We start from the raw sequence: 129,523 nt of genomic DNA on the forward strand, positions 1-129,523 counted from the left end.
CCGCCGCCGCCGCTGCCGCGCCCCGGGGGATGCCGAGGCGCCGGCCCCGCGGGTCGCCCTAGGGGAGAGGCGCTCGGCTGGCACCGCCCGCCCCGCAGCCCCGGCCCGGGGGAGGCCGCCGCCCCCAGCTGAGCCCCGCGGGAGCCGCTCGCGAGTGGGGCGCCCACGCGGGGCGCGGCGTGCCCAGGGTAGGGAGGTGAAGCCCGGCCCCACAGCCTCGGGTGTTGCGTTTTGGGTTTGGGTTTTGCTTGGGTTTTTTTTTGTTTTTTTTTTTTTTAATTTCTTCCGAAGGATGGATACGTTTCTTCTCGCGTGGGGATTTCTAGGGCTGTGCTTGCCCGGCTCCGGAGGCACGGCGGAGACAGGTAAGGCGCCCCCCGGGGCGGGGGATGCCCCCGGCCGCGCGTGGGCGAGGGAGCCTTCCCCTCCTGCCCAACTTTCGGGTGCCCGGGCGCGGTCCTGGGCGCACACTCAGAGGCTTTGCCCGGCCTCGAGCATCGCGTAGGGAATAAATGAGGGATCGGCGAAGGCGCGCAGCTTTCGCAGTACGGGCTGGGGGGTGGGGGGTGGGGGGGTTCGGGCGTGTGGCGGGGCGGGGATGGCGCAGCCCCCCCGACAAGGCGCGCAGCGGGTGTAGCCGCGCAGCTCCCATCGCCCGGTGTGAAGGGGCGAGGGGATGGAGCCGCACTGGAAAGTTGTGTGCTGGTTTTTTGGAGGGGCACAGGGAAGGGAGGGGAAGCGACAGAGATCAGCCCCATCCCGGACACCCACATCTCGATGCCCGCGGCCCCGTGCCCGGTTGCAGCCTGGGGAAACTTTAGGTGAGAAATTAAAATCATCTGGCAGGGAGCAGGCAGCCGGGAGCCGTGCAGGGCGTCTGGGAGCAGGCGAGGCTTAACGGCGGTGGCGGCACCCTCCGGGTAGCCCCCCGGGAAAGCCTGCCCGCGGTACGTGCGGGACCCGCGCTTCCCTTGCCGGTGCCGGAGTGTCCCGGGACCTGGCGGGTTGGTGGCAGGTTTTGGGGCGCGGGTGTGTTTTTCGGTCTTCGCTTTAACATCAGGGCTGGGCTGTCGGGGGGCGCTGGGATGAAGCCCCGGTGCTTGCGTTGCTTTGGCTTGGGACAGGAGAGGGGCAAGGGCGGGCTGAGGCTGGGCCCTGTGTTCCCTGGCCACTGGCTTTGGGTCTGGCTAATGGGAGCAGCAGGGTCCCCACCTGGAGCCATCACTGAAGGAAAAGGATATGCCTCACCCAGCCGTCCGCCGCTCTCTTGGGGCTCCTTCTGCGGTCAGCAGCCCAGGAGCGGCATGCCTGGCAGGACGGCGGTGCCAAGCCAGCAGATGCTGAGCTGTGCTTTCCCTTCCCGTTAGTCGGGGCCTCGGGACGTGCCTGGGACAGCCCGGGGGGACGCAGGGTCCCGACCCGTCGTCCGACCCGGGCAGCGTTGGATGGCAAGGCACGACGTGCGTGCGTCAGACCAGCTTTCCCCCCTGCCCCTCTGCCTTTCCCCCTTCCCCTCCCCCGGAGCGGCATGGCCACCAGCTCCCCCTTGGAAAGGGAAGTGGGAGAGTCCCCGCCGCCTGAGAAAGTCCCTCATTTTTGCAGCACCGAAGCACAGACGTTCCCGGCAAACACGCGCCGTGTACATTCAGTTGCCGGTTGGCATCGCCTCCTTCCTTATGGTTATAAAGGAAAGAAAAAAAAAAAACAAACCCACCCACATCTTTTGTTCCAATAGGAAAACAAATGAGTAGGCACTCGATGGGGTGAAGAGAAAGGGCAAAGTCCTGGGAGGCCCTTGCTGAGTGCAACAGTCTTTTCAGATGGTCCCTGTTGCAGAGGCAGTGTCTGGTCTCCTGGAGTGGGTATTGTGCTGAGGCAGATCGGGCTGTAACCTGAGGCTCGCTCCTGGGGGTGCGCTGGCCAGCCTGGCTGCGATCCCCGTGGCTGCTGAGCCTGAGCGTGTGCCTGTGTCTGTGTGCGCACCTCCTTCCATCCTTGAGTGGGGTCGGGATCAGGACTTCTAACTGGGAAGGGGATTATGAGCCAACCGTGTTTGAGGCCATTCAGTTGCTCTAAGAATTGTTTATTTGAACGCAGGGTTTTCCCGGCTAAGCAGAGCATCACATGGTGTTGGAGCAGCAAGGAAGTTGTCTTCCTGTGTCTGACACCAGCGGCTGTTTGCCGAGGTGTTGTTGTGGTGCCGCAAACCCGGTCAAATGACTTTATTGCTAGCTCAGCGAGCAAAGGTATGGGGTAACGGGACGTGAACCTTGATTAGGCTACGCTTAGCTCCAGTAAATTAGTCAGCCTAGTAAGAAAAACATGCCAGAGGTAGATGGATTTATGTTTCAGTCTGTATCTGAAAGCCTTCCCCCATTATGAAATTCTCTCTTAAGGTTCCCTAAGGGATGCTAGTAGAGGGGGGAGATGTTTTTAATAGACAATAATATGATAATCTACATGGAAAAAACCCTCGTGCAATATTTCTACAGTAAGAGATAAACAGTGCAGCTGCCAATTTGTATGTAGCCAAGCAAACCCTGAGATAACCATGGAGGGGAGTGGGTGGCAGACCCTGGAAGATAAATCTAAAGGGTGATGGCTGTGTTTTTCAGCTTCCCGTAAAAAGCAATCAAGTAAAAAAGTAACAGATTTGAGTGACCCGAGTACGGAGCTGTTCAGATGACATTTATGCAGCTCCGAGCAAAGCTCACTCTTGAAGCCTTCCAAATAGTCTGCTTAAAAGCTAATATTTTTAGTAATGACTTAGGAGATGTAGCAAGGTGGGGAGGGGAGGCAAACCAAATTGCTGCCAAGTAGGCACATGGCTGCACACATTACAAACATACACACGCAGACCCGTGCAAGTGTTTAGTGTAATGCCTTTTGCCTGTTGTGCTGTTAACTTGTCTCTTACTGGGAACAAAAGCCTTTTTAGCCTAGGAATCAGACAGTTGTCAGGAGCATCACTGGAAAGGAGTGGTACAAGCTCAGTGAGGGGCTCTGACCCAGGTTATGATGCTGCATTTTGTTTTCCTAACTTTCCTGTTGCAGAAGAATCGTGATGTGTAGTGTCTGGAGTGACAGGCATGTGTATTGGGCCCAGGGTGCTCTACGGAGGTGCTTCTCATCTCCCTGCCCTGCTCCTTCTCCTCCCCCAGCCCCCTTCCCAGTATTTACTGTTTGGTACCTTGTGCATGGCTTAGAAGGTTAAAATAAGAAAGAAACCTGCTTTGCTGGGCCAGAGAAGGCAGCGCTCCCTGTCCCAGCAGCGTGCTGCTCTGGGAAGGCGAGTGGGTTGGTTTCCTAACAGAAATCTCCAGTGCCACTGGGCTCCAGGATGTGGTGGCCTTGTATCGCAGATAGCCTGAGAGGAGAAAGCATCCTTCATGGGGTTTAGGAAGCTGTCAGGTTCAGATAAGGCTGGGATCCTATCCTGTGGGACCCCCAATTGTATTAATAAGGAAAAATTAATTTTTAAGCACTGGGATTGCTGCCAAATTATATGACCTCTGACAGACCAGCTGTGCTAGGAAAATAAATCGTCTGTATCTGAGACCTGGGATCCTATCTGAAATTGAAACAGAAAAAGTCGGCATTTAGCCACGATGGTGGGGGCAGATTGCAGCAGCCTGAGAGTAAACTGGAAGCTGCTAAACTTGCTCTCCATTGTGCGGTGAAGTCACCTCCAGCATGTCCCCATGGGGTCTTGGGAATACAGTTGTCTAATCTGGGAAGTGTGGAGAGCTGATGCGCCTGCACACACCCAAGCTAGGGCTGATGGTGTCGGCATGGGGGTGCTGGCAGAAGCAGGGTGTGAACGTTTCCAGCTCTACCCTCACTCTGTAACAGCCCTTTGACACATTTCTAATTATAATACACACACAGACAAAGAGGTAGCTGGGCTATTTTCGAAATCCCTGTCTACACCCTGGTGGAAACCGCAATACTAGCAACAACATAAATCAGGGCTGTTGCTAGCAGTGTTGCACACGGCTTAGCGCTACAGTAGCATGGTTTTAATCATACTCAGAATCAAAGGGTCAGCCTTCTCCCTGCTTGCGCCAAATCGCAATCTCAGAAGGCCAGATCCTGAGCCAGGCTTAATGCCTGTGCAGTGAAAAGACACAAGCGCAGACATGGAGAAGAGGTTTGTAAGCACGAGGTCAGCAGGCACAGGGCCAAACACTTGAAATCACAACTCGGATCTATAACCCTTTCTACGTGTGAGTGGTGCCTGTGGATCACGGGGGGAGGACAACCAGGGTAACGCTGGGGGCCAGGGCCCTAACTGCAGCCTTGGTGAGGCAGCTGCTTCCCAGTTTGGGGAAGGGGGTACAAGCAGTGAGTCAGCGTGCAGAATATCCCAAAGTATTACTTGCAGGGATGGATGGCTGCAGAGACTTTCTCTCTGAATGCTTCTCCCCTTCTCTTCATACTTGATGAATCAAAGAAAATGGGCTCCAGAGATGAAGTGCTGTGCTCTGGGTCTTTGAAACCTGCCCTGATTTCTCCCCGTGCATTTGAGACAAAGGCAAGACATCTGCCCCAGCTGTTCTGGTGTGTCACCCCTAGCTGTGAAGTGCTGTCTGTGTGGGGCTTGAATGCCTGCCTTCCTCTGTCTCTCCTAGGAAGAAGGTGAAGCTAAAAGGACACTGTCCTTTCACTCTGCTTATGTTTTGTTGAAAGGTTCCATTGGACCATGTTTTTTAGGGGATGGCTGTGGGGAGAGGAGGGAGGAAAACCCCAGCCCCTTGTGCATGTAGATACATACATGCACGCTTACTGTCTCCCTGGTTCCTCCTCTGTCTTCACAAGCACACAAATCTCTACCTTTTCTCTTATGCATGGAGGTCCTCCAGTCCCCATCACCTTACTGCCTAACACACCCTTCTGCACCCTTCCCTTCTCTGTGCTCTACCTCACATGCCCAGGGCCCCTCAGCAACTTTCTCCCTCATGCATACCCCCAGGCTCGCTCCTGCTTTCCTCTCTTTCTGTTTGACCACTGAATATGTGCTCAGCGGGAAACAATGTGTTTAAGGCACGCGCCAGAGTGTGTAATAACTTCAGCGCTAGTAGTGAGGCTCAGCAGTAGCTGGATTTGAACAAGCCATCATAAAGGCTGAAGCTGCTGCCGCGCAGCAGCGTGCATGGAGGGAGCTATGGTGGGGCCTCTCCCTGGGTGGCTCTGGAGGTGCTCCATCCCATCCCATCCTTAGGGCTGCCTGCTGCTAAGGCACTGGGGTTTTGCTCTCTGCGGCTCCAACAGGGCCCCTGGGAGGGAGGGCTGAGCCAGGGATGTTGCAGGATTCAGAGAGGCTCTGCCAGCCTCTTTGGAAAGAGGCAGGAATAAACTGCCGTTGCCCGGTGGGGAAAGCCAGAAATAAGTTTCGGAACGGACCCTGACAGATGGGCTTAAAAGGTGTGAGGAAGCTGGGAGGGTGCAGGGAGAGATGAGGGACAAAATAGGCTTTTTTTTTTTTTCTTTCTTGGAATTGTCAGAATAACAATACTAATTAGTATTTCAGAGGCATTGAACACCTTTCATCAAGACTGAAGCTCTTTAGAGAGGAATCCTAGGTGGCTCTATGGCTTTTTCATCGTTGTGTGGAATTAGAAATGTCTCTTGCTTTTCCTCCATGTCCCTCAAACCAGCCTGTTGTTGATAGCATTCACAATGTCTTAGCAAATTGTTTCACCCTTATATTATTTCCTAGTGTAGCTTATAGGTAGGGTGGCAGGCTGCCACACAGGAAGCCTCTGCTTGCTTTCTGTCTCTGCTCTGAGCCTTCAAGCTTCCCCAAGTCTCTGTTTCCCTGCCTGCGGTAGTGGCAATGTTTCCTCAGGAACTGCCCAATCTGCAGCTTGAAGGTCTCCTGAAGCAGCCACCTATTCCTGGGAGACGGCAGTGTGTTTCCATGAGACTTCAAACCCTTGGGAGCCTAACACAGCGCATGAGAAACAGGCACGATTCCTGCAAGTTCAATATGCAATTATCCCCCTCCCTTGCACATACACACACACACACTCACACATTCTCTCAAATGATTACCGGAGTAGCCAGGAGTTGTAATTCCAGATCCACCAATTACATTTGCAGGCAAGCTGGGAGAATTGTGTGCATACATATCTGTATAAAGACAAACACTATTAAGCTGTTTGTCCTATTGGAATTGCATTTGCCTGTGATATAAGATGACAAATAACAAAGTTAGTGGAGGTAGCACCATGTAAAACCAAGATATAAAATTCTCATCAAAGAAACAAGGTGTGTGGGGGGATACACCACCAAAACACCAAAGTGGCAACATTTAAAGGTCAAGGTTGCCAGTGACTCAATTGATACAAAGTGATGCCAGCCCTTGGAAGGCGGCTATCCAGAACTGTGGGGGTCGAAATCAGCTGAACTCCGGTGATTTCAAAGCAAACTACCTAGATGTGCATGCAGAATTTGGCCCTTTCATTTTGCACAGTGAAGCTTGAGTAGGTCTCTATTTCAGGTTTCCACTTAATTCTTCTGTGGATTAACGTGGCAAAGTGCAGGTATCAGAAATCTCCAAATCTTCTTCTCTCTCTTCCTTTCTCCAACACTCCCTTCTTATTTAAAAATAATTTTAAGTGATCTCTTTTTGCAAAAGCTTACAGCTAAAATGTTCCATTTGCTGAGCTTTCCGGCATTCCCCTCTCACTGCTGTCCAGCGCTATAAAGTGAATATATTGCGTCCCTCCCTAGTTGCCTTAGGAAGTGGTCAAACGGCCGCATTCCTCAACTGATGGATTGGCGCGTTCCTTTCTTGCTTAAGACCAGACAGTGTTTTTATGAGCCTGTCCCGTGACAGGCTTGAGATACTTTGAATCAAACAAAATCCTAGTTCAGGTCACAAAAGCAGTCTTTAAATTTGGCTTTGCTGTGCCTCTACTTTTAAGTGAAATTTTTGTTAAACTGGTAAAGACCCTTGATGAAATGTTCAGGAGACTTTCCCTGGTTGTGTGAAATCCTGAGATGTGGGTGTGGTTACTGCTCTGGGATGAAATGGGTGTAAGTGCTTTGTGTTGTTTGGGTGTGTTTGTCAATTAATTTGTTCAGGAAGCCTTTGAAGCTTTATCTCACAATCCAAAGCAAACATGCTTCTGCTAAAATGATCTATGCTACTGGGGATAAAACATCTAATCTTATTAGCTTCCTCCACACTATTTCTCTCTCCTTGGCCAGTGGCTAAGCTGTATCATTTAAATCTGAGAGTTCCCATTTGTGTTCCTGCCTGATGTGAAAGTTGTGTCATACGGTTTGGGCAAGAGCCCTTGCCACCCTAGCTATGCCCAAACTCTCCCCAGGGCCAGAGCCCATGAAATGAAGCAGGATGAACATTAACAGTAATGAATCCTCAGCAGAAGAGATGTTTGTCCCGTCCATACCATGGTTTGGTGAAGTGCTTGGACACACATGGACCTTGAAAAACTTTGCTTCTTGAAGAGACGTTTCACTCTAACGGGGCTGAAACACACAGTTTGCTGCACAAGGGCTTATGCCAAGTTCAGCAGCTCTGAGAGCAGTAGGTTATGTGTGCCAGAACCCGTATTTTGCTGTGCTGTGGAGGCTTGGTAGGGCAAATGTCCTCTGCCCAGCGCCGAATCCTGGGATGTAGAAATCTTCTGCAGTGGTTGGATGAGAGTGTGGAGCTGGGCTGTGAGGGCCTCCTGCAAGGAAGAGATATAAGTGACGAGGCTAGGCGATGCATCCCTATGCCGTGGAACTCCTGGGATCTCTCTTCCTTGTTCCTTTGCTGTCCTCAAAGGCTGCTCTTTCCGAGCAGTGCACACACTGATGCTGCAACTTGCCTCTAAGGTGACAAGAATGCCTTAAATTTTGTGCACGGCCCTGAATTACATCCCCAAAGTAAACTGAACCTAGCAGATCAAAACATGTGAGAGTTTTCTGCTGCATGCTAGAAGCTCTGAGAGGCTGGAGTATGTGTTTTTTGTTGTGAAATGGGCCTCTCTGATGATGATTATTTTTGTTGCAGGCAGAGTTGGCTTTAGTTTCTGTGTTGAAGGTCCAACAATAACAGTGAGTCCTGCTCTCCTGGGGTGAGGGAAATCCAGAGGGGTTTAATCGGCAGGAAATTCAAGTAGGAGAACGCTCTGCTCCTGGCCTAATGTTTCAGCATGCACTGATGAGCTGCAGAGCTGAAAAACCCCAAGTGTTGGTGGAGGGTCCTGGGGCCTGGCTATTATTTTTGGGTCCCTTGAGTGATGATTGCTTGTTGCAGCCTGGGGGAGGCAGGGGGGGAGACTTCATCAGCCTGGATGTCTCCAGGAGGAGAGGGCAGCCAAAGAGGAGTCTGCCCTCTGCGAAGGGTGAGGAGCTCAGCTGCTGATACCCGTCTTCATGGGAAACTTCAGAGTTGCCTGCCGTATGCTGCAGTGTTTGCAGGAATCTGCCCTTGTGAGCCTTCTCCAGGTCTTTCTTTCCCAAGCCTATGGCTTGGTTGTCCTCTGGTGTAGGTGCCCTGTTGGGGTGGTCCTGCAAGGAGAGGGTTGTTGGGATAATGTAAGTCATGCGGTGGGCCTTAACAAAGGAGGGGATCTGGGGATTTCCCATCCTGAACAGAGCCTGCTCTGACACTGCTGGGAAGTGCTGACCTCCATAGCCTCCACCGAGGAGCCCAGCTGCTCTCCTGTGGCCTTGCCATTGGCACAGCATTCCACTGGACCCTCTGCCATGCAGGCTGGCAGGGGCCCCAGTGGTTTGCTTTCAGTGCCTACACTTTGCTTACTGAGCAACAGGATGTCCCATGCACCTGGCAGACTTGGCTTATACTTCAGAATTTAATTTTAATTTTATTAAGTGAATTTAGGGCTGGCAAAAGCTGCCAGAGCCCATTAGCTGTGGAGCATGTCTTGCTTCCAAACCATGCAACCTAGGAAGTAACCATGCCACTCACCTTTTTTCTTCCTTTTTTTTTTTTGTTTGTTTGTTTGTTGTATTTCTGCATGGATTCAATGCATCAGTTTGAAAAGACATTTATATAAAAGCTTGACCCTCTACTGTGTACAAACCAGGCCTGATTTTATACGGAAAGCCAGTGGCTGGCATGTCTGCTGAGGCAAACCCTTTGCCCACCAGTGGGCGCAGCAATAGATTGTTGTTGTTGTTAAGGTGTTTATATGCTCGATATCAGTGAATCAAAAGAGAAAAAGCCTGACAGAACAATTGTATTAAAGTGATTTTGCATCTTCAGAAGCAGCCCTGGTTTTCCTGGCACACTGTTGCTCACCACATGGCCTGGTGCTGTGCGTGGACAAGGCAGCACTGTACTGAAGTAGCCCTCTTCATTTCTCTCGACCTTCTTGACAAGGGATGAATGAGAGGACAAAATCTGTTCCGCTGTGAGACACACAGAAGCTTTACTGCAGGCGGAAGTCTTTCCCTGCTGCAGAAAGATGGTGAAATTTTCCTAGTGGTATCTGAACACCTGAGGGATGTGGCTGGTGCTCCAGTCCACTCAGTGGTTTTGCCTGTTTGTCCCATTTTGCTGCAGAGACCAGAATTGTAGACAGCTGGGCTCCAGCCCCTCTCACTCAGGCTGTCTTCGCCAGCACCAGCAGTTTAACTTGGGCAGCGAGCTGACCTGAAATCAGAATCGAGCCCAGGGGTTTCTTTAATGTGGTCCTGCTGACCTGCGATGGCCTTGCGGGACAAGGGATAAGTTTTAAGATCAGGGTAAACTAGGGTTTCTGCTCCTGTGTTCATTTGTCAGGGAAGAGCTGGAGCAAGCTGGAGCCTGATGCCCCTGTTGGCATTGCAGTCCCCCTCCAACTGATTGAGTTGCAGTGGCTCACGGAGTATTCATAGTATCCAGTGTGAGAAGGGGCTAGCAACTTCGAGTGGTAGGTGATGGTGGTGGTATCAGCCTAGCGGGTAGCACGTGTGTGAAAGCTGGAGAGACGGGGAGGGGATGACGAGGTGTGGAAGGATTGACTATATTTTCATTGCTTCGAGACTTTGCCCTTTCCAAGAAAAATAATCCGCAGCTTGAATATTTCTCTTTGCTGGAGCGGGTGGACATGTGTGCAAACGAGGTGTGAATTTTTATGAGAAGGTGTGAAAGTGCATACATGAGTGAAGTGTGAATTACACGTCTATTTGTACATTGATGTCAACAAGTCTGTGAATTTCTTCTTTCCACGTGAATGTCCCTCTTTCTCTCCCTGTCTCCTCAAACCCACATAGACACATGTGTGGGCAAATATGCCTCGCTGAGAGGAGATTTGTGCAAGAACGTACGTTTGTAAATGTTTGTGTGTTGAGCAAGCTCTGCTGTGGAACAAAACCAGATGTTTTTTTGGCATTAGCTCTTCTGTGGCAGTGTTGTGATTTTTTTTTTTTTTTTCCCCTCGTATTTTTCAGGATACTTACAGGATTATTTTAAGAAAAAAGGGAAGGCTGCAGAGCTGCCTTCGGGTGTGTGAGAAAGTTATTTTGAAGAATGAATGTGTTAGAGGGCATGAAAAACATGGGGGAAACTGAAACTGCTTTTTCATGGCCAAGGAAGCCTTGCTCCCACACAAAGGGCCCTCATGCTGTCCTCATTCCTGCACAGGGCATGTGCATTTTGTGCAGGCGCAGGTTGTTTATTCGAAGTGCTTTTTTCCAGGAAGCATTACCACCGAGGGGTCCTGCCTCACTCCTGCTGCTTGCATGGGCTCTGGCAAGAGGGCAGTTTGAAGGTGGGCTGGGATGTCCTCCACCAAGACTTGTGACAGCCTGGCAGGGGACACCCCTGGGGCCTGGTGGACACCATGGCAGAGGACAGAGCCAGACCCACAGTGTGGCGTTTAGCCCACATGAGTCTGCGCTGCTTTGCTTCACCCCGGGTGGTCGCAGGGCTTTGCAGCAAGTGGCCTGCCTTAAGGCCAGGGCAGCAGGGAGCACTTGCAGAGACCCTCAGCCCACAGAGCCAATGGGTTGTGGGAGACGTGGTTACTTTCCCACACTGAGGGTGATGCTCCTCCTGTGCCCCAGCTCCCTAGGGGGCATGGGATGTGCCTCAGGCCCACACGCACTTTCCTGCGGTATTGAAGACCTCTGGGGCTGTGTGGACAGCCTTGCAGTGGGGACAACCCATGAGGGTTTGTGTCCCATGTTGTACCCCATTGCTTGTCAGGGAGGGGAGAGCCTTTCTGCAACATGGGACCAAGGGTCACCCTGTATGCCTGCTAGCCTGCCCTGTGGAGGGTCTTAGGGTTTTGCCCATTTTGCTGGGTGTGTGGAAGCAATGCTGTCTTTCGGGGACAGCTGTGGCTGGGGATGGGGCAGTGGCAAGGGAGTAGGGGCAGCAAGAAGCACATTGTAGGGGCCCTGTGCAGAAAGGGACTTTGGGATTTGTAGTGCGTTATCAATTGACCCTGTGATGCAGATTTTCTTCCCAGCAAGTAATGCAATAATAAACTTGATTTGCACTGTTCATGAGATTAAATGTGGTTTGTTTTTTTTTTTTGAAGATGAAATCACCCTCTAGGGCCTGTTCTAACCCAAAGCTGAGAGTGCTTCCTCTGCTCACCACGCAGCCGTTGCCAGCCGTTTGTGGGCTAGCCCCACAAAACCACCACTGCTGATTATCTGCATCTGGAGTTCCAACAGCTGGATTAGCTTGAAAGTTTTTGAGAGGCCAGTCTGCTGAGATGAGGTCATGGGGGCAGGCAGGGTTGGGGAGGGAGAGCACAGCAAGCGGAGAAGGGCTCTCGTGGGGCTGCAGGCTGGAGCCACGAGAGCTGGACTCTGTCCTTAGCTCTGCCACTGGCCACACAGGTGGGCCTGGGCTTGCCATCAGCCCCACTGTGGCTCAGTTTCCTTCCCTGGGAACAGCAAAGCTTTCTGCGCTCCTGCAGCTGTGTCAAATTTGTAGTATCCAAATATTGGTGTCTCCTGAGGCAGCTGTGGGAGACTGCCACAGAGCAGCTTGCCAAGGAGGCAAAAGAAGGGATAAATAGAGGTGGCTCCAGATGATCTGATATCAATCTGTCTCTTACTTTATGGCTCTGTAATTGCCTCGGCAAGAGCATTTATTTCTCTTTTCTGGTCTTTGTCAGACGTGGAATGTAAGTGTGGCAGGAGATGGAGAGGAAAAGGAATAGGTTTGTTGTGTAGAATAATCGCCATTGCCCAGAGATTAATATGAAATATTAGACTACCAAATGGGTGTCAATGGCCTGGAGAATGGCCTTTATCAGACCACTACTAGCAGTGGTCTGGAGGGACTAGCTGTGCGCAGCTGATGCCTAGAACCCATTTCAATATCTTGTTCCCTTCTGTGTCTCTGCAGCTCAGCCATGTGGGGGCCGCCTGAACTCCAAGGATGCTGGGTACATCACCTCCCCAGGGTACCCCAATGACTACCCCTCCCACCAGAACTGCGAGTGGGTCATCTACGCCCCTGAATCCAACCAGAAGATTATCCTCAACTTTAACCCTCACTTTGAAATCGAAAAACATGACTGCAAGTAAGAGCCTTCCTCATCTTCTCTAGTATATAGTCACCTCCTCTTCCTGCTTTTGCCTAGTGGTATGGGCCTCATACTTCCTTGTGCATGAAAACAAGTGTTGTCCTGAGCCCCCATAGCACTGCATCTGGTTGCCTTTCAGTGGCAAGTGTGCCTCTACCAACTGTGTGGTTATGAGATGCTGATTTGGACATATAGGATGTTTCTACTCTGCATTGAACTGGTGGTTCTTAACTCAGCCTGATATCACCTGAAAGCAGGAGCTAACTGGCTTTCAGCTGGAGTTTGACTTTTGTTAAAAGGCAGCTTGTTTTTCTCAGTGTTGAAGTGGCCTCACTGTCCTTTTAAATCATGCTGGGAGAGCAGAGCAATTTCCTGGCATGTAACTAGGCAGAGGTACGGCATAGAGAGCCCTAGGGCTGGAGACCCAGGCTTGGGCTATGTGAGGCTGGGGTCTTGGAGGTCTGAGCTGTTTGGGCTGGATCTGACTTTCAGCAGTGCTTATTCTGCTGTGTTTGGTAAACTGGCGGTTTATTTTGTTTGCTTTTTTTCTTTTTTCTTCTGAGAAGGGACTCAGAAACTAGATGTCCATGAAAAACAATTAACAACTAGTAAAGAATAATTAATGGCATCAAAGGGCTCCATAAAAGGCTGAGTTAATACATGGTCTCAGCAGACTTATAAACCTGTGTGTTTAATCTGGAAACCACAGCCAGCTACAGGGGTGCCTGAGCTGTGAAGGAGCTTGGGGTCTCCTAAAACAGGCCTGACACAGCAGCCTTGCCAGACACACTGGTCCTGTTGATTAAAAGGGGGTTATATATGGAGAGGAGAACTCTGTTTGCAAAAAGGACAGAGGGACAGGGGAAGCATTTATGGGGCTGTAGAATCAGTCCTGTGGAGAACAAAGAGTTCAGGATGGGTTTGATGATGTAATGAAGGTTATAAAGTGTAGAGCTGGATCCTCAGCTGCCATAAGTCAGTGTAGCTCCTCTAATGAAGGTGCAGATTGATGTCATTTGGGATCTCATCTCCCCCTACAGATAAAGCTTGATCTAATAAGGCTTCAAGCACCATGAACTCTCCCTGGTGACTGTGTGCAAGGCATTTAGCACTTTGCAGGACCAGGCCTGTGTAGAGAGAGGAGAAGGCAGAGAAAGGCTTAATGTGGGCGTAGATGAACACAACAAGGCCTCAGCAGTGCATGTGAGAATGATAGTTGCTATCAGATGTTATTATTGCTTGCACAGGCTGAACTACATTAGCTATGAGAAGGCTATACAGTTGCCCTAAATTCACAGTAAAATTCACAGCAATAAAAGCTTTGTAGGCCTACATTGCAGTCTGCAGAGTATGTGATATGTATTGGGCAGGGCAATGTTGTGTGCTGGGCAGGAGCGACTCCAGCTTCTGCCTCTTCAAGGTCTCGGGCAAGCAAAGCCAGGTTGGTCAGAGCGCCAGAAATCCCTATGGGCACCTGACCTTTCCTCCACATGTAGGAAGCTGTCAGTTTTAACTCTGAGTACCCTGGACAATTTTTACCATGTTTTGCTGCCTGTGAGAGAGCAGGGACTGGTCCTGAGCTGCAGGTGGTGTGTGCTGGAGGGGCTGCCTGAGCGCTGGAGATGTTGTCCCTTTGCTGCTTTCTACTTTACTGTGGCTGATCTTCTGAGTGGTTGCTACGTGGTCTTACCCTTTGCCTTTTTGCATGTGCATGCATGAGGGAGCCTTTAGTTAAAGCAGAAGGATTTGAGTTGGAGGGGTTTTGTCCCCATGTGGCTCATGAATAGTGGGAGGATTTGTTAGGGTCTCTGCTTCAGTTTGGCTCCTGCAGCAACATTGCTCTCTGGAAACCAGGTGTTAACATCAAACCTGTCCTGAAAGTCAAGTTTGCCTGCACCTCTATCCCCTCAGCTGCCACCTGTATGCAAGTGAAACAGGATGCACTTGAGCTTCTGCTGGCCACAGGTATGAGCTGGCAGCGAAGCTGACTTTGAGTGCCTGCTCCTTAGAGCCAACACTGCAAAGCAGTGGGTATGAAAGAACTTCGTGGGCAGTGCTTGATAGAAAGTATAACAAAACAAATTAAAAGAGTGCATGATAGACATTGCCTGAAAGAAATTCATGGGAGGCAGATTTTTTTTAAGTGACCTACTAGGAGACAAGTATTAACACTGTGTAATACTTGGGCATTAAGCAGTACTAATAGGTGACCATCTAGTAATAAATCTCATCCAAATGTCAGAGGGTATTTTATTAAGAAGCAAAGGCCTCATTGCAGCTGCAGGTGGGAACTTTAACAGGAACAGGAGTTCAGCATCAAAGAAACAGTCTCAGGGTAGAGCCCTTCTTTTGACATCTGATCCTTAATACAGAGCACACTCATATAAGGTGACTAATGAACTAATGAACCCCATTGTAGCACTCTGTCTCTGGGCAGACAAGGTTCTCCCTACTCTGGTATTGCTACCTGGCAGCCATCAGTGCAGGAGCAGGGCCAGTCTGTGCTTCCAGCTGCCAGAGGTAAACACCATAACCCCTTCCTCTGTTGCTTCTTCCTTCAACATTTGTTTTACCTTATTAGGCTAAAGTTTCTCCCTCATAAAGCATAACATTTACATTCCTAAACCCCATTCTAAGGCCTACAAAAATATCTGCAAAAGTCTTTTTAGTTTTACTGTGTCCTTTCTGGCCTTCCTTGTATCTGGCTTTAGATTTCCCTTTGGGACAGGAGACATTTCCTCCTGTGTTTTGTACAGTGCCTGGCACCCATGGGACCTCTGCGGAAAGGTCAGTGATTTCCTCTTGCCGAGCAGCTGGCCGGAAAGGGCCAGCATACCTGGTGCTGCCTGGATGCCAGAGCAAGAGCTGGTGGGAGAGCAGCTTCGGCAGCCGGCCCTCCCTGCAGGGAGGTTGTGAGCATCAGCCAGGGATTGATGCCTGGAGGTGGCAGCCAGGGGCAGCTGCTCAGTGCTGGTTGTTGCTATTGTTTCTCTGGAGGCACATCTGGGCTTTTATTTTTCAGCTGTGTCCTGCTGCATTAAGAAGTAACTGCACCGCTCACCCCCACCATCATGAAAGGAGTCATTTGATGTAATTGAAGCCCCAGAACATACTGGCGTCTCTCGGTCTCTCTTGGTCTTTCTGCTTCATCCATGCTTCGACGAAGTGCCTTACTTTGGGAAGGCACTTCAGGTTAAGAAAATTGGCCGCCTCCTGCTGTTGTGGTTCTTGTGCACCAGCACAGCTGGGATCCCGTTTATGGGAGGGTGGGCATGCTGTGACGGAGTGTGGGACCCAGGCTGTTGTTCATGCTGTCCTGCAGGCGTGGGGCCACAGTAGTAATGGCAGAACCAAAAGGGAAGTTTGATGCTCTGATAAAAGACCTGACAAACTATTTGGAAATAATTGTAATAGCCTGTCTGCTTGCTGTTTCTTCCTCTCTGTGCTGTGAGTGCAGCTGTTACTTGGGCACAGTGGCCCCATGCCATGTTATCTGCTCTCTGAACAGGGAAGTGGCATCCAGTGGAAAACAGCACACTGCTGCTGTAGTGGCAAAATGATTCCACTCACTGCATGGCATGGTGGTAGCTGGGTAGCCTTGTGCATGCCGGGGTTTATTTGTGATCCCAGGAGCAACCCGAACCATTTGTGATAGGTGTGCAACAGGGGTGGGGTCCCCCAGCTTGTGCAGTCACGTAGCTGAGCTGCCCACTCCTTCCTAATTGCCATTTCACTGTTCTGTCTGCTCTGCTCGCTTGGAAAATCCAAGTCAGAAACCTCAGCTCTGAGTGAATCACAGCATTTATAACCAACCACCTTTTCCATTTGTGCCTTCCTTCCGCTGCTGTGCTTCTCTTTGGACCATTAAAAGCTCCCTCCTGAGACTGACTACTGACTGCCATCCCTGGCTGCGCTGGTCTGGCTCGGCCAGAGGATTAGGCTGGGCGGAGTGGCTATCGAGTGCTGGGACATTGCTGTACACACACAGTAGACACACGCTCCCTCCAGACTGCAATGAATGGGCTGGTGTTCCCTCTGCAAGCAGAAGCCTTTTCAGCTTAGTTATAACATCTTGTAACAGCTTAGTTATAACACGAGAGGAACACTATTTAAAAAAACAAAACAAAAAACAAACAAACAAAAAAACCAAAAAACAACCAAACCACCAACTAATAATCAGTCCATGCCAGAGGGTTTTTCTGTAGCCCTTTCCAACACATGGTGCAACTGGGTTGCAATCAGTGGGATCACTGCCTGGGGAGGATTTGGGGGACCGCTGCCGTGGCTTGCAGCCCCCTCTGGTGGCACATGCCAAATGCTGGCAAAATTTTCTGGAGACAGCGGCTCCGGGCTCCAAAAACAGGCAGGAGCTGGCAAATTTGAGACAGCCCAGAGCTGTATAGTCAGGCTCTTCCTCCTGACTTTGGCTACCCATGTCAAGCCCTGAGGGTTTCCAGAAACAGGAACTGGGGCCACAGTAATGAGGAATTTTATGCAGTTGTCACTGTGACCTCTAAGTGCCACGGTGGTGCCAAGAGAGCTGAACCAAGTTCAGCATCCTGGTGTGTACTGGATACCGGCCTGGCATGGCAGCAGATGCCCCTGCTCCCAGCCTGAAGGGCAGAGGGGACTAAGGTTTGGCAAGGGAAGACTCCATGCTCCCAGCACCCATCTCGCAGATCTCTGCCTGCCAGGGGGCGGTAACATGCTGGTGTTCGTAGGACGTACTACAAAGGGTGAGGCACACAGGGCTGGCTAGCCAGTGGAGGCTTCTTAGGGCAGCACGGCCATCTCCTGTGCTTCCAGGAAGCTGGGCACTGGAACAAGACAGCTCTGTATCCTTCCTAGAGAGCAGCAGAGACACTGGCCCAAGTCCCTTGCTCAGGTGGCAGAGGGAGCTGCAGGCAGCTGGTAGCTGCAATATTCAGCCTGGCTCTCTTGACCATCTCCTTCAAACAAAGAACATAATATTGGAAGAAGCCGTCCTTCCATCAGCAAAGGTTAAGAGTAGACAAGGCAGCAATTATGGACAGCTAATTAGTAAATGCCTTGAAAAGTATGCATAATTAGCTTATTAGTAAACATTTTAGAAAGAATGCAGTTCGTTGGGAAAACGCTTAGAAAAGAGGAATACATTTGGAGCACTACAGAATGCTAGGGCTTGTGGGGATTCTTTGCTGGGATGCAAGGGGAAGTGACTGCATGTTCTGCAACACTGGGGGAGTCCAGCTCGTAACTTTGCAGAGAGGGGAAGTCAAAGATGAGATGTTAAGGAAGGCATTTGCTTGCTCATACATTTGTAGCATGGGTAGCCAGAAGCAACATTTCTAACGTACAGGAAATAGTTTGGTCTGGGTAACATGACACTGCAGCTCAACTGGTCTTCAAATGAGCTTCTACTATTTTTTAATTCTGTCCAGCATCTGCTGTATGGTTCATAATTCCTGTCAAGCCCAGCTCATTTTCCAAAATGAAACATCAATGAATGGGTTAGCTGTGACTGTGTTAGACCAGTGCATGAGTAACAGCTCAAGGTTGTTCACAGCTCTTTTCTTTGCTGCTGCAGAGCTGTGAGAGTTCTGCTTGCTCTACAGGCATGCTTCCCTGTGCCCCAGAGCCTGGAGGGACAGACCAAGTCCAGGCTCTGCAGAAGGTGATGGCTCTCATGGAGTCTCCTGTGTCCTGCCAGCTCACCAACATCCGGTGCGTAGGAGTCAGATCTGGTTTTGCACCTTGTTTCCTGTTGGCATGATGACAAATTGAGGGCCAGCTGGTGACACTGGGAACGAACAATAGCATTGGAGATAGAGACCTCTCCCCCTCCTTCCTGCTAGTGAGGAGGAGGTAGTGGTGCACTTGAATCTTACTCAGCCTCTCAGGCCAGGGAAGGAGGGGGCAGGCCTCATGGGTCCCCTGCAGTGTCTGGGGTGGGAGTGAGCACAGGGCTGGCTGTGGTGACTGCTGACTAACTGGGTTCAGGATCCAGCTGAAAGTGTCAGAAATGTGTGCCTTTTGTCAGTGTGCAGTGCAAGCCATGCTCCAGCTCTAAGCCCCTTGCATCTTTGCTGATGGTGCTTAGCACAGATGCCACAGGACAGTAGTAGAGCAATCGCACTGAAATGGGCTGATGATAACCACAGCTTTGAGATGCTCGTGCTTTCAGCAAAGAGTCCAAAGCCCTTGGCTGTCTTTGAGTGGTGTTACCCGGTGAGCCAGAGCACTCTTGCACAGCAGCTCATCCCAAACAGGTGGGTCTCAGGAGCCTAAATGTCTGTGGGGATATTGAGTCTTGGTCACTTTTTTGCATCTCACAGCGGGGTTAGCTCTTCTGTGTCATGGGTTTGCTGTCTGGATGCAGGAGTTAAAAGGTTTAGTGAATGTAAGGAGAGTGCCAGAATGATATTAAAAAAGATATCCTTTTTTTGTTAAGGACCAGACGCAAAGCCCAGTAAAGGCAGCAGGAGGTTTTACCTTGATTTCCATAGGAACTGGTTTAGACTTTTAATGAGCAACTGTTTCCCTTAGCTACACGCAGCCTTTTTAATGGATATCATCTCTGTTGTCAGGCTGTAACAGGGGAGTGGCAGACTCAGCAGCAATATCAGGTCTGAGAGTTGTGAGATTTGGGTTCTTCGCCTTCGCTGGTATTGCTTTACTGTTCCTGCTTTGGCAAATCACTTTAAATTCCCTGCCTTATAATGAGGAGAAGACCTAGGTATCTGCAGGTGTAAAACCAAGTCTAGATAGCAAGAGTGCATTGCACACTCCCCTCCAATGGCTGCTGTGTAGCAACATCACACAGGAGCATGTCAGAGCGTTGCAGATGATGACTGGTTCATTCCCAGCCTTTTCTGGCCGGGTGTGAATTCTGCAATTAAATATGAATGCAAAATAAAAAGAACAGACTGCAAAGAGCAGACTGAAAACAGAAGAAATTTCTGGTTGCTTTTGGCCAGAGCTCAGCACAGAGCTTATTTGAAAGAACTGGGGGAGGCTAGTTTTTAGTCTGAGACTAGTTCTCAGTTTTCTTGCACACCACCGTTGAATGGCAATGTAATAATATATTGCAAACCACAGTCTGGTGATCCTGGAATTCCTTATAAATTAATAGCAGTCGTGGTCTACTAATCATAGCTAGGGTGTTTTAAGTAACTATCTTTGGTATATCAGTTCAAACTACTATAGAAAGCCTTCCTTATGTTGGCTTAGCAAGTAGATTAGTAGATCATTAGAAAGAGTGAATAACCTCAGGTTTGTTGTTGTTGTTGTGTGTCATCTGTGGTTGTGTCATGTCCTGCCCCCCCCCCCCCGAATCCCAAGGAATTCGTGGGATCTACGTACAGTGTTGCTGAGCAATCACAGTCCAGGAGTATGGTAGTGGTTTTAAAGTAGCACTGGGTCAGATATGGAGATATTAGTGTGGCTAGAAGCAGAGCCTGAAGCTGTGGGGTCTGGGTAGAAATCCTATGCCAAAGACTTGGTCCTGTTATAAACGGCACATAAACTGGCAGGGTGGCTGCTCTGTGCATGTGCTGTGGCTGCCCCAAATGTCACTTCTCGCAGAGGTACAGAAGAACTGCAATCTGTGTGAGGAAGGGTGTGCCCCTGGTTTTCAAGGTAGGGGTCCCCCTTTGCCAAGACAGGCAGCGCTCTCCCAGTGGGAGAGCTCCTGCACTCAGCCCTGTGCCTGCGAGGCCTTGCTGCATGCAGGGTGTTTGCATGGGAAGTGCTTCATGTGTTAGAAACCTCAAGGGAACCCTCCAAGCTGGGGTTGTTGACGGATTTCCAACAAGGAGTAGGACACCACCCCCCCCACCCCCCCCCCCAGCAGCATGAGAGTGAGGCATATGCTCAGCTTCCTTCCTCTTCTGTGAGTGTTGGTGTGAGGTTTTATTTACGCTGTTATTTTGCAGTGAAAAGGGAAGGTGTAACTCCTGGCTCTTGCACATTATGCCTTTGGTAGTGCTGATGTTTGGCTGATAATCATGGGCAGGAACAAGGTCTGGGATCTCCATCAGCAGAAGGGACTGACTCACCATTGATCTATGTTCACTGCATCATGTTGAAGTTTTTTGACCCATTTGATTTCTTAGGTTTTCTTTTGTGAAAACCCTCTGATTTTTCTGCCGTTCAGGAGCAAAACATCTCTCTGTGTCTTTAAATATGGCAGATGGGGATTTCTTCAGATGTCCAACAACTCAATTGAAGGAGACCTCAGGAGACCTCTCCCCTTCCCTGTCCCCCTTCTCAGCCTGTCTTTTCATCTGCAATCTGGAGATGTAAGGGCTATAGTAATAGAGTGTCAGAGGAAGTAATTGATTCATCACACACCGAGAGAAGAGTCTGTTGCCTTCAGTGTCAATGGAGCTGAACCACAGCCTGGAAGGGTGAGGGAGGCTTGTAAACACTCCATGGCTGAGCTGGCAGGACAAAGCAGACGCACTGCCGTGGCCGAGTGAGAGGGTGACACAAAAGGTTGCTTCAATGAAAATCTTCCTGAACAAAGCAGTGGCAGGGCCCTTGTTTGTGGAAGGAGCAGGCATGCTCCCATCCCCCTGTTCCCAGGGCACATTAAGGAGAAAAGGTACCAACCAGCTTCATGCAGCAGCCCTCTCCCTCGTCTGTCTCCCGCTTCCAACTCAGTGTGGCTGCCTGTCCGACCTGCTGTCTCAGGCAGGCCTGAGCTTGCCTCAGGGGTACCGACCAGCCCCGGCAAGCAGCTAATTCCTCCCACACCCCGAGACAGATACTGCTGCTTCTGAGACCTGGGTGGGAGGCCACCACTGCTGCAAGTGTGCAGCAAGGCATGATGTGAACATGGCACAGTGCTTGCTCTTGTCCAGGCATTGATTCTGCTCAGACTGTCGATGAGGCTTAGTTCAGATAGCTGTCAAGCTGCAAGTGCCTAGATTTTGGGGGGAGAAGGGGGTAGGAGATCCTGTGCTCCCTACGTGGCCTGCAAGGAGTGATCAGACAAGTTTGGTGTGCTGTTTTCCTCAGAAACTGCTCTTACTACAAGCTAGCCCAGTCAGGTTGTTGTGGAAGTGCACAAATAGCAGAGGCTGCAGGCCAGCCTTGGTGGCAAAGCTGTATTTACTTGTGCATTGTATAAGGCAGGAGCTGGGCTTTGAACAGGCTGTGTCTGAGAAACTGCGGGATCAGAAAGCTGTCCTGTGGTGGGCTGGTCCTGGGGTGAGCAACCATCATTAATGAGGGATGTCGCCAGCCAAGAGCGCAAGGGTGGGCTGGTCAGGGCTCTGTTCTTGCAACCTCAGTTACACAATTTATGCTTAATGAAGTGTTTGTTTCAGTTTTGTGCTGAAAAAAGCCTGTGCAAATGAGTGATATGCGGAAAGCTGAGCTGCAAAGCTTCCATCTGATCCCAGCTATTACCAGTGCTTTTGCTCTTCACAGCATGTTGTGTCTAAGGCTGTGACTGATACTATGCCAGCGAGGTGTGATGGGACATCGCTCTCCACGGCTCCATGGAGGGTGTTTTCCTTTGGGAACAGGGCTGGCACAGCAGAGCCTATGAGTGTCCCCTAATCCTCATGAGCACCTGCCGGCCAATTCCCAGGGCTATCTATTGGCTGGGCTGTCAGGCACTGGATCCCATCAGGAGATGGGAGCCTGTTCACCTGTTCCCCCCACTGCAAAGCGAGCCTTCTGCCTGCTCTGCTGCTTTTTGGCAGTAAGTTTTCCTCTTGTGATTGTTATCTTTTATTATATACATTTTTTTCTTTCTGTTAGTGATCAATTGCCTGTGAGTGGTGACAGTAAAATGACATAGGAACCAAAGTCTAATTTTTTTCACAGATGGATTGTAGCAGAAGGAGGAAAGTGCAAATGCAGTTTCTCAAGTGTCCTGCATTTTGGGATCTGAAAGGGTTGTGAGTTGCTTCAGTTCCCTTAGAGCAGCAACAGAAGGCAGAATGCCATGGAAAGGGGGCTTATTCTTAACATGCTTTATGTACTTTATTCCTGTTTTCACTATGATTTCCCCCCTTCCCAAAAAAAAAGAATACCAAAGACATCTTGCAACAAAAGACCCCTGTAGCTAGAGATAGATCGGTGAGGAATTTATAGAGATGGTTTTGGAGACAGAAATAAAATTAAACAGCCATGTGCAACTCCTGAACAACAGTCTGCAGAAAACCCCTAAAGTGCACATTAGCACATCTTGTTTTCTTATATAATGAACGGTTTTCCAGACATGGCCCAGATGAGCGCACTTCTCTACTCCAACGCACCTTTCCACAGCGATCTGGCAACACACTTTGAAGAAGGCAGCCTGAGGATGAATGGCAAAGTGCGGGGGAGCCTTTGCTCTTCTGTCTTGGGGCAGGGGGGGCAGCAGCATGCTAGGAGCTGAAATTCCCTTCTGAATCAGAACTTGCCACAGGAGCAGTTTGCAGCAATGTTTTATTCTACACTCTGCAAGATGTATTTTGGCTACTTTCCCCCCTCCCCCCCCGCATAAGTTAGCAGTAACTGCTGAAAGCGGTGCTTTTACAGGGGTGAAAACAACCCAAGGAGTATGAATAGAGGCTATTTGTAGTTTCCATTTTTTTGTCTTCAAGGCATTTTTGAAAAAATTTTCCAATCTGTTAGGGTTATTTTCTCTCGCTCTCTGTCTCTCTTCTTTCTTTTTCTTTTGTTTTTGAGTGGATGACTGGATTTCTCTCATTTCTCAGAAATTCTGGTCAGATTTTTGAGACAAGAAAATAATCCAAAGCACAGTGGAATGATTACAAAACTCCACAATACTGTGATTACACAAGATGTAACTGGATGCAACAAATTGAAAACAAACTTCAAAGAAATCTGAAACAATTATCCTCCCCCCCCCAGCCTTGCTCTCCCCCTGCTGCCATTGGATGTTGGTCATTTTAGTCGCTGAAATCCAGTGAAATCTCTTCAGATTCAGAGCAATGATAGCCTATTTCTTTCTGCTGTTGCCAGGGGCAGTTATTTCCATCAGGGCAAAACAAGGGCAAGCTCTGCCTGCTCTGTGAGCATCTTTTGCCTCAGCATGGGCAAAAACAGCCCCACAAGCTGCAGATTGAGACCAGACTCATCTCTCCAACATTCAGCCACTCGAAGTTCAGGTCCAGTCAGCAAGAGTGATTTTAAACTACCTCTGTTGTCAGTGCAGAGGAATGATTAATCCTATCCCAAGCTGGGTATAAGGAGTCTGCATCCGCTGAGAGCAGAGGACATTTAGCTGGCTAAAGCCAGATATGATATAAGCTTTTTAGGTCTGTGCACAAATCTGTATCAGCATCTGTGTCTATGAGGACTGATTCTCTTCTCACACCAGGATAAATTAGGAGTGATTACCCTTAAAATGATGAGTTACACATGTGTAAAACCAGTTCAAGTCAAAGGAGAATCCAATTCATCTGCTGTATTTATAATTAATTACTCTGATTAAGGGCTGGCAGCTAAGATCAAACTTCATTGCTCTTGTTTCATCAGACACCAGTGGTGCTTGCCTCTGCTATCATGACTATAAAAAACCCCAATCATTTAAAAGGCCCCAGCAGCTTCTGCAGCAATTTAACCTTTGAAGGGTATGTCCTGCAGTTGCTCAAGATTGTATAAACATCACAGAAAAGTTTTATTGTCTTTCACAACATAACCACCCATGAAGTAAGGATTTGGTTTGAAGGTGGTGTATGAAAGAGCGTGAAGATGGATGGTGACACAGAAAAATCGGCTAACCCAGCTAGTATAATGTGTAATAGACATTAATTCTAGCTGACCCTTGATTGCAAAACAAGCATAGAGCTGCTTGTTCACCATTTCTTAATGACCACTATACTGCACTTGCTATTTGATTTCTAAGAAACAGCCTTTTCTTAGAGGATGTTAAAAAACCTGATACTTCTTACAACAATTTCTGAGAAACAAACCACCTGCTGCCTTTTCAAAGGGAACAATTGCATTTACTAGCTGCCGTTGTGGCCAAGCAGATTCCCCATGCCTCTCCCCAGCTATCTGTAGGGTATTAACCCATGCTGAATTTCACTAGAATTGCAGTTTCTCTTCCTAGTCTCAGCAGATGCATTTGAGACACCATGACATATGGTTCAAGCAGACCAGGGGTCTCGAAGGCTGAAGTCAACACTGGGCATTCCCAAATTTGGCACTGTGGCATGCGGTCAGTACCTATTTGTCTCTCTGTCTATCTAGGCCAGACTCTTCCAATATAATATAATCTGTGTAAGCAAGGCTGACTTCTGTTCTTGGCTGTGCTGCAAACTTCCTGTGTGACCTTGGGCCAGCCACTGCTCCTCTCTGCCTTCCTACTTCCCAGGGTCTTGTGAGGATCCCATCATTACTGTTTGCCAGGTGCAGTCATGAACCCCATGGAGATGCCTATAAATAACAGCTCCAAATTAAACACTGGGGGAGTTCAGGTTAGAGCCTTGTGACTCTCTCTGGCCCTGGCAAGCACTGGAAACCAGGCTAGGCTGCATGTGAGCCCTCACCTACTTCAAATCATAGCTCTACAAAGAGACTGAGAAAGCTGCCAGCTAGGTCAGGGCTTGGAGCTTGGGAACTAGCCCTCCTCCTTTGAAGCAAGGCTTGCACAAGTTTATGTGTTGGGAGGACTCATATTATGGCTATGAACGTATAAATGATTTATTATTCGTGTTTCTCTCCATCCTAAGATAATCTCTCTGTAATGTCCTTGAAGCATATTTCAGTGGGGAAGGGCTCAGCATCTCTTAGGACCTGGAGCTGAGGGGCAATAAGTTTGTTGATTATCTGTGGAGCAGTATGAGTCCCAAAACTGCTTTCTGCTGAGTTGTGTGCCTCAGGAGAGGAGCACCCAGAGGAATGGCACAGGCTTTCTTTTGCTGCTCCCCAGGTGGGTCGTAGCATTTCTGGAGCTCACCAGTGCCCGGGTGGGCACCTGGGAGGTCTGTGCTTGCCTCGGGGCATGGTGGAGCACAGCTCAATGGCCAAGGAGCAGATCAGCTATTTTACAACAGAAAAGGACTGGAAAAGTGGATGTCTTCTCATAATCGCTGCAACTGGGGCTTGTTTGCCTTTATTGTGCCTTGCAGACTTGTTTGGAGAGCCAGCAGCAAAGTGATTTAGGGAAAATAGAAAGGAAAGTCTGGGAAGCAGAGAGGGTTGACTGGAGCAAAAAGCAAGCAAGCACAAGTAATATAGGCATTAGAAGTGCTTTATAATTAGTTTATAAAAGCTCTCTTAACATCAGCAAAGCACTTTCTATTAAAAATCTTTAATAAAAACACAGCAATATTTGTAAGCATTGTACGTTTTCCGTTTAATTCTGTTAAACAGCTCCAAGAAGAGCATCTAAGCAATCCATTTTCCTCCTTTCTCAACCCCGCCTTGTCTGGGCAGTTAAAAGCACTTCAGTTTTGCCTCCCTGCATTAAAACTTCCTGGTGGAAACCTCTGTTTAAGGTGGTTTCAAACCAGCTGTCTGGCCTTCCTATTCAAGCAACAGCTCAAAATATCCTGCCGCTGGAGGAGCAGTTAACTGCGGTCACCTTCCCTGCAAGAAAAGTTGGTTAATCCTTGGACTAAACTTGTGGGTTATGCATGCTGTACCCTGCCCTCACATGTTTATGGTTGGCTCATTGGATCAATGCCTAGATGGGGAGGAGTGGCCATGAAATGTGCTCGGAGATGATGGCTTGCCCAGTGGAGGTGATGCTGGAGAGGTCAACCTATGAGGATGTTGGTGCATTTTGACTGAAACAATGGATTTGGTTATATGAGTGAAATGCAAATCGTCAGGCACTGGTCAAGACAGTTTGGATGCCACTGCTGCATGAACGTGTACCACTCAGCTCTGATGTATTCTGTAATTATCTGGAAATTGAATGGTTAGAGTAGAAAGCATCCCCAGGGTTGGGTTTTCTTCCAATTTTTCTTCTTGTTTTTCACACAGGAAGAAAAAAGTCTGGAAACTATGCTTAAGCTTAACAGAAGCAAAGTTCTGGCCGAACTAGATTTTAGCATGGCCAGTGACCCAAGATGAGGAGAATGGGGTTTATCAGCTTGTTTGATTGTGGGCCAAGGCATGGACATGACTGAAGCACATGATGCCGAGAGTCTGTGGTGGGGATTAGCTGGTGTTCTTGCTGAAGTTTGAAAGTTTCACGATTTGGACCGGACGTCTTTGATGTTTCATTTTGGAAGCCTAGAGCTTAATTGCTATGTTGAAGAGGAAGTAGGTGCTCCTGCTCATCTCAGCAGGAGTTGTCTCCTGAGTGTAATACTCTTCCAATTCACACTCTGTTTATATGACCTGAAGAAAGAGTTTTGCTGTGTGAGAAGCAGAGGGCTTGGGCCAAGATTTTTTAATTAGGGAAGAAAAGTCTTGTGCATTTATATTGATTTTACATTTGGCAAAAATGATTCCCTGACCTTCTCCTAGGGGCTTCTTTTAGTTGTTTGTAACATTTGATTTATTAAGGATTAGCTCCAGTAGGAGAAAGCTCAGTTAGATGCTTGGATGAAGCCAAACAGGGTTTAATTCAGAGAGGCAAATATTTCCTGATGATTTACTTACTAGATTCATTCTTTTAATTTTCCATTTGCAGATTACCCATGAGCAGATTGCAACATTCCCAAATTGTATGTATTATTGGAAGTTATTCACCCATTCAATAAGCAAATATTTCTTGGTCCAGAATTTGCTTCTCAAATTGCCAGGGCTCCTATACCACTGGGTGGTTTGAGGAGCCGTGTGGACAGCACTGGGATGTTTGGTGTGTTGGCTACAGCAGAAGCTATGATCATTACAGTCAAGTAGTTGAAGCTGTGTACTGTGTTGGCGAGTTATACCCCCATGAGGACATAAACAGATGTGATTCCCTGGTATGCATCTAACCTCTGCCTGTGCCATGTAAATGGCAGCTTTTACAATCCGCTCCATTAACTGTGTTTTGCCAACATTCATGTTTTTGCCAAATTAATTTCTTGTTGCATATTCACGATTTCACTAGTAGCCAGTACTCCTGCAGCACAGATGTGCACTTCAGATGTGGAAGGGCTGCAAGCACACTGAAAGCAAGCAGTTATTTAGAGAACAGAACGTCCCCGCTGTTTGCTCAGCACTACTTTAAACAAATAGACAAACAAGGAAGAAAATTTCTACTTAAAAGAAGCACTAACACTGCCCTGTATGTTCCTCCTCCCTGGGGAGGTGGTGGGATCAAGCCACACATGATGGACATTAGTGGGGTCATGCAGGGTGCTGCTGGATGGTGTCAGGGTAATAAGGGGTCACAAGGTGATAGGGAGCTATACAGAGCTGAGGAAAAAGCAGAGGGAACAGATCTTTATTTACATCGCTGTGTGTCCACCCACCAGCTAAGCCAAATGCTTTTCCTGTGTGAGTGCCTTGTCTCAAGACCGCTTCGATTTCACCTCGGCCAAGCCAATTGAGTCTGTAATGAAGTTAAAGGCTGAGTGATTGCAGCTAGTTGAGTGCTTGGTCTGGCATAGACCTGATTTTATCTGCAGGTATTTTGCTTCTGGCTCTCAGCCTGATTTAGTCCCAGAAAGGAGTGAAACCAAAGCCATCCAGGCCATCTTTCATTGTGGAGGAGCACGCTCAGTCCCTGTAAGTTTGTTTTGAGGTTGTTGCCTGCCGATGTGTGCTTTGAAGAACAGGAATGAATCACATGAGGATCATTCTGCATCCAGCAGGCCACTTCTCCTTTCAACTCTCCATTCCCGAACAGCAGATCTTGTGACAAAGAAGAAAGGCAGATTCCTGGCAGCCTGGAAATGCTTTTTCCCTCCCTGGCCGAGTGAGAAGAGCTGTAGCATGTTGTTCAAACAGGTTGATACAAAGCGAATAAACAGTTGAAGAGAGATGGGCAGTTTCTGTAAATAGCAGCATGCTGGCCAGAGAGGAGAAGAGGGATGGGAGAGTGTGGGTGTTAGAAAGCAGCTGAAGAACAAGATGTTCACGTAAAAGCTGTTTGTTTCTTCACAGCACACAGAGCCTGATACTACCTTGCCATTAGTCATGGCCTAGAAAATATGAAGGAATTTGTGGGAGTTTCACCCTTCAGACAGACTTTGCAACAAGCTTTTGTCTCTGCACCAGGAGTCAATTCTTCCAACCCTACACATTGCTCCCTCAGACCATTCAGATGCCCAGATGCCATGCCAGTGGGCAGGTGGGACATCTCCAGGTAGGGTTTAGCAAAGGCAGATTGCAGTTACAGGGTGTATACAAGGACCAGGCGGTAGTGAATGTGGTTACTCAGCTTTTACGCAGCACTTCTCATCCACAGAAAATCTTTGTTAGCATGTAATAGACGAGGATCAGTATTGCTGTCCAAGTGCTAAGTAAGTGTACTGGCCAGGCTTATTAAAGGACCAGTGTGGTGCACAAAATAGCTGCCTGCTCACATCGATTGAACGCTGACCATTTGTTTAATGCTTGGTGCGTGCTTCGGTAAATCCCACCTGAATAGTGGAATAAACTGAACTGTGCTGAGTAACACAATGGCACTTAAGGAGAGAGGTGAGGGAAGGAGAGCAACCACATGAGAGTTGTCTCCGAGCTTCTCCCATGCCAAAAGAGTCTTGTGGAAATGGAGGTAATTTGTGTCCTAAATTTTGCACCTTGGCTCTGAAGTTGAAAAGGATGTGGGTGCAATAAATTAATGAAGTGAGGAGCAACAGAGTAAGGGACTTAAATGTAGACAAATGTAGACAAAAGGGAAAAAATATATTGGGGGGGCTGGGGGGTGGTGTAGTGCGGTGTGAGTGACAGTCCCAGGTTCCTGGCTAGAAGATGTTCTGTGAAATATGCAGATATAAAGTGTTTCGCATTTGTTCCTGGCATCCTGAAGTGTCTCCCTGACAGATGGTTTTACTGCCTTTTCACCTGCCTCCACAGGTATGACTATATCGAGATCCGAGATGGGGACAGTGAAGCGGCAGACCTGCTGGGCAAGCACTGTGGGAACATAGCACCTCCTACCATTATCTCTTCTGGCCCCTCTCTCTATATCAAGTTCACCTCGGACTACGCACGGCAAGGTGCTGGCTTCTCCCTGCGTTACGAGATCTACAAGACAGGTGAGTGTCTGAGTCGGTGCCTGTCTCCCAGGCTGTTCGTCACAATGATCTTCACAAGGAGATGTCTTTGGCCACCTTTTCAATATGATTTTTAGCACGTTTTCTATAGATAAAGGACTCTTTGTTTTGTTTTCTTTTCTTTTTATAATTTAAGCAAGTCTGTGCATCACATTTCCAAGAAGGTAAAGATGTTAGTGGCGCATGATAGTGCATTTTTGGATCACAGTGTGGCATCAAAAGCAGGATTCCTCCTTAAATGCTTTCTTGTATTCAAGGACTACAAACATATCTTTTCTTCCTGGCATATGTGGAGCTTGTTAGGGCTAAGAGGGGATTGTCCCTCTGTTAGGAGCGCATGGAGCTCCCCCCTCCTGTGGAGCTGCGATTCAGGGCTGATCAATGATGCTGTGTTTTCTCTCCCTGGAAGCGGGGTTTGTAACTGGGGAGCTCTAGTTTTCAAGGGACTGCTGACAGCAGTGCTGTCAAGAGCTGAAGCAGCGCCTTTCCAGGCAGATATAAGAGGAACTATTCATAATTCTGTTTAATACCGAACTATTATTGAAGAAAGGAGAAGCTGCTCAAAGGCCTTTTAGTGGTGTTTCTGTCTAAATATTTGCCAGAATTGTGTGTCTGGGAAGAAGGAGACTTGAGAAAATAAAACCCACTGTGTGTATATGGGTGAGAGTGGTGTGCCTATGCGCCAAGGAAACAAGAGTGTTTTGCATGGGGACACAGGCACCTGCTCTGTGCCCACATCCTTTTGGTGGTGCACTGGAAGAAGACACATGTGCAGCTTTCACGTCATTGCATCCAGCATGAACAAAATTCCTGCACCTAATGAAGGGCCAGAAAGGAGCACAACAGGGTCACTTACCCAGCCTTTTCAAAGGGAAGGCAGGAAGCCCACGCAGCAGTGCCCAGGGGTCCTGGCCCAGCTGTGCAGCAGGCAGAGGTGTACAGGCAGTTCACAACCCGGTCACGTGTAGATGTGAATGTGGAGTCTCTGCTGCAAGAGGATGGGAATGGGGCTCCCCAGATTCATTGTGAATGGTGAGGACAGAAGGTGTCTGGAGGTTCAGGTGGATGAGGAAATAAGTGCTGTTGTTGGTGGTTGCCTGGGCTGTATAACTAGCCACTGAGCTGTATAACTAGCCACTGAGCTGTTTTGGTGCAGCCAGCTCACCGCTGTTGTTTGTTAATGGTTAGGATGCAGATTACTCCTGAAAGAGTTTAGTTGTTCATACGGCTATTGGGGTTTATTTACTGAGGCCAGTTTCCAGCATGGAGGATGGCAAAGAATGCCTGTGTTCAGATAGGAAGACTGCAGACCCACCTCAGCCCCCCTTGCCTCTTGCTCCCTGTACACACCTCCTCTGAGCCCAGCAGACTGCGCTGGGTTGTGCCTGTCCTCACATTGGGTCTGTGCTGTGAGTCGAAGCACGGGGCTGTGTGGAGTGTTCCAGCTGGCTGAGGTGGCCAGGCCAGTCTGAGTGTGGATGTGGGAAGGGATGGCAAGCAGGAACCCTGTCTGCCTGGGCGGGAGCAAGCAAGCGGCCGAATTAATGGGAAAAGGAGATCCTGTTGTGACTGGTAGGGAGGGAGAAGAAGCAAGGACTGATTTGGGAGAGAGCAGATATTGGATGGAGGCTGGAGCTGACTTCGTGTCCCTCGATGTAGGTCCCTGCAGAACTGCTTTTAGGTCTGAAGTGGTATTGGGGCTCCTTTCTCTGCCACCACCACCCCCTGCAGGCAGCCATCCTCTCCAGAAACAGCCACGCTATCTTTTAGCCACAGCCCAGGAAATCTAGCCTAGCAAGGCAGGTTTTGGCACAGGAGTGGGGATGACCCTGTGATCTGGGAGCACCCCCAGCCCACCTCGTCGTCCCGGCCCTTGGTCCTGCCGGTGCTTCCAGGGAGGGCAGTGGGCAGTGCTGGCTGCTGGGCCACCACAGTGCAAGCAAACCCTGCCTTTTGTTTGCAGGCAGGCGGGCACAGGCAAAGTTTCCATCTGAGCTGTCAGGGTAGCCAGCAAGGGTGTCACCAGCTTTAAAGGTCATCGGATTGTCCCCATCAGTAAAGGCAGTGTGGCTGCAGCTTCTTTCTTTCTTAAAGGTGACCTAAAAAATCAACTCTTTTTCAACTGAGCATTTATTTCCACACCTTGTGCTAAATTTTCCTTATCACGGTGTGAGAGAGGAGCGATCTGCATACAAACAACTGCATACCAGTCTTTGTATCCCCTGATGGGTATCAGTCATCGGTCTGTGGGCTAACAAAAGAGCTGCCTGCCCTGGCTGGTCCAGCTTCCCTGCTGCTCACTTTGCAAGTCAGTTTGGCAGGGCTGACCAGAGCTCTTCATTGTTGGGCATCAAAGTCTCCTCTCAGGCTGGTCGGTGCTGCTGAAGCCAGCACGACTCCTGTTGATTATCTGCAGCTTCCTTATAAAAAGATGATCATTGTGTTTGCTGCTATCAGCCAAACTGTAGACAAAGATACCAAATGCGGTAAGAGCCCCACATGAGGGAACTGTCATTGTCTAATGCAGTGACATAGTTATGTCTCTCTGCTGTCTCGAGAGGACAGTCCCTGACTCTGGGTTTAGTCTTTGATTTTTCTCCCCAGCTTGGAGATTGTGTTATTTTCTCTGTTTATCCGTTTGCCTTTCAAGCTGTTTGGAATGAAGTACACCTGTATCCCTGTTTGTGGTGTTAGGCTGTGATTTGTGTTTGGCCTTATTTTTTGCCTCTGCATTTTACCCCATAGGTTCACACCAGAAAAGCTGGCTGCTTCATTAGGTAGTCAATTAAGAGCCTCTCTTGAGTAGCTCTCCAGCTAGGCGCTGCATTATGCAGCGCCTGGATCCTGCTATTACTGCGGGCTGCTGGCCTGACTCCTGTAGGTTAATGCTGAATTGAATAATAAGTCTCCCATTAGTCCCAGGAAGGCTCGTGCTGCCTGGAAGAGCCGAAGCAGAAGGGTTTGTAGAGGAGAAGGAGGATGTCCCAGTAAAACCAAAGCAGAAACCTTTGCGAATGCTAATGCTGGGTTGCAGCATGGCAGGCAGCCTTTCTAATATCCCCTTTTGCCTCTGATAGCTCCAGGCTGCACATTTCTGTTGCCTATTGTCCTGTCTCCACAGCGCAGCGCAGGGGTTTCAAAGTCACCGTGGTATGAATACGGCACAAATTCCCCTTTTCCTGGCCACCACCCTGAGGCACCTTGGCTGTGTGAGAAGGGGCACTGAGCTGGCCCCGCTGCAGCTGAGGCCAGTGCTGAGGTCAGCAATAAATAAGAGGCAACATTGTCTGCCCTCCTCGCCATGCAAAGGTCTTTCTTAAGGATAGAAATAACTTACATTTCTGGTGTGGACGGCTCAGTCTGTGAGAAAGAGGTCTCTGTTCCTCCTCTCAGCAAAGCCCGCCCCGCCATGGCCCCTGTGTACCCCTGGTTTTGCTGTGGCCACATTGTGGGGACGTATGGTGAAGCTGGCCCTCATCTCTCACGTGGGTCTCGGGGCTGCAGGCTGTGTGCTTCCCAAGGGTTTCAAGCTAACAATGGAGACACTGGCACCCTCCCCCAGGCCCTTTCACTGTGTAAATATTTGTGCTTCCAGATTTTCTGAAGAGGAAACTGAGGCACAGATGTCTGTGCTGGAAGGGTAGAGGTTGAAGGAGACCAGCCCCTGGGGACAGCTTTTCCAGAGAGGTGACATCCCTGTTACTCCTCTCTGCCCCTTCCCAGGCAGCCTCCTCCCCAAATGGGTGCTCCTCCATCAGACCTGGAGGTGCTGTGGCCCTTTGCCAGCGTGGCCAGCGGGTGGCAGCCATGGCAGTGAGGACAGCATACAGCAACCTCCTGCATGCTGGCTGTCCCCTCTGTGGGTTTTGCAGTGGCAGACACAGGTCGCTATTTGGGCACCTGGCTTACGGAGGTTAGGGCTGGCAGGCAAAGCCCAGCCCAGCTCAGTGTGGCCTCCCTTCCCCACCAGGGCCACCACCACCAGCACGGGGGACTTGGCAGAGTGCTGGCCTGCCAAATTGCAGCCATGGCTTTGGGTGGGATCACTCTGCTAGTCCTGTTTTTGGAGTAAATGGAAGGGGGATCAGCAGTGGTGTGTGTATAGGTTACGTTTGCAGAGCTGCCTGAAGGGTTTAGAACCGTGCTGTGCTCTCCAGTGAATGCACAGACCTTGTCTCTCCACCTGTGGAAGGCTTGGAAAATCACCCTCTCGGTCCCTGCAGGAATTCACAGAGCTCTTGGGTTACAGGACATTTCCAAAAGTGAATACATACCCCCTCTAAGCTCAAAACAGGCTTTCCACAGTGTCAAGCTGTTGGCATTAAGCTTCATTGTTGCTAAGGCTGAGGGTTTTTTCCTGCCACTACAGGCTCTGAGGACTGCTCCAGAAACTTCACTGCCTCCAACGGCACAATTGAGTCCCCAGGTTTCCCTGACAAGTATCCACACAACCTGGACTGCGTCTTCACCATCATAGCCAAGCCAAAGACAGAAATCTTCCTCCACTTTCTGCTTTTTGACCTCGAGCACGACCCACTGCAGGCAGGGGAAGGAGACTGCAAGTACGACTGGCTGGACATCTGGGACGGCATCCCTCAGGGTAAGCGACGGTGCGCTGCTGTCCTCAGCCTCTTTTGGTGTCTCACAAAGCTCCAAAACTGTGCAATCTGTGTCAGAACACCAAAGGTGCCTAACCTCAGACACGGCTGCAACATGCAGCCTGCTATCGGGGCACTCCCTGGCCAGCTGTGGGGACGGTGCGTTTGCAGAAGGCTGCATGCATTAAACCCCAAACTACTGCTCTGTTGTAACCACTGATCTGAAAAGCCCCATGGGACTGTTCAAGATGCCACTGGTCTTCCCTCGGGGAAGAGTAGTGGGTTCATGCAATGCTGGAAGGACCTCCGTACCATGTACCAACACTGAGAAACAGTGCAGTTTGAAGCATTTCCCAGCAATTGCAGAGCAATACCTGCTGCAGTGGTTATTTCTGCATGGCACCAGGCCATCGGATGTTAAAAACAGACCATCCCCAAAGCCTTTCTTTTATGCCGGTCGGTCCTGCTAAGGCATCCCTGCTGAGTGGTGCCAATCTGCTGGTGACCCAGGAGGCTGGTGGAAAAGCAGGCGTCACCTTTGCTGCTCTTTCTTTTGCAGTCGGACCCTTGATAGGCAGGTACTGTGGCACTAAGATGCCATCTGACATCCGTTCAACCACCGGCGTACTCTCGCTTACCTTCCATACGGACCTGGCAGTGGCTAAAGATGGTTTCTCTGCTCAGTACTACTTGATCCAGCAGGAAGTCCCAGAAAGTAAGTTTGAAATGTGTGTATGACTTAAGGCAGTCATGTCACCTGTTTTTCCCGAGTCCTTCACTTGGCACATGCAAGAGTGAGGCAGGCAAGAGGGTGTCCAGGGACTGGTCCCCCACCAGCACTGCTGACAGCAGTTTTACTAGCTGTGTTCTCTGTTTTTTGTAGAAGTGAGATTTCAGTAAGAATCACACTTTCTGACCTTTCTTTGACTTTTCAGTTGCTCATGAAGTCTTTCCAATACCTTTTGGGATAGAATGTGCTCAGAATGTGCTTCATGTTTGTGTTCAGCCTGAAGGATTTAGGGGAAGACTTCAGCCCAACGGGTGCAGCAGATTCATCAAAGCATGGGGGAATATACTCTCTCCCTCTTTATGATTTTCTAAAACCCACAGCCCCAAACTACAAATTGGCATTTCTTGGCTGTCTAATTAAAAAATGCCTAAAGCTCTAAGAATTTCAAGCCAAAATTTGTTTTAGATCCCTTATTAAGGGAGGTAAATTGATGGAGTGAGAAAGTAAGTTGTGTTTTGAGAATGAAGAGCATTTTGATTCTTTGTGATCACACTTGCAGGCGAGGAAAGGTTCGGTTTGTTTTCCCATGCTATTTTTACAATCAGAGCTACAGTTCTCGACCTCTGTTTGCAGTGCAACTGTGATACAATAGAAGAAGCCTTCAGAACACCCTTCAGTCCCAGCGAAAGAGAGTGGGTCCCTGACCCAACATTGAAAGCCCATGATGGAGAGCAGGGTAGAGGAGGGGTTGTGTAGAGCTAGGGCAGCTGGGTTACAGGCTCTTGTTCTGTGATTGAGTTAGGGATGTTCTGCTGAGGCTGTGAGAGTTATAGCCAAGCATGAGCTCTTCACCTTTACCTATCTCCACACTCAGTTAATCTGTTCTTTAATCCTCTTTCTGTTTTGTTCTTTAAAAGGACTGAGAAATAAAATGTTAATGACACACAAAGCTTAAGAAATCAAGCACAAGAGCTGTTAAAGGGCCAGGCCTGTTTTGATTTATGCTGGTGTAAATCGAATCTTTAATAATACTACTGAGATCTTAACTTGGCTCACCATTTCCACTCAGGGTTGACTTGGCCACATCAGAAGCACAGGCAGTTTGGTGGAGCCCCATTGGTTTACAGCAGCAGCATGCTTGGGCCCATGCAGTATTTCCTATCAATGTTTTCTTTGCTATTGTTTTTACAGGACAGCTGCCATAAAATATGCAATTAAAAAAATGCCATAAAAGATGTGCAATAAGATTGAGCTAATTGTGACTTTTAAAGGCTTAGAAGTGAGGAAACCCAAATGAAAGCATACCAGAGTCTTTCAGATTCTTGGCTGGTTAATTCCCATGGGCCTGATATCGCATATAGTGTATGCGCATATACACAGACATATATACACATGCATCCATACTCTCACACACGCACAAAAACTTGAGACCTGCCCATTCCAGGCCTTGACATTCCTGTTAGCAGCCCAGCAGTAAGCACCCTCCTGTTCTGCCTGCCTGTACTGCTTGCCTTGTCAGTTTTTGCCTCCAGCCTTCAAGAAGATGCGGAACTTTGGCAAGGGGACTTGGGACATATTGGTGGAGATGGAGGGAGGGAAGGGACAGAATTGTGTCAAAACTGTGCAACAGTGAAGGAGATAGAGAAAGGGAGAAAGATCTGGGCTGTATTAGTTTTCAGAGGACCATGCAAACATGAAGCTGCCCCATCTTTAATTTTTCAGTGCCATCTATGAGCACACACAACCTGCAAGATGGTGCAGATCGGTTCATCTTTCCAGGCTGGCTGCTTTGCTCAGAGTTAGCTGGGGAGGATAGTTCAGGGCCACCTTCTACTTGGGACTGAAGTACAGAGACTGTAAGCTGATCTGTGTGTGTGTGTGTGTGTCCGCTGCAGACTTCCAGTGCAACGTGCCGCTGGGGATGGAGTCTGGCAGGATCTCCAACATGCAGATTAGTGCCTCCTCCACCTACTCAGATGGGCGATGGACCCCTCAACAGAGCCGACTCAACAGTGATGACAACGGCTGGACCCCTAATGTAGACAGCAACAAAGAGTACCTCCAGGTATGCACGCTTTCCAGCACCTCGCCTCTTCCCCAACCAACCGGAGTGTCACGCTGTTAAACTGGCCCTTGACCATGAGGCTTGTTGAATTTTCTGTTGCCTCTGTGGCTCATGGGGAGCAAACAGCAGGGGAGCTGCAGTGCCTCTGTGAAATGCAACAGGCTGGCTCTCCCATTAGCACGACTGCACGAGGGGTGACTTGACCTGCTGTCTGTCCCCCACCCCCTCCTTCCTGCCCAAAACCCTGATGGGCTTTCCAGCATACTGAGAGAGACTGAGGGACCTCTGCCACTTACAAGGGCCACTGACTCTGCCACTGGCCTGAGGACCAAAGTCTCCAGGGGGCACATAGAAAAGTAACTAGAATAATATTTATCTCATCAGTGATGCAGGGAGCATGAGTGGGCTAATGTCAGGTAGGGGACTGACAGAGCAAAGGCTTTCCCTGGGAGCTGGTTATAGCCACGGTCTCTGTCCGCACAGGGGTTCTGGCTGTGTGACATTGCTATGAGACACTGCTTGCTAAAGGGCACAAGGAATGGGAGGTGGTGAATGTCATTGCCTCTAGCAAACATCTCATTCTTCATTCATGGCAGTGCTACCAAGCCAGCTCTGCTGACCTTTTTCAATCCACGTTGTAAAAAAAAAAACAAAAAAAAACCAACGAAACAAAACAAGGGAAAGCAAAGAACCGCAGCACTTGCTAATTGGACATCATGCTTTTATTTCACATGTAAAAAGTCAGCCTCTGTCCTGTTTTAATGGACTTGAGCTTCTGTGCAGATCCTGTTACTTGGTCTGAGGCAGGAAGGCTTTGTGGTGGTCCCATATGGACAGACATCAAGATCCTTAGTTACTCTTGTCCTGCACTCCTACCTGCAAGCATCCTGCCGAAGTCAGCCTGGGGGGGGTTGTACCTGTGGAAGTGTGCACCCACAGATGCAGACAGACTGAATTTACACCTTTTCATTTTTCAGAGACAGAGGGATGAACTAACTAGTCAGCCTGGGCCCTCAGGTGGTCACCACTCTCTCTCTTGTCCCTTTTTCCCCTGGAAAGGTGGACCTCCACTTCCTGACTGTGCTCACAGCCATTGCCACACAGGGTGCCATCTCCAGAGAAACCCAGAATGGCTACTATGTCCGTACCTACAAGCTGGAGGTCAGCACCAATGGGGAGGACTGGATGATGTACCGACACGGGAAAAACCACAAGGTAAAGGCCTTTCTGTCTCTTTTGCATGCACCTTGGTGAGTCTTGCAGCCAACAGGAGGGAAGAAAACAGAGAGATTTTACAAGCCCAGGGAGTTTAATCTGAGGGACCCTTTTTCTGATGAGGGCTAAAAGACTGATGATGCTCTGAGCAGAAGTAGTCCTTTCTCCTCTGCACAGCAATGAGGAAACACAGTTCCTTGGAAAACCTGGCTGCTGTTGCGTCCTTCGTGGTGGTGAGAGTATGTTCTTTGACTGCAAATGAAGGAGAAAATGCTTTCACAGTCTGTGTTTTGCCATACAAGATTCATTGAGCTTTTATGGCTATAGCCCTGTCTGCATGCTGGGTTAACAATCACAAAACCACATGAAACTGTAGTTCAGGAGTTACTGGGGCCTGGTAATGAAAGGGCACAAATCCTAAGAGGGGTTCACAGCATCCCAGAGAACAAAATGAACAATAAATAATGAGGAGCAATTCAGGCTGCCAGAGCTGCAGGTTCTGCACTAGCAGGCACGGCCGGCAAGGGTGCATTGAGCGCTGGGAGCTGCTGCATGCTCTTGCCGTGTTTCTGGGAGGCACACAGAGATGGGAGCAAGGGGGAGGGAGGTTAAATGTGGGTGTTCAGCTGTTCCAAGCCTTGCAGATGCTGCTGCATGTCCAGGCAAAGCGAGTTCAAGGGGATTGCATGGAAACTTTGGTGTATGGGGAGGGCGTTTAAGGCAGCCATGGTGCCAGGCTGGTCCTGCTTGGTCACTTGCCTTGGTCATGCAGTTGTCCTCTGGTTAAAGGCACCTTAGGAAAGCCCTTCACTGCTCTTCTGTGGTGCCCACCAGCACTGCTGCCACAGCTCAGGTCCTCCCCATTGATGTGCCATAATCTGTCTGTGTGAACTAGTGGCTGGGGTCCCACACACCTCCGCCTACACACATTTCCTAGCAATTTCTGCTTGCTCAGCGCTTCTGTTAAATTAGCTGGCCCCTCCATTTGCTGGCACAGGTGCTGCAGGCATGAAATGCAGTAGCGTGTCTCGTCCAGGATTCATCCAGACATTTCCTTCCCTTCCGGGCTGTGTGATTTCCCCTTCCCCACAAGTGTGTCTCACAGTTCAAATTCACTCTGCTTCCCAGAATGAGTCCTCTCTGTGCAGAGGCCCCTAGCAGGGTTTCATACTTCCAATATTTGTCGTATTTAAGCTCCTTGCGTGCCAGTGAGGGTGGTGTTAGTCCTATTTTAGAGGTAGGGAAATGGAGGCACAGGGCAGCCCGGCACCCCATAGGAAAGTCAGCAGCCAGGCTCCCCCAGACCTCAGGTGGGCTGGCACCAGGGGTGCAGCTCATGGCAGAGCTCATGTATAACGCTAACACAGTGGCTGTGTGCTGGTGTGGAGGGTTTGTGCTCTTCCAGGACCCACTGGTCACGGCAGACCTTTCTGTGGATGGGGGCCATCTCTCCTCACCCCAGGCACCCTGTGGAAATGACTGAGTTTCAGGTCTCACTGGGACCATTTCTGCAAACCGAGGCAGGTGGGAAATTGGCAACATGCTGGGCAGAAAGAGGCTAAATACATAGTTTAGTGTTTCAAATAACCACTGTCAATTAATTTACCTTTCATAGTCTAACTGGGGTGGGAATCTGGCCTGGAGCGTGGTTTTAGTCACAGGGAAGGGTAGATGTCCTGTCCTTGTAGTCCCGGGCATTGGACACTGCATTCTCAACCATGGTGGAGCAGAACAGCATGGTTGGTTTCAGTGCTGCTGGGCCAACTTACATCACTCCAGAAAGGCCCTCAAGCCTGGCTGCTGTCAACCCAAAGCAATCCCATAGACACATGAATTGCTACCATTTCAGGATTTGGTCCTTAAGTCGTATCAGCTTTTTTCTGCTCTGTTTTCTCTCTCCATAAAAAAAGAGGAAGAAATCAAACTTCTCGCTTTTTACTCCTTTATTTCAGTCTCACTTTGTTCCAGTGTTCTGGCCTCAATTTAGCAGACACCTCCCAAGGCTGGAGGATAAGTAATTGCTTTTTGGTGCCTTGCCTACCCCTTGCATCCAGGTGACTGCGTTCCCTCCCCACTGAATGACTGTCCGCCAGCTGCCTAGCTGCAGCAGGGCCAGGGCAAACCCCCTTGTTCACAGTCCTGGTGCCCGGGGGGGCTCTGGCCCCGCATTCCCCGCCTGTGTTAATCCCCACTATTCCTGCATTAGGCAAGCTCCCAGATGTCTGTATTCAAGGTGCAGATTCCTCCCTGCGTCAGTGCGGTGCTCCGCACAGTTCAGGCTGCAACGGCAGAGCAAACTATGCCAAATAGATTTGTCAAGTCTGCCGCAGCTTGATTTGGTGCCATGAGGAGCGGGAGGGAGGGGAGGGGGTGGACAGACAGGGACTCTCTATTCCTCTATATGCATGAAGATATATACATGTATATATACACATACATATATATACACACACATATATATATGCACATGCACACATAGGCATATGGGGTGTATCAAACACTGCTCTGAATTTCTGCCGGCTGTGTGGGCCAAAAGCAAAGCTCTGCCATGTTATAGGCAGGTCAGCTAACATTTACATCTTCATCAGGGAACTAAAGGAAGAGAAAACGAGTGCAGGAGGGGTGGGGAGGGAATGATGCTCTCTGCAGAGGATGCGGAGCTCTGACCTCCTCTCTTCTGCCTCCCGCTTCCCCTCCCTTCAGTGTTTCAGAGGAGCGTGGGGCCAGGGTGTTTCCCTGTGAAACGTGGTGGCTCACCTTTGAGTCCCCAGCCGCTGGCATTCATGGTGAGGGAAACGGGAAAGGCAGGATGAAGCAAAGGAAAACAAGATTAATACATGCTCAGAGCAGACAGGGCTGGCTGGGCTGTTTCCGTGCCGAGCGTTGCTGTGATGGGGAGGCAGTGGGAAGGCAGCAGGAGGTCTGCAGCCAGCAGGAGAGGAGCCCCACACTCACACCTTCCCCTTCCTACCCCATCCCTGCCAGACTTTCCCCCTGCCTGGCAGCCAGCTCTCCACAAAGCCCAGCCCAGCACACCCCAGACTTCCCCCTGTCCAGAGGGTGATGCTCTCTCTGTCCTTGCCCTGGATGTGGGACCAGGGGGAGAGGCTAACCCAGCAACCTGGCCAAAGGTGTAGAGCTGGCTTCCTGTTTGTTCCCCAAGAGAGGAGACAGGGAGGAGAGTGGCCACCACCACGTGTTGCCCCACACTCGCCCCTTACTACCCATCAGCACATCCCCATGGGACAGGGCCAAACAACTCCTGCCCCAGAAAGGCTGCTCTGGTTCTTGACCTCTTTGTGTGTCATCCAGTGTTGATGGCCCCAAAGGTTATCTTCCAGGCACAACCCTGATGTTCATGCTGAGATCTTATCTATTGGTTTGCAAATGTCTTTAGAAAACAACAGCTCACTCTTGAACCCAAGGAAGGAAAAGAGCACCTGACAGGATTTGACCTTTTGGTTTTGGCCATTTTTTTCAGACAAATTCAACTGTGAGGATTTTATCGGAAAATAAAGTCTTCATCTATTCTGATCCACTTCCTTCTTTGTACAGTCTCGAGTTCCAGCTCCCATGATCTGAGCTGCTCCATCTTACTAACTGCGGAGATCAGCTCACAGGGATCATCTAGTGTGGCGAGGGAGACTGGGGTACGGGATGGGTTTTCAGCATTCAGGGTGGGTTGGGACTGTGATGGGTGCTCTCGCTGCCTCCATTGCTCTATGTGTAAAACAGAACAATGCAAATGAAACATTTGCTTTGAGAACCTGTAGAAGTCAATGGATTTTTGATGGCTTTGTGCTTGTTATCAGCTAACCTTCCTGAGTGGTATTTCAGGTGGGTGCAAGAAGGCAGGTTGGGTTGCTGCAAAGAGCCAAATATCTCAACTGTACATGGAGCTGGGGATGTCAGAGGTGTTTAGTGCTAGCAGGGAATATTGAGAATGACTCCCTGGAGACCATTGTGCCTTCCCTTAGGAGCATTTCTCTGTCCTTTCAGTTCTTAATGAGATCTCCTGTGTTCATTCACCTGGAGAGTGAGAGAAAAGCTTTCAGTCCCGTGCCTTCTTTATCTGGAAAACTCAGGAAAAGCTTGCATGATCAGCCAGAAGACCACAAGTGCTTCTGCACAGAGACGTCATGGTGCAGAAGGTTTGCCCAGCAGCATCCCCAGGTCCTAGCCTGCTTCTGCTGCTTTTGCAGGCTGGGCAAAGATGTCAGGCTTTGGGAAAACCAGCCCCGTGCATTCACTCTTGGTGCAGTACCAGGGGAGAATTACAGCCCTGGCTTTCCTAGCAAGGCTGCAGCTTTGTACTTCTGGGTCTGATACCTCCTTTGCAGGATAACAGAGTGCCACTCCTCATGTCCCTGGTGACTCCCAGATCTGAGTGGAGCCTCTCAAAGACACAGCGCTGGCAAGCCCAGCTCAGCACAGTGTGTCTTGCCCAGACGGCTGTGCTTTGTTGAGTGTTGCCAAGTATAATTTTTCTTTTACCTCCTCATTCCTGGATTTAATAAATCCAAAACTATCCACCTTCCACTCGAGCCAGAATCCTCCCACCATCAAACATGCCCCATTTTATGCCTTCCCTATCTGACAAGGAAAATAATCTCCCTTACTTTTCTCCTTCATGCTTCTCTGTCTAAATCCTGAAGCCCTAATCCTGTTAGCATGCTCTGTTCCAGGGCTCTGTCTCCACGGGAGTAACATAATCCTGCAGTAAATCTAGTGGGTCCAGAGAGACACATACATACAGACGAAGGCAGGGCTGCTGCCATCCTTGGCCTTCTCCTCTGCCTCCCCCAGCCACTTTGTTTAGCTCCCCAAGAAATCGCATAGTGGCCAAGCAGCATAATAAATAAAGAGGGAGAGAGGTTACCTCCTGCCCCCTCCCTGACTTGCTGCCTCTTCGACTTCATGGTTCATTTTGTCTCTCTGTCCTTAACTCCCTTCACTCCAAACTGCTGTTGGCACAATTCCCATACCCACTGGAACTAATGCAGCTTCAAAAATCCCCCCATCACCCTGTGGCGGTTTCACATCAAAAATACAACTTGTAAGTGTTGGTGTGGATCTTGCACGTGTGCACAAGGAAAACTTGCCCGATCCTCCTCTAGCCTAGACATCATCTCACACCACTTGCTTTCTGCAGCAAATTAATTAAGGAGGTCAGCTCTTATTGATTATCAATTTAATTGTACATGTAGACCTGCCGACTGGACTAAAACGGAAGTAAACACAAACTATATGGGGAGGAGAGGGGCAGCTTTTTGATGCAGCAGTGAAAATTATTTCTCTTGACTGCTTCTTGGAAGGTGCTTTTAATTTGTTAATGGTTTTCCCATTTGTCTTCTGGCTCTGTCACTCTTCAGCACGTGTGCATGCGCACGCGCGTGTGTGCTCTCTGCTAAGGGTGTATCTAGCTATCTCTCTTTATCACAGCCAGATATTTTTTTTCTGCTGGTGTAAATTACTGTGACTTCTTATACTTCGATGGCGATATGTTGATTTACACCACTTGAAGACTTGGCTCAAAATATGTGCTGAGTGGGATGGGAAGCAGATAGGATGGGAGGAATAGCAATGTTCTATTTTGGTAAGAGGGAAGAAATCTTTGCTTTCTTGGCATTCCCAATTTCACACATTTTCCTGCTAGCTCTTCCCATGCCTTGAGTGCTAATTTGAGGCAGGATGTAGAGCCTGTTCAAGTCCATGGGACTCTCTATACGGTGTGCTCAGGCTCTGGGGTTGGCATTTTCAGTGCAGAGAAACCATACAATCAGGGCCAGACCCTCGGCACCGGCATGGGCACCTATGGGCTCACGGTGCATTTCCACTTGGGAAGGAGGCTGAAAGGCCAGACGCATGGGAGGAACCTGCTTCTCTAACAGCACTAAGCCCCTGCCCTCTGAAAATGGCCCCTTTTTGTTATGCTGAACGGGGTGTGACACAATGACTTGCTGTGATCTGTTGGGGCTTTTCAGAAACAAGGTTCACTGGGGTTGGATCCTGTCAATGCAGCTGATACTAGAGCTGGAAGTCAGGTTCCATTTCTGCCCTCATAAACTGTCAGTCCAGAGTGTGAAGGCCCTGATCCGGAGTTACGTAGCTTGTTGAATGCAATCTAGTTGGAGGAAATTACTGGGCCCCAAATCCAAAGCAGAATTGAGGTTGCACTTGTTGGAAGCAGGTGGTTGGGACTAAGGTCATGTAGGAGATGCTTTCAGCAATGCATGTGGTAGTGATAAAGTTTTTGGGCTCAGTCCTGCTTCTGCTTTCTGTCAAGCTTGACTTTGCAGAAGTCAGCAACAAATTACGCTGGTGTAAATTTGGATTCTGGCCCCTGATGCTCGTATGTGCGAAGTGAGCTAAAAAAGAACAAAACTGGAAATATGTTAAACTAAAAAGAGCAGCAAACCTCGTCAGTGACTGTTAAACATGCTGGTCCATATGCAACCTTTGGCTCGTGGAGTCTTCAAACTGCTGATTGTGGGAAGCAAAGAGAGGTTGCCAGGAGAAGACTCGCTTGGGCTTGCTGCCCCTGGGCATCTGCAGAGGCCACCATCAGGAGCCACCCCCTGGGACAGAGGGACCTTTGGGCTGACCTGACATGTTGCTCCTCATGCTAAAATAGTTGCACCAGCTCAGATGAACATTTCCTGTCCTCTGGTGTTAGGTTCAGAGGGAAGGTGTTGCGTATCAGCTTCTGTGTTGACATAAAGGAGGCTTTGCTGTGGTGTGGAAATGTATCCTTTCAGCCTGTGAGTGTGTGTTGCCACAGGTTTACAAGACACACACACAGAGGCATGCCTGGAGAGTGTTTCACAGTAACCACTCTCCTTACAGCCCTCCTGCTGGAAAAAAGGGTATTTGGTGTCTGCTGAGCAAGGAAAAGGATGGGAAGTGGGGTCAGACAGAATAAAATAGGATATTAAAAACACATAAACCATGCTGTGTTGCTAAACAGTAGCAGCATGATATATATTCTCCAGATTAGCATTTCTGCTCAAGTTCACATCAACCCCATATCCCCAATTACTAGCCACATTTGCAGCCAAGGCCCTCTGTGGGGTGGCTGCTCCCTGCCCTGGCGGGAGTGCCACCGTCCTGGGCTGGACAGTGATGCACAGAAGCAGCCCAGAGCTGGTTGTGGTGCTGTCCCTCTCTGTAATCACCCTCAGCATGCCCTGGTGTGCTGGATCCTGGGAGGAAAGCAGTAACATGTGCCATCTGCGGGCCTAGAGCGGTGAGAGGCTTATAAAATGCCTCTTAACTACTATTCAAGGTTAGAGGCCAGGATACAGCCTCACCCGTTTTTCTGTCTTGGATCACAGAGATCTGCAGTTGAATTGTTTGACTCTTGCCTCTGACAGAAGGAGATCAGTGCCAGAGATTATGCTCTCCTGCCTTGCTCTGAGATAAACTGAATGGGAGCTCCTGTGCTTAGCACGGTATATGCAGAAGAGCCCAGCCAACATCTCAGTGTGGGTGTGGCTCCTGGGTGAGATCAGAGGATGCTCTTGCCCTGTCCTGAGAGCCTACATGCTTAGAAGGAAAGCAGGCAATGCCTGTAGCCTCAGCATATGAGCTTTAGTGCTTTATGCTGGGGGCAGAGGAAGGGTTGAAAATTACCCTCAGGTTGGGTATTTCCTCTTTCCCCCTATGGCTTTGCAGCCTGAAACAGAAACACAAGTATCCAGTCCTTGTCCAGCATATTAAAATAATGGGCAGGAGGGGTGGATCTAACATCCATCTGGTAGTTATTGATTATGGCCATCTGGTAAGGCAACAGCCTTTTCATAACATGTCGGATCATAAAGTTTCCCAAAAAGCTGTCTCTATGTGGCAGGCTGCATGTACATGGGAGAGGCAGGGCCGAGTGGCTGGCTGGGACAGCAGCTTGTTGCCCCAGGCAGAGGCAGCATCCTCCCTGCTCATGCTGCTGCTTGCGCTCCCTGTTTCCCAGTGAAGATCACTCTGAGGACACATTAGGATGTCAGCCTGTTTACCTGTGGAAGGGAGGCAAGATCTCACACAGCATTCGGGGACATCTGGCCTTTTGTGTTGGAGTGACTCTAGGTTTGGGGGCAAGCTTGAAGCAGCTGTGGCCTGATAGTCTAAAGTGCCTCAGAGTGCCATGAGAGGCAGCAGGACAGCAAGCTCCTGAGTCTCTTGCCTGATGGGCGAGTCCATCCACCATGCCGTCCTGCCAGCAGCTCAGCTTTCCTTGCCTGACCCTGGGTGTTTGCCCTGGCCGGAGGCTGAGGTTTCCCTGCTGAGATTATTTTGACTGTTGATCTGGTTATTTCTTTCTGCCTGGAGAAGACATAATAATATTTGTGCCCCCTCTCCCCTGCAGACATTTCAGGCCAACGAGGATGCTACAGAGGTCGTTCTCAACAAGATTCACAGCCCGGTGCTTACACGCTTCGTGCGCATCCGTCCCCAGAGCTGGCACAATGGCATCGCCCTGAGGCTGGAGCTGTATGGCTGCCGCATCACTGGTGAGAGTCCCCTCCTCGCCTCAGCCCTCCTCTCTGTCACTCTGACAGCCTGTCCCGGGGTGCTTTCCCTGGCAGCTGGCATGGGTGTTTGGGGTGGGAATGGTGACACTGTGAGCAGCATGGAGGCACCCAATCCAAGGGACGCACTTTGGGGCACAGGTAGCCAGGCCCCGGAGGCAATGGAGAAGCGCCAAGTGCTGGTTCTGGTTCAGTGCCCAGAGCTTAAACCTGCAGGGAAAACCACAAATGCTCCCTTCAACTGCCCCAGCCATTCATGCCCTTTGCTTCACTGCAGATTCACCTTGCTCCAACTTGCTGGGAATGCTTTCTGGCCTCATCCCTGACTCACAGATCTCAGCCTCTTCCATCAGAGGCTACGACTGGTCTCCCAGCATGGCCCGCTTGGTGAGCAGCCGGTCGGGCTGGTTTCCCCGCATCCCTCAAGCTCAGCCTGGGGAGGAGTGGTTGCAGGTGGACCTTGGCGTCCCGAAGAATGTCAAAGGCGTTATTATCCAGGGGGCTCGCGGAGGAGACAGCGTGACCACCACTGAGTCCCGCTCCTTTGTGAAGAAGTTTAAGGTGGCCTACAGCATGAATGGAAAGGACTGGGACTTTATCCAGGACCCCAAAACGATGCAAGCCAAGGTAGGCACTGCCTGGAGCAGCTGCAAAACAGGATATGTTTTTTGGCTATCTTCAGTCTGCCTGATGGGGTCTTGGGAAATTAGCTCTCTGTCCCCACAGAGACCTTGGGAGTTTGGATTGTCACTGTAAAATCCCAGGTTGTGTCCCCTGGTCTTGCTCCCAAGCTGTACTAGGGGCTGTAGGTTCCACCTTGCCCCAGGTATTGCAATTTCCCTTAATTTCTTACTGTGGATGGCATGGGGATGTAGATATCACTTTCTGGTCCTCCCAGCTCCTGCAGGTCAGAGCCCACAAGGTGGTATGTTTGATTATATTTAACACAAACTAATTATGTATTTTAAGGGGAAAGGTATTGCTGATGTGGCTTGCACCTCTGGAAGAGGAAGATGAATCACAACTTCTCTTTGGGAAATTTGCTATATCTGAAGTCCCTTTTGCCACAATGGTGTGACCCTGAAATTCCCTGTGTTTTTCCCATATCATTGGAGTTACCCGTAATCTTTCTGCTTAGTGGTATGGGAGTGGCAAGGGGCTTGAGGAATAAGTGAATTGTCTGTGTGTTCTGTTTTTATGCAGACTGATCTGCTTCTGAAAATTTGGGTAAGTTTTAGTTTTTCCTGATCCAAGAAATGAGTCTTAGAAGGCCTGATGCTACCTATAGCCCTCTGTTTATTCCCCACAGACTTGAGCTCGTGCACGTAAGCTGAAAAGCAGCAGTAGTTAGACTGTGAGGAAAACTGAACATTTACACTATCCTAGAACATGCAGTAGCTTCTTTATTTGCCAAAGGACAAATCTGATCTTATTTATGTATGAAGTTAGTGGATATTCCCTAGGCTTCTCCTGCGTGGCTTGGATCAAAATCTGACCCCTGGATATGAAGCAGAGGCCAAGAGAGACTGTGCAAGTTTCTTAGAAACAGCCTATCTGGTCCTCTTGAAACTGAGGAGGAACAACCCAATTTCTGCTCAGCTGGACTCAATGGCCCGGAGTCAGACAGCTAAACTATTTCAAACTGTGGCTGCATCCTGCCAGACCCAAATTATCAGGTCTGGTGGAGAGCATGTGGGATGCACACATCACTTGCCTTTTCTGTATCTCTCTCTCTCTCTCTCTCTCTCTCTGTAGCTTTTTGAAGGCAACATCCACTACGATATCCCTGAAGTCCGGAGGTTTGACCCTGTTCCTGCCCAGTATGTCCGAGTGCACCCAGAGAGGTGGTCCCCAGCGGGAATAGGAATGCGCCTGGAAGTGCTGGGCTGTGACTGGACAGGTAGGAGCCCCTGCGCCTCTGCCCACTGGCTCCATTGGGACTGTGGCGGGCACTAAACTAGCAGGGTGAAAGTGTAATTTAATTTCTCTCCCTGCTGTCCCACCTCAGGGCCATGCCATGGCAGGGAGATTGCAGCCATGAAGGCAGGACCTGAAGTGTGGCCTAACCCCGTCTTCTTACTTCCACCTTAAAAGGAACTGGCCTCAATGCAGGATGTAGCACCAGTGTTTAGACCCCAATCCAAGCTTTCACAGAGAGGCTCATGTGGGATCTGTCCCAAACTCCCTTATCCCTCCTTTCAGATCTTTTATCTGGATGTTGTGCAGGCTTTTCTAGTCTCTGTGTTAGATAACATTTGGGCTTTTTAATCCAAATGGATAAGATAAAAAGTAGGAAGAGAAGCAGAGGTGCAGAAGAGGGGTGTAGTGACCAGTACAGCTATCTTGAGCTGCCACAATAAGGCTTTGCTGTAAAAACAACTGCCCCTCTCTCATTGAACCCCACATGGACAAGGTTGGGAATTTAACTCTACAACGTCTCTACAACATCCCTGAGATCAGGGAAGTTTGTTCACTTTTACCTACCTGTTTTTCACAAGTAAGATGCCTTGCAGCCACCGTTGTTTTTAATACAGAGGTGAAAACTGTCTAACACACTGGGATCAGTAGAGGTTGTGTCTCTGACCCTCTGAGGCTCAGTGGTGATTGATTGCTCCATAGTTTCATTCCCAAAAGCCAAAAATGCACCCAACAGCTTATTGGATCTGATGCTAGCTTTTCAGTGCCAGGGGCTAGTTGTCCCTTTTTTTAATCTATTTTTTAATAATCTGCTTAAATCTGAATCTGGTGTCCAGATGTCAGTGATAAAGAGGTATGATTTCCATTTTATGAACACATCTGTAGAAGGCATTTTCTTGTAAGAATTCCCATCCTAGAAAGCTTAAAAGACACAGAGCCTTTTTCCACCTTTTTGTGGAGTCTTTACTACCCTTTTCTCCTGTAGTGTGCTACGAGATGCATTACAGACACTTAACAGCAAATCACACAACACACGTACACACAATTAATAATGATCATTTGTCACTTTTGAAGTCAAAGGCAAATCTTGCCCTGGACTGGAAATCCATTGTAAATGATCCAAATTTTAGATCAAGACTAGATCTTAATGTAAATCTTTCAACATCTTTGGATTGTTGTAGGAGAAGCAGGTGCCATGGCATTCACGCAAGCAGCAGGAGCTGAGGCTCCATGCAGAAGTGGTCAGGCAGCTCCCACATCGCTGCTTCCTGCAGCTCCCAGGAGTTTCCAGCTGCCAGATCTCTGCAGACCATTGCTGGCTGCTGTATCACAGCGCTGCATCACTGCCGCAAAGGGAGACAGTCGCACAAGACCTCTGACCTTGTACATTGCAGCCCCTCCATTGCAGCCCTCCAAATTAGAGAATAAGAGAGATTTGGCATCTTCAACTTCTTGTGCTATTTTTGGTCCAAGTTTTCTTTTACAGCTATATCCATGCTCAGTTTCAATATCAGCAGCAACAGCCCATGTTTTTTCCAGGCAGGGTGCTTTATGGTCATTTCCCAGTGCGGTTGTCTAATCATTTGCACATTGTAATGTTTAAAACTCAACTGCCAAGTCATAAATATTTGTAGCTTTATTGATCTACAGGCATTCAGCTTTGTAATCAGAGCAGGGCTTGTAATCTTGTGGATTCACCATGTTATAAAAAGCATTTATATCCCTGATGCAACCTGGGGAGCAGAGATAGCACATGGCATTATCTGCATGCTTAAATCCTAGCTGGCTACATGCAGCAGTCCTTGACAACGCCAAGATACAACCCTCCTTTGCTGGGGGGACCCGGGCACATTGCAGAACTGGCTGTGAAAACGCAGGCAATTGAACTTGCTTGGGAACAAGATTAAGAGATGGATTAAAACAAGCTGATTGAAAATATTTTCAAGTGAGAGCCTAAGCCCATGTGTACCCTGCCGAGCTGTTTCTATTTCTTATCAGCAATGAGCATCTTAATTACTGAGTCAAAGAGGTAACTTAACAGCAACTGGGCTCACAAACTAGTTGGCTAGTAACTCAAAAATTGGGAAGCAGGCAGTCAGCAATTGGCTCCTTTCAAAGACCTGCCAAAATTTTTCTTCTGAAGAGTAGAGATTGATGAATGTTCACTTGCAGCTGGTTTTCTCTCCTTTGAAGTTCCAAACATCTGGTTTCAATTGCTCAGTGACTTTGCATTTTGATCAGCAGTTACCACCAGTTGCACAGATACTTGCTGGGCCAGGGAGAGAGAAAGCAAGCAAGACCTCTCTTTTTCACTTTCCATTTCACACATCATGTTGTCCTCCCTGCTATTTTCATTATCTCTTGTAACCGTCATGTTGCAGCTCTGCCACGGTAACTGATTTTTTCAAGATATATTTCTGCAGCTTGTCCAGGGCAGTGCAACACTGTTGATTTACATCCGCTCAGCATCTGTATCCCGTATGGGACTTTGCTTTCAAGGTCCTTCCACATTGTCACATTTCAGCTATAAATCTCAATATACAAGAACAACAACCTGAAAAAATGTACCAGCTCTAAATAACTTGCAGCTTTTGATATGTTGCTTTTACCTGCCGCTTTTTTCTTTTCTTTTCTTTTCTTTTTATGACATTTTTTCTGTGCCTGGCTGCTTGCAATTTACTTCTTGGTTGCATTTAGAGTTTTATGGGGTTGTAACAAATTTGAACTTACAAATTAAAAGACTTGGAGGTTATTTGGTATTTTATCCTGAACAAAAGACAGCTACTGGAAAAAAAAAAGGAAAAAAAACCCTGAGAGTTTATGTGCAGCATGTTTAATAACAGGAAAATAAAAGGGCAGAAAGGAACCTATGGAAAATATTCAATGTATTTAGCCATTTCCTCCTGCTTCTGGCTTTATTAAATGATATCCTGAAGGGTGCCGACAAAGAAACACAATCACACATAACTGAGCAAAGCAGCCTCTTTTAAAAAGTGGAAAGAATCAAGCCTGCTGTACTCCAGTTAATGCACCCGTAAAAGGAGAGGCTGCTGGAACCTAATGTCGTTTACTGTTGATCTTAATATCCTTCCCTTTCTTGCTTAAATTTCCCCTGACACCTGCTTGGAGGTTGTTTCACACAGGCCATGTTGGAGTGAGGGAAATTGGACAGAGACCCTTTGAAAGCATAGTCGGGAGCCTGGAGTGTGAAACCAGATGCTTTCTGCAGTGAGCCAGAGAGCACTAGGGGATCCTCTGGGTCCATTTGCAGTTACGTCATTTGTGGGTTTGAGTGACTTGTTTTATAAATTGGCACAATTGGTGGGAATGTTGTGTGTGGGTTTTTTAACATATCATATGCCTTTATGAAAGAAAAAGATGTTCTGCCTGTGATCTCTTATCTAGTAATGACAGCTAAGTGGATTGCCAACACCAGTGTAGATTAAAAAATTAAAAGAAAAAGTAGCACGTATGTCTAGAGGAGAGCCTTGTCCAATGGGAAATCTAAATCAAAGGAACTCCCATATGGAACAGCCAGTTCTCTTGAAGTTCAAACCATGCTGACATTTGTAGCACGTGGAAATTTCATGATATTCTTGCTCTGTCTCTTCCTGCCATTGAAAGAACATAAGAAAAAGATTTTTTTGCTTTGTTTCCTCCTACCTGGGCTTTTTGTACTGCCTATTGCAAATAGCATCTCTACTCTTTTTTTTTTTTTTTAGATGTAACGCCCACTGCAGAGACACTGGTGCCCACTTTGAAGAGCGAAGAGACCACCACCCCATACCCAACTGATGAAGAGGCAACCGAGTGTGGTGATAACTGTGGAGAAGAGGAAGGTACGTATCAGAGCAGCACATCTTTATCTCAATAAATGATGGCTTAAGAGCTAAGCAAATACTCTTATCTTCCCATTAGCTCCTATACATGGAGCTGATTCCTGGAAAGTTTAAAGTAATATTATTAGTGATAGGCCAAGATTTAAAAAAAAAAAAAAAAACAAAACCACAAAACCCCCCTGCCAAAATCTGATAAGTTATATCAAGGAAGGATGCAAGAGCAAGAGATAGAAGCTAATTCAGTCCCTAGGGTATGAGATTTGAAGAGCTGCTCTCCCAGCTTCCTTACATGACCTGAAGAAACTCACTTAGAGCGACCTCCATTCCAGATCCCCTTGGCTAGGTGTCATAAATTCAGAAGGTGATTCAGGGGAGAGATTCAGACTGTCTGATGTGTAGGGTTCCTTTTGCAGAGGTCACAACTGTGGGAGTAAATCATGACGTGTAGAGAAGGCTGATGTCCTAAACACCTATCTGTTAAGGATCATCTTCCCTAGTATCAGCTGCTTAAAATTTAGGAGTACAGTCTGGGCTCTTTGTGCAGGCAGCAGAGAGAGGGGAACACTAGCTCCTGGCAGAAGTTCCTCCTCTCAGTCTTAGATGGCTGTCAGATGTACAGAGAATGGTTTGGTATCTGTGGCACTTGCCTGCCTCTTCTGACTATAGAAGAGGCTGAATGTTAGTTTAGACTACATGCTGTGCTTGTTAAGAGCCAGTGCTGGGGGGACTAATCTTCTCTGCCCCAGATCCCTGCCTGTAAAAGCAGATGTCATATTTTTCTACTCCTTGCAAGAGGGATGTGAGCATCTAAAGCTTGTGAAATGTCCAGATTAAGGGGAGAAGGGTTGGCAGAGCTGTTCAGGGTTAGTTGTACAGTGCAGTGTGCATAAGATACACACCCCTGGGCATGACAGCAGATCCTGGGCCTCAGCACTGGGCCTGGGGCCTTTACACAAGGGCTTCAATGAGAAATCTCATGAGGAAAAGCTATCCTTTGAGATAGCTTCTAGGACTTCTGTCACTTCAACTTCCGGTCCCAGAGAAAAAATTAATGGGTTTTAAAATAAATAAATTTTTAAAAGAACATTAATTGACTTTTTCACACTTCCTGTTTGGATTCTGCAATAGTTCTGTTCTGGAAACGGAAGTTGCAGAAGTAGCTCAAAGGACCTGGTTCTCATTGCTTTGCCTCAGTGATAAGTCTGTGAAACCCTGCTACCATTGAGACACTTGTGAAACTACTGAGAGGAATTTGGGCCAGTAATAATCTCTGCAACAACACAATTTCTGGGTGCAGTCCAGGGCAAAAGAGCGAGCAGAGTATGCCATGGAGCATGGAACCATCCTCCCCATCAGCTTCCCTCAGATTTAGCAACAATTTTCATTCTCATACTCCATAAACAATGAACGTGTTTCTCTGGACAGTTAGATTGATGACAACCAAACAGAAACAATGCTGCTCTCCAGGGTACAAGATCAGATTGGAATACAAGGATCCATGATGTGCGTTGTTTTATTTCGGGGTAAGAGCATGTAAAGAAAGCCCTCTGCCCCTCACAGCAAAGTTGCCCTGATGCCTATTGGAGTCATTCATCTCCTTCTGGCTATCGCTCACTTTATAGGCACTGTGATTTAAAACTTCCTCTTTGCTCAGGAAAAACCAAGCCTATAATTGGGCTCTGACGTACATGTCTGCTGAGTGCTTGGGATGGTCTCAGAGCTCTCCAGAGCTTTTAAAGTTGTTGACACAGGGGAATTAGCTCTGCTCCTGTTTCACAGATGAAAAGTTAAATGACTCTTCCAAAGACCATGCGGTGAGTCCATAGCAGAGCTAGAAATAGAGGCTGGCTCCTTTCACTCAGAATCCAAATGCTTGAGCTCATGGTGGCCCCGTGTTTCCCCTGGTAGCATTTACTTGAGAAGGTAGGAAGCAGTGAGTGACAGCTCTCCATGTTGACAGACAGCTCCCTTCTGTTGTAAGTGGCTAGATCTGTCACTCAGGAGCTGGGTTTCTGGAGCACTTGAGATTCTCCTTTTGGAGCCAGAGCAGGAACTGATGAGCACAGGGCACTCAGGAAGCACTCTTCCCTGATATTTAAGAAGGCATTTAATATTTGACCGCTCTAGGGGATGAAGAGAAGGTGCTGATTAGAGGCTTGGAAGTATTTGGTGCTTGCTTTTATTTTTGCTTAGTTTGGTGGATTAGCTGCAGGACATGGTGTGAGCATTTTGATGATGTAGAACTTAAGGCTGATCCCTGGAGCTGATGAAATGTGAGATAGGTTAAAAGCATCAATGTGAGTGAAATTTCATGCTTTCTTCAGTATTTATGGCTTGCCAGCTATTTTAGTTCTGGGTTGTTTTTTAATAGCAACACCTCATGGGTAGGTCATTTTTTAATCCAACTTTATTTTGCTTCTATTTCTTGCTATAAGATTTCCACCTCCCTGCAAACTTCAACTGCAACTTTGATCTCCCTGAAGACCTCTGTGGTTGGTCGCACGACTTGGCAATGGGTTATACATGGTCTTTTCAGCCTGCAAGCACCTGGATTGGCAACTCTGAACCAAGCCCTGAGGCTGTGCCTGGTAAGATGGTTAATACCATACCAAAGCAGGGAAGAGGGGGCTGATGGGGCTTTCTGCATGTGAACAGTATGACTAATTATTGCACAACTATCAAGAGTTGTGAAGGCTGTGCAGACCTGAACTGTTTTCTTTTGTGGAAGCTTTCAGATGCTTTGCTGTATGGTTCATGAGTTATTTATAGGACTGTGACCACTGGCACTGAATTACACTAACTATCCTCTTGAGATAGCCTTGAATCAGACAGTGGGCTTTGAATCCCCTGTGATCGTGAAGGTTAGCCCGGGCTTTGTTCCACATCCTGATCCAAATGTCCTCTTAAGACTCAATGCTTTTTCCCCAGAGTGCACTTCCTCTTTTGTTAGAGATGCATTTCTTCCTCCCATATGTCGCTCAGATTGCCTGTAGTCTTCAGCTATTCTGCACTCTGGGCTTGCACAGGCTGGATTCCAGCCTCCAAGTGAAGGATGAGCTAAACCCTAAGAATGCCGAAATATGCCAGCTTCTTGCTGTTTGACTTTTGCTCTTTTTCTCTTCGGTGCTTTGGAAGCAGAAGATTTGCGTGAGTGTGGCAGAGCCTAATTTATGGAGGACCTCACTGGGATGTGCTGCCATAGGTTGGAAGGGAACCTGCCTCTGGCAGTGTGGTTGATAGATCAAGTTCTTCAGCTTCACATCTTGGAACTTGCCCTGGGACTAGCACCCTTTCCTCACCCTCATTAACTTTATGATACTGGTGGTATGAAGAACATTTGCCAGTTTCCTTGTAACAGTAGACTGTGTCACCATAGCATCACTTCTCTTCACTGTCAGTCATTGCTTATGAAATCAAGGCTCCCCCAGGGAGAGCTGGCTTATCTTACCTGTCTTCAGCTCTGCCCCAATGCCTGGTGACTGCATGCCATGTGCCCAGGGAGCCCAGCCGTATGTGGTGTGGACTCCTCCCTGCCCTTCCCCCAGGAAGGTTGAGTCTCGAGATGCAAACATTCAGGGGAACCTGTTAGCCACCTGGCAGAGGCACTGGCCAGATTGGCAGTGCTGCCAGCCAGTTGGAAAGCCATGCAGCCAACACCTGGTAGGCAGTGCTAAAGAGGAAAATATGTATTCCAGAAACATATGGAAAGAGGAGAATCTGCTACATCTCCACACACAAATCACCCCCACACAAATGCACACATCATTTCTCTCTTCAGCTCCTGAGGTGCTCGGCATTTTTCAAGAGACAAGGTAATGCTGTAAGGGCAGCCTATATGGACATCTGACAAATTCTTTGGCGTGACATAAGGTCACAGTGTCTGCTATGGGGAAAAACATTTCATATTTCAAGTGTTTATCTCTTCAGCATTTGAGTGCTTTAGAAGATTAATATCTGGAGCTCAGTGGAGCCTCGGGCAACAGGAGAGAACACTTACAGCCAGCCCCAGACTTAATAACCCTCCCCATCTCATTCGCTGTAATAATGTTTAATTAATATAAGCCTCCTGCAAGTAGGATAAAAATTACTTATTTTTATAACTCAGACTCAATTTTTCATTTCATTTCCTCTCCCCCGAGTCCCCCTACAATTAGTTGGCCATAGTTTCTTAGAAGACTCTGTTGTATGTGCACATTGTGTGTGTGTGCATGCACAGCCCAGGACAGGCTGGTGCTGCCTCAGACAGCTCAGCATGCAGTTCTGGTTTTTACCCTTCTTCTACCCTTTCTTCTCTTTCTTACTTAGTTATGAATTGCAAAACCTCATCACTGTGGCCGGGGGAATGTTTTCCTACTGAGTTCAGTGATCTGGTTTTGTGCCAGTGTGGAGAGCTCTCCCTCATGATGCTGTGCTAAGCCAGGCACCAAAGCACTGACAAGGTGCAGGCAGGCGCTCAGGCCCTGCCCAGCAAGTCATGGGCTGTACAGGCAGAGGAAGAGGAGGAGGTAGTAACTCCAGGGGGCTGAAGTGACTTGCCCACAGTGGTGGAGAAAGTCAACAGCAGACAGTAGGCACAGGCTGAGGGATGGTTGTTGGTGCCGCCACGGGATCAGCCTCCTGGCTGGGTCGGGCAGGGATGTGCCCTCCCACTGCCTGTGCTGCTGCCTTGCCCACACAGCACAGGGCTGTGGAGGGGCCAGCATGCAAAGGCATCACTGCCGTGCCTCGCTTTGGTCCTGCTCTTAGAAATTAAGAAGACATGACACAAAAGGAAATAACTATTTGCTTTTTTTCCTCCCCACGCTGCTTTTAAAAGCAACTCGAGAAACATGTAAAAGAGGCGATGCCAGCCCCTCGGCGGGACAGAATCGAAGCATTGTTTGGTTCACACTCCCCCATTCTTCCCCTGCCTTTCCCTCACGCTCCCTCCAGCACTTTGTTTCTACTTAGAAAATTCATCCTCAGACTCCAGGGAGTAGAGAATGAAAAGCCCTTCTTCATGGTGGTCCTTTCTTGTGAATTCCCCACCCTGGGGTGAGCAGTTGGGTGAAAGAGAGCAGCTGTGCTTGGTTTAGGGGCAGGGCAAAAGCTAACTGGAACTCAAAGCTGCTGGAGCCCAATTTACTCTGATTTAAAGGTGCTGGCCCAGGCTAGAGGCCGTGGCTGCTCTACGGTAGCAAGGAAATGTGCTGTGCCTTTAAGAACCAAGTGGGATGTGCTTCTATTTCTTCTGAAAATGGCAAAAAAACAAAAATTAAAATTAAAAGGGAAAAAAAAAAATGAAAGGAGGAGCCCTGGCTCAGTCTGCATGAGAGAGAGGGGGAAGGAAATGACCATGGTGAAATATCCTCTGTGAGGCACTTGATTAGAAAAGTCTGCTGAGAGACAGGCCTGAATTCCTCAGATATCTCCCGATTTCAATTCCTCCTCGTCTTTGGCGCAGAGAACTTCTCGAGACTGACAAGACACCCACTGCTCTCATTCCACTATTTTTATTTCCAAGATACTCTTTCAGGCAGCTCTGCATTTCTTTTTTTAGCCCTGTGTTCCTTGGGCTCTTCACACCATGGATTAACTCCACGTCCTCTCCTGCAGGCTCCCGTTACATGTCTGGGGACCCTGTTGATGAAAGTGGACCCAAAGTGCCCAACTCAGCAGAAACCCAGCATGGTTCCAGCTGTTACCCCGCCCTTTGCAAGCCTAGAAAATACTCTTGCTCCCTTTTCCATGCCCCCACAAGAGATTGCCAGGATTTTTCCCTCTATGGGTTTTCAGATGCTTCCCATCTGTAGAAAGCTTCCCCTTAGCTGCACCTAGCAAGCTTCAAGGAGCAACAAGTTCAGATTTCAATGAGGTTTCATCCCCCCTCCTGCTGCATGCGATGGCAATGTGCCATTGCTGTCAAGATAGAGGTCTTAAGACGTGAAAGTAAATCTGGTAAGTTGGACACCTCAACTCTTTACTGTCTTTGAATTTCTTGATCCTGAAGGGTGTAAAGATCCTGGGTCATATCCTTAGTTGGTAGAGGTGCAGTTGCGTTGCTGTCAGTGACGCTATGCTAATAAGCCAGCACTGAAAAGCTGGAATCGGGGTGTTTTGCCCTTTTCTCCTCCCCTTTTCTTGCAGTCATTAAGTAAATACCTGTGGCATCTGCACCTCTACTTGGCACTGCTTCTCATTCGGATGAGCACAGCGTCGGGGTCAGAGCCCTGGCAGCATTGTGAACCCCGTGTTGTTCAAATGTTGGCAGCTGTACATGCACGCAGAAAAGGAAGCAATTTTAACCTCGCAGCTCTCCTGACCACGTAGCTGTTGGGTGGGGCAGCAAAAAACTCACCGACTGCTTCTGTTGTGGGCCACGGCCTCACTGCCTTTGAGAATCAGGAATGCTGCTCATTCGGGTTGCAGGCGCTGCAAGGAAAGGTTTATTTGTTTCAAAGTGTTTCCAGCAGAGGAATGTTTGTAGTGCTCTGAAGTTTTGTAAGAGCTTATTTTTTAAGGAAAACAAATGTTAAGCTGTTTTTAAGCTGATGATGACCCTTTACCATTCCTTTTTTTTTTTCCCATGGGATCTTTCAAAGGGAAAGTTTAATATTTTTCCTGCAATCCATGAGAACTTCTGCCTTGATCCTACTCTGTCCAAAGCAGCAGAAAGGTTTTCATGGTGTTAGTGAAGCAGGGCTGGACTGAACTGGGTCTGTACTTACTCTCATGAGACTTACTCTCAGGGCTTGTTCTTTGGGGACACATTTTGACCCCTAGGGTCAGTCCTGTCCACTTTGAAGTAGGAGGGTTTTGCATATGGGGTGGTGTGAAAGTCAAGCACTTCTGTGCAATGAGCGAACAGCTACACACTGTAGGAAGGAGACCACATACCTGGATCTGTCTCTCCCTGCCCCTCCCCTATGTGTGGTGTAGATTGCCTCTCAGCAAAGCTGTACTCAGCTCTCCTGACCCTTGTTTGCACAGTGAGGTCAGCAAACCCTAAAAAGTCTTGGCTGCCTGCAGCATGGTGGAACTGGGATGTCCCAGCACCCAGATCACAGGAGGTTTGCTGAGCATTGCCTGGGCTGTGCAAGTGCCCTGGCCACAGGCTGTGGGCATCCTCATGCCTGTACTGTCTTTCATGAGAGAAGTGGCATGGCCACAGTTTGTCCCTGCATTGCCAGCAAAGCTCCTGCTGGCTTGGGCTGGGCTGGAGGCATTGGAAAAGAAACCATTCCTCTGGGGCTCCGCTGTTCACTGCTCGCCTGGGTCCTTAGTCACTTTTTGGACCCAGATACCAGTGACACACACTGCCTGTAAAACCGGGCTGGAGTGCTCTCTGGAAAGCAAGACACTGTCTCTCAAATCTTAGCGCGTGCATCACTCCATCGCTACACAGCAGTGACTTAGCAGCCTGTGAGTCACAGAGCCTGATTTGCGAAAGCATGTGTGCATGCGAGCAAGCCGCAATGTGCAGCCTGTGTGGTGGAAGCGCTGTCTTGGCTAATACCTTAATTGTGCATACACAAATGCTGGGCACGGGTGAGTCTGCACACACCCTTTCATGTAGGGTGCCTGCCAGGCTGGTGGTGGACACCGTGGGGTGGCAAGCAGCTCACTTAGCTTAAATGTCAGGCTCTAATTGGCATTTGGTTTGTCAGGGACGCTGTGCCCTCCCTGCGCTCCTGGGGGGAGGCAGTAGGACTCACAATTGCGCCGCGCTGTTGAGGATGTGAGACTTAATTAAGAGAGAGGATGTAATGGCCCGTCCATTAGAAAGGCTCCGGAGAGCAGGCAGAGGGCTTGGTTCTGGGCAGGTGTGGGTTTTTATGCCTTCTCACAGACTGATTTAGAGACTGAAATGGCAAGGATGCGGCAGCCTAATTAACACATAATGAAAATCGAGGGGATTTTCGAGCAGACACAGTGATCTAGTTAATATAAATATTAGTTTTACAGAGGATTGATTTCCCTTTGTAAAGGAAAGTATGTCATTGAGGAGAAGCCTGTCACTGAAATTACGGCAGCAGCCTTTTGAGGTGAATTTACATGATTTGCCAAAAAAATTAAAAATATAGTAACTATCCAATTTCAATCTCCATATTCATGCAGCTGCCATCCTCCAGCTACCAGAGCACCCTGCAGTCATGAGGGGATCTGAGCTGATCTGCTCCCCAGGAACGGCAAGGGCTGATGCAACCTCCAGCTCATATGCTCCAGAAGAGAGGCAGGATCAGGCCCTCCTGGGACGTCTCCTTGGCCCTGACACAGCATGGTCAGGGTGGTGTTTGAGGCTGTGCTGACAGCAGGCAGGGCCCAGAGCAGAGGTGTCATATTTGGCAGACAAAAGGTGGCTGCCAGTGGGCTGTGGGACCGCCACTAAAACGCACCATGAAACAAGCTCTGCAATGAAGAGGAGTGCAATGACTTTTGGAGGGACATAAATGAAGGCAATTCAGCATGGATCCTCCATAGGAGCAGCCACTGTAACTCAACAGTATCCAGTGAGGGGGAAATGTGGAGGGAATCTGAAATCTCAGTAATTGCTGTGTACATCCTGCCCAACATGTTTTGCTGGAAAACCTCCAGATGTGCTGCTGAGACTGATGAGGGAAGGTGTTTTTCTTGGGAGAGGGGGCAAGACATGCAGGACCCAAGCACAGGCAGGCTGACCTTGCAGAGGGGGCAGCTGCCATGGCTTGTGCTTGCAGCCTGACCCAAAATGTGAGGCTTCATCCCCCACTGCCCCTAACGTCCTCTCAGATGGCTTGCTAGCAGGAGGGGGCAGGCATGCCAAGAGGAAACTGTGTTGGCCAGATGGTTTGTTTGCAGGGCCTGACTGGTGATTTATCTGGGACTCGCTGCCGTGCACATACAAGTGACTGCCATTGTCTGGCTGGGGTTGGTTGCACGTTCATGCTCCTCTGGCTCCCCTATATCCAGATGATCCCATAAATCTTCCATGAGATTTATGCCGTAGCATCAGTTGCACAAACAGTGGTAGGTTAAAATGCCTGAGCAGGTTTGTCCTGCTGGCACTTTAAACTACCAGTGCCAGTTCAGTGGGGTACGTAGCTGCAGTGTTAGTTGGAATAGAGGCTGCAAAGCAAAGTTCTGGGAAAGAGATTAAAATGCATTTCTGACCCTGGAAGAACTGATCAGCTCATCATTGCAAAGCTCCCTTCAAGTGTTTTAGCAGGGGAAATAAGCCTTTCAGGTGCTTTCTGTGCCAAAGGCTTCCATTTACTGTACCAAGCAGAGTGACTACTTGAACCACCAGGCTCCCACATGGTGTTTCAACAATTAGCTCCACAGTGCCCTTGTTCAGTCAGTCTCAGCAAATTCATGGGGCTTTTCAGAAGATCCAACTAGCCATTAGAATGATCCAGCCATTTCATCTTCAAATGACACAGAAAGTCGTGTCTGCTTGTGCTCAGGTCTTCACTCCAGAAACTGGTACCAGGAGCAGAAGCGTGTGGTGCCCAACCCACTGCTGCTTGCAGGGGAGCAGCTGGGTTCATCACCCAGAGACTGAGCCTCCCTGCAGTCCTTGGGACTGCCAGTAGGTGTAGGGCTTGGGAGGGCTCCTGAGGCTCTGAAAGAGCCTGTGTGGTTGAGGGGGGCATTGGTTTTGGCGGCAGTTTAGGAGTTTATTTGATTTCACAGCCTGATAGGAATGGGAACAAACAGGAGGTCGGTGTCATCCCCAGCAAGAGAGATGTGATGCAGAGCCACATGAGCTCTTTTGCTTAAGTGGCAGATGCAGCAAGTACCACGGGATCCCAGTGAGGGGTATGGATCATGGGGGGTGTCCAGCTGCACAGTTAACATAGTCCCCTGTGGTCAGCTATGGGTTTTGGGTGGATCCAAGGATGGCTTGCATCCCTGCACTCAATCGGGCTGCCTAGATATTGGCACCGAAGGTCGATCCTGAACTTTGAGGATCTGGATTTGATCATTCTTGAGCCTGGCTGGTGCTTTTATAAAAGATTTGCCTGTGAGACCATTTCAGCTGTGAGATAATTGTATGATTGCAGCCTGATTTGCTCTTCCACCTTCTTTGTTGTTGCTGCTTTTTTCTTCTTGTTGTTGCTTTTTTCTTTGAAGAGGCTTGTAGTGAATTACAAAAAGAGGATTTTAATTCAGCAGACCTTGATGACTTATTATGCCTTATCGCTCCCTAGGCATGGAGTACAGCTTGTTCTTTTTTTTTTTTCTTCCTCCACTTGTTTATCTCCCACATCTCCTCCTCCACCACTACCACTCCGAGGTAAATCACAAGAACACTCCTCCATTAGAGAACGGCATGGTACTTTTTCAAGTGATTCGCTCAAGCAGGAGTGGGCAAACATGCTTTCATTTTTTTTTTTTCTGCTACTGTTTGTTGGCATAAAGTGCCAAGTGGCCCAAGTACATTTCATAGGTGCTGGAAAATATTGTTGGAAAATGTTGCTCTTCCTTTATGTGGCAGGTCAGGGACAGATTTGTCCTTCATGCAGCAAAATCAGTGAAAGTTCATATGGAGTGGATACGCTTTTGAAATATTTTGATCATACATCCCAGGAGTAGAGTGATGGCAAATCTTTCTGCTGTCTTGTCCTAAATTTATTTTAGAAAGCTGTGTAGCTCACGGTGGTTGGTTTCAGCCCAGCTCTCTGGCAGTGACGAACTTGTGGCAGGGCCAGTGGCTGTGCAGCCACTGATACATTTCCCATGGGGTGGGATGTCACCAGATAGCTCAGTAGCAGTGAGGTCAGCTGCTGTTTTTTGGGTGAGACCTGTCTTTCAATGCTTGAGGAACTGGTCTTTAAGTTCAGGTCTCTCTGGTTTAAGTTTTGAAGGTGTTTGGGGTGCGCTTTGCAAACATTCTCAATGCATACACTGCTCTTCTGCCATTGCTCTGGGCACTGAAGCCACAGAGGGACAAGGGCAAGCAGGAGGCAAGCTGCTGCTCAGAGCTTTACCCACCAAGAGCAGCAGGCTAAGATGTGGGGAAAGGAAGCGACAGACCCTTAGATGTGGTCCTGGGGCAAAGGTAACCCCCCTTGGTTGCAGGAGGGCTCACAAGTGTTGGCATGAAGCACTAGTGACACTTGCCCACTGTGTAGCAAGAGCAAGCGTGTTCATCCCTCTGTTGAGTGAAACACAAAATACAGCAATATCTGTTGTTGGCCTGTCTGTGTCACCTTGTACTGTAGGCACTGCAGTCGGAGCAACCCAAGGGATTCTTGTTCTGCTATGGATCATGATGGGGGGGCAGGTAAGGATCAGATCAGCTACACGCTTGGCTTTCATTCTGTGATAAAGGACTTGAGGCATTCAAGCTGCAAATGGGAAACTCCTTGAGGAGGCTTCTCATCAGAGAGGGCTGGTGACCACTGATTCCAGACCAAATCAGCCATGCCCAGGGATTTGTATCCATGGGCCTTTGCTGCTATTGGTATTCAGATCAAGTATCTACAATTCCAGTCTCAGGCTTGAACTTCTCCTGAGATATCAAACATACTGAATCTCCTCCCTGAGGAGTGACAAAAGGCATGGCACAATTTAAATGTAGTATTAAAGCAAGTGAATCCCCTGCTGTATGTATTTCAGCTGCCTTCAAGTTTGCAACTACCTAGTTGTCACCTGTGCATACTTCACTTATTGGGACCATGTCCTTCCTCTGTGCTGTGCTTTAGGGGCTATTTTGCTGCATTACAGAAAACCTGAGAGCCAGGCTTTCATTTTGTCATGTGTATCCTCAAAACAAAATTGTCAGCTAGATCCTGATTGTGGAGTATTTACTGCTGGGGATGAAAAGAGGCAAGATGAACACAGCTTGAGACCCTCATCCCAAGGTGAGCCCCCCATCTCAGTGATTAGAAAAACCCACCTCAGGCTTGTTCAGTGAGCAAGTTCCCAGCAGAATAAACACATACCCCCCCCGCCAACCTCATTACTGTGGCATCGCTGCTTCTGACGATAACTGCTCTTTAACTTCTTCTAATTTTGTCGATCTTTGGCTTGCCGCTTTCTGGTTTTGCTGTTGGTCTCCTAGAGACCACAACCTAGAGGTGGTGGCTGGTGAGGGCAGTGTGCTCCTCAGTGCCCTGCACAGGGTGCAGCAGTGGCACAGCTTGCTGCGCACATGGAGGGTGCTGGTACGAGGCCCCACTCCTGCAGGCATGGGTGTGAGAGCCTGCCTGGCGCTGCCAAAACCACCTGGCAGGAGGTGGGACACTTGTTGCAAGTGTCTGCAGAAAATAATGTAATGGTGTTTTCCTCTTTGAACAGATGGCAAGAATTACCTGCAGCTGCAGAGCAGCGGAAGGAGGGAAGGTCAGCGAGCCCGGCTTATCAGCCCCACCATCTATCTGCCCCAGAGTGCTGTCTGCATGGTCTTCCAGTACCAGGCATGGGGCAGCAACGGGGTGATGCTGCGGGTCTGGCGGGAGGCCAGCCAGGAGCACAAGGCTCTATGGGTCATCACAGAGGATCAAGGGGAGGAGTGGAGGGAAGGCCGCATCATCTTGCCAAGCTACGATATGGAGTACCGGGTAAGATGATTGGGGATGGTGTGCTGGACCAGGCAGGCATCTCCAGCATCTTTATTTCAGTGTTTCAGAGCCAGGACCCATTCATTATTAGGGAATGTGGCTGTTTTCATTGTGTTTCTTGAGTTACCATAGTAACTAAACGACACTGTTTGTTATTCAGAGAGTGCCTGTCTTCTGCAGACTTGGGCCTTTGTTCAGCCTGTTGCCTTTTATATTCCTCAAATCTCCCACTTTGCAAATATTTTCACTTTTCCGCCGCCCCCCCCCCCCCCCGCCGTTTGTTTTGTGAATTTTTCCCGCCCCAACTTACGGTCGTCAGATAGTCTGACCAGAGGCAGGCACGCAGCTCCAGGGAGCAAACCCAAACCCTGCAGCCAGGAGAACTGGGAAGCTGGAAGGGGGCACAGTCAGTTCTTAAGTGTAGGCAGCAAACAGCCATTCTCCAGCCTCTGCTGCAAGTTCTGATGTGTGAGAGGGAAGAGGGAATGAGATTTCATTTGTGAATCCTCTTCTCCGGTATCTTAGACCAGATCAGAAGGCTGGGTGCAGTGCTGTGGCATCAATGTCCTGTCCCACTGTCAGAAGATCAGTGGAAGAGAAGGGATGAGCTAGAGGGAGCCATACTGCTTGCTGCAGCCGCCTGAGCCCCTCTGGCACGGCCATGCCAGCACCCCGCAGAGAGGCTGCTGTTTCCAGGAGTGCCTTTGGCATGGTTAGCCCTTGTGGGCAGCGTGCCGTTTGCCAGGGAGATGGCTACTGTTGTCACTTGTTAATGAGCATCAGCACAGCATCCAACACACTCCAAAGCAGAAGGAAACATGTATTTGCAGGCTTGAGGCAGCACTTCGATGACCACTCTGGCAGGGAGCCTTGCTCCAGCTGGCTCCCAGCCCTGACCCCGACCCAGGGAGCTGCTGCTCTCAGGCCATCGACCCCTCCAAACTACTATCTCCCATGTGGGTTGATGACCTGAGCTTGGGACCAACAGCTCTGACACTCTGTCCCTTGCACAGTCAGATGCCCAGACCTTCAAGGAGGTGTCCTTGCAGGCAGGCATGGCTCTGGGCTGCCCAGGCACCCCAGATGAAAGGGGGCATCTAAAATGGGGAGAGGTGGTTTGTGAAATACATAGTCCTAGGAAATTATTTGGACCCTTGAGATTAGGCAGGGAACTATAAAGCAAAAGCTTTGTACTGGAGCTGTGTGACTTGGGGGTTTCGGTTGACAAGAAGCTCAACATGACCCAGCAATGTGTGCTCGCAGCCCACAAAGCCAACTGTATCCTGAGCTGCATCAAAAGAAGCCTGACCAGCAGGTCAAGGGAGGTGATTCTTCCCCTTCACTCTGGTGAGACACCACCTGGAGTATCGCATTCATCTCTGAGGCCTCCAACATAAGAAGGACATGGATCTGTTGGAGCAAGTCCAGAGGAGGGCCATGAAGATGATCAGGGGGCTGGAGCCCCTCCCCTGTGAGGACAGGCTGAGAGAGTTGGGGTTGTTCAGTCTGGAGAAGAGAAGGCTTCAGGTAGACCTTAGAGCGGCCTTCCAGTACTTAAAGGCGGCCTGCAGGAAAGGTGGGGAGGGACTCTTTATTGACGAGTGTAGTGATACAATGAGGGGTGACGGTTTCAAACTGAAAGAGGGGAGAATTAGATTAGATGTAAGGAAGAAATTATTTACTGTGCGGGTAGTGAGGCACTGGAACAGGTTGCCCAGAAAGGTTATGGGTGGCCCCTCCCTGATAGTGTTGAAGGCCAGGTTGGATGGGGCTTTGAGCAACTTGATCTAGTGGAAGGTCCCACTGCCCATGCCAGGGGCGTTGGAACTAGATGATCTTTAAGGTCCCTTCCAACCCAAACCATTCTGTTGTTCTATGACTAGTTTGCATGTGTGTGTTTGGCTTTTTAATGAAATACCAGTAAATACAATATACCCGCAGATAAGAAAGATGGGCGTTGGCTGACTACTTTGTGCGTTAAACATGAATATACTGGCATTAGCTAAATAACAGCATCATTATGTAAATAATGCAAGTCTCTCCACTCAGCAGTTCTTAGAACTAACGACTATTTATTTTTGTAAATATGTTTTGCCTGTGATTAAGTAGAAATAAATTGACCCTTCTCCTCTAACATTTCATTACTTCTTATGTAATGTTGATGGGAACAGCACTTTACAGTTAATGTAGCTGTGCATTTTGTGTCCTTCCCTTCTTTTTCCTGATCATAGCCCAGTTAATACCACGGGCCAAATCTGCTACTACTGTAAGTCAGTGTTGCGTCACTTGCATCATTTGTGCAAGGGCCAGGGAGTGGCCTGCGATGCGGAACATTGATTCACTGAGTCTTTATTCTGTGTAAGAGGCATTTAATCGAACAAATTGCAAGTCAAGTGCTGCCAGGTCAGGTAACAATCTCTGTGCCGAACCTGTCCCTGCAGAACAGCTTTCTCAGGGAAAGGGGTGGCAGAGGAGGGCACAGAAGCAGGACTAGTTTCAGGTCATCTGCAGGTGTGTAGGGAAATCCAGGAGCAGATTTCCTGCCCTTTCGCTCAGGAGCAGCAGGCACTCTCTGCTTCCCAGCTTAGCATTGACATTTCTGTCCTGATTTCTCACAGATTGTGTTTGAGGGATTTATACGCAATGGCCACTCAGGAGAGCTCGCCCTTGATGACATCCGGCTAGGCACTGACATCCCGCTGGAGAACTGCATGGGTACGTGCCGCATCCAGCCATGGGGGCCAGGGATGGTGGGGAGGGCAGCTGGGGCTGGAGAGCCACTTCTCCCCTGCTTGAGTTACCGGGTCGTTTTCTGGATCTCAGCTGGGACTTCCCTTGCCCATGAAAGAAATGAGGGGGACTCAGTCTCTGGGGGACGGGGGCTCTCACTGCATTGGTGTGAGAGGCCTGAAGCACATGTCTTTGCTGCACCAAGCTGAGAGAGCAGCTGAGGGTTACTAAGGACTGTTCTATGTGATAAGGACATACATCAAATATAAAAGGAAAATGCTGGACAAAAGAAACCAGCTGTCAGTCAGTTTTACACACTTAGAGGGGCCGATAAGTTCAAAAGGAGTCTTCTCTAATAAGAAATAAAATAGCAGAGGGGTTTTACAGCAACGTTAACAGAATAACAAAAGAAATTTTTGTCCTAGAATTCACCGTTCCCCAAACCAGGCCAAAAGCCAGGTGGATTCATTCAATCTGAAAGACAAAGAGGACTTAAAAAAAAAAAAAAAAAAGAGCCAAAAAAGTGTGTTTTAGTAGCTTACCCTGCCCCGTTTCTCTAGTTGGCACTGATGGCTCTGGTCACCGTCTAGCTTGGATGTGGATTTAGAGCCATCCCAGTTGAGCGTGGGACTGGCAGTACTCAATTAGTAGGATCTGTGCTGAGAGCTGCCCACAGTAGCAAGGCCCTGCTTTTCTATGCAATCTGAGGGAGGTGTGTTTCAGTGTTAAACACATGCAAAGTCTCTGACCCATCCTGAAGTCAGTGGAAAAAGTCAGGCGGAGCAGAGCCTCTCTCCCCTTTGGGCTTTGAAAAGCCCCATTCAGTGAAGCTGCTCTCCTCTTTCCCACCAAGGGAGGGGAGGATCTTGACACTTCCTAACCCAAGCAGGACAGATGCTCTCTTCCGAAGAGCGTGTCTCAGGGGAGTAGGCATGGGACAAATTGTGCCCTGGAAGGGCTGGTTGCATTGTTTCCCACCCTGTGCAGGCAGGCGATGGTGAAAATGGTGCGGGAACTAGTGTTAATAATAGAACAGAGGACCAGGACTGCCCCAGAGATGCTCTTGAGCAGTGCCAGTCCCAGTTTCTTTGATGCTTTGAACTCTGCTGGTCTCCCATCTGCCAAAGGAGCTAATACTCCGTATGTCAAATTCCCTGTATTTAAGGCTTGACAGTGGTGTTTTAATCCCTTGCCTTCTATGGCATTAAAAAGAAGCAAGGCTGATGGTTAACGCTAATAGCATTTCCTATCTAACTTCTTTTGAGCTCATCAATTCACCTAGCTCCAGTGTTACTGTATCTTGGACCTCATGAACCTAAAGCTTAATATTTCAAAACAAAAGCATTAATAAATTATAAAGTTTCAAGCATTGCCAACCCTAAAAATAACACCATACTGCTACACACAATTATTTGTCCCAGTCTAGGAAGTTGAATGGGAATCTTAAAACTGGTAAGAGTAGTTTATTTCAGATCATTTCTAACAAAGGCCTCCCACTGCATACTTTAGCATAACTCATGTATCATTTCTGATGTCACCAAAATAATAATGAAATGGTAGAGATACAGTGCTGCTCTCTCTGTCAGGGCTATGAGAATATCTGACTCCAGCCAGGCTACTGTTTTTTCAAATGTAATCATGGGAAGTAATCTGAAAGAATGCTAATAAGTCACAATAATTTTTTCCTTTGACAAATGTGTCATTCACATTCCGAACCGGAGTGATGATTTCATAGCACTCAGTATAGCCAGAGTCTGCTTCTGTGACTCACAGGCATAATGCAGAAGTAATCTAAAAATAATCAGAAGTCTATTACTTCTGCAAGAAAGTAATCAGTAATAAGTACGGATTATTGCTTTTCAGATCCAGTAATTTGTAATAGATTACTTCTTCAAAGTATCTTGAAAGAAGAAAAAAAATCACTTGCCTTTGTTTCTTGTCACTGTGAGGTGGAGAGGAGCATGGCATCGATGCCCAGAAGTAACACAGTTCCCATGTGAATAACAATGCCAGAGTTGAGCCAGAAACAAAACTGCTCTTGGAAATTTTAGGGAGTTTCAGGGTTTCATCACTGGGGCAGGTGGGGCTTTGTCTTTGGATGACTCAGGCCAGCCAGATGAATCCAAATGACCCTCAACCTTGGACATGTTTTTCTCTGAAGTCTGTGTCTCAGTCAAAGCTTATTGCATCTAGTCAATCCCCAGCTGAGACAGGGTTTCTCTCCATCCTGCTGAGGTTGGCTGGCACCCTGCACCGTTCCCAGTGAGTGGCTTCTATGGGGCACAGCCGCACGCCTGCTCTGCTTGGCTGCTGCGAATCAGCAGAGACATGAACTGAGGCCTTGTGTGTAATATTCCCCTCTCTAATATAGTTTTTGGTTTTTTTCCTTTGCAGAACCCATCACAGCTTTCCCAGGTGAGAACTTCTACTTTCCAGGTAAAATTGCACTTCTCTCTGTGGTTTCTTTCTGCTGGCATGGGCTTTTACATCGAAGAAAAATGATGTGCGTGCTTTTACAAACAGCAAATGTTCTGAGCAGTGAAATGGCAAGTGTGTGCTAAACCTCCCCCGCCGCAGCAGCAGGAGGTGGCACTCTCTGTCTCCTGTTAGGTGACAGGGAGCAGGCAGACAAGTCCTGCTGTCTTGGGGCTGAACAGCATTAGGAAACCTGCCGTCACAAGGCACCCAGCCTCATGAAGAGCAGTTGAGCCCAAAATGGGAAGTTTGAGGAGTAAAGGGTAGTTATCAACTCATTTAAACAAAAAAACAGTAGCAAATGTAAAGTGGAATGAGGTGGCAATGACTTAAGTTAGGGGAGGTTGTTCTGTAGTTTATAGATGCTTAGGCAGTGGTGGTGTTTGAGCTGCTGATGGAGCGTGGGCCCAGTCTGCTTGGTAGGGGAAAGGGAGCTGGGAGGTAGAAGTGGGAGAGCAAACTGCCATGAGGAGCTCTGAAGATGACAGTCAATAAAAGGAAAACAAGGTGAAATGGTGCATTTAATAGCTTAATACTAGCCTGGAGGATAGAAACTGGCATTTCTCTGATCAAACTTACAGAGTGAGAGCAAAGGTAAGGAACTCAGAAAAAATGCCTTGCTCTGAGCAGTCAGTGAGGATGCTGCTTGTGTTGCTCTGGCATGGGAAAAACTATCTGCTTTTGCAGGGAAGATCAGTTTAGTTTGTTTGAGGCTTTTTCCCTGTGTTTTGATTTTGGGTTTTGTTTTCCTGCCTGCCTCTTCAGGAATGCACCTGGGGGTTGTGTCCTGATGAAGAGCAAACTTGGGGCTCCCCTAAACTTTGAAAATTGTTTTGTCTGTTCAGTCAATGCACGCTGTGCTTTCACTTGGACATGATGTCCATACTCTTCCCATCCCCTGCTCTGCTGGTAGGCTGTAAGACATGGCTGGGCTCTGCCTTAGAAGGAGCTGCACTTCTGTGCAGGACAGAGCTGTTTCTGGTGGGTAAATGCGCTGGGAGCTGTGGTAGTAAAGGCAAAGTAAACACTGAGACTGAAGTCACATGTGCGACTCGGTCCTTGGGGTGTGATGCAGGCTGTGGAGCGTTACCAACGGGAGGGACATGCACAGGGCATAACACCATGTTTTACAGTCATACCCATACTGTAACAAACTAAGAATTTGGGTTTGCTTGTTTGTAGGCTGCTTATTTATCTGCTGCTCAGGCTTGTGGTGTCACTGAAAAGCTGCTGCAAATTCTCAGCTGACAGTTAAAGCCTCACAACCCTTCCTTACTTATACCGCTCTATGTTCTCTTGGGCCTGGTCTGGTACCTATTTGCAGACACCATCCTTGTCTTTTGGAGCTTGTAACATGCATGTCATCTTCAGTTTGAATCTCCTTCTGGGTCCTCACATTGAGTGTATCCCGAAGTCCTGCTAACTCATGTTGTTTCTTTTCCTCTTAACCCCATGCCCTGCTGCCTGTATGCCTGCAAATCCCTGTTGTATTCCTCAGGGCTTGCTGACTGGGCAGGGACAGCATTTGCTGTACCTGGCACAGTGAGGTCCCTGAGCACCACAGGCAGATGCAGTTGCAGGCACACCTCCCTTTCACACAGGAGCTCACCAGCTTGTGCCAGTGGGCTCCTGCCCGTTGCTAGCTCTCTTAAGGAATCCTAGCACTGGTCACAACTGGTCATCAGCCAGGGCAGGAATAGATGGGACAGAGGGACGGAGTGACCAGGGAAAGAGCAACATGCAGAGGGAAAGTATGAAGAAGTGAAGATGAAGATTGAAGACCCCAAGATCGTAGTTAAAATGAGGGAAAGACAGAGATGCCCAACAGAAGGAGAGGGTAAAAGGCAGAGGGAGAAGTCCCTGGCTGGAGAAAAAAAAAGGGAGCTGGAGAGGAAAGATTGTGCAGGAAGTATTGAGATGTTCTGTAGACCCCACTCCTGCTATTACACGATGAGCTGAAAAGTCAGATGCCGTTAAAAATAATAGCAAATCCTTCCTCTCCTGGCTTGGGAGCAAAGCTGAAAATATGCACCTTCCAGGCTCCAGGATCACAAGACAAATAATAAGAGGAGAATTGTGTGGGTGGAATATCTTTCAGCTAGTGGGTCGAGATCTTACAAGACCAGTCAAGTGTGCTTAAACCGTGCTGCATTTGAGAGTTGATGCATCTCACCCTTAAAGAACAGGTGTAGCAGCTGGCTGGAAACAAGGAGTTAGATAAATATCAGGTTAAAAATAAGAGACATATTCCAAAGTGCATGGAGACAAACCATGGGGAGAATTTACCTTTGGGACTGCTGGATTCTCCCACACTGGGTATCCTGAAATCAAGACAGGGATATCTTCTTGGAGGAATGACAGGTAGCAATTAAGGGGTTGAGGCTGACACTGGTTTTGTGGCATTCAGATTAGATGAGTGTAATACTTGCTTTCATCTGTGCCATCTATGAAAAATCCATCTGTGTTGCTTGCCCGCAGCAGTTAATGTCAGTGATTTCAGAGAGGAATATGAGCTGTGATATGGCAGTGGCAGAGGAAGGCAGGCAGCCCTTTAGGAGGCTCTCTGGAAAAGACTTTCTCCTTTTGTTTTTTTTTGCCCTGGATGACTCTTGCTGTTGCTTCTTTTGAGTTTTGATTTCTGCTGCACAGCTCTAAAACTGGTCCCTGTACAGTCTTCCCTATTGGGAAGAGGAGGGGGCTGTACCTGGCCAGGTTGGAGGTGTGAGCATAGCAGCACACAGACATGAAATAGTCCACCTTGTAGGGTTTAAATCAGGTTTCCACTAAACGGTGTCCCAGGCTGTGCAGAAACACAGCACCCACACACTTGACAGCAACAGCAGGAGGCATTTCATTATTAAAATGAAAGCCCTAGCGAATAAATGAGGAAGGGCAAGTGTGTGTGTATGTGTGTGTGCGTGTGGTGGAAGGCAAAGGGGAGTAGAAAAATTATTAAGTTAAGAAGATGGATTTTTTTTTTCCATCTCCCTGAGCAGAGAACTTTTCCACTGATATAAGAGAAAACTTTCAGAAAGCAGCAGAGCCAGTAAAAACAGAGCAGATAACATCAGCACTGTGTGCTGAGTGGATGGGCAGCTATATTTAGTGGATGACAGTGTAAGGAAGAACAATCATTAATGTTGGGAATTGGCTTCGTTAGGGCTTAGAGACAGCTGAGTGTGATTCCTTAATGACTTCAGTTGCTAAATGAACTCTCCAGACTTCTGCTATCTCCTCAGCAAGGCTGCGAGGTGCAGAAACGGAGGCGGGGGGGGGGGAGGGGCTGACTACCCTTCACGCTTGCATCCCCGGTTGCTGCATGGGGACATCTGGAGCAGGTCAGAGCCAAGCAGAGGTTGTCCTGAACCCACAGCCTCCTTGAGATCCCTTAGGGATTCTTCCCACACACAGGATCATCTGGGGCCCATCGTGCTGCCTCCCTCCATCCCCAGGCGGGCAAAGGGCAGAGGTGCGTTGGGAAAGGGCAAGGGCTGCAGGCTGGGCACCATGGCATGTGCTTCTCTATGGCCAGAATCACCTTTTGTACTCCCAGCCCTGCACCTGGCAATGCACAGCCTTTTCGTCCCCTCTGTTTTTCAGAGGGGAGCGCTGCTTGACACCTTGCCCCCACCTCTCCCCACTCCAGTTTCCACCGGCTGGGCCTGGTGCATATCAGTGGTGTGAGAGGCTGTTCACCTGTAAATCTCTCGCTGGAGCAAGGCACTATGTAAGCAGAGACTGTCACCGAGTGTAAACACAAGTGGCCTCTGCACAGTGAGCAGCGCTGCGCCCCGGTACTGTCAGGCACAGGCAAGGTGTTGCTGATCCATCAGGGATGGTGGTGGGCTGCGTACGGGTCTGGGGCGGCTCAGCTGGCTGGATCTGCAGTGGGAGACAGCAGCAGGTTATCAGTGAAGCTCAGGGCAGGGTTGAACATACTCACCTCTGTGGGGGGCTGGCTGTGACCCCCATGGGGTGTCCCACACTGCCACCCCCATGCAGCCAGGTGAGGGGCAGCAGCTGCTCGGGGAGGCACAGGGATGTGCCACTTCCCCTGCACCAGGATGGCTGATGGAGATAGAGAAGGAGGTCAGAGGGCTGCCTGCTCCCTGCCTTTGCCACCCCCATCACAGAGCCCAGCCTGTACCCCACCTTCCCCAGACACTGTTGGGGGGCAGGAGGGACAGGGCCACCCCCATTCCTGGCAGCAAGGGATGGCTGGAGTGAGACGGGGCAAGGGCAGCATATCTAGCAGGTAGGCTTCTCCTGAGACATCCTAATTTTCATGCCTACAATGACAAATATGTGGGTGGTTCCCAGCCTTCTGCTCTGTAAAAGCAGGATTTGTCTTGCCTGTGTGGGTTTTTTTCTTGGTTTTGAGGGTTTTTTTTGTTGTAGCTATGCATCTGGGTGCGGTGTTCATTCTTATTTTTAATCCCTGTTCCTGGGTTTTGGGGGATGGGGAGAGGAGGAAAGTCTTGTGACTGGCAGAGGAACCATAATGTTGCCTCATCTACTGTGCCACCAGCAGCAGAAAAGCCATCGCCATCCCAAATTTGCCTGCTAGTGGCTCTGCTGGTAGGGCAGTGTTTGGAGGGGAGGGTGGAGGCCATGCTGCGAGATGCCCTTGCTGCGAGCAAAGCCAGGTGTATCCTGCACTGTTGGGTTTTTTTCCCCTTGGCATCCTCCGAGCCTGCTCAGGAAACCAAGCTGGAGTTTGGTTAATGCAGAGCTCAATGAAATGCTGGCAGCAAACCACAGGAGCCCCCAAAATTCTGCTTGCTGACACGTAGCCAGGGGCTTGCCTCCCATCAGCAGGTCAGGGGCAAGAGGAGAGGGCGAGCAGAGGGGGGACGACAATGTGTTCAGCAGCAGAGCGAACCCTGTGGAGAGTTTCCCCAGGGACTTCGGCCCCCTTGAAGTAGACAGTAAATAAATGTGGTGCGAAAGCACCTCTCTCCCGAGTTATTTACAGCTTGCCCCCGCAAGCGGAGCTGGGGAGGTGGGAGCAGTGTGTGCAGGAGCAATAGCGCGGAGTTGGTCTCGCCGTGGGCAAGAGTGCGTCCACAGGCGCTCGGTGCTTGCCGGAGGCACGTGTGCGTGCATGCTTCTGTGGCCTGGCAGCGCGGTCCTCCACCTCTGATCCCCAGATGTGTGCCGCGCTGTCCTGGGATGACCTGGGAAGGGAGAGCAGCCCCGTGCAGCCCTGCCCTGAAACACAATGCAGCTGCAAGAGTAGGAAGGGTTAACTGTTGCTGGGCTGAGCCTGGGTGCTGTCTGCCCTTGAATTCAAGGGAGGCAGGTGCTTTTCCAGCCCTCCCTAGGCGTGTTTGCTTTATCAGCATGAATTCATAGTCCTGGCTTGCTTAAGCTGCAGAGACCACGAGTTTCTTACGTGAGCATTGGATTGAATTTCGCTGCCTGTGTCGTGTAAATAATCATAACCATCCTTTCTCACTTTAAAAAATAATAAGGAGGTCTGTGAGTCTGTGAATGGGGCACCTAGTGAGACCAGATCTGTGTGCAGGGCACTTTCAGACAGAGGTCTTCTCTGTCTTTTCCATAAGAATGACAAATGCTTCTCCCTGTAATTTCTTTCCCAGTCTCCTGTGGTAACTTCCTTGGCCATCTGAGGTTACGCTCTTCCTCCAATTAGGAAAGTGATGTGTTTTGTCACTGCGTGACAACATCTGCCATGCGGAGACAAAACCAGGCGGCTGATCTGGAGAAGGCCAAAAAAAAAAAAAAGAGGGGAAAAAAACATTTGTTGATGCCAGAAATAACAGTAATAATAGCATGCATATGGAATTCGTATTGCGATCCAGGCAGCCTGATTAATTAAAAGGGAAGAAAAAGGCCCTTGAATATGCGGGCTCAGCAAACACCAGGCTGTGCTCCCCGCCAGGAGCACACCCCGTATCCGGAGGCAGCTCTGGGACCTCGTGTTACTCCGTGCTGTACTCTTGAAAGCATGTGTGTTTCTTTCTGTGCGTCTGCATGCCTCCCACCTAGCAACCCTGTTCTGTGTCTCCTCCCCAGGGGCAACCCTCCTGCCAGGGACCGAGCCCACAGTGGACACGGTGTCAGTGCAGCCCATCCCAGCCTACTGGTATTACGTTATTGCCGCCGGAGGTGCTGTTGTGGTGCTGGTCTCCGTCGCGCTGGCCCTTGTGCTCCACTACCACCGGTTCCGCTATGCGGCCAAGAAGAGCGATCACTCCATCACCTACAAAACCTCCCACTATGCCAACGGGGCCCCTGTGGCCGTGGAGCCCACCCTAACCATAAAACTAGAGCAAGACCCCAGCTCGCGCTGCTGAAAGCCGAACACGAACGAGAGAGCAAACAAAACACAAAAAACAGACAGACAGACAGAAACTAAGACTTCAAATACGTTGCCTCAGTTTTGCACTTTTTTCCTTACCTATCATACGTGTGAACTCTTAGACATCTCTGTCCCTTCTCCGCCCCCCCCCCCCCAACCCTTCCTGAATCTTTTACAAACTCTAAACTAATGCTGCATCTTGAATCGCCAGAAGAGACACACCGCCCCTTCACTTCAGAAGTGAATGCTCCCTTTCAATTACTTTTCGAGGACTCTTGGAGTGTTGGGTGGGGGTTTTTTGTTTTGTTGTCTTTGTTTGTTTGGGGAATATTTTTTTGTTGGTAGGCTCGTTTGGTTTAGGTTTTTTTCCTTCCCGGTAGGCAACCTGCAAGGAAACTTAATGGCGAGCCTGGAAACTTAGGTGTGCAGCTTGGGTGTGTGTGTGCTAAATCTTGTGTTATGCGAGTGTGCATGGGAGCGCACGGTCTGACTGCTGACTGAATGTATATTTAGAAGTAGCCCCTTTTTAATTTGCTTGTTGCTTCTACTTGCACAGGGAATGCTGCTTTTTTTTTTTTCTCCCCCTTCCCGCCTCCCCTCTGGAAGGTCTGGGACACATTTATGGTAAATACCCTGATTTGTTTACTTGGGGAAGAGAGCGATGCTTTTTTGTTGCCTTATCTAGCTTTGGCTGGGTTTCTTGTTTGATAGTGTTAATGTCTCGGGTGCAAAATGAGGCCAGGCTGGACAGTAGCGATGTCCACCTCGGATGGCTAGAAGAATCCAGAGAGATTCATAGACATCCAAAAAGTAAGATCTCTCCATCTTATTCTTTCTGCAGCCAACATGATAACACAGCCATTGTTTGGAAGGGGGAGAGGGAACTCTCTTCTTCCCCCACCCGCAAGTGAATCTATTTAAAGTTGCCTTATATCAGAGAAGTTCATAATGAATGTTTTGTTTGTATCTGTTAAAGCCAGCCTTAGGGTAACACATAGACTTCAGCAGGTCTAAGGTGGATGCTAAATACTGTAGTTTCTCGAGAATTGAAGGTTTGTTTATTTATTTTGTAAGTATCCTCGCTGTGGGTGCTGATGGTTTTGCTTTTACACAGGGAAGGAGGAGAGGGCTCCTCCTTATCTTTTTGCTAGAGATGTTCAAGGGACAAGTATAATTTCCCTTTCTGGGTTTTGGGTTTGGTTTTTTTTTCCTCTGCCCAATTTGTAGCTGCTGAATCATAAAAATTGCCAGTTGACTTTCTAGAATGTCAATTAGTTTTGCATTTGCTAATGTTCTGCTTCTTAAAGCGTCGGTAACATCTAGCAAGCAAAGCCTAGCAGGCACGCCTGGGAGGCCCAGCCTCCACTGTTGAATGGCCCAGCGTATTGTAGTGGAAATGCCTTATATAAATTACTGAATGATGAAATGCAAAAGTGGTTTGAATCCTTAACTCTAATCTGTTTGCAGGCAAAAAAGTACCTCCAGTGAGCAAGGTTCTCCCATCTTGTTTGTGTTCATTTGTGATGAGTGATCAGATTCCCTCCCCTGTTCTAAACTGCCCGTGCTCCCCATCCCTGCTTTGCCCATAAATATTGCATAAAACGAATCAAGAGGAGCCGCTTTAACTTCCCTGCAGTCTTGAGCTTCTTTTTGGTCTGGGGAAAAAGTGGAAACACTGTGCCTGCGTGGTGTTGGCCCCTATTGCAGCTGAGCCCTCTGCTCGGAGGATCTCTGTCAATGGGAGTGTCACTCTCCCCTCCCTCTCTGCCTTTATTCATGCAGCCTGTTTGAGCTCCTCATGCTGTCAACTCAACATATTTCAGTGGGACCCCCTCAGCTGCAGCAGCAAGTGTCTAAAACACACAGGGAGTGCAGAAAAACCCAGGGTGATTTGGCATGGTGAGCACATTAGGGATGGTGGGTGCTCGGGACAGCATCCCACTGGGTCCTGGCTCCCACGAGCTTTTCGAGGGCGGCAGGGTTGTCCCTGTCCCAGCAGAGCCAGAAGGGACCCTGGGGAGCTCCTGTCACCTTGCAGGCAGTGCTGCGTAGATTTCCCCAGAAAGGGGCTTCCAGGGCCGGGGTGCTTTCTCTGTGAGCCTCCTCATTGTGCAGCACTGGTGTTGTGGTGCATTTGGTTTGTGATGTGAAATATCCCCACCCCACCCCACCCCCCCCCGCCCAGCCAGCTGCAAATTAAAACAGATGTGAAATACTGGCATGCGATTGCTGCATTTTCAGGTCAGCCCAAGCCATGTCAGCAGATGATACCGTCACATTTCCAAAGTCAGTTCAAATTCCCTAGGTCAGGCAATCCCCTCACTTCTACCAGGTTCATCCCCGAGGACTTAGCAAGTGCGCATCGGTGTGTCAGAGAGGAGAATGTGGCACCCTGTCTTTCAAACCAAAATCACCAAAGACAAAATAGAAGGTCACTTTGAGGTTTTTATTCCCAGTTCTTCCCCACTCCTTGAGCCCTGACATCCCCAGCATTGCCCAGTTGCCTGTGTGTGAAAAATATCTTGTGGAAATTTGAAACTCTTTGAAGATGTATTGTGTGGAATGTAATAAAATGATGATATTTTTATACAAATATCTGGGGTTTTTCTTCCTTCTTCTTTCTTTGCCAACGAGAATGCTGTCAGTTAAAGCTAAGTGGTGTTTCAAAACGCCACGTTTTCTTTTGGAGCATCAGGGCTATTTCCTTTAGCAAAGTCAAGCTCCTGTTCCTGCTGCATGCAGACCCCAGCTCCCTGCAGCGCAGCAGGTGCACACACCCTGCCTCGCTGCACTCAGGACCGGGCCATTAATAGCAGCTTTTAGATCCATTACATTTGTACCAGTCCTTAGCGGGAGTTTTGGGTGGCTGGACTGACACTTGGGATTGTTTGGGGATTTCGCTAAGTTGCTTAAGTGCTAAATTGCTCAATGTGATTACGCAGAATTTCTCTGGCTGGGGCCCCTGGAGACAGGACATCCGACTTCCCGGGGCCCTGGGGGCCGCCTTGGCTGCCAGCTCAGCTGAGTCGCGCGCTCCGTCCCTGAGCACAATGAAAACTGGGTAAGCCGTTACCAAACTTAATAATGAAAATGGCAGCGCGTTCTTCTTCTGTGAAATCCTTGCCAGGCCTCTGTGTGTTGGGCCGCATAGAAGAGCTGCACGGGAGGGGCCCGGGTGCCGCGGCACCAAGGGTTTGGAGAGGTGTGCGTCCCCTGCCTTCCCTCGACCCAGGTCCTCCCAGCTTGTTACAGGGACCTCTGCTGCAGTATTTCTCCTTCACATCTTCTCTAGATGCACCTTTCGCCCCTTCAGAGGAGTCAGCAGCATCACATTTCATGTGAAATATATTTTGATGCCAGTTTGAGAGGTTTTTCTTTCCCTCCTGCATTTATTTTTCCTTCTGTCATACCCTTCACTCTGGCGTAAAACTCAGCTTTGCAATGAAGCTTCCTGGCTTTACTAGGAATTCAGGCCATCAACAAAAAAATAATTCAAATGCGATCCCTTACTTTGGCTGTTCAAACACAAGCAAAGCTGAGAACCCATGCTGCTTTTTTTTTTTTCTCTAATTGTACAGCAAAGCCTACATACACTTGTAATTTGCATTTTGTACACTTCAGTGACTGTCCAAGCAAAATTCAAAACAAATATGCACATGCGAAAAACAGGGAGGGAGAGACCGGCTGATGGCTTCCCAACAAGCAAGAAAAAATTTCTGTTAAGTAAACAGACGAAAAGGGAGGAATCGTTCAGGGTTTAATTATTCTGTATATGTGCCACAGCCAGATTGACCGGAAAGCTGGGTGCTGCTCAGGCTGCAGCGCATGATTAGGGAAGAAAGCAGCTAAAATTAGCACACTTTGTTTAAGAAAATAAATGCAACTCAGTGTGATTTTGATGCAATCTTCTCTGCAGGTAACTTCAGGTGTTTAAGAGCCTACTTAAAAAAAAAAAAAGGGGTAAACTTTTTGGGGCAACAGTAAGAGCTCCATATTTCAGGGAGTGGCATTAGGGGTGGAAGCCTGATGTCTCCTGCATGCCCCAGTGAGGGTATGGACCTGGCTTCCCGGGTTGTATGTAGGGTGATGGTGTCAGTCTTTTTATCTTGCTGCCATGTTGTAGGGACGGCTGGTGGGAGAGGGACCACAGGCACTCTGTAAGCAATGGGGCAAGGCTGGTGGCAAACAGGGGTGTGAAAGAGGGAGTGAGGGCTTGGCAAAGCAAAGGGTACTGTGGGAAGGCCTGTGCTGTGCCTTGCCTGGGCAATGTCAGCATGCCCGAGACGGATGATCACTCAGGAGCAGGCTGTGAAGCGCAGTGCTCATTCACTGAGCCCGGAGACTGGACACGCAGCCGGGTCAGCCTCCTGTCGGGGCGAGTGCCTGCAAGATGGTGCAGGGAAACCAGAGCTGCTTTCCCCCAGGCCGTCAGGGCGAGGTTGGCGGTTGGCTTTTTCCTGGGCAGAGTTGAAATGCCTCTGCTGGTGCGTGCATGGGAATAAGGTAGAAACCAGATTGTGCACAAGGCTGTGTTGGGATTTTTGCCCCTCTAGAAACCCTGTGAAAACCTACTGACTTTATCAGGGACGGCCCCAGCTTACCCTGTGTCAGGGCAGCAGAGTGAGGCGCACAGACACCCGGCAAGGGCCCCGAGGCAAGCTTGGACAGCCTCTTGGCTTTCAGCCACAGCTCCTCCATCAGTGGCTTTGGCGGCTCTTAGCAGTGATTGCAGGCGTGACTGCCAGTTTGAAGAATAGTGTCGTTAGCCATTGCTGCTGTAAAAACAAACAGCAACAACGGGGAGGGCGATAAACATATCAGGATGCTGCAGAGCTGCCAGCTTCTCCCCTGGCTGCGAGCCCTTGTGTGGCGGTGGTGGACTGGCAGCACTGCCCTTGCTCCGAGGAGCTGCTCAATTTGGGACTGGTGAGCTCCAACACGAAGTGCCGAACACAAATGGTGGCTCCTTACCTGGGTAGCCCAGCTCTAAGAGAGAGGGAGAGGAAAACCATGCTGTGTAATGCCACTGTAATGCTGTACACGTGCACACTGCCACCAGTGTTTCCTTGGCCTGGTCTGGCACTGAGGAGAGGTGCAAAAGCAGGACTTGCTGGGGAAAGGGTGGGGCTGCAATGGGGGATGTGGCTGCTGCAGGGAGGCTTTGGCAGGGTCTCCGTTTTGGGCAGCCGCCTTGGCCATCTGCCACGCGTGCAGACCGGGCAGGGTGCCACATGTCAGAGGGCAGTGCCAGGGCTGGAAATGCCTGCCTGCTCATGTTTGCTTCTATACCAAGCATCCAGCCTGGCTTCACACCTCTGAGTGCTTTCAGTGGCGGTCTTCACCTGCCCAGCCACACTTCGCCATCTTCCCTGCATATGGGAAGCCAAAGGAACAGAAGAAGCTCCTTGGTGTCCCCCGGTTTGAAGATGGTGCTGCAGTGCGCACTGTGCTCTACCACTAGGGCAGCCCCAAGGCAATCTGAGGATAAGGTCTGGGAGTTCGTGCACTGCAGAGGGCAGCTGAGCCAGGGGAGAGGCCACTTGTTTGCTTTCTTTAATGCTCAGCTGTAGCCAAAGCACTGTTTTAATTTGAAATTTGGCAGGGTTTTAGCACTTTTGTAAACTAAAATAATTCTGTGTTTCTGGAGGAGTGGAGAAGAAAGAAGTGAGGCTGATTTTCTTCTGGAAATAGAGTGGTGGGGGATTCAGAGGGAGCATTTCTCCCTTGTGCCTGTGCTGCTGCTTTGAGAAACACTTCCCCGTTCACCAAGGGTGGGAGGTGTCGCTCCCTCAGTCCCGGGGCTCCCAGCCGAAGGAGCAGTGCTGCGCCACCGCCAAACAGAGCAGTGTCAAGGCGAGGCCACGGCGACTGCTCTGCTGTGTCAAAACAAAATGATGTGTGTTGGAGTCATGCTATTGCTGCGGAGAGAAAAGGGCTGGGAATGAGCAAAGGGAAGGAGAAAAGCAAGGATGAAAGTAGAGCTGGAGCTCTGCCTCACTCTGCCGAGGCTGGGCAGCAGTAATTTCTGACCCTGTTTTCCTGGTCTTAGCTGGATTTAATGTTTCAGGACCTTATGGGCACTGTTTGGCAGCAGAGGAGCTGTGCACCTTGCCAGGCAGGATAGCACCCTCTGAGATGGATGTTGTAGCAGCAGGAGAGAGGGGTAAGCACATAGGAGGGCTGTTGCTGTTTTCAGGGAAGTGAGCAGCACACGGTTGTTTCCCTACTGTGGAAAGGCCCAGAGGGCAGCCAGCTACCCCTCTTTTGTACCAGGAGACACAGCTGCAGATGTTACTGGGGAGTAAAGGATGGTAGGTAGCAGGGCCCACAAGCCACCATCACCTGGTGCATCCCCTTTGGCCCCAGAGTCTGCGAACCTCTGCGGGAAGTGGGGAGCAGGAGCACGGGTATGGCAGGAGTGCATCCAGGCGCTCTCCAGGCCAGGCTTCCCTGTTGCAGGGAGGCTGTGGGCAGGCAACAAAAAGGGATGGAAGTTGCTGCAAGTTTGATATATATCATTTGACAAAGGCACCTCCTGCTGAGATGCTCATTTCGTTTACTTAGAAAGAGCCCAAGAGGCACCACGGCCACCATCTGCAAATGCCTGAGTGTAGAGAGGTGTGTGGTGGTAGACAGAGCTCTGCCCTGGCATGGAGGGACCCAACATGAGGCAGTGCTCTGTGCCCGGACTTAAACAAGACAAAGTCAGTCTAGAAAGAAACAGCAGGCTGTTTTCTCAACGGTGGTTGTTTGCCTTGGAGGAATGTGTCTAGGTTCCAGCAATTGGGACTGGGTGTCTTCTCCAAAACAATAGCTGTTGGCTTGGTGCAAAGGTCTCTGCCTCAGGCAGTGGGCACTGCTGATAAGCCCATGCAGGCGGGCTGGCATTGAGTGTGTGTGGTGGCGGGAGGTACATGCCAGGCCATATGCTCTGCTGACCTCAGCTTTGCAGAGGTGAGCTGCCTTGGGTGGGTTTGGAGAGCTTTCCTGCCAGAGGCGTGTGTATGTCTGTGGTGGGACACCAGAGAACCTCATCTACTCTTGTGCCTCCCCTGTCTACCCTGGTGAGGTGTATCGAGCATGTCACCCCCCTTCCAGTAACCCCCTCCGTGGCCCAATCCCTCCCGCCCCTGCTACTATTTTAAAACAGTTGTACATTAAAGCTCCTTAATCTCTGGAAATACTAATTCTCTCCTGCTGTCCCTCCATGTGCATTCATATAAACGTGGTACTTAAGTTACCCCTTGTCTTTGATTAGAATCTCATCTTTCTTTTTCCAGTTCCCATAAATTAGCCTTTAGCTGGCAGTGCTCTCAGATCCAGCAGATAACAGCCTTTTCTCGGCATTCAGCCATTTCCAATGGCATCACTAACATCATCTGTTGGGCATGACCAGCTACAGCTAGGTGCTCACAGCCGTCATGCAGCACACTGGCTTTAAAAAGGGCCTTTCACTCAGGAGAAAGCATTGCTCATGTTTAAATACAGTTCCCCCTAACTAACTTTCTTGCCTACCCTTCTCCAGTACATTTTTTTTCCTTTTACAACTGAAAGAAAATTGTGCCTGAAAGCTGCCCGTTAAGGAAGCAGTGCTTCACATCACAGGGCAATGCATGTTTCTCCCATTCTGCGCAGCAGCTTGCAGCTTTTCTGGGGACCACTTTCCAAGGGGGTCACTTTCCATGGCCTGCTCCCCTTGTGACAATATTGCTGAGGCTTGTCACAAAGGAGCCTAACTGATGACAAATAGCAGGCTAGTTTCTGTGACAGGAAATCATCTCCGCTAGGAACTGAACTGAGACCACTGGCTTCAATTCCCACAGTCAATCACACAGCCAGAGCTGATTTTGTTAATGACTCGAGAAACCCCAGTATGGGAAAAGAAACGTTGAGTTCTGTTTTCCAAAGCCAGCATAGATCCCTGCAGTGGGGCTGATAGCAATGAAATGGCGTGCAGCGAACAGAAGAATGAGTGTCTACCCTTGGCCTGAGAAGGAAGGAAAATGGGCAAAGAAGGAAGATACCGTTTAAGCAGGACTTGGAGTTGTATTAGCAGGGGGAATTGAGCAAATTGCTAGAAGAGTAAATAGATTTTGGGCTGGGTTTTTTTTTGTATAAATGTTCTCTCTTTCCAAGTTTTCCCAGCTCTCCTTCCTTTCAGGCTGGAAGAACTGGTGTTCTTTTGAAAGTGTTGATTAACTGATACTTTGTTTTTTTCTGGCTTTTCCCTCAGGGCTACCCTGGGAAATAAAAAAGCATGAAATTGCTAGCTTGTTCTCACACAAAATTTAGAGGAGCTACAATATGAAAAGGCAAAAGACTTCCAACAGCCTTTCCCCCGACATGGGCTCCTTGGGCAGACCGTGGTCCAATTTCAACCTTTGCTCATGTTTGAGCAACCTACAGCTTCCATAGAGTTCTGTGGGTGACACGGATGGCAAATTTCACTGCTTGTCTTCTGACAGAGGACTAGCAAAGCAGACGTCTCTGCGTGTGAACTGCTTTGCAAGTTATTTTTCCACATGTTCGGCTCTAAATGTTTGCAAGAGGCCCTCAGGCAGTTCTCCCAGCCCTAAGATGTTGCCATCTGGGCCTGTCAGTTCTGGAAGTGTTGAGAAATCATGTGAACTCACTGCTAAAGTGAGGATTTACAGAAGGTGGTGTGCACCTATGTTTCTTCAACAAACTACCAGCAGGCTCAAGTCAGCTTAATGACCTGGCATGCTAGATACAGAACTTATCGTCTGGAGGGGCAAGTGTTTGGTTTTGTGTGTTCCTGTTGCCAGGTTTGCTTGAAAATTCAAAGAAATCCCTTAATCCTTTGAGTGCAGAAGGCAAAAGACAATTCTGCCCAAAGAACAGATATTTGGGAAGGTATCACTAGTACCAGCCAAGAGGATCATTGCAGTCAGGTGTAAGGTGGTGTGGGGCAGCATGACATTCAGCAGAGCCCCCTGCTCTGGAAGTGAACCTTGAAATGTCGCTGGCAGGGATTGCCTGGTACTATTGCTTGGGATAGCAAAAAAAAAAACCAATCGGATTTGACAATTCAGGAGGCCTTTTCAAGTCCTAAATCTCTGTGCAAATGTGCACAGTCTTTTATAAAGTTTTGAATAAGTGCTTTGCACGTGGCTTTTCAGGCACAAGTTGCATTCTTTGGTTTTGGTTGTTTACAAGAAAGCTCTTTAAATTCTTCTTGCTGATTTTGCACAAGACATGAAGTAGCCTTGGTTTTCAACCACAACTATTTCAAGGGTGTGTCTTCTACCGCTTTCTCGCAGTCCCTGATTTTCTGCGTTCCTGATAATTTCAAGGTGCCTTCTTAGCTGAGCGTCCCAAGTTACAGTCAGCTTCAAAAAATCTAAGCAGATCAAAATGAAAGGGCATTTTCTTTTGGAAAACTGAAAAAGAGCTGTGGTAACTATACCTAGAGATAATGCTAGGACACTGCACAGGAAAATAACTTACTTCTGCTCAGATTACAGCATGTGCATTTGGTTACTAGTGCTTGATCTGTGCTGAACGATAAAAAGAAATGTCACCACTAAAAGCAATTTGGGTCAGAAAAATCTTAACATAATGCCTAGATATGGACACCCATTTGCCACTCTCCCCATTTCAACCAGCTTTTGCATTAAAACATATAATGGTGGTACATGACTTCCTCAAATTACTATGAATTCATCTGAAACCCAAACTGGGTCATTGAAGCTCTGTGTCCAGTAAGATGTATGGGAAAAGATAAAAAGTAGAGTGTGCTAAATGGATCTAGCATTAGTGGCAAGTAATGATAGGCACTGAGATCCTCTTCAAAGTTGTAAGGATAATACCCATGAGCATGTTAATAGTGAATTATGGCCATTATGCCAGTACCAATGACAATATTTTAGTGCTATTCAAGTTATCTGATTTCTTTGCTTTTCGCTCGCTCTCTTCTTAAAAGCTTGTCATTTGGTGATCATGAAATGTGATGTAGTGGGAAGATCCTGTTCTCTCAAGTGTGCAAGAGTCTTCATTGACTTTGGCCAAAGGAAGAAGAGGGAGAGTTCTTCCTCCCTCCATGAGGAATAGCCTTGCAGTAGTTTAACAATTGCTTTTTTCCAGCTGCTCTCACAATCCAGTGACCAGTGTCAATAATGCCCATGAAAGGCCTCTTTAAACAAACAGTGCTTCCCATTTTGTTGTTCTAGTGAACTTCCCAAGAATGGAGGATGACTTTCCAATCTCTGAGCAAGACTTTGAAGATAACGATGATCCAGGTTGGTACCCAAATGCCACATGGGAAATTTATCTGGAGGAGATTGTGTTTCAGTATCAGATGCTGCAATTGCTCACAAACCTCATCTTTAGTGGGGGTTAGGAGCTAGAATACGCTTGAGAATGTACACTGAAGTGATGGCTCTGTGTCTGGACAAAAACATTAGTTTTCTTTTCTTGTTTTCCTTTTCCAACAGCCAGCAACCTTGTAACATCAATATATTGTATTTGTGTTAGGACAAGTGGAACTGATCTTTCAAGCATTAATTGCTGCTTGCATGGCATTTTGACTTGTAAATGGAGAAAATTATGTCTGGGAGCTGTGACAGATTATTTCCGTAGTTTTGAACCCAATGGCACTCGAAGGGCCAGAGTTTCAGTGCATGTAAAATGCTAGCATGCTATTTAGATAGCCTGAGATGTAAAAGTGAACTAGGGTGCCTAACTTTCTTGGTACTTCAGTGCTTTGCATTACTTCTAGACCTGGGTTAGCAAATCCTGCTGAGATATACCCATGGTGGGGCTTATACTCTTGCAAGGCCATCACAACTCCAAGTACGAAATGCATAAAGGTGGGGGGAAAAAAGTGAACCCTGGATAATAAGTGCCCGTTCTACTGCAGATTACTTTGGATCGGATAGGAACGACACACTGTTCTCTACTAACTCTCCAGGAACCCCGAAGCTGGACAAAGAAAAAAGCTGGCTCTACACCCTGGATCCCATCCTGGTGACCATCATAGCGATGAGCTCCCTCGGCGTCCTCCTCGGAGCCATCTGTGCTGGTCTGCTCCTCTACTGCACATGCTCCTACGCTGGGCTGTCTTCGCGGAACTCCACCACACTGGAGAACTACAACTTCGAGCTGTACGATGGCATCAAGCACAAGGTCAAGATGAACCACCAGAAGTGCTGCTCAGAGGCCTGATGGGTGCCCTGGGGATCACCCTCGGCGTTGCCTGTGAGGTGGGCTGGCAGGGGAGTACATTTTTTGCTGTTTTCTATGGGAACTGAATGCCATAATGGGGAATGAGGGGTGCAGGAGGAGCGAGGGGAGGCACCGCTCCTGCCACCAGGTCCCACCAGCAGGTCTCGCTCTGCCAGGACCGAGCGGGCTTTCCCGCAAACCGGACTGTGCCGGGCAAGGGGGGACCAAGACCCTTGTTTGTTGGTTCATTTTCATTTTCTGTTGATGTGAGTGGCTGGGATGTGGCAAGGGAGACTGGTTTACCTTTTGGATGTGAGAAACTAAATGTTGATTGTTATTTTCCACCTCCTTTCTCTGGTGAGTTGCTGAGAAGGCTGAGAGATTTCTTCAGCCACCCTGTCTTTAGAAATAACATGCACACACACATATACACACACACACAGACCCTGTCCATGTTAGACCCTGTCCAGATACCATTTTGGCTGTAGGGATTTGTGCACATCACACTAAGTCCAGGAAGCTGCAGTTTCCAGTCCTGAAGATGGAAGCATATAGTTACCTTCAACTTTCCTTCTCCTGGTAGGAGGGAAACGTGGGATACTGGCTTTAGCGTCGATGGTAACAACAGTGCTTTCTGAAATCATTAAGAAATAAAATAGAAAGGAAACCTGATGTGTAGAAGCACCTCTTTGAGAGAAGCTGAAGAGCCTTAAAGTGATTTGTGAATAAGAGCCATTTATTAAATCCAGATCTTGGATTGCAACAGCTGAGGCCTTCATCAGGAAGGCCTTTCTTTGAATCTCCCACCCCTCTTGATCCTGCCCTTTTTCTTTTTCTTTTTGGTCTAATGAGAAAATTGCAGCAAACAAAAGATAGAGCCTGTCAGGCTGCCGGCACTCAGGCAATGGCTTTGGGAAGGGGGATTCACTCGGGGTTTGACTTGAGGTACAGTGCCGAGGCCTCCCTAAAGGGAGGGAGAATGAATGGGGAAGGAGGCTGGAGGTGTGCCCACAGCCCCAGGAGCCCGGCCATGGCACCCACCGGCCCCCCTCGCCTTCGCGGGGCTCCCCTTCTCCCTGGAGCTGGAGGTACAAGGTGGCGCTGTCAGCACCGCTGGACCAAACGGCTTCTGCCGTATCCCCTTTGGAGCATAGCTGCACTGCTCCTGATCAGTAGCAAAATCCTGAAGTTTTATTTATGAGCTGTGTTTTGTTTTACTTTGAACAAGTGCCTTAGAAGAAGTATTTTTTCCTCCATCTGATGATCAGTGCTGTATCAAACAAGAAGTGAGGCCTTCATCCTTCCCTGGCAAAACACTTATTCACCGCTCTCTACCAGGTAGAGCCCTGCTGAAGAAGTCTGGTCCTTCTGCTTTCAAGTGGTCTGCCTGCATTGGCTGGCAGCTGATACCTCTCCACTTACCACTGTGCTGTGGGAGAGGGGTGTTATGAAAACGATTTAATGGAGAAAAAGAGTTCAGATGCCTTCATTTACAATTCAGTACAGATGGATCGCCCTTATCAGCTTGCACATATATAAGTGAGAAACCCTTACAGCAGAGTGGGTTTGCGTTTCCAGGGGCTCTTTGGAAATACCTGACATGTCCTGATTTTACATTTTGCCTAGAAAATAGTTTGGGTTAGGGATTTGATTTTTTTTTTTCCTCACTAACCGCAGAGCACCAAAGGTGTGATGTGCTGTGAAGCTCAGTTTGCACAGCCCCTACAAACACATCCTGCAGGAGGCCAGGTGTTTGGGGAGATGAGCAACATCTGGAGAGGAGATGAGCACGGACAGTGCCACAGCTGCTCCTCGGTGTGGTGGGGATAGGAACATTTGTCTAGTGTTTCATGAAGAGCTCCATCAGACAGTAAGTTTTTAAGAAAAAAGACAAAACCTCCATTGTAAGGAAGACGCATGTGTTACTGGGGAAGCGGATACCAGCAGTTGTGTCATCAAAACATCCACGGTTCATACACACACACACACGCAGAGACGTGCGCACACAAAGGCCATAATTTTTTTAATTCACACTGTGCGCCCAACAGAAACAGAAGTAAATGTATCTCAGATTCTCCTTTCGAATCACCTCATTTCTTTTGGCGTTCTTCGTGGACCAATTCCACAAAGGCATTATTTTACTGTGCAAAAGAAACAGAAGCAGTAAGAGGAAATGTACCAGGCCATTTCAAAGCTGGATTGCTGCTGCTTAATGATTTTATCCCCTTCAAATCACAGGAGAGGGGAAGGATGAATGGAAAAGGACCATACAGTAGAAAAGTCAACTTAGGCAAACAATAGGTGAAAATATATAATTAAAAAGGTGACGTTATGGTGTCTAGTAGGCGTACAGAGAGAAGAGTTCGTATATACATATATTCAGAAATAGTGTGTTTGCACACGCACGTGAATTCTCTGTATGTATTGTGTATGTGACTTATTCCGTGGGACTGACTCGTGTTAATATATCTCTTGATCTGGGGCAGGAGAGTACTGCTGATCTTGGCACTAACTTGGCATGGGCCCAGCGAAATGTCCACCCTGCGTGTCCCACTTGCCCCTTCTGGACAGGGCAGGGCCCACACGCGTGCGCTTGCTGGGCAGGAGCAGGCCAAATAATGCTGCAAAGCCGATACCTCACTTACCTCTGCTGGGTGCTTTACTGTTCTTCTACAGAAAACTGTGTTTGATTGTAACTTCAACAGGGAAAAAAAAAAGTTGTCAGTGCATTCAATTCATTGCATCCTCCCCTGCAAATAGATTAGGTTTTCTGATTGCAATTCTCTCTGTGAAATTCAGAAAAGAAAAAAAATAAATCAGTGTTAATGCCTTTGCTGAAACGAGCTGTTGCCTCCACACCCTTCCCATGGTGAGGACGTGTTGCTAACAGGCAGGCTGTATGCTGGGTGATTTCGTTTTGTGGGATGGTGCTGGGGCTGAGCATGGGAATTAAACCATTAAGAAATTATATACAGAAATGGAACTTCTCCAAGGTTTGCAGTTCAAGGTATTTGACCGTTCACTGGCTGAGCCAGGACTTATGGACTTAAAGAGCTTTTACTGTGATTCTTCAGTGTAAAAAAAAAAACCAAACAAACAAAAAAAAATCAAACTGTGTTTATATGATTTGTACAAAAACCTTTTAAAATTACTATTTAATAAACATTATGGTAGAGATTATGTTTCAGTGGCTTTTTTATTTATGAAAGAGCAGCAACAAGGAAGCCAAACTGAGAGGGCTATGGGCAGCCAGAAACCCCAGGGAAACCGAGGCACAACTGGAGGCGTGCGGGGCCATGCCCACTGCCTGCCTTTGCTGCGTGCTGCCTGTCTGGGTCGCCCTGGGCTGCCTGTCAGTCACCCCAAGGTGACGTGGGGCTTTAACATAGACTCAGTGCACACATGTGTCTTCCCACTCAGACATGGCCTCTCCTCCCAGAGCCAGGGGCAGCTGGAAGCTGTTCTGGCCCCAGAGTGGCACCTGAGTGCAAACCCAAAAGCAGATGCAGGTCCCTTCCTGCCACCCTGTGCCGCTGTCCCGTGCTGTTCCCAGAAAGGACTGTGGGTTTAGGCTAAGAAAAACATAATTTAGGACTAAAACAGGTTGGTGATGAGATTAAAGGTGCAGCCAGGTCTTTGCGGCGCAATCACATAGCACGTCAGGGCTGGGGGTGGCTCAGAGTGTGGAGGCACAGGTACCATGCAGGGAGCAACCTGTGCCCTCTCTGCCTCCTTCCAGCCAGCCTTGGGCGAGTGCAGGGGGCCAGACTGTCCCAGCTTGGCAGGGTGCAGGTGCTGGGTGCCAACGTATCCCTGCAATGGCAGGCAGTGACCAGGATGGTGTGGTCCTCTGCGATTCAGCTTCAGCCCTGTCCTTGCGAGTGACAAGAGGTGTCTGGTAGCAGGGACTCCTGGCCATTCCTGAAGCCAAGCCTGGCCACACTCATTGTCTTTTCCACCTTCTCTCTGCTCTGTCCCACCACCCTGATTGTGGCCCTGGCTGAGAGGAGCCTCATGGCTCACAGGGGTCCCAGCACCCTGCCACACTCCCTGCACCGGGCGGCCGGGAGCCAGTACGGGGCTGCAGGGAGCCAGCTGGAGAAGCAGTGGGGCTGAACCTACAGCATGGAAACTCTTGTTTATTTACAGGCACCTTGACAAACTAGAGCAAATCCATCAAGCGCCAGGCACCTCAAGAGCAAATTAAATTTTCCTGCCACTCCTTACCTGCAACGCAGTGGCCCCCTCCCAAAGCACACGAGTGTTAAAGAGGGTCTTTAAGCGATGAAGGGCAGCTGGCAGCTTAGATGAAGATGACAGTCTAGCTGCAACGTTGACAGCTCTTCCCTCGCCCAGGAATAAAGAACTGATGTGCAGATTGATACCTGGGGGAGAGGCTGCCAGAGAGCAGGACAGAGACGGCAGATAAGCGACTCAATCAGTGTCAGACCTGTCCTGCTGTAACACCGCCTGTAAATCACTGTGGTTAAAGAGGCGCCTCCGCTAAAGCAAGGAGCAGAAAGCAGGTAATAGAAAAATGGGTGGTGAAGCAGATGCGTGCGCCGGCTGGGTTAAAGTCCTGAGAGCTGGTCTGCAGCTGCTGCCTGGGCACAAAGGGGAGCCAGGCACCCACTTCAGGATATTGAAATCTTTAGGGGTTTCTTTTTTTTTAGGCATGAGCTGAGATTACATTTGGGTGGGCTGCTCTGCAGCCGGCAGGATGGGGTGGGACCCGGGGGTGCCTGTGTGCATTTGCCACACACACAGGTACCTGCCACCAGCGGAGGCTGGAGTGTGGGGAGCCGTGGGGGCGTTTCATGTGGCACAAGAGTAATCAGCAGCTGAGCGGGCTAATGAAATCGATTTCACCATTTTCAGGCTGCTCCAAGGTGGGGATCCAGCCGCTCCAGCACGTCCTCGAGAGCTGATTGCAATCGTGCACGCACCCTTGCTGTCTCTCCTGCCCCTTCTTCTTTGAAATATTCCTTTGCTTTCGGGTTTAATTGGAAATCTTTTCAAATAATGACTTGCTCTCTGGACAGCTGGGGGCTTGGCAGTGAGGGGGAGCCATGGGGCTGAGCTAATGAGTGGATTCGTAATTAATTAATTGCAGGCAGGTGCAAGTGGAGCCTCCCGTCGCTTCTCTCTCCTCTGTCTCCCTGAAGAGCTTCTCTGTCTCCTAGAACCTGGCACTATCACCAACCATCCAAGGGGACTGAGCGAAATCTGGTGCTGGCTTTGCCATGGACAGTGACTTTGGTAGGCAGGACAGAGACTGGGGCTCTCATCCCCTCCCCACCAGGACCAGGGGGAGCCTGCTCATCGCAGCACATTGCTTTTACATCTCCATACCTGCCAGGCTCTATGCTCAGACCATGATGACTAGCACCCATGAAGGCATCTTCTCTCTTGCTGGGCAGCTCCCTGCTGCCCCTGACCGTTTGAAAGTTTGATCGCTCTGTTTACCACAGCTGCACTGAAATAGTTCACAACTTCCTACTTTACATCAGATGGGCCAAACCCGCCTGGACATGAGAAGTGCTAGTGAACCCTGAAGCTCTAACTCCTAGTGAGCTGACCACTGGGGACTCCACTTCAGGCAATGCCACTGCAGCTGTGTCCTTTCAGCCTTACTTTGGCTGCTCTGGTGGGCATGTAGTGGATGTAAATAAGGAGGGTGGCACTGAGTTTTTGTCTGGACACATCCGTCACAAAATTTGCATTGAATTCAGTAGATCCCTGTTGTCACTCACACTGATCAGGTACGATTAGGCTTTCCTATCAATGCCTGTTCCACGCAGCGACCCATTTAAGGCAACAAACTCACCATGACTAAAGCAGTTTAATAGGAAAATATCTAATGCTTAATGTGTTGAGAGTAAATGACTCCTCTCTAGGCCCCTGTATCATAACTCAGTTGCACCACTAATACCCAAAATGGAAAGCACTGAATTAAACACTCAGCAGCTCTACCCCCACCTTGGCCTGGGTGCCAAAAATCAAGGGAAGAAATATAGCCCTGCTTCTTTGTGCTGCTGTGGTGGGTGGAGGGCTGTGGGATGAGCCAGTGTGGGCTGGCGCTCAAGACTGTTTGCTAACATTTCCTCCGTTACATGTTTACAAACCTGGAGGAAATAGCTGTCCCAGGTGTTGCTGATAATTTCCTATCAGGTCCCTCCTGGCGTGGTGCAGGGCTGCTTTGTCACCCTTCAGATCAGCTGCCAATCTCATGCTTAATAACAGACTTGACTGACTTCTTTACAAATGCCATCAAAATTTCTAGCACTATTTTTGCCCTCCTGGTCTCTTGGGTTTATACAGAGAGTAACTGCCCTGGCTTCAAGCCCAGCTTTCTTTGCAGACCTCAGAACACACTCCCAAGCAGAGTGGCCTTCAGCAGAGACACAGGGCAGCTCTTCCCTCGCCTCACCACCTCACCGACGGGCTGTGTGGGACAACACAGAGGCAACCCTGGTCTGTGCTGCCCCTTGGGGTGTCCTGCTCCACTGCACTGGCAAAGGGGGGTGAGCACTTCCAGCAGACTTCAGGGACAGCCGTTGCTAAATTAATTTCAACCTCATATTTTAAGAAGACATTCAATGTGCTTACCAGAGCTGGGGAGCCCTTTACACGGCAGCAATAATCCAGCACTCGGCCATGAAATCCTCAGCACAGTGTCACATCCATCCCTTTCAGCAGAGAAGTTTTATTAAGTTAGGGTGTGAAAAGTTTCAGAGAGCAAAGTCTCTCTCCCTCTGAGAGAAATAAGGATGATTTAAGCAGTCTGGGTGTATTTGAGATGGAGAGTGAGTCCCCCAGCTGACACATCAGAGGGAAAAACTGTAAGCCAAGGCTGCATTTATTAAAGGCGGAAGCTGGAGCTGTGTAAAGCCAGCCTTTTTAAGCACTCCACAAGAGCATTTTAATAAAAAGCACAACAAGCCCACAACAAATCACAGCTTGGAAGCAAAAAAAAAAGTCAATTCCTGTCAAGTTTTGAAGAATCATCTGAGCTTAAGGAAAAGTGAATTCCTGCTATGCTCCCCTCCCCTGCCCTCCGCTCCTGTGCGCAGAGCAAAGCCACCCCAAACACTGCCTGTGACATGCTGCAAATCATGCCGGGGAGTGGAGGGGGAGCAGGCACCAACCCAGCCATGGGAAGGCCTGCAGAAGGATTGAAGCTTAAAGAAAATGAAATTTATAGTCACAGCATTAAAATATTAAAGGGCCTTAAAGAACAGCCATGAATCTGATTTGAGGGTGGGGGATAGGCAAGTCTGTCATCAGGCAGAGACAAACGGCTGCTGGACTTGACAACTCACATAAATCTGGCAGAGGAGAAGAAATAAAGCCCAATCAGACCCAAAAAGAAAAAAAAAAAAGGGTGATGAAAAGATTTCAGGGCATAAAGAGTGGAGAGGGAAAGCTAAAAAAGATAAGGAGTTGAAAGCAGAGAAGCGATTATGAAAATAGCAGCAGAAGTACAGATGGATGTAGAGGAGAGAAATTATTAAAAATGGCCAGAGATGCCCCAGTGGCACAGGTATTTTTGACAACCTTGCCCGAGACAGCTTGTTTTCCTTGCTCACTAGAATTCTTTGGGTGGCCTTCAACAACTTAGACCCTGTGCAGACATAAGGCGGAGCAGCCCCTACCATGCAGAGCACCAGCTTTAACTTCCCAGCGAGAAGCTGTAGGCTCAAGGAGCCCCATACAACCCCAGCATCCCTGGGGCATGCCGGAGCGAAACCCCTCCATTTCCAGAGGCAAACCAGTACTCGACAGACAAATCCACATATGCTGTTCCCCATGAGCAGCACAACCCACTTCTGAACTGGGGATTGGCTCCCCTGAGATGTGGCTCTGGTCTGACCCCAGAGTTTCCCTGAGAGCTGTGGCCAGTTGCACAACATGGCCAGGCTGCAGATGCTCTGTGGTGCAAGAGGTCAGTGGGAGGGACCTCCGCAGCCCCACACCTTTTGCCCCATGTCATCAGGGACCTCCCCCATGGGGTCTCCCTTGGTGGCAGCCACGCCCCGTTGAGACCAGGACAGCTGGGGATCAGCCCTGCAGCGCCTCGGGGGGCTGCTGCCACGCTGTGCTGAGGAGAGACTGCAAACCCACCCGGGAGCCACAGCCAGGACCCGCTGTAAGTTGGGAAACAGGGTGCAGCAAGGGCTGGGTTTATGGAATGCTGTCTGTAAGCCAGCCCTCCATCCCAAACACTAAACAAAAAACAACATTCAGATACATTTTGGAGGAAAACATGAAGCATCTGGTTCCCTTCGCTGGTGTACATAGCAAGAGAAAAGTTGGCAGTACATTTGATTACCATAAAAGAGAGCACTATGCAGAAAAAAGTGACATTAGAGTAACATTGCCCAAAAACATGTTAAATGTCTGCCTTGTTTTGAACATGCTTGTGGTGGAAATGTGAGCAAAGGTCAGCCCAAATTAATGAGAACTGCAAATGAATTGGCTGGGCTGGGACTGGCACCCTGCCACCATGTCTCACCCGGTAATTCTTATTTATCAATTTATTTATTTTGCTGGATGAGGAGACATGATGCAAACACATAGAAAGCCAGGCCTGGGGCTTCCTATGGGTGATATGCACCATTTCTGCCAGGGTGACCAGGAGCTGGGGGGTTGCATGCACCCGTCCCCAACACATGCTTCTCCTGCACCCGTGTAGGGGGTTGATGGGAGCCCAACCCTCTGCTGGGTGGGCTTCCCTGGGTACTGGGGGCTCTGCCTAAACACCTCCTGCCCTGTGCTGAGTCTGAGCCAAGCACCACACTGGAGCCACCCATCCCTCCTCTCCTGGACAGGGATGAGGATGGGGACAGAGGCAGGGGAGCCATGCCACCTCCTGCCGCAGGTTGCCCTGTCGCTGCTGCCCATAGCTGTCTCTTCAAGAAGATCCCAGTGCCTGGAAGGTGCCACTTCCCTGCCAACACGTGGCAGGACAGCTGCGCTGAGGAGGATGACAGATGTGTCTGCTTGGTTTTATGGAGCAAAAGGGTTTTTCCATGGCTCTTTCTGACACACAGGCAGTGATTACCTGCTGAAGCAGTTAAAAACTTGGGTTTGTATGTTTTAGGGGGAAGGAGGAGGAAGAAAAGCCCAGCCCCAGCTCTGGCTTTCCTCCGGGAAAGAAAAAGCCATCTCAGGAGCTCTCACTTTTCTGAACTTCAAATATACAAACACCTTAGTGCCATCCAAGCAGCTCCTTCCAGCTTCAGCAGCCACACACACACCGAAGGGCTGGGGGAAACACAGAGGGAAACATGCTGAAGTGGCCAAAGGCAAAGGTAGCAGAGCTGTTAACCCTTCCTGGGGACACCCACATGGGGCTGTGTGCCTAGGGGTGCGGGGTGCAGGGACATACAAAGCACATTAACCCATGGGATGGGGACGCCCAGCCTTGGCTCTGCCAGCTCTATGGAGGCCAGATGCAGATGCAGGTACCAGCAAGGAGCATCCTCATCTGGGCCTGGTGACATTACAAAGCAAATCAGAGTCCCACTTGGACATAGTATTTTTTCAAAGGAAGAAGTTAGACTTTGAGATTAGAAACAGTATTAGCCTCAATTTGAGGAGGAGAGATGGGTAAGAACAGGCCCCTTTAAGCACACTTTCTGAGGCAGTTTCAGCTGCAGCCCAGCCTTGCTATCAGCGTTGCCCCAGCCGAGGCCGCAGGCAGGTGCAGGGCTCTGGGCACACACCAAATTAATTAGCCCCGCTGACCGCCATCAAACAGCCGGGTCCACGCTGCCGATGAAATCTCCAAAGCTCATTAAAACAGAGCAGAGCCACACTTGGTAACAAGCCGGTGTAATATTTTTGGGTGTCATGATATAACCGTTAAAATAGCGAGCTGTAGCCCCTGGCAGGCCCTGCCACACAGCGATGCCAGACCGTGGCACGTGAGGAGGGGGCTCTGACATGACCTGCAGCTCTAAAGCAGGGTCTGTTTCAAGGGCTAACCAGGACGGTGAGGCTGGGTTGAACAGCAGAGGGTTCAGCAGGTGATTTGGAAGGACGGAAAGGGCTGCCGTATCTTGTATTTCTGGATATCCGCGGTGTCACAAACAGGACATTGCTCAATGACTTAAAAAATGAACACCTCTGCCTGAGGTTATCAGCCTCACAATAAAGACAAGGCTTCGAATGCGGTGATGTTGCTGGAATTGAACAGATTCAGCATCCTGACTCAGGAATAAGTGATGATGATTCCCCCAGATACGGGAGATGAAGGTGAGATAACGCTGATGAAATGCAGGGACGGAGCGAAGGCGCAGCCACAGTGACTCCTCGCAGCTGCCCAGGCAACTCAGCAGGCTAGGAAAATATTTGCACAAGTTTTAACAAGCTTTCACCCACGTTCCTCCTGATGTCCAAGAGATGCCCTGATGAATCTGGATGGCAGCGGCAGGGTGTTAGTCTCCTCTGACCAGGTGAGCAGGGTGCAGAAGTCTCCTAAAAACCTCTGGTCAGGCGACCCAAGCCGCACTGCAATGTTCCTGACAAAAACAAACACTTCTTTTTCAAATGAGGAGGCAAATTACAAAAGTCTCTTGATGCCCCCATCTTGCCTAGACAGGCTACACTTTGGCTCGGTCTGCAAACACAGTGCTGCCAGCACTGTACCTGAACCAGGCTCGGTATCCTGTGCCTCTTCCCTGAGCACAGGTAACTATGCAGCCCTGCTCGCCATGAGGCCATCCCCTTCCCCTACCAGTCCGTGCCCAGTTTTCCTGACTGGTTCTTGCAAGAGCCCCACGCTCCAGCCTCAGAGGGCACTGGCAAGGCAGGATGCTGTCTTTATACTGCTCATTTGTTGCTCTGCTTTACAGTGGAGATGATTAATTTAGAGAGAAAAAAACATTATTTAAAAAGAATCCTCACCCCTCTCTCCTCCTCCACCCTCCCCAAGCAGTGATGGGGGATAATGAACTGCTGGGACTGTCATCCAAAGAGCGCTTAATGACAGTATTCACTCTGTGTGTGTGTAGCATTGTCTGTTCTCAGAGCTCTCATTATGAATAGTTTTCAAGCTGTTTTGACTATTATCTGTTACAAAGAGGAACTCACTGTTAGCTGCCTATTTCCATCACTGAAGCTGGCCAATGTAATCCACATGGAGCTGTGACACCACAGCCAATGGCTCCCGTTCCTGCTCTCTCGCCTCCACCTTTATGGTAGTGGAGAAGGGCCAGGCTCTCCTTTCCTGTCCCCTGCCTCCTTCTCGCTGACAGGCTCCTTTTTCAGGCTCATGCTCTGATTTTGCAGGTGATGCTTCCCCAAACTGGCCAGCTGCAGCATCCCAAGTCACATACCCCCATGGCACTGGACCCACAGGTGCTCATGGCGCTGCCAAGCCTGCACCTCCGACTGTCCACTTTTGGGGGCTGGGAGTCCCCACTGCAGGCTTGGCAAGGGGAAGGGGACCCAGCCTGTGCTTCATCTGTGCCGCAGAGACACCACAAAGATGTGCTAAAACAATCTGTTCTCCCATCTTTTCCCGGACTCTTTGCTGTGAGACACAATATTTTGGAGGGGCAGCTGAAATCCTGCTGGTGTTAATTTAGTTTCGTTCTGCTCGCTGTTAACTTTGGGCTTGCTGCGCTTTTTGTGGCTCCTTTTCCTTAAAGAAAGCTTATTTTCTCTTAAAACAGGGTGAGAAGCAGCTTGGCACCACAGACACTTTAAAGATGTTTGAACATTTGCGAGAGGAAGCAAACACATTTTTTAAATATTATGAAAAGCACCTTGAACAACAACTTCTCAGCAAGAGCCCTCCGCAGGTTCTGTCCTTTGTTGAAGGAGCCAGTCGTTCAGCCCAGGGGCATCCGAGGCTCAGCTTGTCCCTCCACACTTTTGTGCTGCATCTCAAAATCCCATTCCCAGCACACTGTCCCACAGGCTCGGGGCAGTGACTCTGGGCACCAAGTGGGAGATGAGCTCTGTCAAATAACAGCGTTATCAAAAATGACGAGGGGCAACCCAAGGCAGCTCCTCTTGGCAGCCATACTGACCTGCCAGCCCTCAGGAGTGGCTCAAAAAAACAAAGAGGAAAGTAAGTTCACAATGTACTTCAGCATTGTCAAGTGAGCAGTAATTCCTGAGCCGCTCCTGGGTCTCACTGAGGTTTTCAGCAATCGTTTCACTGTAACCTCCTTACATGAAATTGGGATATAGTTTGTCTTTTTCTTTCCCCAAATGAGGTTTTCCTATTCAAACCTTGATTTTCTGGTCAATATAAAATTTGAGAAGTGGTTTTATTTTTTAAGGAATTGTGAGAAAAATTTGGCTAAGAACAAAAAATGTACATGTCTGATAACATCCACAGAGTTAATCTGGATTTTTATAAAAAGCCATTTTCTGACCTTCCTAATATTTTGACTCTTCCTACACACCTGTCATTCTTCACCTGTCTTCTTCTTGTCCCTGCTGACACAGTGCCATGTTTTCTTGTGTTTCCCCAATGATTTTTCTTGGTAGAGCCACGTTCCCGTCAGCCAGCCAGCCACAGCCACACAAATCACAGCTGCTGGGCGCAGGAGGACCAACAGTCAGCAGAGACCATTAGATCATCTCGCCTGACCTCTCCCTGACGCAGGGCTGAGTCTGGCGTCCAATTACTCCTTTACCAAGCCCAGTAACTCCTGCTTGGCTAAAGTGTATGGCACAGAAATGCATCCTGTCTGGGTCTAAATATATCAAAGGCAAGGGAATGCATTGCTCTCCTGGGTAGTTTAATCTTTATTAACACTCACTTTTTAAAAGGTCTGTTTGATTTCCAATTTGAATTTGTCTGGCTGCAGCTTCCAGACGTGGGCTCATGCGATGCCTTTCTCCTCTAGATTAAACAGCCCTTTAATACCTGCCTTTCTCTCCCCATGAAGGTACCTCACACAACACAATTAAGTCACCTCTTGATCTTCTTTTTAATAAGCTAAACAGGCTGAGCTCCTCCAGTTTTGCACCGTAAGACGTTTCCCCCAGCACCTCCCAAGGATCAAGTCTCTAATACCGCCTGATCCCGTGCAGTGGGACATGTGGCAAAGTAGCTCTGTGCAGCCAATGAAAATAAGCAGCTCGCTGAGAGACGGCAGACTTTCCCTGCCACCTGCTCCCCCTGCCAGCCCATACTTTTGGGGAGGCTGCTCAGGGGTGTCCATTGAGATTTCACACCTCTCCAGGCATGTCCATGCCCCAGTCCCAAAGTCACTGAGTGATGGAGAGGCAGTACCACAGCTGTCCCTACCTGCATTTATCAGATGCTCATGAGTAACAAAATTTAGGGCTATTTCCTAGAGGAGGGGACTTAGGTGTGCCCAGAGCCACCCCATGCTCTACAGCCAGGGTGGGAGAGGAATCATGGTACCACACTGAGCTATCCCCGTCGACTTTAGACATCCCTAAGATTCACAACTCCCTGTCGTTTTAAGTGGTGTTGGTCCAATCACTCACCCCATCTCTGAGAGGGGAGGGTCAGGACACGTGTCGCAGACGGCAGGCAGTAGTGTCTCCTACTCAGAGCACCTGCTGCATTTACCAACTGAAACAAGCAACTGGACAAGGCCTTTCCTCATTCACAGTTTACCTGGAGGAATTTTAAATCTCAGCATTGGCCAAAAAATGGAAGTCAATGCACATGTGATGCTGCACATACATTATTGGCAAGAGTCATCACTTTTGATCCTGTTTTTAGTGTGTTTCCTTCTGAACTGGAGCCTGAGAGCCCCAGCCAATGCATGCAGGGACAGGCATCTTTGGGCAATGCAATTTTACAGCCAGCCAGCCCACAGGCTGGATTTTAGCCACAGGCTTCAGCAATACCATTTCATACACCATTATACCGGTTTAGCTGGGGGAGTATGCAGAGCCCCTCACAATCTCCACCGAGTATTTCTCCTGCCTGTGAATCAACTACAGCAGACACTGCGTGCATTAGGATTGCTGCTTGGCATATATTTCAGCCATGATATATGTTGCTCTGCTCTGCAACAAATGACTTAAACCTCCAGGAGGTCGTGTCTGTCAGCAAGGTTTTTATTAGGTGAGCTGTGCCCATTCTCACGATGGTAAGGGCTACCTGGCAGAAAATTGTGAGCTGTTTCCCTTGGAGGCGGTGAGCCCTAAATGAGTTTCCTGGTCTCACTTTGGGAACGCGCTCGGATATTAAAGGGACCAGAGAGTATCATTACTGCCAGGTGATAAAAACAACCACTGTTTGGGAAGACTGATGGCCTTTGTAAAAGCTCCCACCAGAAGCTTCATTCTGCACAGTGGATAATAACAGCCGTCTTGGGCTGAAATCCCAAAGCAGCTGCATTTTCCAAGGCTACAAAAATGACTTCAGGATTCCTGGCGCCACGTTGCTCAAGCATCACTTTTTGGCAGTTAAAAAGCCCACAATTGGTTACTATTCTTCAACGATCACAGCTTAAAGAGGTCGTCTGCTCTCTCCCCACTTGCAGCTCTGCTTTCTGGATTGTCTCCCTGGCTCAGCCAGGGTGGGTGAGGTGCCAGTGAGAGTAGAGGCTACTTCAGGAAGGAAAGCCAGCAAGCAAAGCTCCTCCTTTTGTCTTCCCCTTTGTGATTAGGAGAGGAAGGTTTAAGCTTCACTCTCTGCCACTAAAATAACTGCTAGCTTGCATTATGACATCATGAAGACATCATTGCATCACACTACAGATGTGACCTTGTACAACAGCTTGTTGTGCTCTAGGAGCAGGCTGCACTTTCCAGCACCATCTCCAGCCCATTTTCACCACATCTGGCAATCGCAGTCCCCTAACACACTGGGACTGGCCCCAGGGCAAGGCATAGGCTGGGGCATCCGCATTTACCTCCTGCTTTCTTGGCCACAGCCACATCAAGCAGGTACCTGTCTCAGCTGAGAAATAGCCACCCCGCTCAGGAGTCACTGGGATCTTTCCAGGGTTTTCCAGTTCTCAGGCCAGGGCTCAGCACCAAGCACAGGGCTGCCACCTGCTCACCTGGGAGCCAGTCAGATCTCAAATCATCTATTGACTAGCTTAACAAATAGCTTTCTGTGCCCATGTCCTGCACCCCTCCCTGTTCCCGTGTCACACACCCACTGGTGACCTCGTGAGAGCCCAGAAGGAAGGTGGGGCAGCGTGGGGATATGGCAAGGCCATGACGTGCCATCACCCCACCCATGGGGCTGTCCGCTGTGGTGGACCCAGCAGCCCAGAGCAGGGTCTGAGCCCTGGGGCTGCCCCTCATCAGTCTCACTGTCTTGGGGCAGAGGCTGAGATGGTAGCTCATTCACGAGAGGGCAAACAAAAAAGCAACAGTGCATTTGAGCTCTGCTTTTTTGTTTTAACACTGCCACTGTTGACCCGGTGCAGGGGCTTTGGGTGTGCGAGGAGAGGGAATGCCAGCCAGCCCCTTGCACGCCCAGTGCTGGGGGTGAGGGCTGTGCACGGCAGCCACAGGCTGGCTCCTGCACCAGCACTACCCACGTAGGGGACTGGCTTCGGCTCACTGCCACAACAAGGTGCCCTGCTGCCAGTGTCGCTCGCATTCAGCCCTGACACCTATTCATCCAGCTCAAGTGGTTTTTTTCTACATGGGTTTTCTTGGCTGTTTTCTCTAGATGAAGATTTTCTGAAGACTGCTGGTTCCCTTTGTAACCTTTCAAGAGTCCTCTCTGTATGAAGTTCTCTTCACATCATCTCCAACAGATGCAGGTAATAAAGTCGCAGCAGATTTACGACTCCGAGAATCTCATTATATCTATCTATCCATCAGGAAAAGGAGCTGTTTCTAAAAGAGGCAGGAGATGGATTTTGTGGTTATTTATTGTTTAAAAAGGGGAAGAAAAAGAAAACCTCTTCAACACTTCCCAGCCCCAATTGTGTAAAAACATCCTCTGAACTCACCAAGCACAGTGCTGGCTCAGGCCAACATGAAGACACGGCGCCATGGCTTTTTGAAGGGGTGAGAGCACCCAGCTCCACATCTGTGCACCTCAGCCAAAACGCCTCAGCTGGCACCAACTTCAGGCCCAGTCATGGTGTTGCTGTGGATGACAATCAGTCCAGGAGGGCTGAGCTGTTAGAGACAAGTCAGAACAGCCTGTGAAGGACTATGGCAGGTCACTGCTGCTGCCTGCCTGTGAAGGTGAACAACCTTGGCAAGCAGCAGGGTGGGACAGGGAGCTCCTCCAGTGGTGACCATCCCCAAAGCCACGCTGCCATGCCCAGAAAGCACAGGTTTTGGCTGTGGAGCCCAAACAGGACCTCCATTCTGCGTCCACCCATCTCACCCACCCTGGCAGTGGTTTGCCACAAAGAACAAAGGCTGCAAGCAAAGTATTAGGCAGCAGAAAAAGAATCAGGGGGACTGCCAGTCTTCAGAAGCAGTCATGTGTCAGGAAAGAGGTGAAATCCCCCTCCCCCCGACTCCAAGCAGCATCAGTGCCACCACCCTGGTGAGCCCCCACGCCAAGCAGTCTCTCTCAGGCTCTCCGTGGGAGCAGCGCAGCCAGCTCCTTGCTTGTTCTCATGCTCTCCACTGCTGCTTTCCCAGCAGCCAGGCCAGCTCTCCTCCAGGGAGCTCCCATCTGCCTGTGCCTGTGGGGATGGGGGTTTTGCACCAGGAGGGGCTGACGCTGGCGACACTCAGAGGCAGAAGCTTCTGGGTGGTGTCAGAGAGGGTTAAACAAGCAGATTAGCAAGATCCAGCCTGGTGGATCATGGTAACGGGTCATGTGTTTGCCATGTCCTTCGACCACATCAGTCAGGGCTTCGTAACTGCTGAAGTCCCCACTTGGGAAATACATTTTCCAGGCGCAGTTCCAGCCAAAAGGCAGCTTTGCAGGCCTATTGTCAGCATGATTTTGCAGCTTGTTTGCAAATGGTCAGACATGTCTAGCATCTCTCCCAGCCTAGCTCATTCCCAAAGTGCCCAGCATCCACTGCTCTGCTCAGCCTTGGAGCAGGAGAAGCCCTTGGACTCATACAGAAGGAGAAGGGCCCAGAGCTGTGCTGAGTTATGTTGTCCAGGGCAGGTCAGAGACTGGGAGTGGGAGCAGGGACTAGGATATGCCAGACACCTGGCATGAAATCATGGCTTCTGCAAGGTCAACAGGACTTTGGTCGCCAGCTTACAGCCACAACTTCAGCTCCAAATTGCTGATGTCTGAGGCCTTCAGTCAATCCCTGCCCTGTTTTGAGGATACGGAGCCTTTTTCTCTGCAAACATAACAAATCCGTTTTGATCTTTCCCGTCAGCCTCTTTTGCAAACACACATCCCGTGCGACATCTCTGCTCATACATCAAAACACTTGGCGAAACAAAGCAGAAACCTGTTCTCCCTGTCAACTAAAAAATTAATTAGGACTGAACCCTGATTCTGAACAAATAAGCAAAAACCCCACCTCCCTCCAGCTCTTTAAGTAAAAATCTCCATCCAAGGATTAACTGCTTGCGAGCAGTCACAGCCATTTCATTTGAAATGTGACTGGTCTGCAGCTGAGATGTCAGAGTTTACTTTGCAAACATATTCTGTTTTTTTGAAAGAACAGGGAAAAAAAAAACACCCTCAGCCACTACTGTTGTGATGAAAATCATCACTGTTGTATTGAAGCAAAACTCCATGTCCCATCTGAAAATGTCTGTTTATGATGGTAAGTATTTTGTCTCATGCTGATCTAACTCGTGAGCCATGGTGAGGCACAGCCTGTGTTTGAATAGTTTAGTAAGTCACTGTAAGAGTAGCACTAAATTAAGGCCTTGATCCAATGGGACACACCCCCCATCCAGTCTCCAGCACCCCTGGCCTTGGTTTGCTGGACCCTGCACTGGGCTTGGGGTTCAGCCCTGCTTTTGCACTGCCCACATCCTGCAGCCCAGTGCACCTGCCTGGCATCTGGGCTGTGTGCAGGTACAGCAGCTTGAGGGGCTGGCTCTTCGCATGGGCTTTTACCCCCACAAGCATCTTGTTAACAGCAGCAGCTCAGGGAAGCAGCACTTCCATGGGCTGTGCCAGAGGAGGAGGGATGGGCTTTGGACGGGAGTAGCTGATGGGCATCCAGCTGAATGGCAGCTGAACAGCAGAGGTGTTGGTATGCTGCAGGAGTGAGTGGTTTGTCCAAACCCAAGTGTGCCGCAGCCCAGGTGCTCCCACACCACTGTACCAGCAAAGGGCCCAATGCCAGGTTATGAGGGTCCACAATGTCCCCTTGGTCTCGGTGAGGTGGGGCAGCAGTGACATTGATGGAGCGTCTCACCAGCTCCAAGCTGGAAGAAGACAGGGAGCTCGGGTTCCACTGCAGGCTGGCACTGACCACCACCAGCACACCAGCTCCTGCCTCCTCCCATAGTGCAGCATAAAATACAGCTGATTGAGGAGTTTTGGTGCAATCTACAGACAGATTTCAGTGCAAGACTCAGCAAAAATATCTTCTGCTTGAAAAAAAGAGCCAGTCAGCAGAGGCAAAGCCTGATTTAGCGGAAGAGTAGGGGAACCAATCCACAGAGAAAAGAGACAACAGTTTTGGCCAACACACCCTGGCCTCCATTAAATAAAAGAACCTGTCATTTGCATTCACTTGGCAAGTGACTAGACCTGAACTTGGCTGCACACTTGATGATCCACCATTACTTTCAGGGAGGTGGTTGAAATATTCTTATCCCTATTCATTAGGCCAAAGTAATTCTCTTAATGCCACCGAACCAGCCATGGACAAGATCCCGCACATAATGTCATTGGCAGTGTTGCTAAACAAAATCCCTTTGCAAGCAGCCGGGGGAATCAATACTCGCAGTAATTTGTCCTTCCAAGGTTTCCTCCCACACCACCTTATTTGAGGCGCCCGTCTGCGCCAGCTCCATCTACCTCAGCCGTGAGCAGGGCAAGGAGGGTTCTGGGGCTGCGTAGGTGCTCCAGTGCAGTGCTCTACCTCTGATACCCTCCTCCATTTGGAAGCCAGCTCCTGACCCCACGGGCAGCACCTGTGTACAGCCCTGGCACATCGCTGCAGGGCAGGCAGGCTTTGCTTCAGGACTGATTAGGAGCTTAAAGAGAGGGATGAGGTGCTCTCCCCTGGCTCTGTGGAATATGAAGAGCTGATTTTATAACACATAGCAAAAAAAGAATCATGGCTTTTTCCAGTAATTGGAAATACAATGAAGCCTTCATTAAATTATTAGCCAGAAATCCAGTTTCTGTTAGGCGAGACTGCCACACCACGGCAAACATGTCAGGCCATCAGCTAGCATGGGGCCCAGGGACAATTCAGCCCTTTCACATTAGCTGGAGCAAATCTTTATTGCTTCCTGAGCCCTTGCTTTGGACCACATTAAACATCAATATCGCAGCACTCAGCGTCGCCCAATATTATATCAAATCATTAGTGGAGGGTTAATCATTACAAAAAGAGGAGGTCTCGGCTGACAGTTCACTCATTTCCTACATGAAAGCACTATTATTACCACAGCAGCACAAAGATTCAAGCTCGGCTGCACCATTCGCTACCCAAATGCGTCACCACAACCACTAGGTTCGTTACAGGGGTGGGATGGAGGGAGAAGGTGACCCCATCTGTCTGCAGCTTGAAGGAACATGCCCAGAGGTCGGACAAGCTCCATCCAAATCTCCATCCCTCCCAGCCAGCACAGGAGACAGCTCAGTGGCAGGACTGAGCTGCCAAAACCAAGAGCTGCATTTATGACCTCCCCCCAGGATTAGTCCTGAAATGGGGTCCCAGTCACAGCCGCCACTGTCCCACGGTGCAGTGAACCAGGTACCCTGAGGATCTGGGGAGGTCTGTGCAGCGGGAGCAGAAGGAGTCCCTTTAGTGTTCTGGTTTATCATAAAAAAATATATATTACCAAGTTCAAATCCTTGTGTTTCTTTTCTGCTGGTATAACAAGTTTGAAATGTATTATTGCTGAAAGACTCTCTGACAACTCCTCCCTGGGGAGAAGAAAAGAACTTTTTACAACTTCTTCATAAAAGAAGTCAGCAATCCACTGGACCTAATCAACTTTTCCTAGAAATGATGAGGACAGAATCTCAGCTGCAGTAAACTGGTGTAACCTCATTGCTGTGCCATTGAGGTGGGTTTTTTACACCAGCGGACAATTTGGCCCTCTAGTTCAGGAGCAATGCACAGGAGACAGCTTTAGATGTGCTCTGTACCTTTGCCGTTCTCTTGCACTGGGGCAAACCTTTGTGTTGCTTCCTCCTCTGTCAGCTGTGCTAGGAAAGGGTGGAGGACTGATATTGCAGCCTAGGAAGAACTAATAGAAAAAGAGAAGTATTTAAGTAAAACTACTTACTGACATTATAGACCTCCTTGTCGTGTTGGCCTGCCAATGTATCAGCACAGCTGGATGGTATGCATAAAAAGAACCTACAGCTGATTTAGGATAACAGCCTAAATCAGGTGGCTTTTAGGCTGTTCTTTTTACTCAGCCACAGAACACCAGTGCCAGAAATTTTAGCAAGAGCCACATTAGCAGCTGGTCTTTCCACCGCCAGGAGCTGTGCCGTCTGCAGGAGAAGACTTCCATTTCAGAAAGCACCTCACGGCCTCCGAGCTAATTTTCCTTGCTCCCAGAGATAAAGGCAGCCACAGATGTGGTTACAGCTTTGATTTTTTTTTTTAAAAATCATTTGAGAAAGCATCTTGCCAAAGAACAGTTGGAAATGATAGTCCTAAGCAGAGGCAGCTCAGCTGGCAGTCTTCAAAATAAGGCCATTGTATTAAGCGTTTAAACTGAAAAAGTTAATCGTTTGGCAATGAGGCGGTAGATCAAAAACTGACGCTGTCCTGGGGTTGTGCAAGTAGGCAAGGACCAAGGGCATGAGGTGGGGCTGAGTTAGCCCTGCACGCTGCTCAGCTCTGCAGGATGAGGGCTGACCTGGGCAGGGTGCCCCTGCCACGGGCAGCTCTGACTCCAGCCAGCAGCACCCCTGTGTCTCTTTGTCGTGCTGCGCCTCAGTTGCCTTCACCCATAACCAGGGACACCAGCACCTCTCTCACCTAGCAGTATGTTCAGACGCAGAGTGGGAGAGCATCCTAGTCGGCAGGGTCAGGGATCTTGAACCACGTTGTAAAAACTGGATCCCAACGCTGTTGTTCCAGGGGTGCATGCTGGCTGCAGCTGCGGTGGGTGGCTCCAGGCCACCTAAGGAACCAAGCAGTGTGCGGCAGTAGTCTGGGGCAGACCACGGTTGACTACTTCTTCCCTTCTTTCAATTCCTACCAGAGAAATAGAAACATAAGTGCAATCAAGTTGGCATGTATCTATTTACTATGAGCACATATAAAAGGCTCACAACAGATCTCCTCCCCCACCTTTGGCAGCCAGCCCACATGTTGGCAAGCAAAAGATGGTATCTTAAGGATACACTGCAATACCCTGAGTCATGCTGGAAGTCTGAATCCACCAGGAAGCCTGCTGAAGTTAAGGACCTAGCATAGGGATGCTGCCTTCTTAATTATTGCTTGTGGCAATGTTCACCAGGGCAAATCCCCCACACCGCCAGCACTGAGGGGGCTGACAGACAGCAACACTTCACCTGCCTGTTCCAAAGGGTGGGAGATACAGGAGCCCAGTCCCGGCCCCAGGACCAAGATGGTAACAGCACTGCTGCACCAAAGATCTGCCCCAGCCAACTGGGCTTTAATTAGCATCTCCAGCTAAGCCTTACCTTCCTATGTGGGGCCTGTGGGGGCAAGTGAGATTGCTGTGGTGGCTGCCTCAGGGCACTGGGCTGTGGGGAGATGGGGAGACAGCGAGAGCTGGGGTATGTGACAGAGGAGGGAAAGCAGCAGAGCTAAACTGATTTACGACAGCTGAGGAACTACCGCATGGTTGGGCAACAGAGCATAGCGATTCAAGGGAGGAATAACAAATTCAAAGCCCAGCATTAACACAATGCTCAGATGAGCAACTCAAGGACTCTGAAGAGAAGAAATTAAAACCATGCAGCAGCCTTAAATCAGGAGGATTTGGCAGCCAAGAGCTTTAGGTTCATGCCCCCATCAGGCAAACTTGGACTTAGCCAACACAAACCTGAACATATCTTGGGAGCAAGAGAGAACTCCTTCCAAACGGTGAAGTTCTCTGTAAAAGCAGGTGTTGGTTCCCACTATTTCAGTGACTGTCACTTTTCAGAGTAGCCAGAGCTCAGCAGAAATAAAGCCGTACAGCCTCTGCAGATGATGCCATATACCTCAGTAGTCCTCAGCAAAGAGCAGATCCCAGACCACAAAACATGTTTTCATCAAATTGTGCAGCAGCAAGTCTTCAGCCATCCCTGGGCAGAAAACGAGTGGGGAAAATGCTGCACCACTGAAAAACATTTGAGGGAAAAGGGGGGCTCAAGGGGCACCCTGCTGTCTGCAATGGCACAGTGGTTCCAGCCGTACATGAGGACCGTGTTTTGGGGTGAGGTAGACATAAAATGTATCACATCATGGTCATCTACAAACTACTGGATGAATTTAGCAGGTTTACCGCAGCTGTTAGCTATTGCAAGTAGATGTATAGATCTTAAGGCCAAAGGATCAGATAAAATCATTTAATATGAACTCACAAGACACAGGCCACAGAATCATAAGTCCATATTTTCTGTCTGACCCCAGGCACATCTTTTAGAAATATCTTTAATCTGGATTTAAAGATATTGAAGGATGGACCCTCTACCATCCCCGAGTACTTTAGTAGATAACCTTAAGCCTTAACAAGGGAGATGCCCCTTTTTGCCTGTCTTCATCTTTCAGGCATTGCATGTTGTTACGCCTTTGTCCTCCAAATTAAATAGCCCTCTGCTCCCAGAAGTCTCATTCCTAAATAAGTACTTAGACATGATGATCCAGTCACTTCTTAACCTTTCCTTTGTTAGCTGAATTAGTTTAAACTTCCTTATGTCTCCCTCCAGGGAAAGTTTTCCAGCCTCTGAACCACCTTCTTTCCCCTGCAGCCCCTCTGGCCATGCTGCCCAGCCAGAGCAGCCACTGATTGAGCAGGAAGTCAAGGCTGATTAAGCAAATCACTTTAGAAGGTAAGGAAACGTGCTCCTGGTCACACCACTGGTGTCCAGAGGCCTCCACAAAACCTCCTTGTTCCAGCCTGGGCATACTGACACCCAACCATCAGTCCCTCCATGAGCGTCCTGTCAACGGCAGGGCTTCCCTGCCCTCTCCCCATGCTGTTGCCATTGCCCCAGTCCCATCACCCTGCTTTCCAAGCACAGAGGGCAGCATGTGGTGTTGTGCACAACCAAGTCTGTTAAGCAAGTAATTAATGGAGATAATTAACCTCTTTGATTATTTTCATGCTGTCCCATCAAAACCCTGGGATGCTGTTCTTTACTTACTGTGTGACAACTGCTTGATAGATTATATAACGTAACTAAACAAAAAGGCAGTGCCCATGGCAAGACATAACTGGGAGGACTTAATGTCACTGATTAAATTACCCATTCAAAACCCAAGAGTTCTAGCAAAGCTTTTCTCTTTTCTCCTACATCCATACATCAGGAGTTTAGAGCCTACCAGGCCACCTTTCTGTGCACTTTCACATCTCTCTTTAAAACCCATCTCTGCCACGGTGCTTCGAAGACACATGGCACTGGCTGAGAGCGAGGATGACATTTTTCACGCTAACCTTCGCCTCCGCATCTTTTCCCTCTGCTGTCCCAACGCCCGCGTTCTGCCTGCTCCTTGGTGGCTGTCACCCAAACCCCACACTTCCATCCTTAGCTCCTCAGAGCAGGGATTATCTGGGTTCAGCAGGAGAGTTCAGGTCGCAGCCCAACCCTGGCAGGTGCCCACCCGCCCGGGCCAGGTCCGGGCACGGGGTCAGCCAGGCCGCCGGCACCCCCGGCCTCTCGCGGCCTCCGGCGCCAGCAGGCAGCCGTGGCACAGGCACCCGGCGGCGGTGCCAGCAGGCGATGCCGGGTGAGTGCCAGCCCACCCTCCCTTCCAGGGCAGCGCGGCGGGCCAGGGGCAGATGCTGCCCGCAGCCCCTCTCCCCCATGGCTCGGCCTGGCTCTGCCCTGGGAGCCGTAGCGCGGCTGGGCCACCGGGGAGAGGCCGCGGCGGGAAGGCCGTGCCGCAGGCGACCGGTGGCGACGGGCCGGTGCGTGAGCCCCGAGCTCCACCTAGCGGGGCCGGGCCGGCGCCGGGCGGCCGCCACCCCTCCGCAAGGTCCCCCCGGAAATGCCGAGGCTAAGCAGGCGGCAACAGGACATCGCTGCTGCCGCCAGGATCTGTCAGCCCTCACCCAGACCTCCCCGGCGCCGCTGTGCATCAGGAGCCACCACTCGGCTGCCCACAGGGTCCGGATCTGTGAAGCTGAGACAAGAACCAGGCAGAAAGTTTGGGGGTTTAATCTCCAAGATGATCTTGTAAATATAGGTGTGAGAGCCCATGCTGTCAAAAAGGGAGCTGGGGGGAACTTGGCCGGGGAGGTTTGTTGGAGCTGGTAGCGGACTGTCCCCGCATGCCTGGCCAGAGAAGGAACAGCCTCTAAAACACCATCCACAAACATCACGCTGCCCTCGGTACAGGCACACGATGCACAATGCACCCCACAGGCTCTCAGAGGGCAGAGCTGACATCAGGGCTGGTGTGGTAAAGTACGAGGTGAGTGACCTAGGGTGGCTCCTGTGCCTTGGGCAGAGCAAGCAGATCCCAGGGTCAGAGTTTGGCCAAGGAATCCAGTGGGGTGAGGAATGTGTGCATCTTCCCTCCTTCCTAAATCCCAGTCCTTCAGTGATGTAAAGCCAGCACTGATGCCAGATGCAGCCTTGGTAAATCACTCTTTGCCTCTCTTCCCTCCAGCTTCTATCTTTCTTTCAAAGATTCCTCACTAAAACACAGATGGAAATGTTCACAGGTTGCTTTCATGAGTTCGTAAGAAGTTACTTATAATCTGCTGGCTGTGCAAGTATAGTTCCCTAAACTTCTTTAGATTTTATTTTCTCTGTAAACTTGGAGAAGGGATCCAAACAGATTCAAGGCCCAGGTGACACTTTCATGCTCCAGAAATCACAAGGTTTCAGCCTTGCACCCTGTTCCTCATGGAGAATTAACATGTCTCATGTTACATGGTTACTTCTGGCATTGCTCCCCGCCCAAGGGCTGCAGTATTTGGTGTTCCTATGGTGTCCTGAGTGCACACTTTGCATGGGGTGAGAGGAGCTGAGGGCTGACCAAACTGAGTGCCAGGCAGTGGTCCAAGCCCACGTTTCAGGTGGCCAATGCAGGAAGTGGGTCAGCTCTCCCTCTGGTTGGGTCTCCTTCCCCCACCAGCTACCAGAACTTCAACAAAATAAGGTACCAACCCAGAACATTATGACATTTGCCTTAAAAAGTTAAAGAAAGCAACAGAAGTTGGGTTTACTTACCCTCTTTGTTTGAGGCTATGGGGCAAGAGTTTCAGTTTTTCTCTGCAGCACTGAGATTAGCCACTTTTCTCCTTTCTAAGAGAGAGCAGAGTCTCTCGCTGAGACTTTAGGGAAAGTCCAGTTGCTGGAAGGACTGGCAGCAGAGGGGCCCTACTTCCTGCAGGATGGAGAAGAGATGCAACCAGCCTCTGTGAATCTCCAGTTTTGTGTTGACATTTTTATTCTGTGTTGCTCCTTATCAGCTCAGGGCCAGTCTGGCCCACAGGCAGCTGATGACATTTCCAGTCATCGGCATTTTTCCAGTGGAGCTGAGATTAAGCCAGAGTCTTCTCATAAGGACTTGTACATCAGGCGACTGAAAGAGCACTAACAGCCTCATCAGCAACCCAGGCTTTCCCAGGTCTCGCAGTGCTCCTGCCATTGTGTGCGGTGTGTTTCTGAGCTGGTGCCACACGCTGTGCCTGCACCTGGAAAGGGCCCAGGGAGGGCTGACAGCCGATCTAGCAGGGTGCTGCGCCAGCACGCAGACCTAAGGCACTGTGGAGACCTTGGCTGGCTGCTTCCACCTTGTGAATCAGCTGAATCTAGACATCACCTACTTCCTCCATGCACCTTTGTGCCAGGAAAGACAGCAACAAGTGTAAATCAGGGCCTGTAAGAACTTTGTCAACAGTGGTCCCACCTGTGCCCTGGCTGCCTGCTTGCCACAGCAATGTTGTCTCTGACCTTGTTTTATGGCAGCTGCATCCCTCCACCTACACATCCCTCCTGGCCTGGACTCAACCCTATGCCAGCTAAGTCACTGCAATGTCTTGCTTTGCTTTTAAGGGAGCCTGACCCCAGTTACTCTTGTCTGTGTGGTCTGAGGTGTGGATGTAAGTGTACATTGACCCTCCCTGGAAACAGGGTTGTGCGCCTGACTCCCAAATTGCCTTTGATGCTCCAGGGCAGGAGTCCTGTGCAGAGGATGCCAAATGGTCTTTCTTGGTCAGTTTTTCTGCACCTAAAAACATACTGCTTTAATGTCTTTTAGCTCTGACTTTCCATAGATGTATCAGGAACTTGACACAAACATATCCAGCTCACAGCCCTGTGAGACACCAAGGTCTGGGCATCCAAAAGGGTACTGAGAAACGCATTTATCCACACACGGGAGCTCAATTTTACCTGGTCTGGGCATTGCAGTATGGAGGAAAGAGCAAGATGATTAAGAAATTATAGTCTGTCTTACAGATGTAAGACACACTCCCAACATGCCTGGCCCAATGCACACCAAGGAGCCCCCTGTGAACACCCCCACATAGGCACACAGGCAGAGTAGGCTGTGGCTTGCCCAGATTCGTGCCCACAGATTCACAGCTAACAAAAGGGGTGGTGGCATTTATGAAGGCAGAAAAAATGGCCTGTGTGTCTTGGCAGGTGTCTGTAATAACAAATAAGAGTAATAATAATAACAACAATTACAATAATAATAAGAAACAGTAATAAAGGCCCTTGTGTGCTGCTGGCTGGACTGAAGTGCCCTGCAGAGCAACGCATTAGATCTCTCCTCTCCGACAGCAGAGGTGCCACAACATCAAGTGATTCCTTGTCTGGAGAGAGCTCCTGAGTGTGGCCTGCTCCTCCTGGTCTCCTCACCCCCCAAAAAGTCTTCCACCAGCAGCGAACAAATCACTCATGTTGCAGGCATTTACCAGAAATCAAAGCCCTGGCAAGTTATTGTTCCCTTACGCTCTTCCCAAGAGGAGGGTAATGCTGAGCTCTTTATCCCTTCTGTATTCCTGCTTTCCCCAACAGGCTTTGAATTTTTTTGCATTTGCAGGTAATTCTGCTCCATTTGATCATGACTCACTCACCTGTCTAATGATTTCATATCTTCCATCTGTCCTGCAGGGCAGCCACCTCCACAGCAGCTTGCTCTGCCCATCCCACATCTGTGCTCAGTCCAGCATTTTCTCAGCAATTCAGCTTTGGAAATGCATTTCCCTCTTATCCAGTACAAGGGCTGGGCCCTGAAGCTGTGAACACCAGCCTTGCACAGCTCTGCTCATGGCCAGACCACGGAGGAGATGGCAGCCTCAGCCATTTTTGAGAGGTGAGGAAGTTGGAGCAAGAGAAGGAGGGCAGCTGTCATCTTTCTGCCAAGCACAGGGCTGGATTCTCTGCTCGGGAAACATCACCAGCCTCAGCTGCAGGAGGAACTGCAGGCAGACCTACGGATGGAGGGCAGGGGAGCTCAGGGGTCAAGCAGCTGCTCCAGCAACTAAATGTTAGAATTAAAATTAGGATTTGCCGTGTGTTGTACTCAACTCGTTCATAACACTGAAGAGGAAATGTTGATCCTGCACCCTGTCAGCCTCCATGCTGAGCCCTGGAGACAGCCATGTCCCTGGGCTTCCAGCTCCCGGCAGGGCAGCAGAGAGCCCAATAGGTGGGACACTGCCATGAGCCTCCAACTTTCCAGCCACCCACAAAGCAACCTGGCAGACAAGGTGCCTAAACCCTCATTTTGGATTCAAAGAACAGTGTTTCCATTTCCCCAGGAAGTGCCCGTGTGCCCTTGCCCCAGCAGCCCCACGGATGAGAGCTCAGGGCTGCCACAGGCATGGCTGTACCAAGCTGCTGCCTCGGCCAGCAATGCAACCCCCTCCCCACCCTGCTTGCTGCTCTTCAAGGAAGCAGCTGTTGTCCCTGCCCATCTCTGAGGGGCATATGGGGCTGGGGAGTGACCTCCACCCATATTCCCCAGCATGAGGTCTCACTGGACAGGCTGCCAGGGTGTTGGAGCTGCCCGAGCCCCTGCCAGCCCAGGAGCGTCACAGAAGAGCTCTGCCCACTGCCCCGAGCACGAGGACATGACAGAAAGCTGTGCATGCTGACGGCGAGCACAGCGATAGCATTCCTGTCTGCTGCTGGGATGAGGGTGTGGAGCCCTGTATACAGGCAGATCAAAATAGGAGCTCTCAAAATGACTTTAGATTAGCTGGAGGGAAAAACCAGAGGAACAGCAGCACATCCCTGCTGGATTTAACTGCTTGCACGTCATGCACACGCTGCCCTTCTGCAAAGCTGAGGCAATGTAGAGGGCCTGGTGGACTCCAGAAAACTGCACCCTTGGCCAAGGGCATGGGGGTCCTCTTTATAAGTGGCCAAGGCTGTGCTGGGCTCAGAGAGGGCCAGGCAGGTCTCCTGGACCTAAATCTCATCTTCTGGCTGTGGTTCAGGATCTCAGCTGGGCTAGGGTACCCTGGTGCGAGGTCCAAGCTGAGTCTTGGGTCCTCAGCAATGATCAGGCATGATGAAGGGAACCACGAAGAGACGTTCCCAAAACCACTGGAGGACAGGGGAAGAGCAGAAGCTGCTTTTTTTGGCAGGGATCACCAATGCCTCATGCATAACACTGGATGCACAGAGGAGCCATCCAGTGCGAGCAGGTCTGCAGAGCAAATTCCAGCTGTTTACATGCTTTGCATATGCAGATGCACGAGGCACAGGCCTCAGATACCAAAATACCTGATTGTACTTGCAAATGAAGCAGCTCGGTATTTAAGAACACATAATTTGCAGGTGCCATTAATTTTCCCCCCAGTTTGGTGTCTGGTTTTAACTGCGGACGAAAAGAGCTGTCAACAGGAGAGCACACCTGTGGGTCTGAGGCTGCCATAAAAGCAGCAATAAAACAGCTATGAAACCCAGGACCAAACTAAGGCAAGCTGGTGAGGCCTGCAGAAGAGCCACGCCAGCAGGACAGAGCAGCTGGTGCTGTTACCTGACAGCCCGTTAATGCTGAAGCTGCCATAGGCCAGTCTGTGTTCTCTCCTGAAGAACCCAGGTGATGAATACCCCATAGGAGCCTTTTCATCATTAAAAAAAAAAAATAAAAAAAATCAGCAAGTGGTACACTCATCTAGTAAAGCTTCTTTCCCATCAGACTGTCACAGAAACTGCCAAAAATGTTCAGAGTCAAAGCTGAGACAAGGAGAAGCTTAGAGAGGTTCATTACACCTGAAAATGAGATACATGTTCAGATCAGCGGTTAGGAAGGGAGTAAATCAACATGTGTCTGCAGGTCTCCAGTGAAAAACGCAACTTACCCAGTGTCACTGGTGAAGGGCTGGTTAAAGAAGGGGAAACTTTGCCGTAAAACACGTAATTCTTGGTGGGGTATGGCGAAAGGGAAGAGCCAGAAGCCTTTTCCTTCCCAAGAGTGGCTGGGGGGAGCCATGGACTGCCATTCTCTAGCTTGTCACCTAGAGCTGATGGAAGCTGAAAACAAGAATCACGCTGCTTGCAAATAGTGTTTCTGTAGCAGACAGGTGACTGACGGGGTCAGGACAGCCCCTGGGAGAGGTGGTGAGGTTTGCAGTCATGACTCTCATGTGGGTAAAGTGAAGCAGTTCTGAAGAAAAATTTGGCTTACTAAGTTCTAGGATTCAAATGCAAGATTCGCATTAAGTATAAGTAGTCCCTTGTGTTGGTACAGTGTTTTTTTCTCATGAACTGATATAGATTTCTATCTCTGCTGCCTCTGTCCTCGCATGGCATGGGAAGTCCTCACCATCACATGCTTTCTCTTCATGGTGTCCCTAAAAGTATGAAGGTCCTATTAGCAGCCTACAGCATCAAGAAGCATGTGCAGGAACACAGAACCTTTCTGGTTTAGCCGTGAGATAACCAGGTGTCTCAGCATAGGGCCACCTTCCCTCTGGACCTGAGCCTCCTAAGACAACATCAGATGACATCACAACATGCTGGGAAAGGACCAGAAAGAAGTTGCTGGAGCTGCTGAGTGCTGCAGGGGTCATGCTGGCTCACTCAGCTGCCGCCAAGGTGGGGGCTCAGGGACCACGAGGTGTGGGAAAAGGGAAGCCCATTTTCCTACATGTGCAAGCAATAGCATGGGGGAGGAAGGAGAGTGATGTTCAGACCATTGAAGTTTGGGCTCATCTGTATTTGGTTGTGAGTGAAAACTCTAGTGACAGCTCTCTGCAAGATAATCTGTGGTTTTTCCTCTGGATAGGTTAAGTGGCTCTTAGATTAGAAAGTGCTGAGGAGTGCTCCCTGTAGTTTATCTTTGCTAATGCTTTCTTTAAGATCCTGTTCCAGACAACAGAAGTGATGGCTTTTTTTTTATATAAAACTTGGCCATAGGAGTTACATTAGCACAGGAATGAGTAATAAAAGTTCACCTATGGAGACCTCTGTGAGCCTGCAAACAACACATTACCTTGTGGGGGTGCTAAACCAGTTTTTTTGTAAACCTTCAGGATCAGCATTGTAACTTGTGTCCTGACACCCAGCCTCCACTGGCAGAGGTAAGAAAAGTCCCAAATAAATAAAGGCCCTCTCTAGGAAGGACATGATAGACGACAGACAAGTCTCAAGGAAAAGAAGTGTTTGCAGAGACTGCTGGAGCTTCACCCAGTGAGGCGGGAGCTGTCAAAATCCAGGTTGTCAGGATAATTGAAGAAAAGCAATTTCCTAAAGAGTAATGAGCTAAAGTGAAGGAAATGTATTTCCTCAGCTCTGGATACAGGATATACTGAATTACCACATAGTGGAAGAGCCTAGTGAGACATTTTGACATACGTCACTCAGGCATTAAAGAGCTGCAGCCTCTTTAGGAAATTAAGTAATGAGGATGAATAGGAATAAAGGAAAGTGCCTGTCTGGAGAGGATGAAAGGACTCCAGATGTGTACACGGCTGTGACTGCTTCATATTGTTTGGGACTTTCAGCCCTGAAAACAAAAGAGACAATCCTGATGAAATATGTAAGCCTTCACTTGAATGCTATCCAGACAGAATCAAACCTAATGTTAAAGCACAAATACAGAAAGGAAACACAAGAGGAAATGAAAAGTGAAAGAAAATCTCTCCTTGAAAAAAGTAATAAAGATATTCCACTTCCCCACGCTTTCCCTTATCTGACGCTGCTTGGGAAGCATCGGTTCTGCATATGTGAGCCTCTGAACAGACTATACCACATATTGCAGGATGTAATTTCTGGGTTTGAAAAGAACGATTGGAAGTGAAGCCCCCGTCCTGCTCCTCAGCATCACCTGCACAGCCCCAGCCCCATAGCTCACGCGCTATCCCTGTCATTTCCACTGGGCACTCACCGGCAGCGCTGTCATGGATGTACTGGAATAAAGCCGGCACAGGTCAGGAGTGACTTTGGGTCGATTATTAAAAACTCAGGCAATACTATATTACAAAAACCTCTTACAAGGGCCTGGTGCTCCTTGCAGAGTTTGGGCAATGAAATAAAACCAGGAATGCAAAACTAAAGCTGATAGATCAAGTAAGTCAAGTCAACCTCTGTGGCAAGCTGCAGCACCTTTGCCCTTGGCCATCTACCTGGGCTCTCACTGCTTGCTCCTTCCCAGGGCCTGACACCACATTCAGCAGTTCCATGTGCTTGCTGGGAACCACACTTCTGACCGAGGTAACTTCAAACAGCCCTGCCAGCCTGGCTCAAGTCGGGGGTAGTGTAGACACCAGTGCTGGTCTGGAGGACTCTGTTCTCTTTGGGTGTGGTTCAGACATGTGGGGACTAAACGGGAGAGTCATGTTGCACTGCCAGACTGCCAGCAAGTGTCCATCTGTAAAAAAAAAAAAAAGAGACAATGCAAATCTTTTGGTTTGAAGCTTTCTGATCCAGCAGAGAGATCTCACCATCAGGCAGTGAGTTTGACAGGCAGCCATTGTGTTCTGGTGCTGTCTGAGACTCAACGTGGAGTACAGCTATAAAGTTAAAACTATTCAAAAACATGGCTTTCAGGTCCCCGTCTTGGGTTGCAGAAAATAGCCTGAATCTCAAGGAAGAATATACTATAGTCCTGCCTCAGCCATACTTGAATCTGTGATAATGATGCTCTTCCACTATTCACATTTGTGTGGGTACAAGCAACCCAGGAGGCATCCACCTGGGTCCTGCTCTGCTGCTGGGACAAACAAACCCTTGCAGTTAACAGCATTAATGCTAGCTTACATCCTTTGAGCAACTGGGTCTCTGTTGACCACTGCAGGCCGTACGCATCCACCAGCCAGGCACCCGGGGTGACTGCAGAGGAGAGCAGGGCAGCTCTCGGACCACTGCCCTCCTCTTGCCCCCGCCTTCCGTCTCCACTTCTACCCCAGGAACTGCGTTTCTCTCCCGCATAGATCATGACAGCAGGATTATTATAAGTATGCCATGGACTCAGATACGCCATTAGCAAGGAATGATCCCTAAGTAAATAATTAGCAAATTACCTGTTTGAAAATAGAAGTAGAAAACTTAATTCTCAATTGTTAACAGTCTGGCATCTTTCACATAAAAATTACAGCCATAAACCAATTTCACAATGTAATACTTCCCTTTGCCAAGCCATTTTCCCAGAGTAAACAAAAACCTCTGAGAATGCTTATCTTGGTATAAAACCTTGCAAGAAAAATAAACAGAATGATGTCCAAAATTAAAAATAAAATAGGATGTGTTTGTTTTATAGCACTGGGAAAGCCATAAAACTTAATACTCCGAGTGCAAGAGGTTGAAGCCTTTTGCTGTCATCGATATATCCCTTCATCAAACACCACCTTCCACTGCAAATCAAGTCCCAAACAGCAGGTGGAAAAACAGAAGGCAGAAGGAAAACAAGGCTGAATTATGAATTATATGAATGAGTGGATTTATTTTCATGGCATTAGAGATGACCAAAGTAAAAAGAGCATTTTCTTTTATAGTTTTGATGTATTTAAGAATTATGCACCACAGGCTGCGTTTCAATTAGAGGACCAGAGAGTAATGTGGAGAGGACATGATGTTTAAAAACCACCAGTCTTCCAGCCAGGGAGTCTCACAGGTGAATGGCTGCCCATATAGGACAGGGTGAGCAACATGGACTGGGGCGAGGCTGATAAGGTAGCAAGAGGATGAAAAACACTATCTGTCATAGCTCCATGGACTACAAACTGGAGCTTTGGACGAGAGATGAAAGCAGACCGGAGCAAGCTGCTAGCAAGAACTTGGATCTACTGGAGGAGATTGGGGTGTAAGACAGCAAAATCTGCAGCATGTCCATCAGAGAAGACAGCCACTGGGAGCACATAGACATGGAGGAAGATGTGGAGGGAGGAGTATGCAAGATGATGGTGAAGCCAGCTCTGCTGCCAGGTGCCACAGGGATGGTGAGTTGTATGGGACAACGGAAAGCCTGTGAGATGGGCTTCCAAAATGCATGCAGGCACCGAAACGGAAAGATAAGGACAGTGTCTTTCTGTGTCACCCACAGACAGTGAACAGATTCAGTCACAATGAGTGACTTGATCTTTTCTGCTGGTATCCTCCACCATTTTCTGTACAGTTTAGATTACATTTAGAGCCGCTAGAAGAGTCATGCGTTGTTTGTCTCTTACAGACTCAGTTTAGAGCAGCCTGATACAGATTCTGGCATTGGTTAAGAGCACCAGTCATAAAATCCAAGAAGAAGCAGGACGAGACAGGTAGAAAGCTTGCAGCAAAATATCCCATGTTGCTGGGAGCAAATTAAGGAAGAGAGTGCCTGCAAGTATTCAATTAATTGAGTAAGGGTTAAGCTGCCACCCACCAGCCCTGCTCTCTGGCACCTGGCAAAGGCAGATGGCAGCAGTGCTGCCTGTGGGCAAAGTCTGACCCAAAGCAGGGACATACTCAAAGAAACACAGCACGGTCATCTTTGTGAAACACTGCTCCCCACAGCACAGGGCTATGTGAAGGCAGCCAACATCACAGCAAACCGGGAACCAATACGAGGAGGACTGCTAGCTTTCTAAGCATTTTTAATGGGAAATTGTGTCTGATAAAGGCATCATCTTTTTGGCATGTCATCACAGGAAATTTACTACAGGCAGCCAGCTTTGCAGGGCATGTGAAATATCGCAGCAGCTTTGCTGAATTTTTCTAAAAGAGATTACTTATCAAAATTCTCATCTCCATCACCTTTGAAAGGGCCTACCTCAGACAACATATATATTTGTATGAGACCTTGACTGATTCTAATTTCTTAATTAGGGGTATTAGGAGTAGCTCTGCCAAGCAAGGCCTTGTACCTGGGCAGAGCTGGTAGAGATAAAGGAGCAGAATGAAGGGGATAAGGTCTGACAAGGAACAATTCTGAGTTCTAGGAATCTAATTTTGCTTACCAGAATCTCTTCAGCAACAATTTTAGTTGCAGTCTGAGGGGAAAGGAGATGGGGAAGACAAGACAAAAACATTGTATGGAATAAGCAAAACACTGGACAAAAAAGGAGGAGAAAGAAAACCCCAAAAGCTACATTAGACATTAGGACACAAGGAAGAGCCAGAAAAATTAGATTAATAACAGAGGCAACTGACTGGCTCCACTGAACAAATGCTAGTTAACAGAAAAATTCAATTCTGCAGGATTAAACAAGCCATTAAACTGGTCAGGGGGGAAAAAAAAAAAAACAAAACAACAAAAAAACCCACCACAAAACTAACAACCAAGTGCTCTCATATACAAGTCAAGTGGCTTTACTGACTTTGAACACGCAGCTGGACTGGAAAAGCTCTTTACTAAAGCAGCCATAGCAAACGCATGCAAATTTCTGAGAGCACAAATTACAGAAGACTACACAGTTACAGGGGTATCCTCTGCTGATGCTAGTACATGTCTGTTGTTTCAGGCAGCAAGTTTAAATATCTGCACTAACAGGAAGTAGGAATGTGCAGAGAACCACCCCAGATGCCTCATGTCTCGTGGATTTAACCTATCCATATGCTTCTAGGCATTTAAAGAAACTCCTTAAACCTCTTCCCTGATCCCAATTGGGTTCATTCTAATGAGGTGAAAAAGAATATTTTTCATTAGCGAATGGAAAATAAAAGCCAACAAAGGCATTATTTTGAAGACCTGCCCAAAACTAGTTGTAAGAACTTCAAGGCCCCCAGACTCAGACAGATCTCCCAGCACCAGAAGGGATCAGCACCATCATGGAGAGACACAGAGAAGCTGTAACTGGGTGCCACGTGCCCTGTGTAGAAATGGTGACAACAGTCTCTTTGGGAAATATCTGTCAACATTTCCAGGGTCCAATTCCGCACTGGCACAAATGTGGACCAACTCTGCCGATGCAGCAGCGTTGTAACTGAGACTTGCAGCTTGAAATAAAATTTTGGCACGGTACTGGCCCAAACCAGACATAAATCAGGCTCTCTATTCTTGTCAATGCTTTGGCACCAGCTGAGTGAGGCAGGGTTGTTGCTACCCCTTCAGATGGAGTTTTGGACCAATGCATTTCTTCATGAGCGCTGCCACTCTCAGCACGTGCAAAATCTCAGTGCAAGAAAGCCACAGCTTGTAAAGAAATGCTCCAACACACTTAAAACACCCAAAAGAAATCAAGACTTTTTTTTGGCATCTGTGAAGTTTTTAGCGTGAGCCATACCCTGTTGCACCAGGTACTGCACAGATGCTCTAACGAAGGATAATACAGACAGGGGAAGGTGCCACATCAGATGCCAGCCCTGCTTCTCACAAGCTGTACTGCCCTCCCTGGGGTCACAGCACAGGTTCACAGCAGTGGTCTGCAGCTGTGAACCTCTCCCCTCCTTCTCACCACAGCACTTTCTCTCCTACTGCAAAGGGCCACCACTGCATCCAACATGGCTGCAGCGGGGAAGCTGGAAGTGGCTGAAGTACATGACACCCTCCCAGGAAACACAGGCTTGCAGAGCACAAAGGAGCTGTGAGAAAATACTGGTCAGTGTGACGGCACTTACATTTGTACTAGCAGCCTGACCAGCATCAGCCACCTGGTAGGTATCACAGTAGAGGGGCCCACAGATCAGATCTGCAGGACACCCCTGGGACAGTTGCTGGCTGGTTTACAGGGGGCTTCTTCCACCAAGAGCTGCACAGCATGAAAGCAAAGGCTTTAAATTTTAAATTTAAACAGGCAAGAACCTGAAGCTAGTGAACAAGCTGAGCAGAAACAGACATCAGAGTTAGACTGAGTTCATGTTACAGGACTCTCCTCCATGCTAGTGGCTACATCAGCCACTGCCAGTGACATGTGAGGGTTGAACAGGACATGCAAGCCTCTTGGTCCTAAGTACATCTGTCAAGGGAGATACCAGATGCGGACGTAGAAAATTTGTATCGCTGTTCCCCCACAGAAGCACAAGACTACATCTGAATATCAAAGCTATGTTGCTTTCAGGAACATTTTTAGCACAACACTTCAATTTTCTTACTAGATTCAGTGGTATCAAGACTCTTTACCGGCACCTTCCACAGTCAATAGCAGTGACACAAGGCAGCCATTTCTGGGCTGAACCTCACACCAGTAAACATGACAATCACATCTTAGACCCTTAAAACAAGCATCCTGTATCTCCAGTTCAGACTTCATGGCCGCAGAGTACCAGCCCTGCGCTTGGGTTGTAGGCTCCAGGGGGGAGCATGGAAGATAGCCCCCATTATTTCCTGCAGATGGGACAATTGCCTGTGACTATGCAGGGAGAGAGGTTGTCTTCACCACTGCAGGAAGCCAGCTCCCAAATTTAATAAAGATTTCTCCTTCCAATTGCTTCACCAAATATGAGCGCAACACTTGCTCTTGTAACAAAATGTCACCTGCTTTTCAAGTACGAACTAAATGAGCTTTCCTGAGAAAAATAATTGCCAACTATTAAAAGGCTACTGTTGGAGCTGTAGAGGACTGTTAAAATACAAAGAAAGACGTGCCACATTCTTCCTGAATTGATACTTCAGACAAAACCTATTTGTGTTTTGAATGTGTCACTATAACAATGACTGCTTGTTTTTGTGAAGATTCAGACTGAGAGCCATGCAATCATTTTCTAAGAGCAGCACTTCTTTGTTGTTCATGGAAATGCTGGGAAAAAACCTGGTGATTAAGTTGGTCTCTGCCTTAGACAGCAGAGGAGTCTCAGCCCATATCTTGTCAAGCCCACACTGGAGAATGCCCAACTTGGGACCCGATCAGGCCACTTTGCTTTTTGCCAGGGAGTCACCTGTAGGGAAGAGCCCCCATTTTCCTAACTTCCACCTTCTTTCTCCTTATTGTGTTGTCCAATCTTACACCAAATAGCAACTTCTCCTGTTTTGTTAAAAGCAGATTTTTTAACAACTGTTTTCTCCATAAGAGCAGATTCTTCCACCTCTGACCATTTTGACTTTGCTACTTGAGACAGAAGCACTTTGAAGGACCAGCTTTGCAATATCCATATGCACAGCCAGAATTGCATCAATAACAGCCCAGAACTACATCATCACTATTACCCCTATAGTGCCCAAATGCCTCAGGCCCATGGCCTTGAAAACTCCCTAGACTGGACAAGCTTGGGGTAGATTTTTCTCCAGGCATACTGCATTTAACTTATGCTGCTGAACTCTCCTTTTGTTTAGGTGTCTGATCTTTTCTGTCATCGCTCTGTCTTGACAAATGCCTGGATGAGGCACTTTCAGTGTACTCCAATCTCCCAGAAAGGTAAGGTATTAGAGCACAAGCCAGTTTTGTCCTTTTCCACAAAACCTTTGCAGCATGTGTTAGCATGGAAGACTACATCAGTCACTGACACTGCTTACCCCTCGGCCTGAATTACAACCAGGCATTGTGAAATGCTGCTCTAATTATGCTGTCTAGAATGGCTGGGCCACTGTTCATTAAAAAGAAAAGTCAAATTACTGAATCCCCTTCTCATCAATCTCTGCTGATAGTTATTCTGATGATCAGGGCAGCATTAAGTGAGACTGCCTATGAAAAACAGAACCAGGAAGATGGTCTCACCTAGGACACGACTGCTTTTCCCTTGCAAGTCACAACCTCAAACGTGTTGGAGATAGAGGCTAGCAAAGCAAACACCAGTTGGAGCACATACCCTCATCCCAGAAAGCAAAGGGGAAGACTTCACAAAACAAATGGTGAGAGAAAGATACAGCAGCCATCCACTTACTGCAAAGTCTCCAAGGCATAGCTCTGTCTAAAGAAAGGACATCCTTCAAGCTACTATGGAAAAGCCGCTCTCAGAGAGCAAACCCACCACTGGAAGGTTAGTGCCAGCCAAAGCAGTTTAGTTTGCACCAGCCACAGCAAGGTGGCAGGAATGGCAGCTTTTCCCCAGTGTGCAGCTCTGTGTCCGAAAAAGGCAATGGTGATTCCCAGCATCTGACCAAACCAGGTAGTCACCACATGCACACCCCGGCCTCACAATCCTGCCCAAGAGTTGACCTGAGCCCCACAGCACCTCAGCAACCATCATTTCTCATCCACATGCTAATCCTCAAAATAACACCAAACTCCAACTTACCAGTTTTGGTGATGAAGCAGGTATGTATCTTTTAAATCCCAAAAACATAACAACATATAAAACAAAATTCTATTTTATACCCCTTAAATTAGTTCTGCAAACTCAAACCAGAAAACAAGATGACGAGGATCTGGTCTCCAGGCCAGTGATCCAGAACTAGAATGCACTATAATTAGAATCAGGACTGAGATTGAAGACCCCAGTTTGTTTGCAAAACTAATTAGCTAATGTCATTAGAAAGCAATAGAGAATAAGCAAGAGCAGAATCAGACTCTACAGCTATCTAAGTAAAGGACAGTTTAATAACTGTACTTAGGATATGTTTTAAAAGAAAAAAGAAATCACTTTATGGAATAGATTTCAGCCTGGACAATATTCATACATCTCTGACTTAGCAAAATGGCTTGGATAAGAGGGTTTCATCATAGTAAACACAGCTACTTCACAGCAAGATTTATTAATACATCCAAAAGAAAGAAAGAAAATCATTTTGTCACACTATATACAGATAATACATACAGTGTTTTATACACATATTACATCAGTTTTTACACAAGAAAAATATACATAAAAATGTAAACTTTTGTATACAAAAACCCTTAAACAAATTAAACAAGGACCAGATAACAAAAGGAGACCAATCTATTATCATTTCATTTTTTTTTAAAATGGTAATACAGTACATTCATTGAGAAGTATGAGGAACACGTAAGCCAACCTTTCCTATTTAAAGGGAAAGTACAAACACAAGCTTTCCTACCCGCCCCTGGAATGCTGTCCGTGAGCCTCCAGCACTAGAAGCAGTAGTGTGAGTTGCTATTGCTGCTGGGGACCCTATAGGAAGCGACCCTTCTTCTCAGGCATCCCCATGCACCGCACTCTCCGAAAGCGATACATCTGCAGAAGCAACCTGGACTGGGCTTTTTGTGCGTATTAGCTAGTCTTCCAGCTAATATCGTGAGACGGGATGCAGCAATGCAAGTTTGTATGTTCCCTTTAAGCAGTCATTAAGTGGATTTAGCTTTGCTGGAGTAAGTTGTTTATTTTTCCCAATGTACGGTATGCTGAACACGCGTCAGGGATGAGAGGGTAGAAGTAAGGGGTGTAAGAGACTGCTAATCCTTGCTACCATGCAGTTACTTCAAAATTAGGTACGTTTGCAAGCTACGATTCACTGGTTCAAAATACACTGCCTCACCTTTGCTTTCCCACTGCAACTTGTTCACATTTTAAACTCTAGTGGCCAAACAACTGTACGAGGCTCTTTGTTACAAGGCTGTTTCTGATATCAATGCATGATCAAGCTACCTTTAAAATGACACCAAACACAAACTTCTCTGAGACAGCCTTAAAACGAGTGAGCATTTCTTCTAAGCACTTTGGATTGTCCATTTGCCACCACTTCTTTTAATAAATCTAGGATAAAGATATTTACCCTTAACTGCAAAAAGGATATTGGTTGAGATTCGGACATTCCACTTGCAGATAAACATTTTGGGGAATTGGAGGGAAAAAAAAAACCCAAAACAAACAAAAAAGAAACCCACAACAATAAACACAAACCCTAAAACCTCAGGCATCAAATAAGAAGAGAATTACTTAATACGTTGGTGAAAAAAGTTGCAGAAACTCATTGGAAACAAACAAACAAGAGATCCCTACAAAGCCTTCTCACATTAAATAAGTTAAAAGACTTGTTACAGACATCTTCAATGGAAACATCCATCCTCCACAAAGTATGTTAAAATGTAACACAATAGTGATGCACTGGTATTTCTCCTGAAAAGGACAGAAGGACACAAAATCTCCTTAGTGATATCAGCACTGTTGAACGTAGGAAGTGAGCAATGATTTATAAAAGTAAAGTGATGAGGGGAAAAGCTGTGTAAAAGAAACCATGAATCATTAATTATAATTGGACAAAAGGGGGGGTGGAGCAGAACGTGATTACAGTATGCCTCAGAAACCCCTGAAGGAAATACTTAGAAACTTGTGTTTCCATTTCTTTCTTATGCCCATCTAAGCAATGGTGGGAGTAAGGGCTTGCTTTTGTTTTTTTTTATCTTTTTTCTTTTTAAATAACAACCCGTCTAGTAACAGTTCAAAAGACAATTACAAATGGCTTTAGATAATTAAGAGTCTCCTTTTTAAAATAAAACTTTGATAACACATTTCTCCATTTCTTCTATATAACACAGCTTCAGTGAAAATATGTCATAAGGGACAGCAATTTGCAGAAAGTGGGAAAAAAACTGCCAACCAAGGTTCATAACATATACACATGTATATGCAGGACATCTACACCCTATATACATATTTAATATACGTATGCATGAGTATATATCAGGAGAGAACCAACAGGTACATTCTCCACATACATAAACTGAAATAGCGTAATATATGTGTGCATATAAATATGTATTATACACACACAGTACACAGACATACCCATACACACGCCTGAACATATGTATTATAGAAATTGTCGTGTATGATTGCATGAAAGCTCAGATGGAACAGTAACCAGTTACCTTCTTCTAATAGAAATGCAAGGAAGACACAATTCCATGGCTGAATCGTGGCCAAGAAAAACCATGCCATATCCAAAACATGGAATGCAGTATGGCTCGATGACAGAACTGGAGCAGCATTCTCCATTGAAACTGAAGCCTAAGTCAGCCAGGAGTTTCAACAGTGCTTAAATGTGACTGAGCAGGTTTCTAACAGCTGCTTTCTGCTAAAAGGATACAGAAGCTCCATTTAGCCAGAAAACAGAAAATAAAATACTTAAAACCATAATTTACTTGCATGAGCAAGATCATTCAATACACAATCAGACGCAAAGTGCATGTTAATGGTCAACTCTGCAGCTCATTTTAAAATCTGTTTAATGGTAAAATGTAACAAGCTTTGTTTCTCTTGATATTTTTGATGACAACCCCACTGCTCAGAACAGAGCATAGGGCACTTCTGCTTGCTGTCTGCACTCCAGGAAACGCAAACCAAACTCCCCTTTTCTCCCTGGGGGTGATAAATTGAAGATAATTTCCAGTGTGT

The 129,523-nt window shown here is 48.6% G+C and overlaps 1 protein-coding gene across 2 annotated transcripts; it reads left to right on the top strand.

Annotated features, from left to right (window-relative positions):
• Positions 1-292: 292 nt before the first annotated feature.
• NRP2 (neuropilin 2) lies at positions 293-87,741 on the top strand. Of its 2 annotated transcripts, XM_086465153.1 has the most exons (17): positions 293-365; positions 12,329-12,506; positions 29,418-29,599; positions 33,987-34,217; positions 34,775-34,930; positions 36,841-37,010; positions 38,070-38,225; positions 46,585-46,729; positions 47,025-47,374; positions 48,503-48,647; positions 52,387-52,503; positions 54,939-55,091; positions 64,765-65,027; positions 67,646-67,742; positions 70,152-70,193; positions 86,748-86,816; positions 87,437-87,741. In XM_086465153.1, the coding sequence occupies exons 1-17, from the start codon at positions 293-295 to the stop codon at positions 87,739-87,741; spliced, it is 2,832 nt and encodes a 943-aa protein (XP_086321279.1). The 2 variants fall into 2 exon arrangements, with proteins under 2 accessions (XP_086321279.1, XP_086321280.1); XM_086465154.1 differs by lacking the exons at positions 86,748-86,816; positions 87,437-87,741 and adding an exon at positions 76,272-76,552 and having other exon boundaries at positions 70,152-70,172.
• The last annotated feature ends 41,782 nt before the right edge of the window (positions 87,742-129,523 follow it).

The sequence above is a fragment of the Leptosomus discolor genome, chromosome 5, assembly GCF_034619465.1.
Source record: "Leptosomus discolor isolate bLepDis1 chromosome 5, bLepDis1.hap2, whole genome shotgun sequence".
Taxonomy (NCBI): domain Eukaryota; kingdom Metazoa; phylum Chordata; class Aves; order Leptosomiformes; family Leptosomidae; genus Leptosomus; species Leptosomus discolor.

Excerpts from the sequence above, each read along its gene's own strand:
- NRP2 (XM_086465153.1), top strand. The coding sequence starts at position 293 with ATGGATACGTTTCTTCTCGCGTGGGGATTTCTAGGGCTGTGCTTGCCC. Across the intron at positions 29,600-33,986 it reads TTACGAGATCTACAAGACAG|GCTCTGAGGACTGCTCCAGA; the intron begins GTGAGTGTCTGA and ends CTGCCACTACAG. Across the intron at positions 37,011-38,069 it reads GCAACAAAGAGTACCTCCAG|GTGGACCTCCACTTCCTGAC; the intron begins GTATGCACGCTT and ends TCCCCTGGAAAG.